This window comes from Phyllobates terribilis, unplaced genomic scaffold, assembly GCF_046119375.1.
Source record: "Phyllobates terribilis strain yellow unplaced genomic scaffold, ASM4611937v1 Scaffold_1__5_contigs__length_1240528914, whole genome shotgun sequence".
NCBI lineage: Eukaryota > Metazoa > Chordata > Amphibia > Anura > Dendrobatidae > Phyllobates > Phyllobates terribilis.
The window spans coordinates 163,790,089-163,934,267 of record NW_027362761.1 but is presented as its reverse complement, the minus strand read 5'-3'; the positions used below and the strand labels follow the sequence as shown (position 1 = coordinate 163,934,267).

General features: G+C 43.3%; 1 protein-coding gene across 1 annotated transcript; it reads right to left on the bottom strand.

Annotated features, from left to right (window-relative positions):
* Positions 1-31,357: 31,357 nt before the first annotated feature.
* On the bottom strand, positions 31,358-127,825 carry PUM3 (pumilio RNA binding family member 3). Its single transcript, XM_073652487.1, has 18 exons — positions 127,681-127,825; positions 126,182-126,276; positions 122,426-122,626; positions 119,924-120,059; positions 118,480-118,555; positions 116,151-116,244; positions 114,710-114,776; positions 112,714-112,888; positions 102,475-102,578; positions 86,498-86,576; positions 85,210-85,308; positions 77,165-77,218; positions 74,452-74,532; positions 57,406-57,548; positions 38,822-39,044; positions 37,090-37,177; positions 34,526-34,616; positions 31,358-31,542 (listed from the first exon to the last, which is right to left on the bottom strand). Exons 2-18 carry the CDS (start codon positions 126,264-126,266, stop codon positions 31,410-31,412), a joined length of 1,929 nt encoding a protein of 642 aa, XP_073508588.1. The 5' UTR covers positions 126,267-126,276; positions 127,681-127,825; the 3' UTR covers positions 31,358-31,409.
* Positions 127,826-144,179: the final 16,354 nt, after the last annotated feature.

Genomic DNA, 144,179 nt, shown 5'->3' with positions numbered 1-144,179 from the left:
AAATTCTTATCCTCTCTTGCTGACAACTTTATCTTCCAAAAGGTAGGGGAGAAAACAAGGGATCTGCTACTTTGGATCTAATCCTTATAAACAGGGAGGAAATGGTTGAGGAGGTAAAGGTGGCTGGGACCCTAGGAGGCAGCGATCATGCTATTATAGAATTTTGGATAACTAGAGGAGGAAGACATGTGAAGACTCAAACTTCAAGGTTAGATTTTAGAAAGGCAGATTTTAAGAGACTCAGAAAGAGAATAGGAGGGATCCAATGGCTGGATGTCCTTAAGGACAAAAATGTCCAGGAAGGATGGGAAATTTTTAAAAATGAGATTCTCAAAGCACAATCGTTAACAATCCCGAAAAGTAGGAAGAATGGGAAGCATTTAAGGAAACCAGGATGGATGAACACAGAACTTAAACACATGCTAAAAAGAAAGAAAGAAATGTTTATTAAATGGAAAGAGGGAGGCATATCTAAAGAAGATTATAATGCAGTCTGCAGATCCTGCAGGGCACGTATCAGGTTAGCTAAAGCTGACAATGAATTAAGGCTTGCAAGAGATGTCAAAAGCAATAAAAAAGGATTTTGGGGGTATGTCAAAAGTAAAAGAAAAGTCAAAGATGCTATAGGATTTTTACAGGATGAAAATGGAGAAATGGTAAGAGAGGATGTTGAGAAGGCCGAACTTTTTAATTCCTATTTTGCATCTGTTTTCTCTCAGAAAGAAAATGTAACATCAACTGATTTTCACTGTCCTTTTAAAGGAATAGAAGAATCCAAGTTATCTGTAAACAGAAAGATTGTGAGGGAATATTTAGCTAACATAAATGAGTTCAAGTCTCCAGGTCCAGATGAATTACACCCCAGAGTACTGAAGGAGATCGTAGAAGAAATTTTAGAACCACTCTCCATAATCTTTGAAAATTCTTGGAGAACAGGAGAAGTCCCAGAAGACTGGAGAAGAGCAAATGTTGTTCCTATCTTCAAAAAGGGGAAGAAGGTGGACCCAGGGAACTATAGGCCGGTGAGTCTGACTTCTATACCAGGAAAGATCTTTGAACAAATTATTAAACATCATGTATGTAAGTACCTGGATAAGAATGAAGTGATTAACCAGAGTCAGCATGGGTTTGTAACTAACAAGTCATGTCAGACTAACTTAATTTCCTTCTATGACAGAATCACTGACTGGGTGGATCAGGGAAATGCTGTAGATATAGTATATCTTGACTTCAGCAAAGCATTTGACAAAGTATCTCACACCATCCTTATTGAAAAAATGACCAAGTATGCAATGGACCAGGCAACTGTTAGGTGGATTCATAACTGGCTTAGTGATCGGACTCAAAGGGTGGTTGTAAATGGCTTCACATCCAGCTGGATGAATGTCTCAAGTGGGATACCACAGGGCTCTGTCCTGGGACCTGTATTGTTCAACATCTTCATCAATGATTTAGATGAAGGAATTGAGGGTAAACTGATTAAATTTGCTGATGACACAAAGCTAGGAGGGATAGCTAATACTAGAGAAGAGAGAGAGAGGATTCAAAAAGACCTAAATAAACTGGAGCAGTGGGCAGCAACCAACAGAATGGTTTTTAACAGGGAAAAATGCAAAGTACTACATCTGGGCAATAAAAATGAAAAAAGCATATACAGAATGGGAGGAATAGAGCTAAGCAACAGTACATGTGAAAAAGACTTAGGTATACTAATAGATCATAGACTGAACATGAGTCAACAGTGTGATGCAGCAGCAAAAAAGGCAAATACAATTCTGGGATGTATTAACAGAAGCATACAGTCTAGATCACGTGAAGTCATTATCGGTCTTTACTCCTCTTTGGTCAGACCTCATCTGGAATACTGTGTACAGTTTTGGGCACCACATTTTAAAAAAGACATAGACAAACTGGAACAAGTTCAGAGAAGAGCGACCAGAATGGTGACTGGTCTGCAAACCATGTCCTATGAGGAACGGTTGCAGGATTTGGGAATGTTTAGCTTGCAAAAAAAGAAGACTGAGAGGAGACTTAATAGCTGTCTACAAATATGTCAAGGGCTGTCACATTGTAGAAGGATCATCTTTATTCTGATTTGCACAGGGAAAGACTAGAAGCAACGGGATGAAACTAAATGGGAGGAGACACAGATTAGATATTAGAAAAAACTTTTTGACAGTTAGGGTGATTAACGAGTGGAACAGGCTGCCACGAGAGGTGGTGAGTTCCCCTTCAATGGACGTCTTCAAACAGAGGCTGGACAGACATCTGTCTGAGATGATTTAGTGAATCCTGCTTTGAGCAGGGGGTTGGACCAGATGACCCAGGAGGTCCCTTCCAACTCTACCATTCTATGATTCTATGATTCTATGAGCAGGGAGTGAAAGGTGATGAAGAGTTTTTTTGGATTGTTGGATACTGAGGAGATCAGGGTGGTAAAGTAGGTCTGTTTGGTGAGGTGAAGGGCAGAGTTATAGGTTCTTAACATAAACTTATAGTATATGATAGATATATAGATAGGATATACACTGCTCAAAAAAATAAAGGGAACACTCAAATAACACATCCTAGATCTGAATGAATGAAATATTCTCATTGAATACTTTGTTCTGTACAAAGTTGAATGTGCTGACAACAAAATCACACAAAAATCATCAATGGAAATCAAACTTATTAACCAATGGAGGCCTGGATTTGGAGTCACCCCCAAAATTAAAGAGGAAAAACACACTACAGGCTGATCCAACTTTGATGTAATGTCCTTAAAACAAGTCAAAATGAGGCTCAGTATTGTGTGTGGCCTCCACGTGCCTGTATGACCTCCCTACAACGCCTGGGCATGCTCCTGATGAGGTTGCGGATGGTCTCCTGTGGGATCTCCTCCCAGACCTGGACTAAAACATCCGCCAACTCCTGGACAATCTGTGGTGCAACATGACATTGGTGGATGGAATGAGACACGATGACCCAGATGTGCGCAATCGGATTCAGGTCTGGGGAACGGACGGGCCAGTCCATAGCTTCAATGCCTTCATCTTGCAGGAACTGCTGATACACTCCAGCCACATGAGGTCTGGCATTGTCCTGCATTAGGAGGAACCCAGGGCCAACCGCACCAGCATATGGTCTCACAAGGGGTCTGAGGATCTTATCTCGGTACCTAATGGCAGTCAGGCTACCTCTGGCGAGCACATGGAGGGCTGTGTGGCCCTCCAAAGAAATGCCACCCCACACCATTACTGACCCACTGCCAAACCGGTCATGCTGAAGGATGTTGCAGGCAGCAGATCGCTCTTCACGGCGTCTCTAGACTCTGTCACGTCTGTCACATGAACTCAGTGTGAACCTGCTTTCATCTGTGAAGAGCACAGGGAACCAGTGGCGACTTTGCCAATCCTGGTGTTCTGGGGCAAATGCCAAGCGTCCTGCATGTTGTTGGGCTGTGAGCGCAACCCCTATCTGTGGACGTCGGGCCCTCATACCACCCTCATGGAGTCGGTTTGTGGCCTGCTGGAGGTCATTTTTCAGGGCTCTGGCAGTGCTCCTCCTGTTCCTCCTTGCACAAAGGCAGAGGTAGCGGTCCTGCTGCTGGATTGTTGCCCTCCTACGGCCCCCTCCACGTCTCCTGGTGTACTGGCCTGTCTCCTGGTAGCGCCTCCAGCCTCTGCACACTACGCTGACAGACACAGCAAACGTTTTTGCCACGGCTGGCATTAATGTGCCATCTTGGATGAGCTGCACTACCTGAGCAACTTCTGTGGGTTGTAGAGTCCGTCTCATGCTACCACGAGTGTGAAAGCACAACCAACATTCAAAAGTGACCAAAACATCAGCCAGAAAGCATTGGTACTGAGATGTGGTCTGTGGTCCCCACCTGCAGAACCACTCCTTTATTGAGGGTGTCTTGATAATTGCCAATAATTTCCATCTATTGTCTATTCCATTTGCACAACAGCATGTGAAATTGATTGTCAATCAGTGCTGCTTCCTAAGTGGACAGTTTGATTTCACAGAAGTTTGATTTACTTGGAGTTATATTCTGTTGTTTAAGTGTTCCCTTTATTTTTTTGAGCAGTCTATATAGGATAAAGTTTTGTGGTGTGCGAGTTTTCCTCCATAGGCATTCGTCACTCCCGGAGGTTCGCTGGAGAAATCAAGTTTGCGATGTGAGCCAGGGCAGGGTTTGGAGGTTCTGAGGGTGAGGGGCGCTACTTGGTATTCCACAGCCTTGGACCACGAATGTGAGCCCTATAAATTGCTTCTTATTTGCCTGAACCCCTGCACGTCTTCAGATTTGTAGGCCCAATGTGACATCATACTTGCGTGGTGACACACACATGCCGTTGTGACGGGCCTACTAATAAGAAGAGGCGGATGGGATGCCAGCAGGTACAGTGGCACAGTGGCATGTAAATGTTTCGGCACCCCTGGTAAAAATTACTGTTATTGTAAACAGTTAAGCAAGTTGAAGATTAAATGATCTCTAAAAGGTCTAAAGTTAAAGTGCTGAATGGAAAGAGAACAGCATGAGGAAGACCCCTGGAAGCATCTCTGACTCCCAGATTGCTGCTGAGAACAATGGTGTCACACATTTACATTCAAAATCGAAGAGAAATTGGAGTTTACAGGAAAATAAGTGTTAAGAAACATTCTTTCCTGTATAATGACTTGTATATAAGGCAAAATTTAAAAAGGATTTAAAAAAAAAAAAGTTTTTATTAAAAATTGGAAATTTCAGTGTAATTTATGAATGAAGCAAGAACTGCCAAAAAATGTATGGAAAAGGGACTCAGATATACCCTGTATTAGACATAAAGGAGGGCCTCATACACATTCTGTTCAAATTGTCAAGTAGACTTATAAAGGCTATGCACTAAGTGCAACGGCTGCCAAAAATTACAAGCATTCAAAGTTTGTGAACAAAGTGTAGTCGTGGTACTCTTACACTGATAAAAGGTCAGCACACAGTGCAAACACTGCCAAAAACTACAAGCAGGGTCATCCATACACCCTTGAATGCACCAACTGGAGTGCCTCATAAATAAATTAAGAAAGTGTAGTTGTGGTACTTCTACATTTATAAAGGCTTTGCACACAGTGCAAAGCCAGAAAAAATTATAAGGAGGGCCATCCATACACCGTTGAAGGCACCGAATGGAGTGCTTCAAAATAAAATTAAGAAAATGTAGCTGTGGTACTTCTACACTCACTTGCATGTGCTGCTGTCGCACTACAAGAGCGGCAGGAACTGTAGCCAACTTGTGAAAATGGGCGCTAATGCAGCATACCTAGATCAGAAGCTTTGGCAAATCTGGGTACGTTTTCAGCAACCGCTGATCCACCATGTTTAGCACTTGGGCCAAGCATGGTACATGTGTGAGCTTGCCAAGCTTCACAGCTGCCACCAGGTTACGGCCATTATCACACATGACTAAGCCTGGTTGTAGGTTCAGTGGCAAGAGCCACAGATGTGTCTGGTCTGTTATTCCTTTTAATAACCGCGGTGTGCGGTTTGTCTCCTAGACAAATTAGCTTCAGCAGAACCTGTTGCAGTGCTGCAGAGCTTCCGGCTGATGTGGATGATGTGCTCTGAGATAACAAATCGGAGATGGAGGATGAGGAAGAGCAGGAGGGAGTGCAGAAACTGGTGTAGGAGGTGGAGGAAACCCTGATAGAAGTAGGGCCAGCAATCCTCGGCATCAGTAGCACATGTGCCGTGCCAGGTTGGGACTCGGCCCTGGCCTCCACAATATTCACCCAGTGTACCATCAGGGAAATGTAGTATCCCTAACCACAAGCACTTGTCCACGTGTTGGTCGTTAAGTGTTCAATCCCAGTAAGGGCATGGGTGGTGTTCCTGGACACATGCTGGTACAAGGCGGGGGCACCACACCTGGAAAAATAGTGGCTCCTGGGGAACGAGTACCGAGGGATGGCTGCTGCCATGAGTCAACGGAAATCTTCCATTTCTACAAGCCTAAACGGCAACATTTCCACGGCAAGCAGCCTGGAAATGTGCCCCTTTAGCTTGTGGGCCTGTAGGTGGGTGGCTGGGAACTTTCTTAATTGTTCCAAGGCCTGGGGTAGTGACAGCTGAATGCTGTGCTGGGACAAATTTTTGGAAGTACCTGAAGATGATGCCTTAAAATATGCAAGGATAGGTGCAGGGCGGGAGGCATCTGCGCCAGTGTCATGGACAGGGGATTGGGAAGCACCTAGCACAAGGATAGAGGCAGTGCTGTCACCCGCTGGCACCAATCATGGACCCAGGCGTTCAGCCCTCCAAGTCAGGTGCTTAGATGACATTTGCCTGCTTATACTGGTGGTGGTTAGACTCTTAGAGGTCAGGCCCTTGCTGATCTTAGCATGGCACAGGTTGCAAGTGCTCTGCATGCCAGCTTCCCAGGTTGGGTCAGTGACTTTGTCATCTACCATTTCGACTTCTGACTTGGTGACTTAACAACAACCTGACTTATCGGCAACTGTGTCTCTTCATCTATCTTCTTAGACAAAATTTGCCATTCCCCACCTTCATCTTCCTGTTACCATCGCTGCTCTAAGTTTTGGGCTTCACTAAACAGCATCTCCTCCTGTCCATCATAGAACGTGCAGGGTGAGAGCCCACAATCAAGAAACTATGTTGTTAAAAGCTCCACAGAGCATCCTAGTGTGGGATCACTGGTCTCCTGGGACTCAACATGGTGGGAGGAAGGAGGATCAGGGTGAGGATTAAGTGATACAGACTGTTGGCTGATGAGACTGGACCGTGTGAAAGACTCGATGGTGCTGGCAAGCATGCTGGAAGCATTATCTGCTATCCAACCGACCACCTGTTCACACTGGTGTGGCTTCAGAAGTGGTGTTCTGTGCCTCACTGCAAAGTGGGACAGGAAGCTATTTGTCGTGGATGGACGAGTTTCTTGTGCTCAAGTAACAGCCGTAGTTGCACCTGCCCCATGTCCTCGGCGTCTGCGTGCACCATCATAAGCACTTCCACTTCCCCATCCCTTACCGCATGCCTTTTGCATTTTCTAATTGCTACGTCTCTGGAAACCAAGTTTATTTTTAATTTAAAAAAAATGGCTACCTGCAGCAGGCAAAGCGTTTTTTTGGAGTTTAATACCAGAATAATGTAACACAAAGGCACGTAAAACTGTATGGATGACTAATTCAATACAATAAATTGGTGGGATGCCAGTGGAAGGGTTTGCAACCTCGCAAGATTCTTGCATTTTGAGGAGGTGTGATGATCCTGAGCCTTTCTCATCAGCAGACGGATTGGAAATACAGGAGGACATCGATGGTGTTCCAGACGACGACTTAAGACCACGTTATGGCTATTCCAGCTTCCGCCCAGAGTCTTTGGTGGGTACCAAAGATGGATTTGGTGGGTACTGAAGAGGTTTATCTTCGTCTTTGGTGGGTACCCCCCTTTATGTTAATCTTCGTCTTTGGCCTCTTGTGACTAAGATGATCGTATACCGGCTTTATTTCATTCAGGGTGGGTGGTTAGTGGACATGGTTTTGGGGAGTTTGCTGGTCAATTTTTAGCGGGCATGCGTGGTGTAATGTCAGAGTGGGATCCGCAGTCAGTGGGTCAGACCACCCCGTTAGTGTTTGGGCAAGTGACGGGAAAAGGACTGCATCGGTTTCTCAGGTGTCAGTATCAGGAACAGACAGTTCCACAGGGTCAACCGATTTTGGTATTTGGTTAGACGACTCAGCACGGCATGAAGTTTAAGTCTGTTTTGATGGCCCTTTATGGGCTCATCTGAAGCAGGAAATTCAGGAAAAAATTTAGAAGGATGAATATGTCAAATTTTTTTCCTTACTCCCTTACAAAAATTTCATTTGATTATAGTTAAGCCAGATGAAAGCAAAAAGGAGGAGGCGGAAAAAAGATGATACCATCTAATACCTCGTACCCTCTCAAACTGTCTACAGGCTTTTGATATTTTGGCCAGCGTGCTTGGGGAAAAGGGTCCACCGAACTGTTCCCAATTATTTTGTTACATGGACTCTATAGATGAAGCATATAAGGTCTTTGATGGTACTGCTTGGCTCCATTATGACGATAGGCAGTTAGACCAAGTTTGAGATGGGATCATAAGGATATCAGTTTATGGATACGTCTTATGGTGTCTGCTCGCGCTCCGACGCAGCCCTTTCGTACGTGGGCCAGGGTGTCAACTTCAGGTTCGGCAATTTCGGAAAGTCAAAAATGAGGGTGTTGCTGGCAATTTAACGACATTCAGTGCCGTTATGGCACAAGCTGTAGTTTCAAACACAAATATTCCATGGCCAGTATTTAAAAAAGTCAAAAAGAAGTGCCGGTGACACTAACCAAAAAGGGGTAGGCGCCGGTAAAAATTGAGTCGATGCTGCCGTATATAAGGGATTTTCCAGATAGGGTTGAGACAGATTTGTTAAGAGATGGTTTTACGTTTGGTTTTAAAATCCCCTTTTTGTCAGATGTGCCTGTTTTTCGCCCAAATAATCTAAAGTCTGCTCGTCTCCACCCGTTGGTGGTGACCGAAAACTTCCTAAGGAGATGGCCGTGGCAGGCCCCTTTATGGAGCCGCCTTGGCCTAATCTGTGGGTTTATCCTTTAATAGTGGTAACTCAAAAAGGAACCCAACAAGTTTCACTTGATACATCATTTATCTTACCCAGCGGGTCAATCAGTAAATGATTGTATTAGCAATGACTTATGTTTGGTTTCTTATGTGTCGTTTGATAAAGCATTGGATTGGCTGCCCAGGTGTGAGCAGGGAGCCCTCATGGCTAAGACGAATATTGAAGCTGCTTTCCATCTTTTGCCTATACATCCAGATTGCTTTCAACTTTTGGTTTGTATGTGGAATGAGGAATTTTACGTTGATTGTTATTTGCCGATGAACTGTTCCATTTCATGTTCTTATTTTGAGACTTTTAGTACGTTTGTGGAATGGGTGGTTAGAAGGGAGTCGGGTTGGCAGTCTGTGTTGCATTATCGAAACTATTTTTTTATGTATTGGTCCAGCACAGTCCACGGTATGTCCCCTCCTATTGCATACAATCAAACAGGTAGCTAAGAATTTTGGGATACCTTTGGCCCACGAAAAAACTGAAGGTCCAGCAACAATGATGCGTTTTTGGGGAACAGAATTAGATTCGGTGGCAATGGAGTGTCGTTTACCCATGGACAATGTTCAGAATTTGAGATTGCAGGTTCAGGAGGCTTTATAGGCAACCAACAGGGCCGGCGTCAGCACCCGGCGCACCCGGGCAAATGCCGGGGCCCTGAGCAGGCAGAGGGGCCCACTGGCGGTCGCGCACCCCGCTGGGCTATGGGCGGAGGAGAGCGGTGTCAGCGCCCGCCCTTCTCCGCCTCTTGCTCAGGGCCCCGGCAGGCGGATACTTACCTCTCCCCGTGTCTCCGCAGATCAGCTGTCTTTCTGCTCTGCGCTCCCTGTGACGTCTCAGGTCAGAGGGCGCGGTGACGTCTTTACACCGCGCCCTCCCCTGAGCCGTCACAGGGAGCGCTGAGCGGGAAGACGCCGACAACACTGGAGTACGGACCCGAGCAGAGGGCAGCAGGCAGCGGGCAGCAGGTAGCAGGTGAGGAGAAGGGAGGTGAGTATTTGATTTTTTTTTTTTTTTTAATGTATGGAGGCATGGGGCAGTATAAAGAGAATGGGGGGGTGGCATCCTCCATGGAGCATTATAAAGAGAGGGGGGGTGACATCCTGCATGGGGCATTATAAAGAGAGGGGGGGACATCCCGCATGGGGCATTATAAAGAGAGGGAGGGGGTGACATCCTCCATTCCGTATGAAGCGTTATATGGGGGCCAGTATTCCGTATGGAGCCTTATATGGGGGCCAGTATTCTGTGTGGAGTGACTCGCCGGTTTCTGAGCTATTGTGGAATTTACAATAGATATCACTCATGTAATGTAAGAAGTGAAATCTTTGCATTGTACTATATATATATATATATATATATATATATATATATATATATATATATATATATATATTCTCCGCCGTATCTCTGCATCATGAATCGTGGTATGTGTTAAAGGGGCCCACTGAGACTCTTTCGCCCGGGGCCCAGAAAAACCTGGAGCCGGCCCCGGCAACCAAGTTGCGTTTGAGACAGCTTCAGTCATTACTGTGTAAACTTAAAAGGGGTTTTCCCACAAGCAAAAGTTCATTTTAATCAATAGATTTTGGAATAATAACTTCCATAATTGGATTTGTTTAAATAAAATGTTCCTGTGCTGAGATAATTTTTTAAATGTGCCCCTGCTATGTACAGTGTAATAGCTGTGTCTGACCGCACAGGGACATGGTCTGCTTCTTGGGCAGGGGAGAAAGCAAAAGAGTATACAGACATTACAGCAGGGGATCACAGCTGATTCTTTTTGTGAAGTAAAAAAATTTCCCTGCCTGTTTTTAAACAATGTTTTACTTCAAAGAAAGAATCAGCTGTGATGCAGGGGCATATTTATAAGATTATCTCAGCACAGGAACATTTAATTTAAACACATCCAATTGGGGAAGTTATTATTATTCCAAGATCTACTGATTAAAATCAACTTTTTTTCTTGGGAAAACTCCTTTAAAACTCCTTTACCCCCAAGGGTGGTTTGCACGTTAATGACCGGGTCAATTTTTACAATTCTGACCACTGTCACTTTATGAGGTAATTACTCTGGAACGCTTCAATGGATCCCCCTGATTCTGAGAATGTTTTTTCGTGACATATTGTACTTCATGATAGTGGTAAAATTTCTTCGATATCACTTGCGTTTATTTGTGAAAAAAAAACAGAAATTTGGCGAAAATTTAGAAAATTTTGCAATTTTCAAAATTTGAATTTTTATGCCCTTAAATCAGAGAGATATGTCACACAAAAAAGTTAATAAATAACATTTCCCACATGTTTACTTTACATCAGCACAATTTTGGAACCAAAATTTTTTTTTGCTAGGAAGCTATAAAGGTTAAAACTTGATCAGCGATTTCTCATTTTTCGAACAAAATTTACAAAACCATTTTTTTAGTGACCACATCACATTTGAAGTAACTTTGAGAGGTCTTTATGACAGAACATACCCAAAAGTGACACCATTCTAAAAACTGCACCCCTCAAGGTGCTCAAAACCACATTCAAGAACTTTATTAACCCTTCAGGTGCTTCACAGGAATTTTTGGAATGTGGAAGAAAAAAATGAACATTTAACTTTTTTCACAAAAATGTTACTTTAGACCCAAATTTTTTTATTTTCGCAGGGGTAACAGGAAAAAATGGACCCCAAAATTTGTTGTGCAATTTCCCCTGGACACGCAGATACCCCATATGTGGGGAAAAAACACTGTTTGGGCGCACAGCAGGGCTCGGAAGGGAAGGAGCACCATTTGACTTTTTGATTGTAAAATTTGCTTGAATAATTAGCGGACGCCATGTTGTGTTTGGAGAGCCCCTGATATGCCTAAACAGTGGAAACCCCCCACAAGTGACCCCATTTTGGAAACTAGACCCCCCTGGGAACTTATCTAGATGGGTGGTGAGCATTCTGAACCCCCAGGTGCTTCACAAATTAATCCGTAAAAATGAAAAAGTATTTTTTTTTTCACTTTTTCATTTTTACGAATCAATTTGTGATGCACCTGGGGGTTCCAAGTGCTCACTATGCATCTAGATAGGTGCCTTGGGGGGTCTAGTTTCCAAAATGGGGTCACTTGTGGGGGAGCTCCAATGTTTAGACACATAGGGGCTCTCCAAACGCAACATGGTGTCTGCTAACAAATTGAATGGAAAATCCGCTCAAATTGTTAGCGGACACCATGTTGCGTTTGGAGAGCCCCTGTGTGCCTAAACATTGGAGCTCCCCCACAAGTGACCCCATTTTGGAAACTAGACCCCCCAAGGCACCTATCTAGATGCATAGTGAGCACTTGGAATCCCCAGGTGCTTCACAAATTGATTCGTAAAAATGAAAAAGTGGAAAAAATAATACTTTTTCATTTTTACGAATCAATTTGTGAAGCACCTGGGGGTTCCAAGTGCTCACTATGCAACTAGATAGGTGCCTTGGGGGGTCTAGTTTCCAAAATGGGGTCACTTGTGGGGGAGCTCCAATGTTTAGACACACAGGGGCTCTCCAAACTCGACATAGTTCCAATTTGTTAGCGGACACCATGTTGCGTTTGGAGAGCCCCTGTGTGCCTAAACATTGGAGCTCCCCCACAAGTGACCCCATTATGGAAACTAGACCCCTCAAGGATTTTATCAAGGGGTATAGTGAACATTTTAAACCCAGAGGCACGACACAGAATTTGATAACATTAGGTCATCATATTGAATAAGTTGTCATTAGTCTTGAGCGCAAGTACTCGCTACTTGAGTTTGCATCGGGTACTTGGGTATGCACCATGTACTGCATGTGCTCGAGTGACATGCTCGAGTCCCTGCCCCGCATGTTTCACGGTTATTAGACACCCAAAAAAAAACATTCGGGGATCGCTCGTGCATGGCAGGCAATCCCCGCAAAGTTTTTTTGGCCGCGAAGCATATGGGGCGGAGACTCGAGCATGTCACTCAAATACCCACGATACTCAGTGCATACCAGAGCACCCGATGCAAACTCAAGTAGCGAGCACTTACGCTCAACACTAGTCACCATATCGCCATCTTTTTTTCTTACTTTTGAAAAAAATCCCAACCCCATGACAACCCTAACTCTAACCCCAGCCCAACCCTAACCCTAGCCCTAACCCGAGAGTTTACTTTTTACGCCGTTCCTCGTGCAGTATAAGTGATTAGACGACTTTATTCTTCGGGTCGGTGTGATTACAGCGATACTAGAATCATATGGGGTTTTTATGATTGACAGCTGTCACACACTAAAAGACGCATTTTTTTGTAAAATCTAGTTTTTGCATCGCCATATTTTGAGAGCTATAATTTTTCCAGATTTTGGCAGACAGTCATGTGATGGCTTATTTTTTGCGAGATGAGTTGATGTTTTTATTGGTGCCATTTTCAGGCACGTGACATTTTTTGATCGCTTTTTATTCCGATTTTTGGGAGGCAGAATGAACAAAAACCAACAATTCAGGAACTGTTTTTTTTTAATTATTTTATTCTGTTCCGCGTGTGGTAAAATTGATAAGGCAGCTTTATTCTTTGGGTCAGTACGTTTACAGCGGTACCACATTTATATAGTTTTTCTATGTTTTGGCGCTTTTACACAATAAAAGCTATTTTATAGAAAAAATTATTTTTTAGCATCGCTTTATTCTGCGAGCTATAACTTTTTTATTTTTCGGCTGATGGAGCTGTATGGCGGCTTGTTTTTTTGCGGGACGAGATGACATTTTCAGCAGTAGTATTTTTATTTATATTCGTCTTTTTGATCGCATGTTATTCCATTTTTTGTTTGGCGGTATGGTGATAAAGCATTGCTTTTTGCTTTGTTTTTTAATTATTTTTTTTACCGTGTTCACTGAAGGGGTTAACTAGTGGGACAGTTTTATAGGTAAGGTCTTTCCGGACGTGGCGATACCAAATATGTGTACTTTTATGGTTTTTTTTGCTTTTTTTTTTCATAATATTTATTGATGGGTACATTATATTTTTATTTTTGGTGGATTATTTTTTTTATTTTTTTTTAAATATTTTTACAATTTTTTTTAATTTATTTTTTCACTTTCTGACAGTTATTTAACTTGTTTAATTTGTCCCACTCTGGGACTTTAACTTTTTTTTCTCTGATCGCCTGCATGGCACAGGAATGAAGCACCATCCCTGTGCCGTGCAGGCTGTCAGCGTTGGACAGGGAGAAGATAATTTGGAAATGCACTGCGCATGTCCAAAAAATCTTCCTGCTGTCTGGTGACCCGGATGTTGTCATGACGACATCGAGTCGTCATGGCAACATCCTGGAAGCCGCGGCAGACAGCGCTGGAGGCCGGAAGAGGAGGTGAGTATATGATCACCTCCCCTTAGCCACCGCAATGCTGCGATCGACTTCGATCGCAGCATTGCGGGGGTTAATGTGCTGGGAGCGGTGCGGGACCGCTGCCTGCACATAGCACCGGGTGTCAGCTGTGACAATCAGCTGACACCCGGCGGCGATCGCGCCCACACAGCCTGTGTGCGGGCGCGATCGCGATAACCTACTAATATGGCATAGGCTTTTAAAGCCCAGTGCACAAACGCGTATTAGTATGTCATAGGTTGTAAAGGGGTTAATTTTGCATGTCGCATCATGCCAATGGGTCAGAGTTTATGTAGGAGGTTGGCAACGACTCCTTCGGGAGTCCATAATCTGGCTCATTTTATCCAGCTATCTTCTGATCACAAGGCGGATTTGAGGATTTGGACCTCCTTTTTAGATCAGTTTAACCCCTTCACCTCCCAAGCCTGTTTTCACCTTATTAACCAGACCAAATTTTACAATTCTGACCAGCGTCACTTTATGAGGTAATAACTTTGGAACGCTTCATTGGATCCCACTGATTCTGAGAATGTTTTCTCATGACATATTGTACTTCATGATAGTGGTAAAACTTATTCAATATAATTTGCATTTATTTGTGAAAAAAATCCCAAATTTGGGGAAAATTTCGCAATTTTCAATCTTTGAATTCTTATGCCCTTATACCAGAGAGATCTGCTACACAAAATAGTTAATAAATAACATTTCCCACATGTCTACTTTACATCAGCATCATTTTTGAAACATTATTTTATTTTGTTAGGAAGTTAGAAGGGTTAAAAGTTGACCAGCGATTTCTCATTTTTCCAACAAAATTTACAAACCCATTTTTTTAGGACCACATCACATTTGAAGTGACTTTGGAAAGCCTATATGACAGAAAATATCCCAAAATGACACCATTCTAAGAACTGCACCTCTCAAAGTCCTCAAGACCACATTCAAAAGGTTTATTAACCCCTTCAGGTGCTTCACAGGAATTAATGGAATGTGGAAGGAAAATATGAACATTTTACTTTTTTTTCACAAAAATTTTACTTTAGCCCCAAAACTTTTTATTTTCACAAGGGTAACAGGAGAAACACACTGTACAATTTATTGTACAATATCTTCTAAGGATGCCGATAGCCAATATGTGGAGGAAAACTACTGTTTGGGCGCACGGTGACAGCGGCATTTAACATGGTCGCGCCTGAAGTTCATCATAAGACCTGCCCATCAGTGCGCACATAGGCTCAGTGGTTAGGACTGCAGCCTTGCAGCACTGGGGTCCTGAGTTCAAATCCCACCAAGGACAACATCTGCAAGGAGTTTGTATGTTCTCCCCGTGTTTGTGTGGGTTTCCTTCAGGTTCTCCAGTTTCCTCCCACATTCCAAAGACATACTCATAGGGAATGTAGATTGTGAGCCCCAATGAGGACAGGGCCCATAATGTCTGTAAATTGTCTGAATTGTAAAGCGCTGCAGAATATGTTGGCACAATGTAAATAAAGATTATTATTATTTTTATTATTATTAGTGCACCCGTCACATGATTGTGGGTCGCCGATGGATTGGCATGACTTTCCGGGGTCTGCAGGAGAGCCCTGTGGTTGTCATAGCCGATCTACTATGAGCATAGCGTAGAGCACTTTTGTGTAACACAGGCGATCATATCATCGCAGCTTCTAGTCTCCCATGGAAACTATTGCAGCAAGTAAAAAAAAAAAAAAAAAAAAAATTATATATATATATATATATATAAATAAAAGTTCAAATCACCCCCCTTCGCCCCATTCAAAATAAAACAATAAAAAATAAATAAAAAATACACATATTTGGTATCGTCGTGTTTAGAATCACCAGATCTATCAATATATAAAAATAATTAATCTGATTGGTAAAGTGCGTAACGAGAAAAAGAAATCAAAACGCCAGAGTTATGTTTTTTTGGTAGCTGCAACATTGCAATTAAATGCAATAACAGGCGACCAAAATATTGTATCTACACCAAAATGGTATCAATAGAAACGTCAGCTCGACATGAAAAAATAAGCCCTCACCAAACCACATATCCTGAAAAATAGAGACGCTATGGGTCTCGAAAAATTGAGTTTTTTTTTATTTTATTTTTTTTACAAACTTTGCATTTTTTTCATCACTTAAATAAAAAAGAACCTATACATGTTTGGCATCTACAAATTCGTAATGACCTGGAGAATCACAATGGCAGGTCAGTTTTAGCATACAGTGAACATAGTAAAACAACAAAAAAAAACTATTGTGGAATTGCACTTTTTTTTGCAATTTCACCGGACTTGGAAGTTTTTTTGTCAGTACACTATATGGTAAAACCAATGGTGTCGATTAAAAGTACAACTCGTCTCGTAATAAAACAAGTCCTCACATGGCCATATTGTTGGAAAAATAAAAAAGTTATGGCTCTGGGAAGAAGAGGAGCAAAAAACGAAAGCGCAAAAATGGAAAACTGCAAGGTGGTAAAGGAGTTAAGCATACTATTCTGCCTAAAAACTTAAAGGGCTTGCCCAGTCTAAATTGATGTCTGCAGTCACTCTGTGTGACTGCAGACTTAGGAATACCCCCAGCGCACTGTGCGCTCAGAGGATTCACCAGTCTCTGAGCCGGAAGGCAATAATGTATGCGTTATGTATACTCCCGGGCAGAACTCGTCTAGTGGGTGCAGCCTCGCTCTATACAAGTGTATGGCGTGAGGCCACGTCCACTAGACGGGCTCTGGCTGGGAGAATGCATATCACATACATCACCGCTGTACCTGGCTCAGAAACGGGTGAATCGTCGCAGAGCATAATGCGTGCGCCAGGGGGATTCATGAGTCTGCAGTCACACAGAGTGGTTGCAGACTTTTCATTTTAGACTGGACAACCAATTCATGGTGAATTCGTAGACACATTATTGAGGAAAGGCTGGAAATTTTTCAATGCTACTCTGAAATCAACCTAATTTTTTTTCTTGACAAGTGATATATGGAGAAAGTTCACAATCTGTATATTTGGAAACAGATGGAAACCCTGCCTGGGGCTTTTTGTGATCTTGCATGCTCTTGAGAGTCTTCATTTACAGGCAATGAACCTAACAGCGGAAGCAAGGTCATTTTTTTAACGTTTTCAGTTTACTGTAATAACTCTTTCTGGATCCTTGCCTCATGAAGGTATCGCACAAATTTGTCATGATGATCAAAGCAAAGGGCGCTTCCTGTATCGCACATCACTATCAATTATAAACCTCTATCAGGAGCCACAGGCTTCACGGGAGGTGACTGTTTACATGTAAATATAGTAAACTTTATTTATAAAGTTTATTCTTCTCACCAAAAGTCCGTAGATCATCTTTGCATGCCAGTGTGGCACCCGTGTCTATAGCGCCACAAAATGCCTGCATGTGTAATATAATTCATATGTATTGGCAGTTATGGTGAGGGTAAGTTCTCTGCTGTTTTCATTACATACAGACATTGTTACCCGATCCCTTACTGGAGGAAGGGATCAGGTACCAGGAAGTTGTGCAAGATCCCTCAGTGAGGGGAGAAGGTGCTTTAGTAGTTATAATGTGAGGAAGAAAGATGTAGCATCATGGAGGGTCCTGGTGCAAGGGAGAGAAGCGTGCTCCCTCTGCAAGGACAAGCTGCACAAGGCCGGGTCTCAGTCCCGAGAGCAAAGAGACTTCCAGGGTCCCTGCTAAACTGAAAGACTGCTCAGTCTTTATGACAGGCAGAAAAGTGCTTTTTCCTAGGGGCTCAGCGGTGCATAGAATCTGGGACACTACTACAAGGGAAAGTAGGTGTATTCCACAGGATTCAAGCTGCCTGCTCGCTGGAAGGGATCACGGATACAGTTAACTTTTCACCTTGGACCCCTGAGGATCCAAGGAATTATTTACCAGAGGTATTAGCAGCAGGAAGGCTACTAACCTCACAGCAGAGAATCTGAACCCTCACCATACAAGTCTGACCAAAAACCTGTATGTGAATTGTATGGAAGCTTCTGGAACGGTTTGCAGAAACTCCAGTAAAAGGTACAAACTGGTTATTACCCTGTCTCAAGCTGATTATTCTCTGCTGCGCCATTCCTGCTCCAACTCCCCTGGGAGCCAGCCCTGGTTGGGAACGGTTAATCATCTGGCACTGCTCATCACCACCTAACTCCCAGGGATCTTCATCAGTGGCCGGCCATACCAGGCCGAACATCCCAACTAGTGTCACAAACCCTTTTTATTATTTTATTATTAACCCCCACAATTGATAAAGACTGGCGCGCACCCCCGGTCGGACCATACCAGCACTCGGACTGCCGTGCACTAGTACTGTGACCGCAGCGGCCCGGCCGGGGCGGCACACCAACAAAGACTCTCTGAAATGTTCAAATCTCCAGTCAAAAAAATCAGTTTCACCCGAGCAGAAAACAGGAAGGAAGGCGGGAATCAGAGGAGTGACAGAAGCAAGAGCAACATTTCATGGACACTCAAGTTTGGTTGTGTTACATTTCATAAATATTGTAATTTTTTGATAATTCTTTTGTATAAATAAGAATACGTTAAAAATGTTCCGACATAATTTTACTGTTCAAGACCTCAGTCAGTACGTAAAAACACAGACCCTTGTTCATTAGTGTTTTGGATTCGAGTTTGCTTGGTGTCCTTTTTCACTATCAGTATTTCATCAGTGATTTTCACATACAAAAAAAATTCATTACAATGTTAATCACAGGCAGCAGAAAAGAAGTAAGAGAGACCAATATGAATCCAAGTGCCCAGAAGGAAATTCAGAAGATCCAAAAATTAAATAAACCTTCGGCACTATGTAGAATGAATAATTATAGTAATTTTATTGTGTCAGCCTGCGAGAAAGATTCACGTGCCCACGTTTCGGCCTACGTCAGGCCTTTATCAAGACAGTCTGTACACGATTACAAAAGATATATGACATAAGTAAATAAAATAACATAAATCATCCAGCAATTAATTGTCTCATAGTCATGTATAAATAATATACTACATTATATCAAGACAACAAAAGATATGCAATACGCTCCAATTTAATCAACAGAAACAAATCTGAAAGTTCAAGAAGAATGGCCTCATTGAGAATGATTCCTGTGAAAAAAAGGAAAGACTATATAATATAATGTCATAACCATTTGAATACGTCCCACAGGTCAGGTTAACCACAAGTATCGAAAAAGGTGGATAAAGGTAATGGGAATGCAGAATGAGAAGGGAAATACATATTCATATATATTAATGAGTGCAGATTCATACCTAAAATAGACGAAAACAAAGAAAAGGAGAGTTGGATAAAAGGGACACCATGGTCTACAGGTGTTACCTGTCCCGGTGCTCTCTCAATGTGGCAGTGGGGAACCTATGAAGATTATATAATGGTGTATTCATAAAACAAAAGGGTCATGTTACATAAGAAGAAAGTGGACATACAGCCTTAGCAGTTACCTTTCCAATCGTCGTGGAGGAATCAGTGAATGGCTTGCCTCTGCGTGCTAGTGTATGTCAGTCAGTGCAGTGCCCCGGATATAAATAGCCGGAAGACATTGAGGGACCTGGATCAGCTGTGCGCGGACAACGTGTACGTGCATGCGCTATACGTGTGTTGGCCGAAGAGAGCCGAACAAAGCCGGAGGCTCTATGCCGGTGATGTATCCGCGCAAGCGAAGTATGTGTATATGGGTTTCTCTGCCCGGAAGATCCGATGCAAGGGCCATGGAGGATGATAATAAATGCGCATACGCCGGTGTTCATACGATCCATAAGAGAGACGCTGATTCTGATATACATACACACGTGGTTAAAATTGTTGGTACCACTCGTTTAATGAAAGAAAAACCCACAATGGTCACAGAAATAACTTGAATCTGACAAAAGTAATAATAAATTAAAAATTTATGAAAATGAACAAATGAAAGTTAGACATTGCTTTTCAGCCCTGCTTCCACAGAATTTTTAAAAAAATTTAACTCATGAAATAGGCCTGGACAGAAATGATGGTAACGCTGAAAATAATGTGACAAAAGGGACATGTTAAATCAAGTTGTGGCCACTAATTAGCATCACAGGTGTCTACAATCTTCTAATCAGTCAGTGGGCCTGTATATAGGGCTACAGATACTCACTGTGCTGTTTGGTGACATGGTGTGTACCACACTCAACATGGACCAGAGGAAGCAAAGGAAAGAGTTGTCTCAGGAGATTAGAAAGAAAATTATAGACAAGCATGTTAAAGGTAAAGGTTACAAGACCATCTCCAAGCAGCTTGATGTTCCTGTGACTACAGTTGCACATATTATTCAGAAATTTAAGATCCATGGGACTGTAGCCAACCTTCCTGGATGTGGCCACAGGAGGAAAATTGATGACAAATCAAAGAGACGGATAATGCAATTGGTAACAAAAGAGCCCAGGATAACTTCTAAAGAGATTAAAGAGATGAACTTTAATCTCAAGCAACATCAGTGTCAGATCGCACCATCCATCGTTGTTTGATCCAAAGTGGACCTCATGGGAGACGACCAAGGAGAACACCATTGTTGAAAAAAATCATAAAAAAGCCAGACTGGAATTTGCCAAACTACATGTTGACAAGCCACAAAGCTTCTGGACAGATGAGACAAAAGAAGAAGTTTTTGCCAAGGCACATCGGCTCTATGTTCACAGACGGAAAAAAGAAGCATATCAAGAAAAGAACACTGTCCCTACTGTGAAACATGGAGGAGGCTCTGCTATGCTCTGGGGCTGCTTTGCTGCATTTGGCACAGGGTCTCTTGAATCTGTGCAGGGTACAATGAAATCTCAAGACTATCAAGGGATTCTAGAGAGAAATGTGCTGCCCAGTGTCAGAAAGCTTGGTCTCAGTAGCAGGTCATGGGTCTTGCAACAGGATAATGACCCAAAACACACAGCTAAAAACACCCAAGAATGGCTAAGCGGAAAACATTGGACTTTTCTGAAGTGGCCTTTTATGAGCCTTGACCTAAATCCTATTGAGCATCTTTGGAAAGAGCTGAAACATGCCGTCTGGAAAAGGCAACCTTCAAACACGAGACAACTGGAGCAGTTTGCTTATGAGAAGTGGGCCAAATACCTGTCGAGAGGTGCAGAAGTCTCATTGACAGTTACAGGAATCGTTTGATTGCAGTGATTGCCTCAAAAAGTTGTTCAACAAAATATTAAGTTAAGAGTACCATCATTTCAGGCCTATTTCATGAGTAATTTTTTAAAAATTTTGTGGAAGCAGGGTTGAAAAGCAATGTCTGACTTTCATTTGTTCATTTTCATAGATTATTAATTTATTATTACTTTTGTCAGATTTAAGTTATTTCTGTGACCATTGTGGGTTTTTCTTTCATTAAACGAGGGGTACCAACAATTTTGACCACGTGTGTATGTAGGTACTGTCAGCACACATAAAATAAAGGGAAGGTATGAGAATATAATAAAGAGTGAGAGGAAATAGCTTTATAAGTAAGAACAGCCCGCATAAGACATAAGAGCCACATAGGGAAAAAAAATGGGGGGAAGAAAAGTGAAGGAAAAAAGGGAGGAGGAAAAGAAAAAGAAAAAAATGGAGGAGACGACAAGGGGATAAAAAGGAGAAAGGAAACAAAAAATAAGCTATAGTAAGGACAAGGGGAAAAAAAAAAAAAAAAAGGGGGAGGAGGGAAAAAAAAAAAAAAAGACCCCAAATGGGAGTTTACTAGATACCGAAGTAACCCTAGTTCAGGGTTCCCCAACTCAAGTCCTCAAGGCCCACCAACCATCAGGAGCAGTGGACTGGATGTGGAGCTGTACGACCTCCATCTTCCTGCTGTCCCCTCAGCTCTGCTCTCCTTGCCATCCTATCCTGCAGGCCTGTTCTCGTCATTGGCTAAAGTTTCTGCAGCCTCCATCCTCTCCTGAGCAGGGAACCCCAGCCATCTTCTCCCCCACGCTCTCACTCAGGGGGAGGGGCGGAGTTTATGCAGAGCTGCAGTGGAGCTTTTCAACAGGAAGGGCCTTGCACTAGTTCCGGGGCCCATCAGGATATTCAGCAGCTTCCGATGAGCCAGTCTGACACCCGGCTGTGTACACTATTTATTACAGAGCACATGGTCCTTTTCTAGTTATGAGGGCCGCGGCACAGCTGCACCAGCTATATGTCCGCCCCTCTGTGATTGTGTAGTCTCATTACACCATTTTGTCTTTAAAGAGGTGGTCCACTGCTTGGAGAGCCCTGTCTTATTCAGCATGTTTACCCCCAGTAATATAATAGTGCTTATTAGTGTTGAGCGAGTATGTTCTATTAACCCTTCCGCCGAGTATGCTCGGGCCGAGCTCCGAGTATTTACACCTACTCGGTGACATGCTTGAATTGCTCCCATGTGCATGATTTGCAACTGTTTGACAGCTTTATTACATGTGAGGAATGTGTAAGAAATAGACATTCCTCACATGTAATAAAGCTGTCAAACAGTTGCAAATCATGCACATGGGAGCGATTCAACCATATCACCGAGCAGCTGTAAATACTCAGAGCTCGGCCCGAGGATACTCGGACAGAACATACTCGCTCAACCCTAGTGCTTATACTCACCTCCGGTGCCAGCGAAGTTCCAGCAGTGTTAGCAATTGCTATCCCACAGATTGAGTGACATTGTTATTTCACGTGATCCCTGGGTGGAGGGGCTAAAGGCAGCACTGATTGGCACAGGGATAGTGTGACATTATGTCACGTGAGCCCCCGGGAAAGCCAGTGACGACACCACTGGAATGGTGCCAGATGTGAGTAGAAGTGTTCTTATACTGGGGGCAAACATACTGAATGAGATGGACAACACCTTTAATGTGAAGAGCATTCATAGTGTACCTGGGGAGCTCAACCTGCAGCTAGTGACGCTATTCTTTGTGGTCCCCCCAACCATAAAATTACAGACAGGCTTATGTTTGGTAGATGATATATTTTCCACGTCAGGGAAAAGTGGTGCGTAGCACTGCAGTGTGGGCATCTATTTGGATCCCCATATTATGTCAAAATGCAAGTTGCGACTCCAGTGTAGATCAGAAAAGAGCAGATAAGTTGGAGAAGTGGTCATCCATTAGTGCTGCCAAATTCATTGTAGTTTAAAGTATCACTACAAGTTATTTTTTCTTTATCTCCGGATAGGCATCAGTAATGTATGTTACCTGTGTGCAGTAACAGCTGTGAAGGAGGCTTTGAATTGGGTAAGGAACAGCTAAACACTGCTTCAAAGGTGAGGTTATGGAAAACAGTTTCATGTCAGCAGTCATACACCATTGCAAAACAAAGCACAGCAACAAGGTAGTTACATTGCATCAACAATGTAGTTACACTGCATCAATAAGGTATCTCCCAGGCAAAGATTTCAAAGCAAACTGGAATTACATGAGGAAACTGAATGATTTGCGCAATCCTAACGTTCCTGCTAAGTTCTTTTTCCAATAATTTTTATTAATTTTTAAATTTTGGTGGGTAAGTGAAGATATGGAGTAGGGGGGGAAGGAATGGGAGGTAGAACTGGGGTGTAAGGAAGGTTAAGGGAAGAATAAGGGGGAAGAGCTTGAAACAAGCTAATGTAAAACAATAGAGAATGACAAAAATAATAAAATAGTTAACAATACAAGAGAATTATAGTACAAATATTGATTTGTTACTTGTATAGTGCAAAATAACAGTTGTATTGAACTCATCTTTAATGGAAATTTGACTGACCAGATATCCCATTTTTTTGAAAATTTAACCAAGCAGTTATTATTAATAGCAAATCTTTGTTCATATGTCCTATGTAGGTTTATTCTTTATATAATATCTTTTAGTGTAGGTATGTCTGACTTTTTCCAATAAAATGCTATTGCATTCTTAACGACTAGAAAGATATGTATTACTATGGGTCTCTCGGAAGAACTAAGTGTTTCCATACCTATTGAGAGTATAGCCATTTGAGGAGGGATGTTAATTGGTCTATTCAATAGGCTATTGATCAGTTTAAATGTCTGGGCCCATAGTTTTTTGATTTTGGGGCGACTCCAAAATAGATGCAGGATATTACCTCTTTGACCACAGTTTCTCCAGCACATAGGTGAATTGTTGGGGTTAATGTGAAAGAGCCTAGTTAGTGTATAGTACCACCTTGAAAAAAAGTTTATAGTATGATTCTTGGAGAGGCATAGAGATATTGGACACTTGTGTAAATGCTAATGCATTTTCCCATTGTTCAATATGGAAGGAGGTTTTTAAGTCTGTTTCCCATCTTGTCATATACAGGTTTTTAGAAAATGATGAGTCGTTGTTAAATCCATTATATATATTCTTCAAACTCCAAAAAATGTTGTGATTGTGGTTGCAGATAAGGTTTGATAAGGATTCGGAGATTAAAAGTTTACCTGTGAGAAAGATATGAGTAATTTCTTTCATATTTGAATAATGAAAGAAGTCTGAGGAAGTCGAATTAAATCTGGTTTTGAACGGAATAAAATTAGTGCCGTCATGTAGGTCTTTTAAATACTTTAACCCTCGACTTTCCCAGAGATCAGGAATTGAAGATTTATATAGGGAGGCAATAAAGGACAACGAAAAGTTCTTTAGGAATTTATATTTGTTTGAGCATCTAATGTGGTTCTGTTTTTGTTTTGATAATTTTTTCCAGGCAAATATAGCCGCATGAAAAATCGGGTGTGTTGGGTCATGAGAGGTTTTTTGAAATAGATACTTGAAAAGTGGTTCTCGTGGAGGAGAAATATTCTTTATTGAGGTTTCCAGGTCAATCCAGGCTGGTGGATTTTCTTGGTTAAACCAGTAAGTACTCTGCTTGATAAGACTGGCTAAGTAATAAGCTGCGATATTTGGTAGTCCGAGTCCGCCATTGGCTTTGTTTTTATAAAGTATGTTTGTGGAAATCCTAGCTTTTTTGTTATTCCAAATAAATGAGTTTATTAGGTTTCGTATTCTGAGGATAAACGGGTGAGGAATTATTAAAGGGAGGTTCCTAAATATATATAGGATTTTCGGAAGGATAAACATTTTAACTGTTAGTGTCTTACGTTCTTGCTAAGTTCCTTCAAAAATTATGTGCAAGAGTAACTACAAGAATTGATGCTGTTTTGAAGGCAAAAAGCGGTTACACCAAATATTGTTTTGACTTCGATTTCTCTTTTATTCATTGATAAAAGTAAGCTATTAACACTTCTATTTCGGAAAATTGTCTTCCTTTGCAACATTTTTTCACACATGCCTAAAACGTTTGCACAGTACTGTATATGTGAATATCGAATATATACATTTTCAACTGCAATACTTAAATGCAATTAAAAATTCACATATTCAGTATTTATATATGCCTTAATGCATTCAGAGCACAGCGGCACTTTGTTTTTGAGTGTGCCATTCCCAAACACAGAACTGGAAAAAAAAATAGTTGTATTATACATTAACAGTACTACGCATTTAAGCAGATCTATTAGTAGATTTTACAATTTAAACTGCTTCTATTATTTAGATGTATTACGCCTAATAAGGCTGGTGTCATTACTTAGAAAATCCAAGTCAAAATGGCTGATCAGTGCTTTTTGAAAAAACTTTCCTGATCGATATCAAAATGAACTCATAAAATGATAATTTTAATATCAGGATTAAATTGATAAAAGGATAAAATGTAGCCTGTCTGCCAAAATCATACCTTTCTCTGCATTGGACAATGTTAGGGGGTTACTAATTTGCATCTTATAACTTGTAGTAGAGAACTAGAGCCCTTTTCATTTTTCTGATGCAAAATGTAACTCATGCTTGAAGGAGTCCACAGCAAACAAGCAATGCCTGTAATCCACGATTAGTAGGTTTCACATCACAAATGTTGGCCTTTGTTCTATGCTGTAGGGCATCTTCAAGTATAATTTACATTGGCAGAATAAAGAATTATATGGTTCAGTTCTCACTTATACAATTTAGAAAACAGAAACAAAGCAGACCCCTTTCAAATACAATAAATAGTATTTTTCTTTTAATCTGCAAGGTTTAAGACAATTAAACATATGATGAACGATAATACCAATTGAAAATTATCAGCCAGGAATGTGGTAAAATACAAGTACTAGATTCTAATAATGGTATAATATATATCTGGTGTCAGTAGTACCCATTAGACCTACATCTGGGAAGCCACAAGTAGGCAAATAAAAAGCAAGGCAACAAAAGCACCACTCCCTGAGGAAGCGTGTGTGAAACGCGCATCGGACTGTGGGGTGGTGGCTGTATACCGCACCATGAATTTAGGTCAATATCTTTCCATGTTTATACCCGATCTTGTTTATTAATTTTGTACTTTGGATGGGCAGAATTATATTAGTTAGCACTCTTGTTAACAAAATGGGTACATTTATTTGATGCCTTCTACCTCCTAGTGCCTATATACTCACCTGCTTTATACTTATTGGTTAGGTCTCTTTCATACGTTCTGATATTTCCGGTACTGGAAAAAACAGGGACAATGGCTTCAGGGAATTAGGTGTTAAGATGAGTATAATGTGTTTTTTTTTTATTTTATTCTTATTTTTACACTTGGAGACATCGGGAGCTGAATACTTCTCTCAACATTGTCACTTGCGCGTGCTGATATTAGCGCTAGCAGGGGACAATGATGAGGGTAGTGTTCAGCACCTGGGAACAGCACTAACTGTACCGCTGATTCCCAGGCACCGGTACGTGGCACACTGACGACACATGTATGTCATCCGTGTGTCATCACTGTGAACGTGAGAGACGTTTTGTGGCCCGTGCGGCGTGCAAAAAACATATGTCAGCGTGCTTTGCCCACAGACACATGGTCCATGGAAACACACTATGTGAGCAGACCCATTAATTTCAATAGGTCTACATGTGTATGTGTCTCCAGTACGTGTGAAAACTATCACCCCACATTCTGGAGACATGGACATTTGAATGAGGCCTTAGAGATACAATCCTATTTTGTTTTAGCACAGTTATTTCAGACATCCCATATTTACTTATCTGTAGTTGTCACTTAATATTTAATTATTGACCACTTATTAGGTTTGTGTCTATATTGTGTGCCCTGACCCTTCATTTGTTTTACAACCTCTTTTCTTATTCTTTCTCCTGGTGTTTACTGCCCCCCGCCTCTTTCCTTTTTAATGTATTGTCTCTTGCATGTTTTTTAACCGGTCATCATTAGTCAATTGGTATTATTCTAATAAAGTATATCGTTTTACATTTGTTGTTTTCATTTCCATTCAACACAGATTTTTAGGTTTTATTGGATAAAAAGTAACACTCCAAAGCCATTGTTTACACTTATCTAGAAGATCATTAGTGATGAGTGAACGTGCTCGGATGAGGTGTTATCGGAGCATGCTCGGATGTTATCTGGGTATCTTCGGCGTGCTCTGAAAATGTGTTTGAGTCCCTGCGGCTGCATCTTTTGTGGCTGTAGACGGCCTCAACACATGCTGGGATTGCCTAAGAAACAGGGACTCAAGCATCATCAGAGCATGCCCAAGATACTCAGATAACCTTGAGCATACTCAGATAGCACGTTATCCGAGCACATTCGCTCATCACTAATCATTAGGCTTCTCTATATTTCTTTGCAACCGGTTGCAAGGCAGACCATATTGGAAATCTTATTTGATCCAATAACAAAAACCTAGAACCGTCTGTTTATAACTGAAGTTCATACAAATTTTCATCCGCTAAATCATTGTCCTTTGGAAAAGAGCCTTAGGCTATGTGCAGGTTTACCTTTCTCAGGCGTGTTCGGTCTGAAAAAGCACCCTATAAAATGTACATAATGCCCAGCAATGTCAAAAACTACCTTGATGTGCAAATGTTCAGTCTAACTCGCTTCTTTTATCCGCTTCAGGGTATGTGCCCACGATCAGGAATAGCAGCGTTTTGGATGTAGCGTATTTTTGCTGCGTCCAAAACGCTGCGTTCTACATTAGAAGCACAGTGGATGGGGTTTATAGCAGGGCTGTGGAGTCTGTAAGCCAAACCTCTGACTCCTCAATTTCCATGACACCGACTCCACGACTCCCTCATATATGGCTCATGTTTAAGTGATAAATTTACTGTAGCACAGATTCATCTCCGCTAAAAGTCTAGACCCTTAGATCAGGAATAGGACAGACATTTATAGGACATTTCATAACTTTCCCAAATTCTTATGAAAAAAATATTCCCCACAAACATTGAACTACTGTACCCAACTTATTATATATTTTAGGAGTCGGTCCATTTTATACAGACTCCACCAAAATGGGCTCTGACTTCAACTCCACAGCCCTGGTTTATAGGAATTCCATGCCCACTGTGCGTCTATGTAACACCGTGCAAACTCGCTCGCGGTGCGGGTTTACAAGCCGCAACATGTGATTTTCACTAGCTACTCTCCGCTGCCTATTTTCAGCAATAGACTGTCATTAGATATGGCAAATCCGCATGTACCTAAACACAAGTGCGACAATTAGAACCCAGCGTTTTGGAAGCAGTGAAAATACGCTGGATCCAAAACGCTACTATTCCTGATCGTGGGCGCACACAGCCTCAAGGTTTGGAAAACCTAAATCGGTTAAAAGAAGCAACATGCTTTTTCTTTTGGCGGGTCCTGCTGGAAAGCCACCCACTCTCTATACTTCATAGTATAGAGTAAAAGATGCTGTCAGCGGAGCTGCCCAAAGCAAGACAGCCAAGACGCTTCAAGAAGACAGTCGATGTTGAATCAGCTTTGCCAGGGAAAACAAGGCAGCTGCGTTAGCGTCTGACACCATGTGCACATAGCCTTATAATCGATTTGTCACCAGATTTCAGAACAGAAACTGCACAAATTATTAAAAGGGCTTGTCTACTACTGGAAAAACCTTGCTTGATCAATTCAGTGCCCCAAAGAAAATAAAAAGAATGTAAACTTACCTCCATACCAGTGATGTCAGTACCGCTGTTCCTAGAGCATGAGGTGACATGGTGTCACATTACAGGTACAGTCAATGAGCGGTCACGGATCGGCTGCTCCTAAACAATATCCCATCGGAGCAAAAAGGCTGCAGGTGGTCAGTAGCCATAAAGTTACTGCAGCGGTCTCATGTGAGCGCAGGGAGACCAGATGCAGACATCACAGGTACAGCGCTGGTGAAGGAAGTGAGTATAAGCTTTTATTTTAGTGTGTATTTAAGACGGTCTTAGACCACTTGAGGCTGATCATATTGAGAAAAATCCATGTCAAAATAGCTGAATAAACCTTTTTGAAAGTTTAAAGTGCATCTGTCAGCAGGATTTCCTCTACCAAACTATTTATATGCACATTTAGCTCTTTCAAAGACATGTTCAGTATTACCTTTACATCACCTGAAATGAGCATTTGAATTTATATGTAAAAGAGGCTGAAGAGCTATTTGTAGATCGATGAAGCCGCTGTCACTCCAGCATTTCCAGCCAGCCCAGTCTCCTCCTGCTTGACTGACAATTCCTTTGCCTGTAGTCACACAGCAAAGAGGCTGTCAGTCAGCAGGAGGAGGCGGTGCTGGGCGGGGAATAGAGCTCGAGTGATAGAGGCTTCAGATCTACCAGTAGATCTTCAGCCTCATTTGTATATCAATCCAAATGCTGATTTCTCACCAACGGAGAAACAGATTGGCCATGTAACAGTATGGTTGGACTTTGCGCTGAAAGAGCTACATGCGAATGTAAATCCTCGGAGGTGGAGGGGTGAAATCATGCTTATAGTTTCACTTTAAACTTAATATCAGCCAATGTAGCCTGATGTACAGCTCTCCATTGTCCAATGTCACCAGCGTCAACAGGTCTGAGATTTATTAAATAATGCATATAGTTTGTATTGTGAGGTCTGGTGACAGATCCACTCTAAACTGAAGAGCATCATTGTAATTCTTGTTTACAGATAATTGCCCGTTTTTAGTTTTAACAGATCTTGTAAAGAACCTAAAATAAAGCGTACCAAGCAGGAACTATAACTGTGTAATATATTTAATCGATCATATCTGGTAAGAATCCATATATGCTGGCTAATCACGTCTCTTGCTCACTCCTTAGATTAATCACTGGCACTGAGCTACATCTGGAAATTAAAATGACTGATGAGAAGGTCTGGTTCTAATTAATCTTATGCCATACATAGATTAAAAATATGAACTTTGGTTTCTATAGCAGTGTGATCATTGTGCTGCAGGCAGAGGTTTCTCATTCATCTATTATACTCTGTATGGCTTTTACTTGCTCTAGGCACTCCTCTCATATACATGCATATTGCTTCTCCAATGACATAGGCCATTTTTATAGGGGTTCAGAACATTTCAACTTCTTACCAGATATTTCTAAAGCTGCCTATACAACTCCGATAGCTGTCGGCCTACAACTGCAACTTTAACCCCCCACCCCCACCCAAATATGTAGCCCTCAAGAACAAAAGAAATGGGCAGCAGCATGAGACCTCTGGTGGTGTCTTATCTCCCTTGAGAACAAAGGATCTGGTTAAATGAAACATGCACAATCCTTCTCCCCACTCCAGCCACAAAATCTTCTGAGGACACATCCGTATGATAAGCAGCCATGGCAACATTTTGTAAAGGTGCTCTCACATTGCGCTTATATAAACGTTCATGGGTCCCGTCAGGGCTTGCATCTGAACCCCACTCCTCTCCTCTGCAAGACTGGATTCGGACATATGTGCCGACGAGGCCATAGACTATAATGCTGCACGGCAGGGTGAATGTGTGCTGTGTCGTGCATCATTTCCGGGCGTATACGCCTGATGGAGGCGGACACTCAGATGTAGTCGACTGCCTTCTGGGTGTCCGCCTGAAAATGATGGATGGCAAAGCACACGTTTGTGAGCCCCAACAGGACCTACGAATGTGAAGATAAGCTCAAGGTGAAAGCACCCTAATCTGTATTTACACTTGAAAAATAAAGGACTAACCAAATAGGAAAATTCTCCGTTTCGATTTAAAAGGTGATTGTCCTGGAAATAAAAATGGTGTATAAACTGGATTAGTGAAAATTAAAACTTATAGAAAAATTAAAATTTAGAAATCTTTAATCAATGTCTCCTTATTAAAAGGATAAGACCGTCTTTATGTTTCTTCAGTCTCGACATAGTAGTCTCGCAGTAACATGTGATCCATAGCCCATCGGTCTCTAGCTGCCCCAAGCTGGCAGTCCTCACAACATTATTCATTCCACTGGAATACCCCTTTAATTAGTTTACCACACTGAAATCCTACATTTAGTAGCTTGAAAAAAAATCAATGAGATAAACGACAGAAAACAAAGTTTGTAAAGGAGTTAGATTTATAAATATAAAACATTTTGACAAGTCCTTCCCAAGCATACAGATAATACACAGGTCGTCATTTGTCCAAACTGTTGAAACTAGGGAGAATTTAAGTTTTCTATTAAAGCTTCGATTGCTTTCATGTTTTTGGAGTTTTTTGGTTTGGTCACGATGCCCTTGAGTCCTTTTTTAACTTGGGATGCAATTTCTTCATTTGAACTCTGTAAAAGGCTATAAATAAAAAAAATATATATATATCAGAAAAGTATGGGCAAGATCAAGGAAAACAACATTAAAAAATAAAGATGCTGCATGCAATTATTCTACATGTTTTTCTGGAAAATAATAGCTGAACTGTTTTCCACTAGCACACGCTAGATGCCGTAATGTCCCTTTTAATTTACAAACCAAACAGCAGCGAGGCGAGCCACTGTGCAATGATGAAAAACATTAATATATTTAAACCTTGTAATCCCAACCGAATAATGACTCTGTACCATAATGCTCCATAGAACACTGTGCTTTTGAGTTACTGTTACCAGCTAAACAATAAGCGAAGGCCAACAGGAGCAGAGTTAATGACGGCTGCCTAACAATATGTACAGAAGTAAGAGGGCTAGGTGATTACAATGAACAAAGAGTAGAAGCCCACGCTGAGCTGTGCTTCATTACAAGTCAACTTTCTGGGTTTCCTAGCTGCGCTGTGTGAGCCAGATCCATTTCTCCTAAGGGTCAGTCTTGCAAAACTCAGCCAGCCATTCCTAATGAGGATTAGAGAGGTGAATAGTGCAGGGTCTCAATGGAGCTGGAATTAGCATGGTTTGTGACCTTCTCCATAACACACATGAATGGATGGAAATGGGGAGCGATTAAAATCACAAAGTAGAAGTAATAACTAGCAAAAGTTGGAAAACATTAAGCAAATACATTCGCAAAGCTAAAACTTACTTTTATTTTTCTCAACTCATTATCAAAACATATATTCCTCCATTTGCAGCTATGAGTTTCTGATGTTATTTCTAGAAAATTTCAATCCGCAACTGTAGTTCTTCAAACACACGGATCTGTCTAAAAGGTCCCTGATCCTAAGGCCTTATCCACATGTACTCAGCATTTGTAAGCCAAAAGCAGGCGTGGATTGAAAACACAGAACAGGTGTGAATCTCTCAGGTAGGGCTCAATCAGACAGCCACATAAAATTGGACTGAGATTGGACTGCAACAAACAGGCTGGCATGCAGCTTTCCAGATAAGAGTGTGACCGCTTCATAGGTTTCTATACAGCAGTCATACTTGGGTCAGGAGAGCCGCCAACCAGTCCGTGCATTGTGGCAAGAACTTGGTCCGTTTCATACAGCCGTCTGACTGAGCCCTTATGGGTTTTCTCTGTGGGATCCATTTCTGATTTTAGCTTACAAATAGTCATGCAAAATACTGATATGTGAATAAGGACTAAAGGGGTTGTCCGCTACTAGGACAACCCCTTCTTGATGTAAATGTTTGGCCCCAATAAAATAAAAAGCTTATACTCACCTCCCGTGCTGGTGCCGTTCCAGCGGTGTCAGCACTCCCTGTCCCGGGGCCCCTATGCTGTTGTTGTGACACGTGACGCCGGCGCCCAATCAGAGCTAGCGTCACTGTCTTCGCCTTCTTATGAATTGAACATGAAGAGGAAGTGATAGCAGCCACAGCCCTGACTTCCTGTTCAATTCGTATGAAGGCGGAGACAGTGACGCTAGCTCTGATTGGGCGCCGGTGTCACGTGTCACAACAACAGCATAGGGGCCCCGGGACAGGGAGTGCTGACACCGCTGGAACGGCACCAGCACGGGAGGTGAGTATAAGCTTTTTTATTTTATTGGGGCCAAACATTTACATCAAGAAGGGGTTGTCCTACAACACCTTTAATGCTGAGATGACTAAACTTAAAACCTCCATAAAATCTTGTTTCCTAGTCCATTAAATACAGTATTCCCATTCCTTATGTCTTCACCAAAAGGTCAGTACCAGCGTTGGTAAAATGCTGTAATATAAAATTAGCACTGACCACAATGGATGACATCATAAATGGGCCGAAAACCTCTTGGTTCATTATTAATTACTTAACTCTATGTCCCACCTTAGTGCCAAATGCAGCCCAATATCAATAATTTAGTAATATAAGATAAATACAAGTATAATTCAAGATGTAAATCCATAAAGACCTATTTTACAGATATTTCAGATCACACTTGAAAAGGAATCTGCAGTTTGTGAACGTGGGCCAAAATAGTGTTTCAGTTATATAATGGTAGCACACTCCCAGACACCAAACTTTCCTGCAGGTTACTTTATTCTTTAAAATCTGCTCCTAAAATTGAGATTTGTCCATTGCTGCCTCAAATTTGACAATTTTCTTTTCCAATCATCAATGATATGTATTTTCTGAGTTTCAGTTGCATTTTTATACATCGTAAAACATTTAGTAATTTGTTCACACTTTGCAAAAAAAAACCTGTATGATTATTTATCACTTTCACAAAATTTTTCATATCTCAAAGACATGTCAAAAGTTTTAATAGGTTCGGTAACCCTCAGTGTTTGCTAACATTAGAAGGCAGAAACACTCTTCTCATCTAAGTCTCAACATAGGCTCAGGCATGTTATTGAGCTCATCTTCAGTCTCTGAGGACAACAGTACTTGCTCCTCTTTGATGTAGAGACTGCTGGGGGTCAATGCACAAATTTTTCACTGACCAAGGAGTCTCACATACCTTTATATGCCAAAAGCTTTCTAAAAGTGTAGCAAGTACTTAAAAGGGTCATCCAAGTTTAGCATGAAAGTCTGCAAAGTCTCCGGTATTGCCAGAGTGAGCGGGCAGTCATATTGCCGGAAGGTATGCAATTTGTATCGTCCACTCACATTCCTACTATATGTTCTTAGCCTCTCTCAGTGCACTTCTACTGAGAGAGGATGAGAGCAACTAGTTAGCACATGACTAAGTATGTAAATCTCACAACTGCAGCCACGTGACCACCCGCTCTCACAAGCAATACTCGAGAATCCTGACAGCATGCACAGCACACGCAGTCAGGATTCAGAGTTCTGCAACTATACATTGACTGCAGACTTTCATCACAAGCCCGGACAACCCCTTTAAAGTCAGTAAAAGACATAAATATGTTACAGGTAAAATTAAATGTTACTTATACAACACTCTAGATGGCACTCTTACCAGCAAAGGACTATGGCCCCTCGGTTTACTTTTGCCCAAGTGCTGAGGTTCTTGATGCTGACGTGTTCTACCAATGTTCTAGCAAAAGATGCTGATAAGAAAAAAATAAAAAATACAGTTACTTTGAGTAAAACATGAATATATCAAAAGTCCAAGAATAAGCATGGCACACACTAATACATTTTTGAAGCTTTTATTCCATTAAAAATACAACAATTCCATGACCTTTGGGGTAAGCAGGCTTGTAAGGCTCCCTCCTCACAAAACTCACCACTGTGGCCGTTCTGCGTCACACATGTTGCTTCTAAAGGTGGTTTTTTATTTATTGGTCAAACATGGACACTAAGCTCCACCTATTGAAATGTGCCATTAAACCTGATGTGCATATTGGAGGATATGATATTTTGGGGCCCAAAACCTGCAGCAATCAACAAAGCTGGGCAAGGGTCCGGAACTGGAATCCAAGATATTCTTTTCAAAATAAATAATTATAAACACACAAGACACCTCACCACTCTACGCTCACATGAAACTCTCCTTAAGCATCCTTGTACAATCAGGATTTTTCTTCCCTTTACCTGGAAAAAATGCTTAGACAGATCTTATACAGATCTCCAGTCACTGCCGTCCTCTGGTTACACAGATTTGTTTGAGGAATTAGCTTTTGCAAGACTCTGATTCCTGTCCAGATTTTTGTGGGATTTCTGAGCAAATCTTAGTTGTTTTAAGAGATAAACTGTAGGCTAATGCAGTTTATGCCCTAGACAAAGCCATGAGGCGAAACCTTGGTTTGAGATTCTGTAAGGCAAACTGCTGTCTTTAATGTTTTAAGCTACATCTGGACTTTAGTTTTCTGTGTACACTGAATAAACCTTGCTGGAATTCAGATCTTGTAATGGGATTGAACGATGTACAGATTTATCTTTTTGAACTGAGGTTTGAACAGAAATAGCACGAAAATCCTGTAAGAAAGTGGACCTGCCTTAGTCTATTTTATCTCTTATAACAACTAAGATCTGCTCAGAAATCTGACAAGAATCTGGAAATGAAGCAGAGCCTCGCAAAAGTTAATTCCATCAAACAAATAGGTGTAACTGGATGAAGGCACTGACTGGAGATCTGTATAAGACGTGCATTTTTTCCAGGTTAAAAAAAAAAAGAAAAATCCTGATTGTATAAGGATGCTTAAAAGGAGTTTCATACAAGAGCGAAGAGTGGTGGTGTGTCTAATGTATTTGTAATTATTGGAAACACTGTACAAGATTTGTTTAAAATCATTTTCTTTTCAGATTGCACAATGATGCTTCATGAGTTTCATGTGACAATGTAGAGCAGCAAGGTGTCTTATGCTTTTATAAATAGCATCTACATTATCTATGTCAAGTCCATCTTAATTTTGTGTGCCAAAACATTATATTTTGTCGTTGAGAACGGTGAATATGCACAGAAATGGGTAAATTTACATCCTAATACTGCCATAAATCAGTAAGAGTGTCAAATTGTGTTTTACAATTGCAAATTTTTCTGTTTTCCACTTTTCTGAAAACTTTTTAAAAGTGATTAGAAAAGTGTTTGTGGCTAAAAGAGAGGGCGTCAGCCTCCAACTAACCAACAGATTTACTAAGATTCACGTCCGAAACTGGTGCAGATAACATTGCAAATCTATGGATGGGAATAGCAGGCGTATCTTTTAGAAATTTGGCAAGTTTCACCAAAGTGAGATGACTGTATTTGAAATTGTACTCTTTAGGCAAAATTTACTAACATTTTAAATTAACTAAATTTTCCTGATTAGCATAAAGCGCAATCTTTTAATGGACAAAGTGTTATTTTAAAAGCAACAATGTTCATTCAGAGACTGGCTCCAGTAAAAGAAATCGGAGAAATGGCAAATTGGCGACATTAAAAACAATACAATATATCAAAGAAGTTTGTCTTAAGAAACCCGAACAATGAGGGGGGTGTGCCACCATACAACAAACATTGGCATGAGAAAAACAAAAAAGTAAAACTCCGTTAGGCCAAACGGAGCCTGATTAAGATAGCTCACAGAAGGGTAAATCAACATTAATAAAGACTGTCAAATTTAGGTGTTAATTACCCCACTCCAGGATTAAAAAGATTGCAAAATAAGTCAGAGGTGAGAAAAAAAATCCCCAGGGAAATCCTTAAAATAAAGCTGGAGAAACATATCTAAATGCGATGGCTACCTGGCATTTGATCAGCCCAGTGTGAAAACATGCACCTTTTCTGCCTTGTGAATGGACAGAAAGTTCTGTAAATGTCCATAAAGACTTTAAAGCAGTAGTCTCTTCTGTGGAGTGACTACAGACTGCACAAACATATCCTCTAGCAGTGGCTTTGAAGATGTTTCACTAGGTGGCTGAATAAATAAAATAATATATAAACTATATAAATGTGAACAGTATGCTGTAACGTTTGCATCCAAAAGTATAAACAGAATGCAGTAACAGTATGAAAGGGTCTGCTGGAAGCATGGCGCAGTACCGGAATACCGGATACATTCTAGAAAAGTCAAAGACATTCAGCATGCAATCTCTTACCTTCTTTACCATGTTCTTTTAAGTCCTTATCTTGCTTTAACAACCATTTCAGCACAAGGTGACCAGCAGGGTGCTCCGCAATGTGAAGCTTTAAAGAACCACAATGAAGATTACGCTCAAACCCAAGGGGGATACTGCGTCTACATCAAATGCTACATGCAACCAATCTTTCTTTGATGCACTAACAAATGTCGCACAGTAAGGGATTCTATAAGGAGCCTCCAGTGTTGTTTTCTACATAGTATTTCAATTAATTTGAAAGGTACGCCAACATTTGGGAATGGCAAAATTTAATATGCAGTATTAAATAAACACTACCACAAAGTTACAAGATAAACTAAGAAAAAGAGAAGTTTAAAAAGGTTGATACTAACATCTCATTGCTGTCAAATATCTATATTCAAGGTATTTGATTTATTATGCCAGGCTATTTTTTTCCATTAGATTCTGCAAAATATTACACTTTTTCAATTGGTATCCTTATAAAATAATTGTTCCCATATCTAGATATTACATTATTAAAAAAACCCAAGATAGATCTGACCAGCACCTCCAAACAGAATGAAGCATATGTGAACAGGTGCAAGAATACAGCAGCACACTGAATGCACTAAGATACATACAAAGATGTCATTTACATCATCTATGATTTTTCTGTCATCAGGGGATATTGGTAGGAAAATAAAGGAATAACACATGTTTTTCATTTTTTTTTTATGACCACAAAGGACTAAAGAAATACACTAATAATTATTTTTATACATCGAACACTTTTTTTTATGGGGTTGTGGTTAGTAACATCAATTTGGATTACCAGTGGCTTTCTTTTTATTCATTACCTATTTTTTTGTTTTTTATCTATTTTTCATATTGTGCCCCCCATTAGGTCAAAAAGACCCTTGGAGGGCATGTCTTCATTGAAATAGTTTTTTTTTACCTGATATACCCGCTCCAGTTGCAGGGAACATTAGCTACAGTTACAGTGGAAATGCAGCCTCCTGGCATGACCTAGCAGCTCATACTCCCTCCCTAGACCCTTGGGTTGGGAGGAGGAAGCGCAGTTAGTGCTTCCTATTACTGTATACACAGAGCGGTTGTGTTTACAGCACTCGGGAATACAGAGACGGTAATAAACCGTTCCTGCCTTCTCTATGGAGAGCTTGGCTGCGTCTAATAATTGTGTGCAGCTGCTCTATTTTGCAATGACATTTTAGTTGTTGAAGATTTTCGGCAGCATTTCTGCACTATTAAGGCAATATAGGGTACTTGCGTTTTTGGGTGTTTTTTTTTTTTTTAAATGCCTTTATCGCGTGTTTTGACACTGCGGTTTGTCTCTTTTTGGTATGTCATTTTAAATAAAGCTGCTTTGTTTTGGATATTTCTTGGTATTTGACTGACAAAACTTAATTGTTACAGTCTTGTGCAAATTACATGCATTTTTAATGTGTTTCAGCATCGGAAACGCAGTGAAAACACATGTTGCAGATTTCAAACTCGCACCACTGGTCAGTTCACGCTGAGTGTAAATGAAGTACAGCGGGCAGGAAATTTCCATAAATCCCATTCACTTCACTGGAACTGTAAGACACAATGCCTTAAAGCCTGTAGGCGGACGGGAAGTAATTAAGTATTTCATCTTGGGACCACCCCTTTAACTTTAAGAAAGTACACTATATCTAACAAGAAACACAAGAGTTAGCTTGCAGGCAATAAAACAAAAATGTATAAATACCTCTCCATCTTTGCCACCTGGTACAAAATCTTTGGCAGCTATACTGGCAATTGCAGACATGACAGTCTGAGAGTCCCCCTCCGCATATAACAAAGTATTTGTCACCATGGTACACATTGCATTCTGTAACACCAAATCTTGTATGTTCTCCTCAAGGTACTTTAGCAATGGCTCTGAGACAGCTTCCAGCAGCTCCCGGTGTCGCACCGCAGGATCCTTTTTGCTGTAAGGAAAGGACAAAGGTAACAAAAGCAAATTGGAAGTGTTTAAAAGGACAAAAGTCACCAGGTTTTTTTTTCAAATTACAGTGAAGCAGAGATTCAATTATAACCAGCCGGCCACTGTGCAGCGTTCCCACTACATCTGAATCCAGAGAGGGTTATGCTTTTAGTATCACTTTGCCTGCTATGCCAGCAGTTTGTAATACATAATATTTGGTTAGGGAGCTGTCATACTGTATTCAAGCACCTGGTTCAGTGGCTCAGTCAGGGCTTACGCTCGAAACCACCGCAAAACGGAATTCGTATGTGCCATAGACTATAATGGTGCCAACAGAGGGAACGTGCGCTCTGTTCAGCATTTTCGGGCGCGTACACCCACTGGAGACGAACACCCAGACGCAGTGTGCTATGTCTGAGAGTCTGCCTCCAGTAGGCGTACACGCCCGAAAATGATGTAAGTCGGAGTGTACGTTCGCTCTGCCGGCACCATTATAGTCTATGGCACCGTCAGTGAATACGCCTGAATCCAGTTTTGCAGGGTGGTTTGGACATAAACCCCTGACTGAGCCACTGAACTGGTGCCTTATAAGTCAGTTGCAATCTTAAAAAGTAAAGTATTGGCACACCTCTTAATGAATTCTTTATTCAGTCCCATTACCACGGTGTATAAAATCCAGACCCAGGCCTGCAGCTAGTCCCGCCCCGTGCTCCTGTCTGGGACTGTAGACAGGGTCTTATCCTGGTGCTCTAGGCCAGATCAGCAAGATAAGGCCTGCCCACCCCATCTGTCTCTCTCTATGATGAGGAACATACTTGTGCTTCAGGGCGGCCTGTGGACAGGTCTTATCTTGCTGATTTGTCCTAGAACACCAAGGAAAGACCCTGCCTACAGTCCCTCCCCGGAGCACGAGAATCTCATTAGCTCAAAGCTGCAAACATTGATTACACAAGAACCACAAGACGGATTTCTTCACCTCCGGCATCATTTTAATCAGTGTAACAGTACCAACATGACAATTCCTGTAGTTTACTTAGCAAAACCCTGCTGACAGGTTCACTTTAACTACACCTTCCCACCTGTGTGTTTTTCCTCTATGTCCACACCCCATCTACTTTGACAGCGTTGGTTTTACAGAGCCAGAGAAGGGTGGAGATGGAGAGAAAACAAGCAGATGGGAAGGTGTTCTTAAATGTTTGGTTGCACTATGAAGCGCCGAGTGCTTGTATTTGGTTCGGTCATTTTGTGTACACAGAATCTCTTTAAATGCTTGTATTTGGAGCTAAAAATCACTTTTGCAATTTGGCTTCATTAAAAATTTTGTGCCGTTTGGTTATTACAGGCTCTTTGTTTTCCTGCACATTCAACTCTAATGTGGTCTGTGGTCATAAATCAGCATAGAGGAGCTTTATAAAAAAGTTCTAAACTTTTTCATTGGACTGTCAGAATGAGCTCACTGACAGATTTTCAGTTAACCCATTTTACATCCAAAAATAGTGCAGCACAGAGGCTATATATAAATGGCACAGTTTAATGAAACAATTACAAAAATGACTTGTACAGCTGATCTAACAGTCTTGTAGTCTCAGACACAGCTGAGCGGTGATTGCCAGCGTCTGGGACGGAGGTATGAAAGCGCCCCCAGACGAGACGGACGCCGAAATAAGCTGCAAGTGGAAAGGTTACATGCTACGTCCATGAACATCTCTACAAAAGAGTAACAGAGCACAAAACAAAAATGATCAGCAGAATCAGGGGCTCTCATGGATTTTTAAAAGGTATTTAACTTTTTTTTTGAACCAGGAGCAAACGGCAAGTCTTAAGAAAAAAAGAAAAATTGTCCCCAAAGGTGAGCAACCACTTTAGTCTTTAAATGATTATAGGGAGTGTTAAATGATACAGCTTCTTGCCGCTGCCAAGCTCTATCTAGACTAAGCTTACTGCATGCTATTATACCATTGAACTGAATAATAAAACAGCACGCAGTTTCCACCTTTATCATTTGTCGGTCTATGGAAAGTGTTGGGAGCAAAAGAAAAAAAAACGTAAAAAAACCCACAAAACTAAAATGGCACTGACCACTATAAGGCTATATTAAGATATTGACCAGCACAGAAAGCCAGACCTAAAAAAAAAAACAAAGCGTTAAAAGGTATAGAATAAATGGGTATTCCAGCCTCCAATCAAACCCGTACGTAAGGAAACGACTGAGCTAAGCACTAGGCTTTGTAGGTGCCACACTGAACAAAGAAACAGCATGCTTGTCTGGCCACCACTTAACGGAAACCCCACCTTGCCCTGACTATCTAAGGAGCGCTGTGTGACTCCCCACCAATCTCTTAGCAGGTCTAGTCAGTGTTCAGAACTCCACCCAGCTAAACGTTTCAGGCTGGGATAACCCGATTCACTTTCACCCTCAACTGGTGAGGTGGGGTTTGCCACAACCCAGGGAATTTTTGTTCGGCTGCCATTCTTTGAAAAATGCTGGTATGAAGATAAGTGTCTCTCAAAAATTTGTTATACTCATGTGTAATCAATCGCCAATAAGAAAACGATTAAAACAGACGTGATCTTCGCATTTTCTGTAAAAATAAGAGATTTCTAAACACTGGGGTATAGGAAACCCCACATCACCAGTTGTGTGACAAAAACCCCACATCACCAGTTGTGTGACAAAAACCCCACCTCACCAGTTGAGGGTTAATTTGTGAACCTGATTCTTCTATACAGAACCTGGCAGCAGGCCGATTTGCAATAGACATGCTTACAACCTTCACAAGGTTTCCCAGAATTAGAGAAACATGGATGTTCCCTTCCAAAAACAGCGCCACACCTGTCCATGGGTTGTGTCCGGTATGGAGGTCTAGATTCACTGAAATGAATAAAAGCTGAGCTGTCCATGTCAGACAGGTGTGGTAACATTTTTTAGAAGCAAGTAGCCACGCTGTTCTAATCTTGGACAACATTTTAAAGGGAGTCTGCCACCCCAGAATGGCATTTAAACTGCCTAAACATTTACAGTGCCTACAAGTAGTATTCAACCCCCTGCAGATTTAGCTGGTTTGATAAGATGCAAATAAGTTAGAGCCTTCAAACTGCAAACGAGAGTAGGTTTTATGAACAGAAGCATAAATCTTACAAACCAAAAAGTTATGTTGCTCAGTTGAATTTTATTAAATTTTAAACATAAAAGTGTGGGTCAATTATTATACAACCCCTATGTTTAATATTTTGTGGAATAACCCTTGTTTGCAATTACAGCTAATAATCGTCTTTTATAAGACCTGATCAGGCCGGCACAGGTCTGTGGAGTTATCTTGGCCCACTCCTCCATGCAGATCTTCTCCAAGTTATCTAGGTTCTTTGGGTGTCTCATGTGGACTTTATTCTTGAGCTCCTTCCACAAGTTTTCAATTGGGTTAAGGTCAGGAGACTGACTAGGCCACTCCAACACCTTGACTTTTTCCCTCTTGAACCAGGCCTTGGTTTTCTTGGCTGTGTGCTTTGGGTCGTTGTCTTGTTGGAAGATGAAATTACGACCCATCTTAAGATCCTTGATGGAGGAGCGGAGGTTCTTGGCCAAAATCTCCAGGTAGGCCGTGCTATCCATCTTCCCATGGATGCGGACCAGATGGCCAGGCCCCTTGGCAGAGAAACAGCCCCACAGCATGATGCTGCCACCACCATGCTTGACTGTAGGGATGGTATTCTTGGGGTCGTATGCAGTGCCATCCAGTCTCCAATCTTGGTCTCATCAGACCATAGAACCTTGAACCAGTCTGTCTCAGAGTCCTCCAAGTGATCATGAGCAAACTGTAGACGAGCCTTGACATGACGCTTTGAAAGTAAAGGTACCTTACGGGCTCGTCTGGAACGGAGACCATTGCGGTGGAGTACGTTACTTATGGTATTGACTGAAACCAATGTCCCCACTGCCATGAGATCTTCCCGGAGCTCCTTCCTTGTTGTCCTTGGGTTAGCCTTGACTCTTCGGACAAGCCTGGCCTCGGCACGGGAGGACACTTTCAAAGGCTGTCCTGGCCGTGGAAGGCTAACAGTAGTTCCATAAGCCTTCCACTTACGGATGATGCTCCCAACAGTGGAGACAGGTAGGCCCAACTCCTTGGAAAGGGTTTTGTACCCCTTGCCAGCCTTGTGACCCTCCACGATCTAGTCTCTGATGGCCTTGGAATGCTCCTTTGTCTTTCCCATGTTGACCATGTCTGAGTGCTGTTCACAAGTTTGGGGAGGGTCTTAAATAGTCAGAAAAGGCTGGCAAAAGAGATCTTTAATCCACACATGTGAAGCTCATTATTCTTGGTGCCTGAACTACTTCTTAATACTTTTGGGGGACCAAACAGAATTCTTGTGGTTTGAGGGGTTGAATAATAAATGACACTCTGAATTAACTTTTAACGTTTTTAAAAAACAACAACAAAAAAAAAAACAAACAAAATTTGCTGCAGTGCATTTCCCACTTCCAGGCTGATCTACAGTACAAATGTCACAATGCCAAGTTAATTCTGCATGTGTCAACCAGCTAAATCTGCAGGGGGTTGAATACTACTTGTAGGCACTGTATATAGGGGACCTAGCCCCTATTTGAATTATACTAGGCAAGGATAGCTTAACTAGTAAAAGAAGTAAAGACCAAATTTTATTTGATATGCAAATGAGGGTGCTTCAGTGTACTCTTGGTGAGGCCAATGCTCTGGTGCACCCTCACGCCATCCTGTTTGCATAATAAAGCCGATACCTCACATTTATGGACACGCCCAGAGCGAATACTGCATTTCCTGTCTGTGCCTGGCCAGTGGCGGCCACAGTCCAGCAGGAGCTAGATGTCAGAGCGTGCCTGCAGCGGCTGTGTGCACGCCCGCACCGACACAGAGTACTCTGCGGCAATCATGTAATGACAGTGCGCAGGCAGGAAACGCAGAGTTCGCTCTGGGTCTTGGAGACAAATCAATGTTTGGTACAGGCTTTATTATGCAAATAGGAGGGTGTCACGGCGCACCAAAGCATAGGTCACATGCAAAGGGTGCACCAAAGCATAGGTCACATGCAAAGGGTGCACCAAAGCACAGGTCACATGCAAAGGGTGCACCAAAGCACCCCCATTTGCATATGAAATACAAGTTTGTTTTTCATTAACGACAAAGTTAAGCTATACTTTACTTGCCTTGTATGATTTAAATAAGGGCCAGGTCCCCTACATAAATGTTTAAGTAGTTTAAATGTCATTTTGAGGATGACAGCCTCCCTTTAAAGGGAACCTGTCACGTCCTAGCTACCCTCTACACTGCCCCCCATAGCATTGTTAGTGATGCACATTGCATCACTAACAAGCTTTTTTCATTAAAATTGTTGGTATTATAATTATTTTAGAACCTTTAATATACTTATATCCTACCTGCTCATTCAGTCATAGGGGCGTGCTTGTCATATTCAGTCATGGGCGGGCGCAGCATTCACTCACTGCTGGTGTCGCCCATGTATTTGAATCCTGCTCCCGGCAAGCGCTGATATTGTGGGGCGCAGGCGCACTAGTAGATGTCCGGCCACCTGCGCAGTGAGGCTGTGTGATTACCAGCTTCACTGCGAATGCGCTATGACACGCTATGTTCCCCGTGCGTGCGCAGTGAGGCTGTGTAATTAACAGCTTCACTGCGCATGCGCTATGATTCTCTATTCCCCGCACTTGCGCAGTGAGGCTGTGTGATTACCAGCTTCACTGCGCATGTGCTATGACGCGCTATGTTCCCCGTTAATCACACAGCCTCACTGCGCATGCGCTATGATGCTCTATTCCCCGCGCTTTTGCAGTGAGGCTGTGTGATTTACCAGCTTCACTGTGCACGCACAGGGAACATAGTGATTCATAGCGCATGCGCAGTGTAGCTGGTAATCACACAGCCTCACTGCGCATGCGGCTGGACATCTACAAGTGCGCATGCGCCCCACAATATCAGCGCTTGCTGAGAGCAGGATTCAAATACATGGGCGACACCAGCAGTGAGTGAATGCTGCGCCTGCCCATGACTGAATATGACAAGCACGCCCCTATGACTGAATGAGCAGGTAGGATATAAGTATATTAAAGGTTATAAAATCATTATAGCGGCACCAATTTTAATGGAAAAAGCTTGTTAGTGATGCACATTGCATCACTAACAACGCTATGGGGGCAGTGTAGAGGGAAGCTAGGACGTGAAAGGTTCCCTTTATAAGTATATTGCAGTCTTACAAGTCCATGTAATATTTGATTTTCTTTTATTCATTTACCTTTTAAGGAAAGGAACACTTTAAAAACTTGTGTAAATCTATGTATTAACAATTGCATGATTCTATAAGCTGCACATCATAGATGATGTCTACCAGCATGAGACTGATGGGCTGTGAATTTCTCTAGGATGTCTTTAACATTAATCACCATATGGGCCTTCCACAAGGCTACAGAAATTAAATATTCATTTCTAGACAGATCCAGTATTCATCTGCTCTAGTTACAGAAAATAATGCGCTATGTGAACTAGGCCAGCCTGGAGAACACAGCATGTGTGCAAGCACACGCATCCATTTCATAAGCTGAAACATCAAAGCTGTATGAGATTTCGCAGGAGAAGGAGAGTTTGATCATCTGCCATGTTATCTAGCCATCACTCAAGAGTCTCTGCAAAACAATCACAAAATGTACAAGGGTACACAACATGTAGGATTGTACTGCTTGAAAATGCCATAAACCATATGGAAAAATCCAGTAAAAAGGCATAAAAAAAAATAAGCCACAGATTTTCAAACACACCATATTTGTGTTAAAATTGGCCACTTTTTGATGTTCGAGGGAACCGGTCACCAGTAGAGATGAGCGTTGTTCTACTCGAACTGTTTGCCAATCTCAAATTCGAGCTGTTTTGGGCGGTGTTCGAGCCGTTCGGCGAACACGAACAATTTGATAAAAATTTGGCTGTTCGAGGTTATGTTCGATAACTGTTCGTGCACCAAAATCATAACTGGATTTTTTCTCAGTAATGATGAAAATTAATGTTAATACGCAGTTTGAGTGTACAGCGGGGCGGGGGGAGGGGCAGGGGATGGATCTCTGCAGGAACAATGAAGATCTCCATTTTTTTTTCTCTTTCCCGCATTTACAGTGGGGAGGTGCAATCTGTCAGCCTATCAGCAGCGCACACACGGAGCGAAGTGCTTTTTTTCACACAAGCAAGGGCATGTGTCATTGGCAGTGTATGTCACATGTCCTTGCCCTATAAGACCAAGCCATTTTCCCCGTCGCCACCATTTTCTCACTGCTGCAGCTGCGTGTTAGACGGCACCGCTGTTGCTGTGTGCGCTATACCTTGTTAATTTCAAGCCAATTTTCGCACAAATCTACAGATAGCTTGGGAGTAGGGAATAGTTGTGATTGCAGTCCTTTTAAGGACTAGGTTACAGCATTTCCTACGACTTTTATCAGGCAGGTCTGTGCTCTTAAATAGATAGGTTGTGGGAGTAAAGACTAATTGTAATTGGAGTCCTTTTCAGGACTAGGTTACATCAGTTCCTATCAGTTTTTGCCAGGCAGGTCTGTGCTCTTAAATAGATAGATTGTGGGAGTAAAGACTAATTGTAATTGGAGTCCTTTTCAGGACTAGGTTACATCAGTTCCTATCAGTTTTTGCCAGGCAGGTCTGTGCCAGTGCTGTGCAAGTTTTTTTCACAGCATTTGGCTGAATCTAGCAAAGCTAATCCTTTTTGACCTATTGCAGAGTGTGTTAGTCAGTGGAGTAGCCTATCTGTGTTGCAAGATATACCACCTGTGTATAGAATACCAATTTTTTTACTGCACCTAGTGAAGTAAAATCTTTTGGGCATAGCATCATTCTATTAGTCCATCTATACTGACCTCCATCAGGTTGCAAATTAAAACTAATTTTTATCTGCATCTACAGTACCTCTGAAAAAATATTTGGGCTTCTAGCTGTGTGTGGGACTTGTTGTATTAGTCCATCTATACTGACCTCCATCAGGTTGCAAACTGAATATATTTTTTTCTGCATCTACCTCTGAAAAAATATTTGGGCTTCTAGCTGTGTGTGGGACTTGTTGTATTAGTCCATCTATACTGACCTCCATCAGGTTGCAAACTGAATATATTTTTTTCTGCATCTACCTCTGAAAAAATATTGGGCTTCTAGCTGTGTGTGGGACTTGTTGTATTAGTCCATCTATACTGACCTCCATCAGGTTGCAAACTGAATATATTTTTTTCTGCATCTACCTCTGAAAAAATATTGGGCTTCTAGCTGTGTGTGGGTCTTGTTCTATTAATCCATCTATACTGACCTCCATCACGTTGCAAATTAAAACTAATTTTTATCTGCATCTACAGTACCTCTGAAAAAATATTTGGGCTTCTAGCTGTGTGTGGGACTTGTTGTATTAGTCCATCTATACTGACCTCCATCAGGTTGCAAACTGAATATATTTTTTTCTGCATCTAACCCAGCCAATAGTTTTGGCCTAATACCACAGTTTGGCCACTCAGCTCTGCTCGGTTACCATCCATTGTTTTTTTGTGCAAACAACTCCAGAGTTGTGAATTAGTTAACCACCAAAATGAGTGGAAAAAGGCCTGCTGCTGGTGGAAAGGGGAATAGGCGTGTTGGGAAGGGGAAAAAAGGTTGTGTCCGTGGGGTAGGTGTTAAAGCAACAGTAACATCTGCAGAAGAAAGACCATCTTCCAGCCAAACTAAAATGTCTACTTCTTTTAGCGGACAATGTGATAAGATCCCTTTCTTACGGCCACGCCAATCGCTACAAATTCCAGATGAGGCACAAAAACAGCAGGTGCTTCAACGGATATCAAGTGCTCCTTTAAGTGGGCTCTCCTCCACATCAACTTCAACATCACAAATACTCCAGTCCTCAAAGGTGTCACCCCAATCGCACTTGCTTCCTCACAGCTCCCAAATCTCCAGCTGCCTGTCTGAGTATGAGGTAGAACAGATGGTTGAGTCTGCAGAGCTATTTACTCATACTATAGCCTGGGAATCAGAGGTAGACTCCAGCGCTTCTGTGAATCCAGACGAGGAAATGATCTGCACTGATGCCCAGAATCTTTATGAGTCGGATCCAGGACCAGACGCAGAAGGTTCTGACCATAATGTAGACCCTCATTCCCAAACTGTAACTCCTGTTGGTGGAGACAATGAGGAAGACGATGATGAGACTCAAATACCTGATTGGAGCGACAACTTTAGTTTTTTGTCAGGGCAGGAACAGGTTGGCTCTGAGGACGACGGGTGTGATAACGCACAGGGTGATGATGATGAGGTTGGAGATCCCACTTACTGTCAACCCACAGTCAGCCAAGAGAGGAGGTCAGCAGAGGAGGTGGAGGAAGATGCTAGTGACGACGAGGTCAGGTTGCGCCTTCCTGGACAGAGACGTAGTACTGGAAGCACGTCAACAACTGCATCCTCAAACGCAACTCTGCCTCTCACCACAAGTCGTGGTGGCTCTTCAGGTCGCATGGGTGCTAAGCCTTGCATAGCCTGGGCATTTTTTCAGATCGATAAAGATGACCCAACTCGTGTTATCTGTAACATTTGTCAGCAAAAGCTAAGTAGAGGCCAAAAAATACATAGTTTGAGTACTTCATGCATGAACCGGCACATGGACATGAAGCATAAGTTGCAGTGGGAAGCTCAGTGTGCTACAATGCGGCCTAGCCGGCCGGGCCAACCACCGTCTGCCATATCTTGTGCATCCGCGGCCTCTTCATCCTCTGTGACTGGGGGGACATCAGTCACACCTGTTTTGGGGCGCAGACCTGCCACCTCTTTACCCGCAAAAGCCAGCGTGATTGGCAGGTCATCATTTTCTTTGGAGGTGGTAACAGCAGCTGGTGTTGAGCGCTGTCCGACATCGACAGCACCACCTTTGGATCAAGGCAACCTAACATGTCCGCCTGCATCTTCCTCACAGACCGGCAGTTTGCCGGGGACACCCTTATCAACCCCGTCTAAGCACAATAGCCAGCCCTCGGTCCCTCAGATGTGGACAAGTAAAAGACCATTTCCTCCTAGCCATGAGAAAGCTAAGAGGTTGAATTTCACCATCTGCAAGCTCTTGGCTACAGAAATGCTGCCTTTCCGCCTGGTGGACACAGAGGATTTTCGAGACCTTATGTCCGTCGCAGTGCCCCAGTACCAGATGCCCAGTCGGCACTACTTCTCAAAGAAAGGTGTGCCTGCGCTCCACCAGCATGTCGCACACAACATCACCGCTTCTTTGAGAAACTCTGTGTGTGACAGGGTGCATTTCACCACAGACACTTGGACAAGTAGGCATGGACAGGGGCGTTACATGTCGCTGACTGGGCACTGGGTAACTATGGTGACAGCAGGACAAGGGGCTGCTGTCCAAGTCTTGCCGTCCCCACGAGTTGTGCGATAATCCTCTTTATGTCAAAGTTCCTCCACTGCTTCTGCCTCCTCAACCTCCTCTCGGTCTTCCACCTGCACCCAAAGCCTGTCTGGTCATGCCACAAGCTTTCTAACTGCGCAGAAGGGATCCTGCACACCTCCTTACTATGCTGGCAGTAGGGCTCAACGTCATCAGGCGGTTTTTACATTGAAATGTCTGGGAAATGTGAGTCACACAGCTGAGGAGTTGTGGTCAGCTCTGGAGAACCAATTTCATGAATGGTTGTCTCCACTGGACCTGAAACCAGGGAAGGCCGTGTGCGACAATGCTGCAAACCTGGGTGCGGCCCTTCGCCGGGGCAATGTCACACACGTGCCTTGTATGGCTCACGTGTTGAACCTGGTTGTCCAGCAATTTTTAGCCCACTATCCCAGACTAGATGGCCTTCTGCAGAGGGCACGGTCGCTGTGTGCTCACTTCCGCCGTTCGCATCCCGCAGCTCAGCGACTTACATCTCTACAGAAGTCGTTGGGCCTGCCACTTCACCGGCTAAAATGCGATGTGCCTACCCGGTGGAATTCAACTCTGCACATGTTGCAGCGACTGTGGCAGCACCGACAAGCCCTGGTGCAATACGTTCTGACGTATAGCCTGGGCCAACGAGATTCAGAGGTGGGGCAAATCACGCTGGAGGAGTGGTCTCAGATCAGGGACCTATGCACCCTTCTGCACAGTTTTGAAATGGCGACGAAGATGTTTAGTGCTGACGATGCCATTATCAGCATGACTATTCCGGTGATTTACATGCTGGAGCACATGTTAAACAGAATTCGGAGTCAGGTGGTGGCACAAGAGGAGGTGGAGGAAGTAGAGGAGGAGGAGTTGTATGCGGAAGGGCTAACATCTGCAAGGTCCAGACGGTCGGCAGCACCAAGGCGGCAGGCATGTGAGGGTGGGGGAGATGGTTTTACCAGGGCGCATGGTAGCAGCCAAACTAGTGAGGAAGGTGCAGGAGCCCAGGAAGAAGTGGAGGACGAACTGATGGAAGACTCATCAGATGAGGGAGACCTTGATCACATTTCTGTTGTGCGAGGTTGGGGGGAGAGGACAGAGGAAGGAAGCATGATTGTTACCTCGCCACCAACACAACAGGGACTTGGTGCTCCTGGATGCGCAACACACATGAGTGCCTTCTTGCTGCACTACCTGCAACATGACCCTTGAATTGTGAGAATTAGAAATAATCCTGACTACTGGGTTGCCACACTGTTAGATCCCCGGTACAAAAGTAAATTTGCAGAAATTATTCCTGCCATAGAAAGGGATGCACGCATGCAGGAGTATCAGCAGAGACTGTTGCAGAATCTTACATGTGCTTTTCCACAAAATACCAGTGGTGCACGTAGTGAATCTCACAGTTCCAACTTGCCAACCGTGGGACCGTCAAGTGTTCAGCACTCAAACCGTAACAGAACCACAGTATCTGCTGGTAACATCAATTTTGCGGAATCATTTCACCACTTTTTTAGCCCATCCTTTGCAAGGCCACAAGAGACAAGAAGTCTGACACATAGTCAACGCCTAGAGACGATGGTACAGGAGTATCTCCAAGTAAACATTGAAGCCACGACTGTGTCACTGGACCCTTGCTCTTTTTGGGCTTCCAATCTGGATAAATGGCCGGTGCTAGCCACTTACGCCTTGGAGATCTTGTCATGCCCCGCAGCCAGCGTTCTGTCTGAACGTGTGTTCAGCGCTGCTGGTGGTGTGCTGACAGATAAGCGCACGCGGCTCTCCACTGATAATGTAGACAGACTCACGTTCATAAAGATGAACAAATCATGGATCCGAAACGACTTTTCTACCCCTGTGTCATCCTGGGGAGAGTAAAAGCTTGATGATTGGTTAAAATCACCCTACCAACCGTTTTAAGCTTTCAAATTACTAATCATGTTTATCTGTATCTTGACTGGAAAATAATTTGGGCTTTGTAGCAGTGTGCAGCACTGATCCTATTAGGCCATCTATAATAAGCTCCACCAGATTTAAAATTAAAAATAATTTTTAGCTGCATCTAGCCCGGAAAATAATTTTGGGGCTCCGAGATGCGCAAGACACATAAGTGCCTTCTTGCTGCACTACCTGCAGCATGACCCTCATATTGTCAGAATTCGAAGTAATCATGACTACTGGGTTGCCACACTCTTAGATCCCCCAAACTTTTCGATCAACCTTTTCATTTTAATAAAGACCAAAAAAATGGTCATTTTTGAAATTATAAGCATTAGCAGGTTGTTAGAAACTGAAATCAAACAGTTTTCAACTCAAAACTTTATTCTAGGTGATGTTACATTTTCACATAGGACCCCTTGTTCGAAAGGAGCTTCTGAACTCTCTCGTCCATTGAATTTGTCAGGTTTTGGATGGTTTCTGCTTCAATTGTTTTGCATGAGGACAGAATACCCTCCCAGAGCTGTTGCTTAGATGTGAACTGCCTCCCGCCATCATAGACACTCCTTTTAATGATGCTCCAAAGGTTCTGAATGGGGTACAGGTCAGGGGAGCATGGGGGTCACACCATAAGTTTGTCCCCTTTTATGCCCATATCAGCCAGAGATGCAGATGTTTTATGTGCAGCATGAGATGGTGCATTATCATGCAGAAAAATGATCTTGCTGTGAAATACACGGTTCTTCTTCTTGAACCATGGCAGGAAGTGCTGTTTGAGAAAATCCACATACATTATGGAGTTCATCTTTAGCGCCTTCAGGGATCCTAAAGGGGCCGACAATCTCTCTCCCCATGATTCCAGCCCAAAACATTACTCCACCTCCTCCTTGCTGGCGCTGTAGCCGTGTTTGCGTGGGGTGTCCATCAACCAGCCATCCTCCACTCCATCCATCTGGACCATCGAGCGCTGCACGGCACTCATCCGTGAACAAAACAGTTTTGAAATCAGTCTTCATGTAATGTTTGGCCCACTTGAGCCGTTTCCGCTTGTGTGAAGTGGATAGAGGAGGTCGACAGGATGGCGTATGCACAGCTGCAAACCTCTGAAGGACCCTGCATCTTGTTGTTCGGGGGACGTTGGAGGCACAAGCAGCTTCAAAAACTTGTCTGCTGCTATGACAAGGCTTTTTTGCCGCTGCTCTTTCAACCTGACGTAATTGCCTGTAGGAAAGAGTCCTCAATTTGCCCTTATCAGCACGCACACGTGTGTACTGTGAATCAGCTACATACTTCTTGATTGCCAAGACACTTCATCCTGATCATCGCACAATGTTGATTGTAGTCATGCCTTGACCTAAACACTCCACAATTTGTTGCTTCTCAGCAGCCGACATCCTTTTTCTTTCCCATTTTGGCAGAAAATGTAGGCTGCTGAATAATGTGAGAGAGCCTTCTTAAGTAGTCTTGCCTTTCATTGGACACACCTGCCAAACTAATTAGCACTGGTGTCTGCAATTGCTTACAGTGATATAAAGAGCCCTGACACACATCACCATCAATGAGTTTAACTGACAAACAAACAAATTCTTCCCTTATCACTCCTAAACACTTTTTGCATAATAATTTGGAACACAGTGTACATGTGCTTTTCCACAAAACACCAGTGGTTCACGCAGTGAATCTTACAGTTCTAACTTGCCAACCGTGGTCTGTATGGAGTTGTTCAATAAAGGGCCCAAAATTAAGATAACATAGATGGGAGAGGTCTCTATGAATAGGAATTCCGAAGTATTTGATACCCTGTGAGGGCCAGGCAAAGGGAAAGTTGGACTGGATGGAATCCTATATGGATTTGGGGAGGGAGACATCGAGGGCCTCAGACTTCGCTGCATTGATTTTAAAATTTGACCATGTAACAAAGTGATCTATTTCAGCCATAACAGCATGGATGGATATATGTGATTGAGTGATATATACTAGGACATCATCAGCAAATAGAGAGCACTTGTACTCGGTGCCTCCCACCTCAATCCACCTAATATTGGGGTTATGGCGAATTGATGAGAGCAGGTGCTCCGTCACTAGGATGTATAAGAGAGGGGACAGAGAACATCCCTGCCTTGTCCCATTGGTGATTGTGAAAGGTGATGAAAATGTTCTGACGCGCCCCCTGGGCCTTGGGACACCCGGAGCCGGACCCTTTTTGGTGGATGCTGGTGGTTGTAGTCTCCGTGGCGGCAACCCGGTTCCGTGGCTCAGGGCGGTCAAACCAGTGGCGGAACTATTTATGTGGTTTTGATGTTTAAATGTCCGACTACGCCACCCGTGGATTGCGGTCAGAGTGAACCGCCGCTCCAGGGCAGACCGCTGAGGCTGGTGTTGTGGGTGCAGCAGAGCGTAGCATAACTCCCCACGGGAGGAGTATAGCCTCAGGGCAGTGTATGCGGAGGATGGGGGTGATGGTGCAGGGCAGCAGCAGTAATGACACGGAGTCAGTGATGCAGTCCAGGGCCTTTACTCACAGTTCTTATTATCCAGACCACGTCTGCAGGTAACGGCTGCCCACGTCGTACTGTGCTCACCAGGTGAGGGGCTCAGACAACTCCCAGATAACTTTGGAGCGCTTCACAGGACCCCCTTTGTGTGTCCTTTGTCTGGCCTTTCTTACCAACCCTTCTGTCCGGCTGCCTCGGGCCTCCTCTTGGTAAACTTGGCGCCAGTTTCCCTGACCCTATGTGGTGCCTTCCTAGCGGGTGTAGCGAGGGGCTGCGCCACATAAAATGTCACAGCCTCCTGTTTCTAGCTGAGGGTCGTTTCCTGCCTCCACTAGTTTCGGGGACCGGTCTCCCCCTTTGGCCTGACCCCTCCACGCAGGTGGATTCTGGCGTGCGGTGGCGACTCGCCCGTCCGCACCCCTGAGATCCCTTCGTTCCTCGTTCCTGGAGCCTTCTCCGCTCCTCTTCCTTCCTTCTCCCTCTTCCAGGCCTGGGCCTCTGTTACTAGGCCCGCCTCCGGAGCAGAGCTCATGCAGAGCCCCTGCTCCCTGCCACTTCTGCTCAGACTTCTCTGCACTGAACTAAGATGGTGCCCACCTTTTATACTCCCTTCTCAATGCATCCAGGAACTGCTTCCTCCCTGCTCCTGCACTACAGGGTTCCCCTTCCTCAGTGTTCCCTCCCCCCACTCCAGCCAGGGACAGGGACTGTCGTGCCCATCTCAGAGGCATATTGGTCGCCCTGCCCCACGGCAATGTGGTGTAATGCATGCAGGTGTCGGGTCCTGATCCACACTACATCCTTACCTGAGAGTGAGATATCACACCTCTGGGTGAGGTGCAATACCTCTGTAGCAACCGAGCCCTCAGGGTGCTACAGTTCCATTTATCTTCAGCCTAGGTGACGTATTGCGATACAGGGCCGTGATTTTGGCTATAAAAGGGTCCCCTAGACCCCTACCCCAAGCTTTTTAAGAGAATCATATATGGCGTGCCAGGAGACTCTATGGAATGCTTTCTCAGCATCCAACGAGAGTATCTAATTACAAATTTTTAACTGCATCTAGCCCAGGAAATACTTTGTGCCTAGTAGCAGGGTCTGCTAGTCAGCGGATTATCCCAGCTGTTAAGCAAGCTACACCACCTGTAGTTTGGACACTTAATTTTTTCAAAGGAAATGCTTCGGGACCACGGGATACTCAGTGAAGAGCATCAGGAGGCACCCCAAGGCATAGGGGCTGGGACTGGCAGTAGGATGCCTTGCGGTTGACAGCCGAGCTCGATCCTTATAAAAGCTTTTTAACTGCAGCAGCTTTAGTGGACGCTACTGGAGCTGGAATTACGCGGCTGCTGGCATGAGACTTGCCCTCCAATAGATCCTTGTAAATGGATTTAAAGTGTATTCATTCAAATTAGAGAGACAATTTAAATTAAAAAGCTTAGAGCTGCCTCCACCACAGGGGGGCTCGCTCGACCCACCAGCGGACAGGCACCAGTATTGGGAGAGGGGGGCTGGCCATCAGGGTTCACCGCGGCTCTGGCACAAACCCGGCGACACGGAGGTGGCACGGGCAGGAGCGGACTGGCCGTGTCGGCTTCTCACTTTTTGGATTTTAGAAGGGCATGACATGCCTATATCTGTGTCTCTCCCTCCTTTTACTCCTCCACCTCTTTTATTTTCGCATGACTATATGTACTTGTCACTTTTCCATGTGTTAGTTGTGTCTTCTGAGCAGTTTGTCAGCTTTTGGACACCTTTGAAGGTGTTTTCTATGTGTTTCTATGTGTTTTTGTTTGCCTGCCATTGGTTTTAACGGTGTTCGAAGGTGTTCGACGAACAGTTCGACGAACAGTTCGGCGAACACACGGGTGTTCGACGAACCGAACCGAACTCGAACACTACAGGGGTGGCTCAACACTAGTCACCAGGTTCTTACTACATTAAATGAGAGCAGCAGGATGTAAGTGCAGACACCCTCATTCCAGCTATGTGTCACTTACACGGATGCTTGGAGTAGTTTTGATAAAATCAGTTTTTTTCTGCCGCAGATCTAGCAGAGCTCAGACTACTGAGCCATGCATAACACAGCCCAGACTACGGATTAGCAGCTTTCTGAGTATACTGTGCAAAGGCATAAAGCTGCTAATCAGTGGTTGGGTCAGTGTTATACAGAGCAGGACTACATTGCATAAGACAACTAAGTCCTCTAATGATAATCTCCTGCAGATAAAACACAAATTTTAGTGAAACTGCAACAAGCAGCCCAATAAGTGGCACATCCCTGGAATCAGGGTCTCTGCCACTACATCATGGTGTTCTCAAATTAAATTGCAAAAACCTGCTGACAGATTCCCTTTAAATTCTTCTCCTTCCAATCGCTGGAAAAATCGCACAAAAAAGATCTTGTATTATACCCACAGATGGGGCGGTCCAGAACAATGGGCGCCTCCTCTCTTCCTACAATCGCCATCTTCCTGCTTGCTTCATGTGGAAGACGTGTCTTACGTCATCCACACAGTGTCCCCCCCCCCCCATTGCAGTCCTGTGCAGGCGCACTTCTCAGCCCTGCTGAGAGCAGAGTAAGGTACTGTGATGAGTATGCGAGGGGAAAAGCCAAAGTGTGCCAATGACCCGTAGGTAAAGCTGATGCATGCGCACTACAGTACTATGCTCTGCCCTCAGCAGGGAGAACTACGCCTGTGCAGGAGTACGGTTGGGAGATACTGTGTGCATGACATAGGACACGTCATCCACATGAAGCAGGGGAAGTGGATGGTGATTGTGGGTATGGAGAAGGCACTGGATCAAGATATTTTCTGGTGCTAGCCAGAGGGGGTTGCGGACTTGCATACAGCTTACTAGAATGCTGCAATTGAGGCTTTAAAGGTGGTGGTTGTACTTTATATTAAGAAATCCTGGTGACAGGCTCCTTTTATCTTTATTTTTTTTATAATTCAGGGTTTTTGTTGCTTCTTTCAGACGTGTGAAATCCGTCTAAGCAGTAAAGGACCTCACAGACTTCACTAAAAGGCTTGTCTAGGATTTAACAAGTGAATTACCCTCAAGGGTAGGTCATCAATATGGGATCCAACAGCCGGCAATCAGGTGACTATGGATAGAATTCAATATATAGGGCGGAACATAGCAGCCCCTTTCATTGCTCAGTGGCCACTGCCAGGTACAGCTCTTTGCTGCCATTTATTTCTTTATTACTTAAATGGGAGATAATCAGCATCAGCCACTAGGTAATGCATGGGGCTGCTGTGGGTCGCTGCGTACATCCTACGGATAGGTCATCATTGGTTAAGTCCTGGTCAACCCCTTTAATGTGATCTTATTATACGGATCAATGACATCAGGTCAATTTGACTGGATTTCCCAATTAATCCCTTTGGTCAATGTGTGGCTCTAAGTAGACAGAATAAAATACTTTGATTATTTTTAGTACAACAGAATCACGCCTAATGATGCAGAAGGGCAGAACATATTTACCTGTGTGCATTGCCATCTCCTAGCTTGAGCACTTCAATAATCTCTGGAAGAAAATGTGCAGAATTGCGTCCACTCAGCAAATACAGAAGAACCTTCCTCCCATATTTGTCTTGCATTAGATTGGGCAATGCACTAATTATTTCCTAGGTAAAAAAAAAATAAAAAATACATTTATATATAGTGTAGCCCATGCTAAACTTACACACATCTTTACCGAACAAGAGCCTTATCGCTTTAACTACTGCCTGTGCAAAAAATCAATAATTCCAATTTATTACTTCAATGCTCTGATTAAATATAAATCTGGCGGGCGATGATGCTCCTGAATTTTTCATGGATCAATGTCTCTCCTGTGGTGAAATGAAGCAGATGCTTCATCGTAATAAACACACAGCAGCAAAAATTAAAAAGTAAACAGCGCATTGGGAACAGTAAGCAATTTACTCAGGGGTTATTACTTGGCGGTTTGAGATATTAAATGTGACTACTTTAGATGCATTTTCCAGGGCCGTATATCTTATTCTTTGTTCAGTAAAGCAGGCCTATCTGACTTTAAAGGGGAATTCCAGCCAGCAAGTAAGCTCAACCACTCCAAAACAGCATGGGCATGCAGGTCTTAGTCTTAGAAGGTATAAAAGGCTTTACATTTCAATCTGTTGCTACATTGCAGACAAATTAGCATTTTCATATATGCAAATGAAACATTAAGTGCTCTGGGTGTGACAGACCATTTCCCGAACCTCTGCCTCCCTAGGCTGTTTCCCTGCCCAGCACCAACCTCTTTAGGTTGACTGATCGCTCAATGTCTGATTCCCTTGCCTGGCATCTGACATCACACAGCCAGTGAGCTGTCAATGAAGCTAAAGAGGTTGGTGCAAGGTGGGGAAACAAGCTCAGCAGAAAGTGGATACTTAAAGGGGTTGTCCACTACTAGGACAACCCTTTCTTAAACTTATTGTTCGGCCCCGATAAAATAAAAACCTATACAAACGCTCCGTTCCAGCGGTGTCGGCACTCGCGGTCCCAGGGCTGTGATGCGGTGGAGTGACATGTGATGCCAGGCACCCCGGCTGGTGTCACTGTCCCCGTCTTGGAACAAACTGAACATGAAGTGGAAGTCCGGGATCAGCTGCAGCCCTGGCTTCCGGTTCATGTTCAGTTTGTCTGAAGGCGGGGACAGTGACTCCACTACTAGGACAACTCCTTCTTAAACGAATTGTTCGGCCCCGAAAAAATAAAAAGCTTATACTCACCTCCTGTGCTGGCTCTGTTCCAGCAGTGTCGGCACTCGCGGTCCCGGGGATGTGATGGGGTGAAATGACACGTGATGCCCGGCGTCCAATCAGCGCTAGCGTCATTGTCCCCGTCATCAGACAAACTGAACATGAACCAGAAGCCAGGGCTGCAGCTGATCCCAGACTTTCTTTTAATGTTCAGTTTGTCCCAAGACAGGGACTGTGATGGCAGCGCTGATTGGGCGCCGGTAATCACGTGTCATTCCACCCCATCACAGTCCCGGGACCGCGAGTGCCGGCACTGCTGGAACAGCGTCGGCACTGCTGGAACAGCGTCGGCACAGGAGGGGAGTATAAGCTTTTTATTTTATCGGGGCCGATCAATTCGTTTAAGAAGGGGTTGTCCTAGTAGTTGACAACTGCTTTAAGTGCTATGTTACTTCCAAAGCACTTAATGCCTCATTTGCATATTGATTGAATTGCTAATCTCTTGGTAATGCAGCAACAGACTCCATTCCAAAGACCTGCATACATGCAGGGTTTATTTTGAAGGGTAAAGGCGGAGGGGTTCATCTTAATGTTTTACTGACCAGTTCTTTAAAAGCTTGCCTAAAATTGTGCAGATCTTCCTAAACAATTGTATAGCCTTAACTCATTGAGCATTTACACCACAACATGTGTAGACATCATCATTGTTTTCACAAATGTGCTGTAAACTGCATTATAGGCCACTTACTACTATATTGCTACTGGAAGGTCCACAATTGAGGTTTTACTTTGTCAAGCATCGCCACGTACTTGTTTAGTACAGACTTCTTCACAGACTGCAAGGAGATATCGTCTTCAGCAACCTCCAATGAAATACACTGCACTAGGTTATCTTGCTACCAAAACACGCTTCGAGTGACAAGTTCCTCCATCACCGGCCATGCTTGGGATGGGATTGTCATGCAACCTGATAAACTATGCTAACCAAGGGGCAGGTGCTATACAAAGAAAATGTGGTGCTGATCTGCTTATTGCAATAAGTTAGTAAGTAGCTTATAAATCAGTGTAATACACAGTTGTGAAAAAAACGACAAAACAGCCAACCTCTAAGTATCATATCGCAGAAGCAAGAATACTATTGCCATGAAGGGGTGTATTTGACATCCACATGTGATGACAAGGTTCATCCAGGTACCATCCCTTCACTAGGTAAGCCACCTTCATGATGTGAAAAAAAAACACTTGTTTCCTCATACCAGGCCACCTTCTTCCATTGCTAGGTGGTGCAGTCCTGGTGCTCAGGTGCCCATTGAGGTACTTTCTATGGCAGCAGTAGTCAGAATGGGCACTCTGCCCAGTGTGCAACTACACAGAAAAAGGCGATGCACTGGTGTGTTCTGACACCCATCATAGCCAGCATTAACTTTTTCTGCAATTTATGGCACAACAAATATTCTGTTAGGTTGGACGAGATAAGCCCGACTACACAATTGTTTCAATGAACCCTGGGAGCCTATTACCCTGTAGTCAGTTCACCTGTTGTACTTCCCTGGGGCACTTTTGGTAGGCAAGATCCACTACATCCCAAGAACATAACACAAGATCCACCAATTTGAAGATGCTCCATCCTGATAATTTAACTAACACAATTTTGCCCTTGTGTATACCACCCAATCAGTGGCTATAATGTTACGGATAATCAGAGGTATCTAATATATTAAGTGCACCTCCATTCGTTGTCTAAGCTGCGGTTTACACAAAGCAGTTTCTAATATTGATGTTTTGGAGGCCTAACAGAAAAGCTTTTGTTGATGTATTCATCGAAGTGTTCCAGCCGTGTGCAAGGGATATGCTGCCCTGACTGCCATTAACATTAATGCTGTGGAGCGGCACGGCATAACTGATCAGAGGGCACAGCCTCTAAATATGCTTCTGCTTTTGCTCTAATTAGTTTTAGAAATTAGCAATGAAAAGGAAATTACAAACTGCTACTAGATAACACACAACACCGAGGGAGAGAGAGCGCTTATAAATAAAAAGGAGTTCAATGGATTCTACCATTTCTATCAATTAGGTTTAAAGGGGTTGTCCGGGAATATATTGATGGCCTAGCCTTAGGACCAGGAACACCTGATTGGGGGGAGGTGGTGGTAAGGGTGCCAGGTGATGCACCTTCAGCAATCAGATATAGATCCAAGGGATAGGCCATCAACATAAAAGTCTGACAAGCCCTTTCACCTAAAAGCACTGTAGGTCTAATCTATTATTGCATTTGTGCTAGAGATGAGTGGATAGCTTTGCACAACCCCGGTCCACTTTGGTGCTCTCTGGTTGTGGACAGGATCTGCACGAGCTTCCAGACTTTTCAGGTTCCTCAGTGTGGCGTTCGATTCCCTGGCCAGGTCTGACGCTATGCCAGCACAGAAAACCATAGGAAGAGCCTGGGCTCCAGGAAGGTCAGGAAATTCATGCAGCTCTCGTCCATGGCCAGAGAGCACTAACCTGGACTGGGATTGTGCAAAGCAATCTACTGGGATCTAATTTGTGTCTTTTTTGTCTAGCTTTTGTTTTTTCATCTGTGCCTTATTAACCTTTTAAAAGTCTATTTTTAGGTTTGTGATTTTTTTGGGGGGGGGGGGGGGGCTTGCCATTGTGGATGGGGTTTTCCTATGCTTTTGGTGAATTCATCACCTGCAACTTTTTTTTTCTTCAATTGTGACGTTAAAAAAACCCCACTTTGGAGTCAATTTATAAACGTATGAAATTTGTGTGGAAATTCAGCAAACTTTTTGAAGAACGCACGACTTTTTGCTGTTGGCAAGACCAAACACCTTTGCGAAAGGGGGAATATATTCAATAAAAATGAAGGTGAGCAGGCAAAGGACAGGAGGGTAAAATGTCAGATACAATCTACTTAGCTCCAATATCCTGTATGAGTACAGCATACAGCTAGTGCATGTACCCAATAAAGGTCATAAAACACTTGTCCTCTTAGCCACATAAAACACAATAAGAAGATCAGGGCGCTCATGTCCTATTGTTATTGTTGTGGATCTTGGTGGCTGCTAGTTGGACATGGTTTTCTGTGTGCCCCAATATACAAGCTAGATATACCCAATACTATGAACTCTAATAATATTTCACAGATTTAAGAAATAAATCAAGAGTCTGCTGCTGAATCAGGTTGGTCTTTTACGTTGGGGCAATGTATTGTGATAAGTAACACATTCAGTCATTTCCTTGGTACAGTGCCACCATTTTTTTTTTTAATGAAGGTGATATAATATTTCCTCTCTATGAATCATCTTTTGTCCTCCCATCTGCTCCTTGGGATAGTGTTCCCAGGCTTCTTAATGCCAGATTAAACAAATGTTTTCGTAAAACACCAAAGTGCATAACAGCTATGGCATATTCCATGACTGCTTCTAGGGCTTGGTAGTTAAATACTCAACTAATCTTTACTTAATCCTAAGTTTCCATTACGGAAATCTTCACCTGGTAACAGTTGGTAAAGGGATAAAGGGACTTTACATTTTAGTGACAGCTATGTGCCTGAGACACTGACAGGCTTAGCGGTCTTAGCAATAAGCACTGTAACATGCTAAAAGACCCACACAAATATTAGTGTATGGTCTAGGCTGCCATGGTGGACTACTAATGGTAAAAGCAGCTTGGCCTTCTGCGATTAGTGCGGATACCCGAGTCATGAAGTCAAAATACATCATATGACCATGGGAGCCAAATACTACTGCTGGACATGTCATCACTGAAGAGAACATTTCAGAATGTAGCCTTCCAAATTGTGACACCAAGAAAACTAGTGGCAATGAGGAGGGTGGTTACCAAGTGTTGGATTATTGTCTGCAGTTACAGTTGAAACCAGAACTATATAAAAAGACACATGTATGTTTTTCTCAATATCTGACATGAAATCAGAATAAACCTTTCTCATTTTAGGTCAATTGGGATTACCATAATGTTTAATATTTGCCAAATGCCAAAATAATGAGAGAGAGAGAGAATGATTTAATGCATTTTTATTACTTACTGCAAAGTCAGAAGTTTACATACACTAAGATTACTATGCCTTTAAACAATTCTGGACTGCCCATATGATGATGTCATGTGTTTGGAAGCTTCTGTTTTTTGGCAACATCTGAGTTAATTAGAGACTCACCTGTGGATGTATTTTAATGCACATCTGAAACACACTGCTTCTTTGTGTAGCATCATGGGAAAGTCTAAAGAAATCAGCCAAGATATCAGTCAGCATTATATGGGCAGTCTAGAATTGTTTAAAGGCCTAGTAATCTTAGTATATGTAAACTTTTGACTTTCAAAAGAGAGGAGTACACAACAGCCAAAATGTTGCAAAACAGTCTGAATATTTTATGGAGTATAAAAACAGTAAAAGAGAACAGACAAGAGAGTAGTGCAAAATGGTATAATGCACCAAGGTAGAACCAATAAATTGTAAACTGTCAACACATCAAAGAAGATCCCATGGGTGAATAAATAAGATGTCTCAGGGATTTCCCATTTATGACATCAAAGAGATGTCGGAATCTCGGGGATATTCTGGTTGATAGCCACTATGCACCGGTGATACCTCACCCATTCGGCTCTATGTGCCCCACTTTGGGTAACAGTGTGGGCACTGCGTGGCTTGCCCCAATGTCCTTCGATGTAATAACTTTAGCTCTGCAGATGGCACGAGAATCTATGACATTAGACATCATATTTCCTGCAGTACTTCTAATGTTATTTATTAAGCCACCTGTGACTGTCCCTTGATACATGTCGGTTTGACATCAAGGGAGCTGCGGATGCACACACGGGAACAAGTGAGGGACATTGAGGCAGCCAAGTCAGTGTTTTTTTATTGTGTTGCCATTTTCCGAGACGCATATCAATTTATTTTTCGGCTGATGTGATGGCTTATTTTTTGTGGGGCGAGATAACGTTTTCATTGATCCCATTTTGGGATCATTTTGATCCCTTCTTACAGCATTTTTTGTGGTACTGCAGCAACCCAAAATGTTTGGCTGGTTGAGTTTTTTCTGTTTACAGTGTTTACCGATCGGGTTAATTATTTTTGTATATTTTAATAGATCAGACTTTTCTGGATGCAGCAATTGCATCATCTTTCATTTTAATAGGGGAAAAAAGGGGTGGATTTGTATTTTTAAAAAATATAACAAAAAAAACTTTTTTTTTTTAAACTTTTCACTTTATCTATTAGTTCTCTTAGGGGACTCCAACCTACAATCATCTGATCGATTGTGCTATTCATAGCAATACCACAGTATTGCTGTGTATAGTAAAAATCATGGTCCATCAGCGCTTCAGTGACATGTTCGTGGGGTGCCAATGGATAGCTATGACAGTCAGGGTCTGTTGAACACCTCCATGCCTGTCATTACAGAGCTTCCTTGAAATCTAGCCTGTGGCCAGGCTTCAAAGGGCTGTTAATACCGCTGTCAGTGTTCAACAGTAAACAGTTGTGGGCAGAGCAGCGCTCCACCCAGGGCTGTTAGAAGCAGGTCCCAGCTGTAACATACAGTCATTACCCACCAGGTATGGGGCGAGCTCAGCCTGTAAGCCCGCTCCTTACACCTGTTACGGACCCGAGTTGTACATGTATGGCGAATGTTGGCGAGGGGTTAAAGGGAATCTGTTAGCAAGTTTCAGCTATTTAATCTGAGAGCAGCATATCACTTACTAAACTGCTTGCTGCAGTTTCAAATAAGTTTTTTTTTTCTCCAATCCCCTCCACAACAGCACACATGGAGGTAGCCTCCCCATCCTAATTAGGGACAGGAAAACAAAAGGTTAAATAGCCCCTCCCTGCTATCATCCCCAGTGTTTTCCTGTCCCTATGGGATGAAGAGGTTACCTGGGGTGCCTGCGGCCGGCGAGCAGGGCCCTATTAAATTTACCTGGCCGGGCTGCAGGGAGCGATCGCCTCCGGCCTTCCTTCCCTGGCAGCTCCCGCTTCCCTCGGGAGCGGGACCCCCTCACTCGCCTGCGCCTATGGGTAAAGCTGAGTGGGGTTTGGGGGCTGGGGGCCTCATGTAGCTCCCCAGCCGGAGTCTCCTCTATCCTCCATGGCAGCGATCTGGCGCGCATGCAGGATGCGCCGGAAGTCAGGTTTTCGGCCTGCGGGACGTCACTTCCGATGAGTTCCACCGTGGAAAATTCAAACTGGAAAGTCGCGGTTTGCCCAGGATTGGAGGATCTTTCACCGGATAGGTGGAAATTTGGCGCTGGATCTCGGTCTCCTCTATAAAAGACCCAGATAAGAAGACACCATTAAGGTAGGACAGAATATTCTGCTACTATGGAGGGTGTTGTTCCAAAGCCTGTATCTGCAGAGCTCAGCTCTAACCCGGCCCTAGTAAGTACTAGGTCCAAGGTTATTCCCCCACTCTCTTGAGCAGGATCCCGAATATATTTTAAATCTCCCCCCCCTTTATTTTTTTTTTAAATTTTAGGGAGACAAAGGATCCTGCACAGAGAGTGGGAGAAAATACAACAATTCGCAAATGTGCCATCGGTAGGAAAAAGCTTGCTTTAGGGCATAGGAAACCCCTATGCCAGAAATGCACTAACAGCATTGTGAAGGAAGAACAACCTTCCCTTATGGAAGAAGTCAGGGGAATGGTTCGGCAGGAAATACAATCCTCCCTAGCCTCCTTCTCACAGTCATTCTCGCAAGCCAGAGTTGAGGGTCTATCTCAACCAAAAAGGATAAAGTACACGGTTAGGGATACCTCTGATTCAGAAGAATTGGGATCTATGGAGGAACCTGAGGAAGGGGTCCTAAGTGAAGATCATGAGGAGGATAGGAAATATTACTTTTCTGCCGAGAATATGGAAGAATTGTCGCAGGTGAGAGACACTATGCAGGTGGAAGAGGAGAAGAAAACCCGTACAGTTCAGGACAAGATGTTTGGGGGTCTAATTTTGGATGAATGGGAGTCACCTGAAAAAAGGCTTAAAGTGTTGCAGGAGAAATGAAGGATAGATTCCCTCTGGATGAAAATGCAGCTAAACTATGGTCAGAAGTTCCGAAGGTTGACGTGCAAGCGGCAAGGGTAGCGAAGAAAACAACCCTTCCCTTTGAAGACTCGTCCCAGCTCAAGGATCCTATGGCTAGGAAGATGGACAGTCTGCTAAGGAAGACATGGGAAACATTGGCGGCTTCACTGAAGACGAATATCGCTTCGACTTGTGTAGCTCGTTCCATGTTTCTCTGGCTCCAACAACTAGAGGAACATCTCTGGAAAGGTACTCCTCGGGAGGACCTCCTGGCATCTCTTCCTTTGCTGCAAAAGGCCACTGGATTCCTAGCCGATGCCTCGGCGGAGTCTGTCAAGATTGCTACAAGATCGGCGGCCTTATCAAATTCTACAAGAGCAGCTCTATGGTTGAAGATGTGGAGTGGGGATAACGCATCAAAATCTAAGCTTTGTTCCATCCCGTTTAAAGGAGAGTATATGTTTGGAGCAGTCCTGGACGAGGACAAGAAGAAGTCTCTGCCAGAGCCGAAGAATCCAAGAAACTTCAGGAAGAGACCATTTCTTCCCCCTCAACAACAGCAGCAAGCATTTCAGTACAGAGGCAAGGGTAAAACCGGTCGCTGGAGTTACCCAAAAGGGGGAGGGGGGGGGGGGAAATATGAAATATCTTTCAAGGTTCTAGGCAAGACAGACAATGACGCCAAGAAGGTAGGATCCAGAATTGCAAGCTTCCCTCCGCAATGGCAGCTAATATCTTCAGACAGGAAGATCCTGGACATGGTGACGGTAGGAGCCAAAATAGACTTTGCCATCTACCCTCCAAGAAGGATAGAAGCAACGTCTTTACCATCGACAAGATTACACAAGTTCCTAATGTCAGGTCTTCAGAATCTTCAAAACTCGGGAGTCATTTCACCAGTGCCTCGCATGGAACAAGGAGAAGGTCATTATTCTCAGGTGTTTCTGTTAAAAAAGGTATCAGGTTCTTACAGGATAATCCTCAATCTAAAACATCTCAACCAATATGTGAAATACAGAAGGTTCAAGATGGAGTCGATAAGGTCCACGATTCCGTTGATTGGGAAAGGATTTGTCATGGCAACAGTAGACCTGCAAGAGGCATACTGCCATGTGCCAATTCAGCCGGCCTACAGAAAATTTCTCAGATTTGCCGTAAGTCAGAACTGAGTGGTACTTCATTTTCAATTCAATGTACCCCCCTTGGGAATTTCGTTGGCACCCCGTCTTTTTCCAAAGATCATGGCAGAGGTGGTAGCTTGTCTAAGAAAATGGAATATCAGCATCGTCCCCTATTTAGACGATTTTTTTGGTGATGACTCCCTCAGTTTCAAGTTTGGAAAGAGACCTTCAGGTGACCCTCCAGATCCTGGAATCTTTAGGACGGTTGATAAACTACAAGAAGTCAGATCTGATTTCCTCCACCAGGAAGAGCTTCTTGGGAATTCTCCTGGATTCTCAGCAGAAAGCCTCTTTTCTGCCAAAAGAGAAGCAGATTCAGTTAAGATTGAAAGTTTATGCACTTTAGAACCGGAGCAGAGTGTCAATAAGATTCGCCATGTCCGTCCTCGGGTCCATGACCTCATCTATTCAAGCAGTACCTTGGGCTCAAGCGCATTCAAGGGTCCTTCAAAACTACATCCTTTCCTGTTGGGACAGATCTCAAAGTTCCCTCTCCAACAGGATTCATCTGCCAGAGAAGGTGAAAGGATCTTTAAGGTGGTGGCTCTGTCCAGAAAATCTGGAGAAAGGTTCAGCATGGATTCAACTTCCCTTTGTTATCGGTCAAGACAGACGCAAGCAAAAGGGGATGGGGAGCAGCAGTCTCCCACGTGGCCTTCCAAGGGGTCTGGTCACAAGAAATAGAGCTGCCCTCTAACCTAAGAGAACTGAAAGCAGTGGAGGAAACCCTATGGGCAGCCAATTCTCTGCTTCAGGGGTCACATGTCTTAGTCTACTCGAACAATATGACAACTGTAGCCCACTTGAGACATCAGGGAAGTACAAGAAACAGGAGATTGCAGATGATCTCAGAAAGGATCTTCCGCTGGGCGGAGCATCATCTACTATCCTTGTCGGCTCCGCACCTGAGGGGCTCTGACAACTATCAGGCAGATCTGTTGAGAAGGAAAGACATTCATCCAGGGGAGTGGAGTGTGAACTCGAAGATATTTCAGATGATTGTTCAAAAGTGGGGATACCCAGATGTAGACCTGTTTGCGAACCAGAGAAACGCAAAAGTAAGAGCCTTTTTCTCCTTGGACCCAGAGGATTCCGCAACAGGGATAGATGCATTCGCTCACCCTTGGGAAGTCGGGCTCGCTTATGCCTTTCCCCCGATTTCGTTAATACCAAGGAACTTACAAAAAAATCAGGTCGGAAGGGGTCAAGACGATCCTAATAGCTCCAATGTGGCCAAAAAGAGCATGGTTCGGAACATTGAGCAGTCTAAAAATGGAGGATCCGTTGATGCTTCCTCAAATCCACGATCTGCTGCATCAGTGCCCGATCTACCATCCGGCCCCTCAGAATTTGTCTCTAGCAGCTTGGCTCAGTACTGGTGATCCATACACTGCAGAAAAGCAGAAAACAGGTCACGAATTCCATCTATGAAAAAATCTGGAAAGCTTTCAAGCTGTGGTATGAGCCTCGTCCATTAGATCCTTTTCGGCCTGACGTGGCCAGAATCTTGGATTTCCTACAGAACGGTCTGTCTAAAGGATTAAGACTAAGCACACTGAAGGTCCAAGTTTCGGCTTTAAGCTCCTATTTTGATACTGATTTGGCCCAGAAGAGATGGATTAAGAGGCTCATGATAGCCGCTTCTCGGTTGAATCCAACAAGAGCTAAAATAGTCCCACCTTGGGATGTCAACATAGTTCTTAGAGGCCTAACTATGCATCCTTTCGAGCCAATAGCTGAGGCACACAGAAATGGTCTTGGAAAGCGGCATTGCTTATAGCTCTGACTACAGCCAGGAGAGTAGGTGAAATCCAAGCCCTGTCTATCAGAGAGCCTTATTGTCGTATTTTGGAGGACAGGATCATCCTCCAGTTGGAACCTTCTTTTCTGCCCAAGGTGTCGTCTGATTTTCACATGTCTCAGCCCATAATTCTTCCGTCATTCTGTCATAATCCATCAAATAGCAAGGAAGAAGAATTCCACGCGTTGGACGTAAGAAGGACTATAATCCGCTACTTGAGTGAGAATGAAACTTGGAGGAAGGATCAGAACCTATTTTTTCAATATGGAGGCCCCAATAAAGGGAAGAAAATTGCAAAAAATACGCTAGCAAATTGGATTAAGAAAGCAATTTGTGAAACATACATAGTTCAAGATTTGCCTACTCCGGAATCCTTGAAAGCTCATTCTACTAGAGGCAAGTCTGTCTCCTGGGCGGAAAAGGCTAGTGCATCCATCGAGCAGATTTGCAGGGCAGCTACGTGGTCATCTGTCCATACCTTTGCTAAACATTATAGACTAGATGTAATATCAAATAGAAACTTAGCATTTGGAAGGAAAGTCCTTCAGGCTGTTGTCCCTCCCTAAAATTCATTCTTTGGTATTACTCCAGGCGTGCTGTCGTGGAGGGGATTGGAGAAAATAGAATTAGACTTAGCGGTAATTCGGTTTCTAAGACCCTCCACGACAGCACAAGTAATTCCCGCCCTTTCCTTAATGATGGAAAAATCCTTAGTGTTAATAAAATATTTAGAGCATTCATACTGTGTGGTCCTTTGAAAACACTGGGGATGGTAGCGGGGAGGGGCTATTTAACCTCTAGTTTTCTTGTTCCTACTTAGGTTGGGGAGGCTACATCCAGGTGTGCTGTCGTGGAGGGTCTTAGAAACTGAATTACTGGTAAGTCTAATTCTATATATTTTTTTTTTTTTTTATCAGCAGTTGATTATCACTAGAGGACTAGATGTCTCATGTAATGTAGTCATCCTGCAGTGCAAAGACTCAAGATTAAAAATGATTGGAAACATGGATATAACACCAATCGCCAGGAAGATGCTAACGCGAATTGTGCATTAGAATCTTTGCTATCGCTACTCAGATTCTATATGCCTTAGTCTTCGTTTATTTAATTCTTGCCATGTTCCATTATTTGATACTATATCAATGTTTCGAATAATTTTTGGTCTTATGAGTCTTTACATTGCACTTCACTTATGCTGCCAAATTTGACTATCTTTATTTAATTGTTGGCATTTGCACTTTACTCAGACCTTTAGGACCAAATAGCTGTGCCTCATTAACTTCTTGATACTTTTTAAGAACTTTGTGCCTTTTTTACACCCCTATAGACCACTTGGTCTTATTTTTGCACAACACCCCCCTATACATTGACATTGTGTATATTATTAGTATGGTATACGTCATACCTTATTTATTGACCAGTTGATTTTATTAATTTGTGACATTATTTATTGCACTGCACTTTACTTCTGGTGTTTATTAGCAGTTGGCCATTTCTGACCAGCTCTTTCTATGCATTAATTTGGTGTTTTCTCCTGTTTATTCAAATGTTGGGTATATACATAGCACTTTATTTGGATCATGTTTAGGAAAGATCTGTATTATCAATTCTCTGAGTGACCTAGCATCTTTTGCATCCATTTCTCTTGTTAATATTCATGTTGTCTTTTGCGGTTTGTTGAAATTAATATAGATTTACATATTTTATTCAATTGGGCATCGGCTTCCATCTTTTATTGTAGTTTTTTATTTATAAAGGATGGCAGTTGCAGACTTTATATCAATCAGTGCTGTGCTACACCGATTTCGACCACATCTATACACCCTTCTGTCGCGGCCCACGAATGGGTGTTACGTCTCGGTTGGGGACTGCATACAATACCCTCTATTTTTTGGTTCAACCTCCCTAATATACTGTACATTAAACCAACAGGTATGAATCAGCACTTCTATTTCCACTTTGGAATAAAACATTACACCCCTCTTTTGTCCTTGAGCGCCAAGAAATGAGGCACAACCCTAAACCACCAATGTTCGTGACATTAACCCCTCCACATCTTTACATCACCAGGTTAGTTTTAATAAGTCTGAATTTTTTTTACATTTTCTTTCATCTTTAAAAAAAAAAAAAAAAAAAAAAAAAGTGGTAATTTTGTAAACACATTACATGAAGGGGTTTGTGTGCTCTGAATGCTTGCAAATATGCTTTTTCTGGTCACCCAAAAAAGGTATCACTCCTAGAATACTTAAGTGTTTTTGGCGTAAAAGTATTATAAGGGTATGTGCCCACAATGAGGAGCCACTGCGGCCCAGACGCTGCAGAACAGCGGCACCACTTCCGCCCTCATTATGCAAATAAGCAGGAGCGATTTTTTTAAAATAATTTTTTCACATGCGGACTTTCCTCATTGATGTTTAGTCTATGGGAAAAGTCCACATGCAGACCCGCAGGAGAAATTGACATGCTGTGGATCTGAAAGATGCGCCACATGTCAGTGTGTGCAGGTGTGCCGCAGGTGCCCAGATACGCAAAGTGGACATGGGATTTCTAGAAACCCATCCACTATGCTGTAACATCTGGACGCTGCATATGCATGCAGCGTCAAACCCGCAGCATTTCCTGATCGTGGGCACATAGCCTAACATTGCTGGCTAACAGTACAGTTCTTTATTGAGCACAAAAACAAGCTAATACAATAATTTAAAGTATCCCATTTAGTGGTGCAGGCCATTTCTGACAAATAAATGTGAAGGACAAACACAGTTCTACTACAGAGCATTATGGCTTTAGGATTATGACTTGACACGGGATTGTTTTGTCACTAACCAACGTGCCCTCTGGCTAACACTTCACTTGCCGAGATGGTATACAAGATATGTGGATGCTAGAAGAGTAGGAGCCATGCCATTATAGGATAGAATCACTAATGTGAGGACTGCCTGTATATTCCCCTGCTGATTTCGTCTCATGTCCAAGAAACTTATGCATTTCATCGGCAAGGTTTGGGGAGTACCTTACATTCTCTTTTCTGAAGTGTTGCTGATGTAATTGGAATTTTAGAATAGTTCCCTATTAATTATAAAATGTAAAGCTACTAGCCACCAAGATGACTTGGGCTCAGAGTAGTCATTTAAAGAACGGCTAAGCAGGGTGAACGATACTAGATTTATATGGTGCAACAGACTCTCTCAGGCAATTAAGATGCAATGTGCTCGATTATTACCCTGCTACACAACTGCCAGGATCTGCAGTATAAAAGCAGAAAAAGCGCTTTAATGCCCACAATGAGGCATAGAATCTCACAGGACGGAAGCTTTGTGGAGAATCTGCTGTCAACTTAGGAAGACGCCATCGACGTGACAAAGTGCAAGGAACGCATGGAGTGCACATCTATATTGTTTCAGGCCCTGGGCTCCTGGGCCAGGGAAAATTCAGGAAGGAAAGCAGAATGCATATATTAAAATGGTTTCCAATTCAAAGGATACTACATATTAGAAAGCATTTTAAGATTTCACAGCCATCATGAAATTAGTAGAAATTATGCTCAACAGTAAAAAAAAAAATAAAAAAAAAAAAAAAGCCCAAAATGTTACTTTTTAATTTGTTTTTAGACCCCTTAATTTTGAACAGGTTAGCAGGGGGTTGGGTGTTGAGACCCCCACTGATTACTCTACAGACTTCTTAGAAATGTGCGATTCATGAGAGAGGAGCGCATAGGAGTACGGATGTAGTAGAAAGTTAGACTCATTGTACCGAATCCATACTCCGCTGTGTGCGCACACTCAGGCAGAAGCTTTGTGCGCCTCTCTCCTGAACTGGCGACTTCTAAGAGGTCTTTAGAGTGATTGCAGATGGGTTGGCGGGGGGCTTCTCATGATCCAAACCCCCCACCCGATTTGCTCACAATTAATGGGCCTTAAACACACAAGTACAATAACAGTGATAATAAATATTATATCTATATACACTGCTCAAAAAAATAAAGGGAACACTCAAATAACACATCCTAGATCTGAATGAATGAAATATTCTCATTGAATACTTTGTTCTGTACAAAGTTGAATGTGCTGACAACAAAAAATCACACAAAAATCATCAATGGAAATCAAATTTATTAACCAATGGAGGCCTGGATTTGGAGTCACCCCCAAAATTAAAGTGGAAAAACACACTACAGGCTGAACGAACATTGATGTAATGGCCTTAAAACAAGTCAAAATTAGGCTCAGTATTGTGTGTGGCCTCCACGTGCCTGTATGACCTCCCTACAACGCCTGGGCAAACTCCTGATAAGTTTGTTGTTGGTCTCCTGTGGTATCTCCTCCCAGACCTAGACTAAAGCATCTGCCAACTCCTGGACAGGCTGTGGTGCAACGTGACGTGGATGGAGCGAGACATGATGTCCCAGATGTGCTCAATCGGATTCAGGTAAGGGGAACGGGCGGGCCAGTCCATAGCTTCAATGCCTTCATCTTGCAGGAACTGCTGACACACTCCAGCCACATGAGGTCTGGCAATGTCCTGCATTAGGAGGAACCCAGGGCCAACCGCACCAGCATATGGTCTCACAAGGGGTCTGAGGATCTCATCTCGGTACCTAATGGCAGTCAGGCTACCTCTGGCAAGCACATGGAGGGCTGTGCGGCCCTGCAAAGAAATGCCACTTCACACCATTACTGATCCACTGCCAAACCGGTCATGCTGAAGGATGTTGCAGGCAGCAGATCGCTCTACACGGCGTCTCTAGACTGTCACGTCTGTCACATGTGCTCAGTGTGAACCTGCTTTCATCTGTGAAGAGCACAGGGTGCCAGTGGCGACTTTGCCAATCCTGGTGTTCTGTGGCAAATGCCAAGCGTCCTGCACGGTGTTGGACTGTGAGCACAACCCCCATCTGTGGACGTCGGGCCCTCATACCACCCTCATGGAGTCGGTTTCTAACCGTTTGTGCAGACACATGCACATTTGTGGCCTGCTGGAGGTCATTTTGCAGGGCTCTGACAGTGCTCCACCTGCTCCTCCTTGCACAAAGGCAGAGGTAGCAGTCCTGCTGCTGGGTTGTTGCCCTCCTACGGCCCCCACGACGTCTCCTGGTGTACTGGCCTGTCTCTTGGTAGCGTCTCCAGCCTCTGGACACTACGCTGACAGACACAGCAAACCTTCTTGCCACAGTTCGCATTGATGTGCCATCTTGGATGAGCTGCACTACCTGAGCAACTTCTGTGGGTTGTAGAGTCCGTCTCATGCTACCACGAGTGTGAAAGCACAACCAACATTCAAAAGTGACCAAAACATCAGCGAGAAAGCATTGGTACGGAGATGTGGTCTGTGTCCCCACCTGCAGAACCACTCCTTTATTAAGGGTGCCTTGATAATTGCCAATAATTTCCATCTATTGTCTATTCCATTTGCACAACAGCACGTGAAATTGATTGTCAATCAGTGTTGCTTCTTAAGTGGACAGTTTGATTTCACAGAAGTTTGATTTACTTGGAGTTATATTCTGTTGTTTAAGGGTTCCCTTTATTTTTTTGAACAGTGTATATTTCTCAAGATCAGAAAAAAAAGACAGCACAAGGATGGCCAGCCAATAAGACATCATGGCCCATCATGAAGCATCTCTAACCTTACTTTAACCCAGAATGCACCATATTCTACTACGTAATGTCTTAGCTATTCTTCTAGCGGAAATCCTCATGCACTACCATTTGGTAGTCAGTTCAGAGGACATGGCACTAAACATGTACTGATCTGTGAATAGACCCCGCAACGTAGCATGTAGAACTGAATTGATACTCACAGAGATGATAATCTGTTTTACAAGCTTTGTATCGTCAACACAATCAAACATTGCCAGCAAAACCAAATGAGAAAATTCCCCCTGGAGAAAAAAGAAAAACAGGTTATAGAAAAAAAATTAAATAAATTCAGGTATGCTACAATCAAGGGATGTCTGGGTGGATTGGAGAAGCAGCGTTAGTGCAGAGGGGGCGCTTAACATGCAAGTAATGCTCTTTTATTGTATTCCCCATTGGCCCAATATTTTCTTTTGGCCAACCCCATTAACTTTCTATATTTTGATTTCTAAGGAGCAAGAAAAACAAAGTGTAACCGTCTTGTTCAATTTTATTTCATAAATCAATAACTCACGTGAAAATAAGAAACATTGTAATATATGTTATCAGAGAAATTTGATTCTTTCTCCTCCTGGACTGATCGATCTGTCTCAAAATTCTCAATTCCCAGGTAAAATCTGTATTCAGTAAAGAAAGATTTCACCGCACATGACAGCTGTCACGTGCCTTTAACAGCAGCAGGTCGATCGGAGTTCCAGCTGCGGATGTTAACCAGTTAAATTACGCTGTCAATCTCCAACAGCACGATTTAACAAGCGCCAGCCGAAAGCACGTCACAAATTCCGTCCATCAGCGCCAGTCACGTGATCGGGGGGCGCCGATGGGTTGTCATGACAGCTGGGGGTCTGTGCCAGTCATTGTGAATCTCCTGTGAATGCCGGCTCGTAGCCGGCGTTCATAGGAGATCATGATTTTTGCTATACATAGCAGTGCTTCAGCACTACTATGTATAACACAGGCGATCGGACAGTTGCAGCTTCAAGTCTCCTAAGGGGACTATTGAAGACCGTAAACAGTGGGAAAAACAAGTTTAAACATCTGTAAACAAACAAAAAATTAAATAAAAAAAACAAAGTTCAAATCACCCCCCTTTTGCTCCATTGAAAATAAAGTAATTAAAAAAATACACATTTAGTATCGCTGTGTTCAGAAATGTCCGATCAAAATATAAAAACAATGAATCCACGGTAAATGGCTAACAAGAAAAGAATCTTAACACCAGAAGTATGTTTTTTTGGCAGCTGCAGCATTGCAATAAGAGGCGATCAAAACATCGTATCTATCTACCCCAGGATGGTATCTGTAAAAAAGTCAGCTCAGGGTGCAAAAGATAAGCCCTCACCAGCCCCATATCCTGAAAAATTAAAATGCTAATGGTCTCGGAAAATGCCGACAAACAATCTTTTTTCATGCAAATTTCTGATTTTTTTTCACCACTAAAAGAAAAAAATCAAACAATACATGTTCAGTATCTGGGTATCTGTGTACTCGCAATGACCTAGGGATTCATATTGCCAGGTCAGTTTTACCATATAGTGAACTTGGTAAATAGAAAAAAAAAAAAAAAAAAAATTGTGGAATTGCACTTTATTGCAATTTCACTGCACGTGTCATTCAAAAGTACAACTCATCCAGCAAAAAACAAGCCCTCATATGGCTATATTGACGGGGAAAAAGTTAAGGTTCTTGGAAGAAGGGGGGAGGAAAAAAAATAAATAAAAACGGAAAACGTCCATGGCGTTAAGGGGTTAAAGGATGAAGGAAGATATATGCTGAGTCTTTCCAAAATTTCCACATCTACTACCAATATACATGACGAACACATGCCATTTCAATTAACATTTAGCAGACTTGCTACTATAGTAAAAATCTAAAGTAAAAAGTATATCATCCAATATATAAAGAAATAATCTAATCTAATGATGGTTAACACTACTGCTTTAATTTATAAAATGTAAAGTCGGAATCCCACCACGATGTGGAAGCCAAAACCATGGCCATATGTGGTGGTTACCGGCTGCATGATTTAGTGGGAGAAACTGAAGTATCACCTTCAAACTTGTGGGGCCTAGCCAAAATAGAATTCCTTTTTCCAGCATGAAACCAATAAAAATTAGGCTGAGACATGTTGTTCCCATTTTTGATTTGTGCTGGGACAATGCTTCAGTGGTTGAGGTCTATTTTTGCACTTATTGATTTTTATGTGTAAAGTATTTTATGAACAAATTGTGTTATCAGACAGTCATTAAACAGCTTAAAATGTATGTCTACTGAAATAGAAGGATTCATTTCCCTCAGAGTACAGAAGAATTCTCAGTTTACTGTAAGCTTGCCCTGCATAGAAAGGGGATTTTTCATCTCACAAAGTAATGGCATATCGCTAGGAAATGTCATCACTGACCTTTGGCTCCTCCACCGATCTTCAGAATAAAGGGGAGGCAGCTCAGATGAAGTGTGGTGCCCACACTCTGCATTTTCCCTGTACAACAGACCCACTCAATTATAGGGCCAGCTGCAGTTTCCTGCACAGCTAGATGGCCAGGAAAAATGCCATGCAGAGAAGAATTAAAGGGGTTGTCCACTACTACGACAACCCCTTCTTGATCTAAATGTTTGGCGCTGATAAAATAAAAAAAGCTTATACTCACCTCCCGTGCCGGCGCCTTTCCAGCGGTGTTGGCACTTGTGTTCCCAGGGCTCTGGTGCGGTTGTTGACACATGAGCCTGGCACCCAATCAGCGCTGGCGTCACGGTCCCCGCCTTTGGACAAATCGAAAATCAAGAGGGCCTCCATGTTTCCTCTCCAGTCAGCTACACAACCAAATATAGGTTGCACTGTTCAAGGCATATCAAGAGAAATTCTAGTTTAAAACTTACTGTGGCAATTTTTTCAACAAATGACTTCATAGTTTTTGCAAAAACTTTTCTGTCCTATAGGAAAACAAAGAAACAAAAAAAAAGAAACTTCATGTTAATAATAGGTTGCAACAAATACAGAGTAAGACCTCAATCTCAGCCCTTATCCATATGCACGTCACTTGACAAACGGTAAGGTTTTAATATTAAAGTTAGGACCGTCCCAAATAGGGTCACCATGAAGTGGTGGTATGGCTTTTGAATTTTTTTGATCAAAATTATGTTCACCAAGCACCCTATATTATTTTCATACACTATTGCTGTTTTATTTATTTACTGCAGGGTATTTATTATCTGTCTTTGGTCTGTTTTTCATGTACGTGTTCTGTGTTTTTTATAGACAGAATATGTGGCCATTATAGTCCATGGAGCTGTTTATACGTTTGTGTTATTTTTTTGTGGATCACGTGTTCAGAAAAACAAACCCGGAGATGTGTCCATTTTTGATGCGAGTCAAGGATAAACTTGCCTATTATAATCAATAGATCTGTGAATAAAAATAGACAGCAATGCCATGTTTCATCTGAGTGCTGCCAGTTTTACTGCTTAATGGGCAGGAGAAAGTTAATTTTTTTTTTTGCATGCAAGAAAAATGGATACAGGCCAGGAGTGGATGGAAATCGGATCCAGCACACTGATGAAAAACAATACATACATATACAGTACAGACCAAAAGTTTGGACACACATTCTCATTTAAAGATTTTTCTGTATTTTCATGACTATTAAAACTGCACATTCACACTGAAGGCATCAAAACTATGAATTAACACATGTGGAATTATATACTTAACAAAAAAGTGTGAAACAACTGAAAATATGTCTTATATTCTAGGTTCTTCAAAGTAGCCACCTTTAGCTTTGATGACTGCTTTGCACACTCTTGGCATTCTCTTGATGAGCTTCAAGAGGTAGTCACCGGAAATGGTCTTCCAACAATCTTGAAGGAGTTCTCAGAGATGCTTAGCACTTGTTGGCCCTTTTGACTTCACTCTGCTGTCCAGCTCACCGCAAACCATCTCGATTGGGTTCAGGTCTGGTGACTATGGAGGCCAGGTCATCTGGCGCAGCACCCCATCACTCTCCTTCTTGGTCAAATAGCCCTTACACAGCCTGGAGGTGTGTTTGGGGTCATTGTCCTGTTGAAAAATAAATGATGGTCCAACTAAACGCAAACCGGATGGAATAGCATGCCGCTGCAAGATGCTGTGGTAGCCATGCAGGTTCAATATGCCTTCACTTTTGAATAAATCCCCAACAGTGTTACCAGTAAAGCACCCCCACACCATCACACCTCCTCCTCCATGCTTCACGGTGGGAACCAGGCATGTAGAATCCATCTGTTCACCTTTTCTGCGTCGCACAAAGACACGGTGGTTGGAACCAAAGATCTCAAATTTGGGCTCATCAGACCAAAGCACAGATTTCCACTGGTCTAATGTCCATTCCTTGTGTTCTTTAGCCCAAAGTCTCTTCTGCTTGTTGCCTGTCCTTCGCAGTGGTTTCCTAGCAGCTATTTTACCATGAAGGCCTGCTGCACAAAGTCTCCTCTTAACAGTTGTTGTAGAGATGTGTCTGCTGCTAGAACTCTGTGTGGCATTGACCTGGTCTCTAATCTGAGCTGCTGTTAACCTGCGATTTCTGAGGCTGGTGACTCTGATAAACTTATCCTCAGAAGCAGAGGTGACTTTTGGTCTTCCTTTCCAGGGGCGGTCCTCATGTGAGCCAGTTTCTTTGTAGCGCTTGATGGTTTTTGCAACTGCACTTGGGGACACTTTCAAAGTTTGCCCAATTTTTGGCACTGACTGACCTTCATTTTTTAAAGTAATGATGGCCACTCGTTTTTCTTTACTTAGAATTTGTATTATGGCAAGAAAAAAAGCAGCTAACAGTCTATTCAGTAGGACTATCAGCTGTGTATCCACCAGACTTCTGAACAACACAACTGATGATCCCAACCCCATTTATAAGGCAAGAAATCCCACTTATTAAACCTGACAAGGCACACCTGTGAAGTGAAAACCATTTCCAGTGACTACCTCTTGAAGCTCATCAAGAGAATGCCAAGAGTGTGCAAAGCAGTCATCAAAGCAAAAGGTGGCTACTTTGAAGAACCTAGAATATAAGACATATTTTCAGTTGTTTCACACTTTTTTGTTACGTATATAATTCCACGTGTTAATTCATAGTTTTGATGCCTTCAGTGAGAATGTACAATTTTCATAGTCATGAAAATACAGAAAAATCTTTAAATGAGGTGTGTCCAAACTTTTGGTCTGTACTGGATATATATATATATATATATATATATATATATATACACATACATACACATATACATACAGTTATATGAAAAAGTTTGGGCACCCCTATTAATTTTAAGCTTAATGTTTTATAAAAATTGGTGTTTTTGCAACAGCTATTTCAGTTTGATATATGTAATAACTGTTGGACACAGTAATGTTTCTGCCTTGAAATGAGGTTTATTGTACTAACAGAAAATGTGCAATCTGCAAACAAAATTTGACAGGTGCATAAGTATGGGCACCCTTATTTTCTTGTTTTAAATACTCCTACCTACTTTTTACTGACTTACTAAAGCACTTTTTTTGGTTTTAGTAACCTCATTGAGCTTTGAACTTCATAGCCAGGTGTATGCAATCATGAGAAAAGCTATTTAAAGTGGCCACTTGCAAGTTTTTCTCCTGTTTGAATCTCCTCTGAAGAGTGGCATCATGGGCTCCTCAAAACAACGGTCAAGTGATCTGAAAATAAAGATTATTCAACATAGTTGTTCAGGGGAAGGATACAAAAAGCTGTCTCAGAGATTTAACCTGTCAGTTTCCACTGTGAGGAACATAGTAAGGAAATGGAAGAACACAGGGACAGTACTTGTTAAGGCCAGAAGTGGCAGGCCAAGAAAAACATCAGAAATGCAGAGAAGAAGAATGGTGAGATCAGTCAAGGACACTCCTCAGACCACCTCCAGAGAGCTGCAGCATCAACTTGCTGCAGATGGTGTCACTGTGCATCGGTCAACTATACAACGCGCTTTGCACAAGGAGAAGCTGTATGGGAGAGTGATGCGAAAGAAGCAGTTTCTGCAAGCACGCCACAAACAGAGTCGGCTGAGGTATGCAAAAGCACATTTGGAGAAGCCAATTTCTTTTTGGAAGAAGGTCCTGTGGACTGATGAAACCAAGATTGAGTTGTTTGGTCATACAAAAAGGCGTTATGCATGGCGGCAAAAAAACACAGCATTCCAAGAAAAACACTTGCTACCCACAGTAAAATTTGGTGGAGGTTCCAGCATGCTTTGGGGCTGTGTGGCCAATGTTGGCAGCGGGAATCTTGTTAAAGTTGAGGGACGCATGGATTCCACTCAGTACCAGCAGATTCTTGACAATAATGTTCAAGAATCAGTGACAAAGTTGAATTTACGCAGGGGATGGATCTTTCAGCAAGACAATGATCCAAAACACCGCTCCAAATCTACTCAGGCATTCATGCAGAGGAACAATTACAATGTTCTGGAATGGCCATCCCAGTCCCCAGACCTGAATATCATTGAACATCTGTGGGATCATTTGAAGAGGGCTGTCCATGCTCGGCGACCATCAAACTGAACTGGAATTGTTTTGTAAAGAGGAATGGTCAAAAATACCTTCATCCAGGATCCAGGAAATCATTGAAAGCTACAGGAAGAGACTAGAGGCTGTTATTTTTGCAAAAGGAGGATCTACTAAATATTAATTGCACTTTTCTGGTGAGGTGCCCATACTTAGGCACCGGTCAAATTTAGTTTGAATGCAGATTGCACATTTTCTGTTAGCACAATAAACCTCATTTCAAGGCAGAAACATTACTGTGTCCAACAGTTATTACATATATCAAACTGAAATAGCTGTTGCAAAAACACCAATTTTTATAAACATTAAGCTTAAGATTAATAGGGGTGCCCAAACTTTTTCATATAACTGTATACACATTATATAGTGTGTATATTGTGTGTGTAACATATACATACACACATATATACAGCGGGTGAATTAAACAGGTGACCAGTTTTCTAAGTAAATATATTTCTAAAGGTGCTATTGACATGCATTTCTCACCAGATGTTGGTAAAAACCCATCCAATCCACACAGGCAAATAAATCAAACTACATACATACACATGCTGTATATACATACAATGTATTGTGATGCCATCCGTTGCTGTAATCTTGTTTAACATGAATATATATTTTTTGGATTTTATTTCCAGGTTGTGAGATGCATAAAGACCAAGCAGAGTCCACATGATTACTAAACAGAGTTATTCTCACTGTTTAACTCGTAATTAATGTACATTCTGTACAGAAATGTAAGTGTTGGACACATTACTGTATCCGGCTAAAGAAATGACTACCACCAGAAAAAAAAGGTCAAAAGTGGTCCAATGGTTCACATTTTAAAATCGCTCGCCTCACTAAAGTCAATGGCTCTGTTGGGGTCATGCATTGTTACATTTTTCAGGGATTCAGACGGAAGCCCCTCATGGAGTCATTTATAGGGTCACTGACATGATGTGAACCCGCCTAATGTTGACACTTAAAACTGGGCCACTTTATAGTAATCCCTTAATGTCATTCCGGGCTATCAAGCACATTCCAATCATTTAATACAATAGCATCCCTAATATAAGCCAGAGATGGCCATTCAGGTGGGGAGGGTCTCACAAAGAATCACAGCTGTCAATGTTATTTCATGACATTAGGTTTAACAACATGAATCAGTGTATTCACTTCAATCAAATGCCATAACATGTATTGTCAGGGATTTCCTGAAGCAATGTCTGAGGCCTACGTGACCTGGAATGGTGACATGCATCAAACCAAAGGGGAAGAATGGCTACAATCCATCTCCTGCTTGCATGTGAATGCTCCAGAAGAAGATTGGAATAAATCACATGAATTGCCTTGAGAATCCCAAGGGCATCCTTGCAGCAAACCAACAAATTAATCACTTGGCTGACTGGGGATTTTTCAGAGACAGGACTTTCTTATATAAAGGAAATGTTACCAAAACAAGCAGTAATTCTTAATTCCAGCATTTATCACCAGCCGGGCATTAAAGACACAACAAAAAATGGCTGAGAAGGTGAAATGTTACACAGAAGTCCAATCATTGGAAGTACCGAATACAAGGCCGGGCGATTCTTGTCTGGAAATCCCAAGTCTAGCAGCAATACATTATGTCAGATATCTACAGACCATTCTAGGAAAGCTACCCTTGACCTGGTAGACACTTATGTGGAATCGGTCGTCATTTCAGAGAACTACTATTATCACAGGGAAAGGTTGCTATTTATATATATTTCTGCAGTTCCTGCTGAACTTAAAGAGTAGCTAATCTTGTATTTTTTTAATCATTTTGTCTAGCATGGAAAGTTATGAAACTTTGTGAATCACTTTATTACATTTGTCTTCACTTCTGTAAAAAAAAACAAAAAAAAAAACGTACATGCAAGTCATTTCCCAAACCCCTGATTTTCTCCAGTCTATCGGCCAGCCTTTAGCTGCATTGATATCAGAACATACCCATATGGAGTACAGATGATGGCAGTTAAAGGGTCAGCTCAGTACTGGTGTCTTACTTAGGTCTCATTCAGAGGTCAGGTTTTTTATGTACTAGAAAAACAGACTGCATTTCATCAGACCTATAGACTGTCATGGGTAAGAATACAATCAGTCAATAAAAACAAAAAACAGATAGCACTCCTATGTGAAAAACTGATGTGTGAAAGAGCCCTAACTCTGTTAGGTAAGCTGCAGGAGATTGTTCTGATAATCACAACACTCAGAGGAGGAAACAAGTGCTGACCCTTTCACTGCCATCATCTGTACTCCAAATGAGTAAATTCTGCTAAAAGCAGGCAAATAGACTGGGAAAAAGGAGGGGTTTGGTAGCCACTTAAATGTAATTATTTTTTACAGGAATCAAGAAAAATACATTTTCCAAGGTGGACAAAATTATTTAAAAAAATTGAGAAAAAAAAAGAAAAAAAAAGGAACATGTAGTTACTCATTAGATAATAAATGTATATGCAGTAATCTCCTCCTCCAAGTGGTCATTCACTCGGACATTTACTAAAAAAATAGTTTTAACTCACTTTTAGGTTATGTTCACACATTGGCTTTTTTTATGCAAATTTTCAGCTGCGTTTTACAGTACCAGCAAAGTCTATGAGATTCCAGAAATCTCATGCACACCTTGATTTTTGTTTGATCAGTATTTTGTGCTTTGCATGTTTTTTTGCAGAATAGAACATGTCACTTCTTTCAGCATGTTTTACCCATTGAAAGTAATGGGTAGTGAAAAAACGCCTAGTGTGAACATAGCCATCGGGTTTTTCTGCGTATTTTGTGAAAAAAATCAAGTACAACAATATGTGACACTCATTTATTTTTGTGATTATACCATCTTGTCTGTCACCTTGGCAGCTTGAATTAGAACAGTGATTTGTGATGTGTAAACAGTAAACATTGGCTGAACTAGGTGTGAGATTGAATACCTGTGGCCCACAGAGGTGTGAAATTGAACAATCCCTGAGCAACTCAATGGCAGACCATAGTGTGAAAATAAATAGTGTCCTACAAACTCCATGCACTGCCAGTGTCTTAGGTAAACTATTCCTGAAATATTCACCTCCCCCCACTGTTACATTTGAAATTCTGGTTAATATGTGTTTTTGATGCACCTTCTTCCCTGCCAAGAGATCAGGTTTTGCTGCAGAAAAAATTAAACGTGTGAAATATAGCCTTACAATCCCCATTATTCCAATGCTAGTGATCCAGTGATTCTCTCCACTTCTACTGCTCATAACACGACTTCCATCATTCATGTGACTGATACAGCCCATCACTGGCCTCAGCAGTCAGGTGTTGCACATACCAAGCATCACTGCTGAGGTCAGCGATTGGCTACAGCAGTTGAGTAAACTATGTACGTTATGTCATCGCTGCAGGACTGGTGGAGTTCATTGGAAATGCAGTGCAGGAAGAGAGTGAATTTTAACATTTCACAATCATTTAGACGAAAAGGGGGTGTGGCTTCACAACTAACATTCGACACTGGGGCAAATAAAATACGCTAACATGTAAATTTCTGGCAAGAAGTAAGACCAAACTTATAGGTCGTGTAAGCTTGGACAAAACAGTCTAAAGATGCAACAGATCTATCATTCAGCATGAACCATCATTTATACCACTGGCATATTTTAAGGATCTTTAAAATAATTAGACAGTATTGAAAAATATGCCCTGATACGCCAAAACAGGTGTGAAATGTATGCAGTCCGTTTTATAATTTAGTAGAAGCCCATCACTGCTTTTAGGTTTTTGGGTAAAAAAAGTAAAGCCGACTGCTAAAATGGGGGCTCGTGTCAGGCAACATAACCGCAGCTATTCAATGCGATGTCCTTTCACCACACTATAGCTAAAATAGTGCACATTTCACTTCTAGGACAAGGAGAGAAGATGGCAATTATGGTGCAGTTGCCAGTTCACTACTTTTCAGTGAAGTTGTTGGGGATGACCGCATCATGTTTATTTAATAGGAAAAAGGTTTTCTTATTTGCTGCTATGTAAACCTGGGGTGCGTCTTATAATCCAAAAAAATATGGTATATCAAAGAACAAACATTTTTTTTTTTTTTTTTATAAATAGTGTGATGACATCTCATAAAATGCATGTGTTGGTGTCTTAAATCTAAATTAATTTGTGGGATGGCGCTTTGAGCTGTAAAGGCTACCTCTAGTTTCCTATTTTCTGCTCCCCTTAGTGGAGTTGACACAAAAACTGCTGGTTCGAAGCAGCTTCATTTTAGCAAACCGTGAGCGTTAGTTTTAGTAAACATTTGATAGATCTAGTAGTAGTTTTAGAATAAAAATATATACCTTCTAATAGACATTTTGCAAAAATATTTTAATACATAGGATTTTCATTAGAAAAATTATTAACAAACCTTAGGCGTTCCATGCCATAAGCAGTGCATTCCCACTCGAGCGCCATCATGCGTATGGATCATATATATAACAGATTCCCTGATTGCCTCTATCATTTCCTGAAGGCAAAAAAAATAAGGAAGTGTAAATGAAAAACCAAAGACAAAACTACAAATGGCTTTTCCAACTTTGAATCCTTATGTAAGCGTGGCTGCAAGTGCACCGGATATTGTGACGATTACCCGCCTAGCACACTGATTCCTGTTCATCACCACTGTGTCGTGGTCATCAGTAGCTATGAATAGAAGTTACTCAAGCCCAAAGGAGTGGCATTTGCAGAGGAATAGAGCTGGGCGAACCTGAACTTGTACCGGACAGTTACTGTCTGGTGGTAAACACCAAACACAGACTTTCCCCGGAAGAGAGAAAGATTTTTTTCCCCTTTGCCAGTTTGGGTAGCCTTTATTTTCAATGAGGTTCGGGTTCTGGTTGAAATTCGGGTACTGCAACCGAACTTCGAAATAAAGTTCGGGTCGGGGAACAGAATCCGAAGTTCCACCGGTCTGCCCATCCCTACAGAGGAATAAAGCATTAGATTGGTGCACTCAGGTGGAATTGGCCCACTCTCAGTGCACGCTCAGCCTCATTTGTATAAAGATTTTAACTTGATTTTCTCAGCGATGGAAAATCCATTTGTGGTCATGAAGTTATGCTTGATCTTGTCTTTTATTACTCTATTCAGAGATCCATTTAGTTTGGTCAATCTAACGTTTCTCACAGATTCCCATTAAAGGGAACCAGACGTGTCCAAAAAACGCTAGTTACCTCCAGATGTGGTCTACAGGTAAATAGAGCACAATTCTGCTTGGTTGCATTACTGGAGCAGTGGCTGGAAGGAGAAAACCAACCTATATTCTCAGTTGCTCGTTTTCAGTCAAAGAGGAGTGCAGGGAGCACTATTTTATAGTGTGATCACTCACCGGCACATTGAAAAGCAGCCTGCTCTGCACACACATTCTGTGTATACACACTACAGAGTCAAGGTTCAGGGGGGAGTGATCAAGGGGCCGCTCACAGTATAGTGAGCAGTGACTAACCACTCCTACACGCAAGTGGCTACCAGGAGGAACTAAGTTCATTTTCTCTCTCTAGCTGCTGCTCCAGTAAGGCAGTCAGGCAGAATTGTACCGGTAGATTATATCTGCAGTTAAATAGCGATTTTGGACATGTCAGGTTCCCTTTAAAAGTGTAATAAAAAAGGAAAAACCACAATAGAGTGACTATGTGTTATAAGAGTTATATACGTACCGATCTAACTTTAGAACTTGCATGGGTAAAGAAGTCCAGAAAAACTTTATGCACCAACGAATGCTTGATTACAGCTTCCCTGGGGATATATAAAAAGGATGGGATTATGGACCACTTTTCTATTCATACATAGATTCCATTGTGATTTAGTATTAAATAGGCTCAACACTGCGCAGCATTGCTACTGTGCATGCCGATTCCTGCTCCAGCTTTACAATCTAACAAGTGCCGTTCAACAAAGCCTTATGGAGTATTATACAGAGGGGTTATTAAAGCAATAGCTCACAAAAAGGGACCTCAGGTCAGATATGTGCCACAAGTTCAATGACAACCTCTTAAAAGCATAAGCAATAAACTTAAAATTATTGTTGAGGGAAAATAAAGGACATGGAAGTAATTAAAAGGGGTGACCCACATGTGTTGGCAAGTAACAGGGATTACAAATTGTCTGGGAGAAAATGTACAGCCATAGCGCACAAACCAACTATGTACACTGTAATAACCCACCACTACAGGCGAAACCGAAAATAAATAGCTTGTCCAGCGATCCCCATTTGCTGAGTATAAATGTTACTTAGTGATCATTTTTGCATATGTTGAGGCCAATGACTGCTAGAATAGCTAAACAGTATTTCATTTTGAAGGTAAGAGTATGTGCACAAGACATCGTTAAGTCATCAACAGACCCGCCGCCGGTCGTTTTCCTGAAGTTCTTCTCCAGCGACTTTTCAATAATCTTCACGGTGGCTCCACTGCCGGTGTCTTTTTCTGGTAATTTAAACTACAAATAGCAAGCAGCTTAATCCAGCCATCCGAAGACTGAACACATCACTTCTTTTAGTCGCTTCTCCACTTTCGAAGCCTGAAGCAATTAAAAAAAAGCTCCAAAAAGTGGAACATATACATAGCAAGTTGTTCTGACATTGCTGTGCATTATGTTCAGACTTTGTTGCATTTTTAGTGCTTTTCAAGGCGAGTTCCAGGAGGAAACACTGTGGAGCTGTATTTTTTTTGGGTGCGTTTTTCTCCTCTAGGCCTAAGCATGGTGGAAGTCATGGAGGTCATGAAAGGCAGTTTTTTTTGTTTGGTGGGAAGACACGGGGATATTACCTCACTATTTGTAAGCCAAAACTAGTAGTGGGTGATAAATACAGAAGTGGTGACGTGTTTCTATTATACTTTTCCTATGACTGGTTTTGGCTGATCAATAATTATGGAAAATACTGACCAAATACTGAACATGGCCTTAGCGTGATAAATCTCTACCATTGTCTAGATAAGTGTTTTTTTTATAAAAATTCTCTAACCGTGACTATCCATAAAATATGCTGAACTATTAATGTCATACTGACATGGCGATCTTCCATTTTTGTTTTTTTATCTTCCTTTCTGCCAAGAGCCATAGCGTTTATGCTTTTCCGTCGACATAGCCGTATGAGGACTTTTTTTTTTCTGCAGAACAAGTTGTAGTTTTGAATGACACCATTCATTTTACCATACAATGTACTGAAAAGCAGGAAAAAAAATCTAATTGTGGTGAAATTCCACAAAAATTCTAATACTGCAATAGTTTCTTTTGGTTCCAGTTTACTGTACGGTAAAAATTACTCGGGAATAGGATTCTCAAGGTGAGTGTGCTTACAGCGATACCAAACTTGTATAATCCTTTTTATATAAGTGGCAACATTTTTTTTCTATAAATTTGTATCAAAATAGAATTTGGCTGGTGTCAGACATGTTCCAAGACCTGTCGGGCTTTGTTTTTTTTTCAGTCGATGGAGCTGTGTGAGGGCTTGTTTTTGCGTAGAGAGCTGACTTATTAATACAATTTTGGTGCAGATAAGACATTTTGATAGCTTTTTCCTGCATTTTCTGCCACTAAAAAAACCCCAAAACAAACAAAAAACAAATTTTTTCTTGTTACGCCACTTAACGAACAGGTATATAGTATGTTTTGATGAACCAGACTTTCCTGGACTGGGGGACAGCAAGTATATATTTTTAATTTCTTTATTTTGACTGAAAAAAAACGGGGGGTGGATTTGATTCAAGTTTTTATTTTATTTTTTTATTTTTTTTACTTTAATTCCTTTAAGGGACTTGAACCTGCGATCAGCTGATCTCTCATACTATATACTGAAATAACAGTATTGCAAGGTATAGTAAAAATCACGGTCTCCTATGAACGCCAGTCACAGGCTGGTCTTCATGTGAGCACCGTCATGACTGGCACGGCAGTCTTCAGTGGACCCCCGGGTGTCATAACACATGGGCACACCACTATCGCATTGCGGAGGGTCCCAATGGGCAGTTTGAACAGCACACAGCCCGATCCGTGCACTGTGAATGCCACAATCAGATCGACAGCGGCATTTAAAGCGTTAACAGCAGTGGGCAGAGTGGGAAACCAGCCATCACCTACAGTGCCAGTACGTCATATGTTGGGAAGGGGTTAAAGTTTTCAAAATGGACACAAGCACATGGAACAAGAAGAAATTTCCGAACTTTTTTCTTCCCATTTTTATTACACAAAAAATGAACCGTGTTTTATAATACAAGTTGCATGTGCAGTATTACTAGAACGCCATCTTTCCCAAAACGTTTCAAAAAAATTTGGTTCTTTCAGTGTTGGCAATATATACAGGTGCATCTCACTAAATTAGAATATCATCAAAAAGTTAATTTATTTCAGTTCTTCAATACAAGAAGTGAAACTCATTATATAGAGTCATTACAAACAGAGTGATCTATTTCAAGCGTTTATTTCTGTTAATGTTGATGATTATGGCTTACAGCCGATGAAAACACAAGTCATTATCTCAGTAAATTAGAATAATTAACAAAAACACCTGCAAAGGCTTCCGATGAGTTTTAAAAAAGTCCCTTAGTCTGTTTCAGTAGGCTCCACGATCATGGGGAAGACTGCTGACTTGACAGATGTCCAGAAGGCAGTCATTGACACACTAAGTAATGCAAAGTAAATTTTGCATTTCATTTGGAAATCAAGGTCCCAGAGTCTGGAGGAAGAGTGGAGAGGCACACAATCCAAGCTGCTTGAGGTCTAGTGTGAAGTTTCCACAATCAGTGATGGTTTGGGGAGCCATGTCATCTGCTGGTGTAGGTCCACTGTGTTTTATCAAGACCAGAGTCAGCGTGGCCGTCTACCAGGAAATTTTAGAGCACTTCATGTTTCCCTCTGCCGACAAGCTTTTTGGAGATGGAAATTTCATTCTCCAGCAGGTTTTGGCACCTGTCCACACTGCCAAAAGTACCAATGAGGAAGTGAAGATGGCTCCAGATCAACACAACATGCAATTAATTAAAATTCAACAATCTTTATTGGCAAATCCTTTTAAAAACTTGTAGAAAAGACAAAAAATGGACATCTCAGACGACAAAACCAGTGTTCAAGAGTTTTTCACTCGAAACGCGTATGGTATATTTTATACACACCACCTCATAATATATGCTTTGTCATCTGAGATGTCCATTTCTTGTCTTTTCTACAAGTTTTTAAAAGGATTTGCCAATAAAGATTGTTGAATTTTAATTTATTGCCCGGTGTGTTGAGCTGGATCTATCTTCACTTCCTCATTGACCCAAGCGCTGTGCAGCAGCGCGGACGCAGTGCTCCATGCCAGACTGGGATTACATCTCAGGGGTGAGCTGAAGTTTTCTCTTTATTTACAAAAGTACCAATACCTGGTTTAAAAACAACAGTATCACTGTGCTTGATTGGCCAGCAAACTCGCCTGACCTTAACCCCACAGAGAATCTATGAGGTATTGTCAAGAGGAAGATGAGAGACACCAGACCCAACAATGCAGACGAGCTGAAGGCTGCTATCAAAGCAACCTGGGCTTCCATAACACCTCAGCAGTGCCACAGGCTGATCTCCTCCGTGCCACGCCGCATTGATGCTGTAATTGATGCAAAAGGAGCCCCGACCAAGTATTGAGTGCATTTACTGAACATACATTTCAGTAGGCCAATATTTAGGATTTTAAAAACATTTTTCAAGCTGTTATAAAGTATTCTAATTTACTGAGATAATGACTTTTGTGTTTTCATTGGCTGTAAGCCATAATCATCAACATTAACAGAAATAAACACTTGAAATAGATCACTCTGTTTGTAATGACTCTATATAATGAGTTTCACTTCTTGTATTGAAGAACTGAAATAAATTAACTTTTTGATCATATTCTAATTTAGTGAGAAGCACCTGTAGAATCGTGGAAAGGAAATATATATATATATAATTTCATTTAATTACTACAACAAAAAGGAAAAGTATCTAGTCGGCCCCATGAACCAATGAAGGATATTTGCATTGCCCACACACTTTTGGCTTTATTTTCCTACTCTTACTGCCTATGTTTTGTCTTCCTCAGACAGGCTTCAGATTATATAACCAGGCCAAGTAACTAAAAGTGTTATGCCATCATATTTTAGTTTCTGAAGGCTCGTACATGACATGGATTTAGCTGCTAAGAAATACACAGGCTCTTATGCAATGTATGGCAGGCCAGAACCCACTTTCAATAGTTCCTCCTCCTTGTCTCTTTTTAACAAGATATTGTGAGGCACTTCTCAAGACAAAATACGGCATACCCCAGTACAATACCAGGATTTCCCAGAAAGAAAACCAGTCAGCATAACCTTGAGTGGCTGAGACAGGTGTAATGACTTGGAAGCACTAGTTCTGCATATTAGTTGGGCACGTTCTTCTGGAGAAGCACAAACAGCAATCAATTATTTGAGGCATGTCTGAAAAATATGAAGTACCAAGACTACTACAAGTGCAATGTGTGTAGACCGCCTACTACACAATGGGAAATACAGTTGTTTTTTTCTCCTCTAGGTCCGCCAAATCCTCTTCACGAGAATGTTCCACAAATCTCCCTAGACCCGGCCAGCTTGTCACATTCATCTGCCAAGTTATACTTACACTTCATTTTAATCCTTCACATGCTCTACATTCTTACAAAATACTTTTTTTCTTTTACTTAAAAAAAAAATTGTGGGAAATTTTCTACTTGTCTGCATGACTAGTTTCTGATTTGTAATCTTTCCCAAGGAACCAAAGAAGCTCCTTTATTCAAATTGGCCTATCCAAGATACTGGTCTGTGATGGAGCAGGATTGTCTATGCACCGACAATTCAATTAGTGACTGTATCTCATTGCTGGTTTCATGTAGTGATCACTTCAATGATGGCTCATATTTAGTAATGAAACTTCTATATAGAGTGCATTGTGAAAGTATTTGGCCCCCTTGAACTTTTCTACCTTTTGCCACATTTCTGGCTTCAAACAAAGATATAAAATTCAAATTTTTTGGAAAGAATCAACAAGTGGGACACAATCGTAAAGTGGAACGAAATTTATTGGATATTTTAAACTTATTTACCAAATGAAAAACTGAAAAGTGGGGCGTGCAATATTATTCGGCCCCTTTACTTTCACTGAACTTCTGGAAAGAGTTTGCTTCACTGAGGATCTCTGAATGATCCAATGTTGTCCTAAATGACTGGTAATGATAGATAGAATCCACCTGTGTGTAATCAAGTCTCCGTATAAATGCACCTGCTCTGTGATAGTCTCAGGGTTCTGTTTCAACTGCAGAGAGCATCATGAAGACCAAGGAACACACCAGGCAGGTCCGAGATACTGTTGTGGCGAAGTTTAAAGCCGGATTTGGATACAAAAAGATTTCCCAAGTTTTAAACATCTCAAGGAGCACTGTACAAGCGATCATATTGAAATGGAAGGAGTATCAGACCACTGCAAATCTACCAACACCCGGCCATCCCTCTAAACTTTCATCTCAAACAAGGAGAAGACTGATCAGAGATGCAGCCAAAAGGCCCATGATCACTCTGGATGAACTGCAGAGATCTACAGTTGAGGTGGGAGAGTCTGTCCATAGGACAACAATCAGTCGTACACTGCACAAATCTGCCCTTTATGGAAGAGTGGCAAGAAGAAAACCATTTCTCAAAGATATCCATAAAAAGTCTCATTTGAAGTTTGCCACAAGCCACCTCGGAGACACACCAAACATGTGGAATAAGGTGCTCTGGTCAGATGAAACCAAAATCGAACTTTTTTACCACAATGCCAAACAATATCTTTGGAGTAAAAGCAACACAGCTCATCACCCTCAAAACACCATCCCCACTGTCAAACATGGTGGTGGCAGCATCATGGTTTGGGCCTGCTTTTCTTCAGCAGGGAAAGGGAAGATGGTTAAAATTGATGGGAAGATGGACGGAGCCAAATACAGGACCATTCTGGAAGAAAACCTGTTGGGAGTCTGCAGAAGACCTGCGACTGGGATTGAGATTTATCTTCCAACAAGACAATGATCCCAAACAAAGCAAAATCTACAATGGAATGGTTCAAAAATAAACATATCCAGGTGTTAGAATGGCCAAGTCAAAGTCCAGACCTGAATCCAATCGAGAATCTGTGGAAAGAGCTGAAAACTGCTGTTCACAAACGCCCTCCATCCAACCACAATGAGATTGAGCTGTTTTGCAAGGAAGAATGGGCAAGAATGTCAGCCTCTCGATGTGCAAAACTGAGAGACATAACCCAAGCGACTTACAGCTGTGATCGCAGCAAAAGGTGCCGCTACAAAGTATTAACTTAAAGGGGCCGAATAATATTGCACGCCCCACTTTTCAGTTTTTAATTTGTTAAAAAAAAGTTTAAAATATCCAATAAATTTCGTTACACTTCACGATTGTGTCCCACTTGTTGTTTATTCTTCCCCCAAAAATTAGAATTTTATATCTTTATGTTTGAAGCCAGAAATGTGGCAAAAGGTAGAAAAGTTCAAGGGGGCCAAATACTTTCACAATGCACTGTATGTGCTGGAGGGAAACAGAACTGTAGGTTTGGGATCTGTGACCTAATAACCCTTGTGGCGGAGCTGGTATTTTAGAACATATGGACAGGCTGCTGTAAGTGGTACGTAGTTCGAATTTATCGCAATGGACATCAAAGAGCAGTCCAATGGCCAAAGAACTCATAAGGCCAATATCCATTTATGATCTGTACAGATTCTAGGACTGAAGTGGAACCTGAAGAACTACTATTTCATGATAGGTGGTCTATCTGGCTAACCCCTACCCACCACAGCCAATTTTTACCATCCTGACCAGGCCAAATCTTTGAAATCTGACCAGTGTCACTTTATGTGGTAATAACTCTGGAACACTTCAACGGATCGCAGGGATTCGGAGAATGTTTTATCGTGACGCGTTGTACTCTACGCGTGGTAAATTTGGGTCGATAAGTTTTGCGTTTGTGAAACTTGTGGAATTTTGGCGAACATTTTAAAAAATTCGCAATTTTCAATCTTTATATCCTTAAACCATTTAGTCATGCTGTACAACATAATTAATAAATAACATTTCCCATAAGTCTATTTTACATCTGCATCAGTTCTCAAACATTTTATTTTGTTGGGATGTTAGAAGGGTTAAAAGTTTAGCAGCAATTTCTCACATTTTCAAGAAATTTACAAAACCTGTTTCTTTAGGCACCTATTCAGATTTAAATGGACTTTGAGGGGCCTATATATTCAAACTCCGCAAAAGTGATACCATTTTAAAAACCTCACCCCTCAAATACGGTACTTCAAAACGGTTAGGAATTTTTGTAATTCTTCAGGTGCTACACAGGAATTAATGCAAAGTCAAATAAAAAAAAAAAGAAATTAAAATTCTCTAAAGTGGTGTTTTAGCCCCAATTTTTTCACTTTTTCAAGGAATAGCACCAGAAAATGAACCCCACAATTTGTTACCCAATTTCTTCTGAGAGCGCCGGTACACCACATTTGGTCAGACACCTCTGTTTGGACAAATGGTGTCTGACCATGTAGAGCTGCTCCGGTTCTTAGTCGGCGCATACTACAGCTCCTGGCCTGGGGAGAATAAGTCACTTATAAGTTAGTATACAAACAAAACAGCAGGGGCTCACAGCTGCTACTTTTTTGACACATTTCCCTGCCTGTTTAATCAGAAGAGTGAGTGTTTCTGCTGTGTCACCAGTCCTGTGAGATCATTAATCAAGTCAGTGACATAGTAGCTCCTGCCGCTGAGCTTATATGTCTATTACTTTATTTATAATAGGCTCAAATAGCTGCAAATGTGGCAGAAACACTCATGCCTGTGATAAAACAGGCAGGGAAATGTGTTGCCTCAAAAAGCAGCAGCTGTGAGCCCCTGCTGTTTGGCCTGCAGGCTCACTTACCATAAGTGACTTATGCTTCCCCCTGGCCAGGAGCTGTGGTATGTGTTGACAATGAACTGGAGCAGTTCGGACACAGCAAATAATGTAAAGTAGGGCCACATTTATAAGATTATCTCAGCACAGGAACATTTTTTTTTTTTTTTTTTTTAAACACGTCCAATTGTGGAATTTATTATTATTCCAAGATCTATTGACTGTAATGCACTTTGTGAGACAACCCCTTTAACTGGTTCTGGGATTGCTCAAACTTTAAACGTCCAGGCGGTGTGGCTCCTAATCTGCAGTGACATTCTAAAACATCCCTGCATAGCAGCGCAGCTACCACAATTACGTAGCTGTGAAAGCAGCTGTCGGAAACAGCCGGAGTCCCATAGGAAAGGCACAGTGTTTATTACCATTTGTGCCTCCTCTATCGCTGCAAACGAGCACTGTGGGTGCAGCAATAGGAAGCGCTAACTGCTTCCTCCTCTATACCCAGCGAGGGAGCTGCTAGGTAATAGAAAGTAAAAACTAAAATAATTAAAAATGCAACTGTCAATCCAAATTGCTGTTACTAGCCCCATAACAAAAAAAAGTATAAAAACGAGTCATATAGGGAAGGGAAGCAAAAGGCCAGAAAAAGCCATACAGCTGACAAATACTATTGAGATCTCTGCTACTGGAAGTGTAAAGGAAGAACAAAAACAAAACAATTTAAATAATAAACATATGGGAGGAAGAGAAACCAATCACAAACTAAAATGTTTTTATACAAATGCACAAAGCATGGGCAACAAACAAGGAGAATTGGAACTACTAATGCAGGATAAGGAATATGATGTCATTGGAATCACTGAAACTTGGTGGGACGATACACATGATTGGAATAAAAGGCTAAAAGGATACAACTTATTTGCAAGAAACAGACTTGATAAACGAGGAGGAGGTGTCGCATTGTATGTTAGAAAAGCGTATATCTGCACAGAGATTGAAGCTTCAGAGACTGGGAGTTCTGTGGAAACTGTTTGGGTAAGAATACAAGGAGAGAACAACGGAAAGGACACCATTGTAGGCATTTACTACAGGCCACCTGGGCAAGCTGAAGATATGGATGAACTCTTTATGTATCAAATGACCAAGTTCTCCAAAAAATATGACGTAGTGGTCATGGGAGATTTCAACTATCCAGACATTTGTTGGGAATCTCTCTCAAATAAAACTAACAGGTCAAGCAAATTCTTATCCTCTCTTGCTGACAACTTTATCTTCCAAAAGGTAGGGGAGAAAACAAGGGGATCTGCTACTTTGGATCTAATCCTTATAAACAGGGAGGAAATGGTTGAGGAGGTAAAGGTGGCTGGGACCCTAGGAGGCAGCGATCATGCTATTATAGAATTTTGGATAACTAGAGGAGGAAGACATGTGAAGACTCAAACTTCAAGGTTAGATTTTAGAAAGGCAGATTTTAAGAGACTCAGAAAGAGAATAGGAGGGATCCAATGGCTGGATGTCCTTAAGGACAAAAATGTCCAGGAAGGATGGGAAATTTTTAAAAATGAGATTCTCAAAGCACAATCGTTAACAATCCCGAAAAGTAGGAAGAATGGGAAGCATTTAAGGAAACCAGGATGGATGAACACAGAACTTAAACACATGCTAAAAAGAAAGAAAGAAATGTTTATTAAATGGAAAGAGGGAGGCATATCTAAAGAAGATTATAATGCAGTCTGCAGATCCTGCAGGGCACGTATCAGGTTAGCTAAAGCTGACAATGAATTAAGGCTTGCAAGAGATGTCAAAAGCAATAAAAAAGGATTTTGGGGGTATGTCAAAAGTAAAAGAAAAGTCAAAGATGCTATAGGATTTTTACAGGATGAAAATGGAGAAATGGTAAGAGAGGATGTTGAGAAGGCCAAACTTTTTAATTCCTATTTTGCATCTGTTTTCTCTCAGAAAGAAAATGTAACATCAACTGATTTTCACTGTCCTTTTAAAGGAATAGAAGAATCCAAGTTATCTGTAAACAGAAAGATTGTGAGGGAATATTTAGCTAACATAAATGAGTTCAAGTCTCCAGGTCCAGATGAATTACACCCCAGAGTACTGAAGGAGATCGTAGAAGAAATTTTAGAACCACTCTCCATAATCTTTGAAAATTCTTGGAGAACAGGAGAAGTCCCAGAAGACTGGAGAAGAGCAAATGTTGTTCCTATCTTCAAAAAGGGGAAGAAGGTGGACCCAGGGAACTATAGGCCGGTGAGTCTGACTTCTATACCAGGAAAGATCTTTGAACAAATTATTAAACATCATGTATGTAAGTACCTGGATAAGAATGAAGTGATTAACCAGAGTCAGCATGGGTTTGTAACTAACAAGTCATGTCAGACTAACTTAATTTCCTTCTATGACAGAATCACTGACTGGGTGGATCAGGGAAATGCTGTAGATATAGTATATCTTGACTTCAGCAAAGCATTTGACAAAGTATCTCACACCATCCTTATTGAAAAAATGACCAAGTATGCAATGGACCAGGCAACTGTTAGGTGGATTCATAACTGGCTTAGTGATCGGACTCAAAGGGTGGTTGTAAATGGCTTCACATCCAGCTGGATGAATGTCTCAAGTGGGATACCACAGGGCTCTGTCCTGGGACCTGTATTGTTCAACATCTTCATCAATGATTTAGATGAAGGAATTGAGGGTAAACTGATTAAATTTGCTGATGACACAAAGCTAGGAGGGATAGCTAATACTAGAGAAGAGAGAGAGAGGATTCAAAAAGACCTAAATAAACTGGAGCAGTGGGCAGCAACCAACAGAATGGTTTTTAACAGGGAAAAATGCAAAGTACTACATCTGGGCAATAAAAATGAAAAAAGCATATACAGAATGGGAGGAATAGAGCTAAGCAACAGTACATGTGAAAAAGACTTAGGTATACTAATAGATCATAGACTGAACATGAGTCAACAGTGTGATGCAGCAGCAAAAAAGGCAAATACAATTCTGGGATGTATTAACAGAAGCATACAGTCTAGATCACGTGAAGTCATTATCGGTCTTTACTCCTCTTTGGTCAGACCTCATCTGGAATACTGTGTACAGTTTTGGGCACCACATTTTAAAAAAGACATAGACAAGCTGGAACAAGTTCAGAGAAGAGCGACCAGAATGGTGACTGGTCTGCAAACCATGTCCTATGAGGAACGGTTGCAGGATTTGGGAATGTTTAGCTTGCAAAAAAGAAGACTGAGAGGAGACTTAATAGCTGTCTACAAATATGTCAAGGGCTGTCACATTGTAGAAGGATCATCTTTATTCTCATTTGCACAGGGAAAGACTAGAAGCAACGGGATGAAACTAAATGGGAGGAGACACAGATTAGATATTAGAAAAAACTTTTTGACAGTTAGGGTGATTAATGAGTGGAACAGGCTGCCACGAGAGGTGGTGAGTTCCCCTTCAATGGACGTCTTCAAACAGAGGCTGGACAGACATCTGTCTGAGATGATTTAGTGAATCCTGCTTTGAGCAGGGGGTTGGACCAGATGACCCAGGAGGTCCCTTCCAACTCTACCATTCTACGATTCTATGATTCTATGATGATATATATATATATATATATATATATATATACACACACACACATACATACATACACACACACACACACATATATACAGTATAGACCAAAAGTTTGGACACCTTCTCATTTAAAGATTTTTCTGTATTTTCATGACTATGAAAATTGTATATTCACACTGAAGGCATCAAAACTATGAATTAACACATGTGGAATTATATACTTAACAAAAAAGTGTGAAACAACTGAAAATATCTTATATTCTAGGTTCTTCAAAGTAGCCACCTTTTGCTTTGATGACTGCTTTGCACACTCTTGGCATTCTCTTGATGAGCTTCAAGAGGTAGTCACCGGAAATGGTCTTCCAACAATCTTGAAGGAGTTCCCAGAGATGCTTAGCACTTGTTGGCCCTTTTGCCTTCACTCTGCTGTCCAGCTCACCCCAAACCATCTCGATTGGGTTCAGGTCTGGTGACTGTGGAGGCCAGGTCATCTGGCGTAGCACCCCATCACTCTCCCTCTTGGTCAAATAGCCTGGAGGTGTGTTTGGGGTCATTGTCCTGTTGAAAAATAAATGAAGGTTCAACTAAACACAAACCGGATGGAATAGCATGTTGCTGCAAGATGCTGTGGTAGCCATGCTGGTTCAGTATGCCTTCAATTTTGAATAAATCCCCAACAGTGTCACCAGCAAAGCACCTCCACACCACCTCCTCCATGCTTCATGGTGGGAACCAGGCATGTAGAGTCCATCCGTTCACCTTTGCTGCGTCGCACAAAGACACGGTGGTTGGAACCAAAGACCTCAAATTTGGACTCATCAGACCAAAGCACAGATTTCCACTGGTTTAATGTCCATTCCTTGTGTTCTTTAGCCCAAACAAGTCTCTTCTGCTTGTTGCCTGTCCTTAGCAGTGGTTTCCTAGCAGCTATTTTACCATGAAGGCCTGCTGCACAAAGTCTCCTCTTAACAGTTGTTGTAGAGATGTGTCTGCTGCTAGAACTCTGTGTGGCATTGACCTGGTCTCTAATCTGAGCTGCTGTTAACCTGCGATTTCTGAGGCTGGTGACTCTGATAAACTTATCCTCAGAAGCAGAGGTGACTCTTGGTCTTCCTTTCCTGGGGCGGTCCTCATGTGAGCCAGTTTCTTTGTAGCGCTTGATGGTTTTTGCAACAGCACTTGGGGACACTTTCAAAGTTTGCTCAATTTTTCGCACTGACTGACCTTCATTTCTTAAAGTAATGATGGCCACTAGTTTTTCTTTACTTAGAATTTGTATTATGGCAAGAAAAAAGCAGCTAACAGTCTATTCAGTAGGACTATCAGCTGTGTATCCACCTGAATTCTGCACAACACAACTGATGGTCCCAACCCCATTTATAAGGCAAGAAATCCCACTTATTAAACCTGACAGGGCACACCTGTGAAGTGAAAACCATTTCCGGTGACTACCTCTTGAAGCTCATCAAGAGAATGCCAAGAGTGTGCAAAGCAGTCATCAAAGCAAAAGGTGGCTACTTTGAAGAACCTAGAATATAAGACATATTTTCAGTTGTTTCACACTTTTTTGTTAAGTATATAATTCCACATGTGTTAATTCATAGTTTTGATGCCTTCAGTGTGAATGTACAATTTTCAAAGTCATGAAAATACAGAAAAATCTTTAAATGAGAAGGTGTGTCCAAACTCTCTCTCTCTCTATCTATACATATATATATATATACATATATATATATACATACATACACACATACATACACACAGGGTGGTCCAAAAGTAGGTGGCCAGAAAATAATAACATTTATTTTGATTTATATATAAAATTATATTTACTAACACAATCATTGACAATTAAATTGTATTCTGAACAATAATACAAAAGCCCTTAAATTTTATCAGCGCAGGTGCTCAAACTGTTTTCCATTACAATTTGCACAGCTTTGAAGTCTGCCGCTTCAACAAACTTTTTTTGCACAAGTCTCTTTGGGTATTAATTTCTTGAAATGCATCTCTTATGTAATTTTTCAAATCACTGACACTTTTTGGTTTTCGACTATAAACTTTGTCCTTGAGTACTCCCCAAAAGAAAAAATCCATTGGGGTCAAGTCTGGTAAACGTGCCGGCCAATCAAGTGGGCCTCTTCAGCCAATCCATTTATTAGGAAATGTTTCATCAAGATACTCGCGGGCTACTCTTGAATAATGTGGAGGGGCCCCATCTTGTTGGAAATAAAGGTCATTTGAATTAGGCTGTTGCTGTAACTGGGGAACAACTTGATTCATTAGAATTTCGAGATACTTATCTCCTGTGACTGTTCCATCAAAAAATATTGGTCCTAAAACACCAAAACTTGAAATACCACCCCAAACATTGACACCAGGCTCATTTAGTTGTTGCTCTAATGTTAAATGCATGTTCTCATTATACCAGTAAATACAATTATGTCTGTTAATATGGCCAGATAATTTGAAAGAAGCTTCATCACTCCACATAATGTTATCTAAAATTACTGGATTTTCTTCAATTTCGTTAAGCATAATCTCACTAAATTGCAGCCGCCTGTCTGGATCATCCTCCAATAAAAAATGAATTAGACGTGGACGATAAGCTTTCCACCCAATAGATCTCAGGATTTGCATGATGCCCTGTCCTCGGCACCGGCCAGGCTAAGGGCCTCCGCACAGGAACCAGCCAGGCTAAGGGCCTCCACACAGGCTCCACATCATCTGACCTCTAAGGCTGTAGCCGCCGTCTTCCTGAGGGACCCTGCCTCCTGTGACCCTCGCCCCACTGCCCCCCAGGTAAGATACCGGACCTATTCAGACTAAAATGGACACCCATCTTATAACATTTTTTTTTCTATTTTCCACCCCAAAATTTGGGATGCATCTTATGGTCCGGTGCGTCTTATAATCCAAAAAATACGGTACTTGAATATCCGAGCGCTAAAAATATTTTTACAGCTCTTTATATCGCATGTATGAAAAAAACAAAAAAAAAACTGAAAATATTTCTGGTCAGGGTAAATGGCCCAGTTCTGAACTGGTTAAAGGGGTTGACTGGGACTAATATTTATTATTTGTTTACTCACTTACATAGAAACATTAATATTCTATTCGTAGGATAGGAACAGAGAGTCTCCGTACATTAGGATAGCTGTGGAAAAAAGACATGGACTGAATACCCCACAATCACACATTGATCCATTGGGACTCAGCAAAAAATTGCATAAGTGAATATGAGGTTTTAAGTTTAACATTCTGATCAGAGTGTATGAAGCCCACTACCACGTCAAGGTGAACCTCTAAATGGGTCCCAGACCTAAAAGGTGCGGTGCCATGCTCCAACTACCACCGAAGGGACAGCACACCAGCAGCAGGAGGAGAGCCCCGATGCCTCATGACACCCATGCTGCAAGGTCATCATGGCTCCAGGTCAGACAACCCCACAGACACATTCTCACAGCAGCAATGGTCACCACACAGCATCAACACCAAGTGAAAGGAGCTAAAAAACCCAACTTCCACAAGTTCTCTGACAGGGCAAAAATAGGTGGAATATTTTTGGCATTTTCCTTAATTAAAAGCAACTAGGTCAAGTTGGAGGGAGTGCGGGTCCAAGTAAAAAAAAAAAATAAAAGGAGGGAGCATGCAATATGATATGACTGTAGAAAGAAAAGACTTGGGCCGCACATCGAAGAATCATACATAGATCTACTGTGGCGAAGCAAGAATGAACAGGAGATCCTCAATAGTCTCCATACATGGCCACTCCCAATTACTACACTCTCTCATATTCAAGTTAACCACAGTACAATTTAGGGTTACAGTCATAAGGTAATAATAATCTTTTTATTGGTTAACATAAAATGCTTCCCTATAAGGGGAAAAGGGATAGGCAGCTTGCAGCAGTATCTACAATGTCACGTAGCCTCTTCCCCAATAGGGGAATACTTTGGATAAGCTATTGCCATAAATCCCCAGCATTAAGGAGGTTTATACGTTTAACTCTTCAGCCTCATTTACAAAACTCCAAAACTCAATCTGAAATCTTTTCAATTCTGTAAAGTGCAATATGATGATTGAACGAAGGCAACTTTACTAAAGGTAATGGCAACGTATGGCTAAGTGCAAAGCGACAACTTACTTTTGAGCAAGGGGAACAAGAATTTGTTTCATTTCACCCAAAATAGATTCCTTCTTTTCAGGCTGCACCTCCAACACCTCTTGTAAAGATGGATGAATAGCGGACTAGAAAAAAACAAAAAACACACGTTAAACACTTATGGAAGTGGCCGATTAAGGCTTACAGGACACTGGAATTTTTTTATCTCAATTTTTAATTTCTACTTAAATGTGCCATCTGAGGATACTACATTGCAGTATATGTTGTATTTTTTAATGGGACGATTTTGGAGGTACATCAAATGTATTACCATTTACTGTATATATGCTTTTTATAATACTATATATTAACATTTATGTACACTTTTCCCTCTGAGGATTTTGACACAGATCCACAGCAAATCCACAACGATATTCACTTGTGTTGTATGTGGATTAGTCATGGATTTTCATGCAGATATACTGTGGATTAAACCCTGTGCATGGGAAAAAGTAATTCATCCGTACTGAAATTCTGCAGCATGGCATACTATGGGTTCACCAATAAAGCAAATCTTGTACATGAAAAAAGTTGTTGATTCTTATCTATAAAGATTTTTTTTAAGCTTCACTAGGGAATATGACCATACAAACGTACAGTGGGTATGGAAAGTAACAGTTTTTTAAGGTTGAAGGAAGACTAAGTCCATCTAGTTCAACCCATAGCCTAACATGTTGATGCAGAGGAAGGCAAAAAAAAAACCATGTGGCAAACACTAAGCTCCACATTGGGGAAAAAAATTCCTTCCCGTCTCCATACGACAATCAGACTAGTTCCCTGGATCAACGCCCTATCAAGGAATCTAGTATTTATAACCTGTAATATTATACTTTTCAAGAAAGGCATCCAGGCCCTTCTTAAATTTTAACAGTGAATCACTCATTACAACATCATGCGGCAGAGAGCTCCATAGTCTCACTGCTCTTACAGTAAAGAATCCGCGCCTGTGATTATGATTAAACCTTCTGTCCTCCAGACTTAGAAGATGCCCCCTTGTCCCCGTCTCTGGCCTCAGAGTAAAAAGATCAGTAGAAAGGTCTTTGTACTGTCCCCTCATATACTTGTACATAGTAATAAGATCACCCCTAAGCCTTCTTTTGTCCACAGTAAATAACCCCAAGTGTAATAACCTGTCTTGGTATTGCAGACCCCCCAGTCCTCTAATAACCTTGGTCGCTCTTCTCTGCACCCGCTCTAGTTCAGCTATGTCTTTCTTATACACCGGAGACCAGAACTGTACACAGTATTCTAAGTGTGGTCGCACTAATGACTTGTATAGAGGTAAAATTATGTTTTCCTCATGAGCATCTATGCCTCTTTTAATGCATCCCATTATTTTATTTGCCTTTGCAGCAGCTGCCTGACACTGGCCACCAAACGTGAGCTTGTCGTCCACCAATACACCCAGGTCTTTTTCAGTTACAGTTTTGCCCAGTGTTTTACAATTAAGCATATAATTATACATTTTATTTCCTCTGCCCAAGTGCATTACCTTACATTTATCCCCATTAAAGCTCATTTGCCATTTATCAGCCCAAGCTTCTAGTTTACATAGATCCTCCTGTAATATAAAATTGTCCTCCTCTGTATTCATTACCCTGCAGAGTTTAGTGTCATCTGCAAATATTGAAATACTACTCTGTATGCCCCCTACAAGGTCATTAATAAATATGTTAAAAAGAAGGGGGTCCAATACTGACCCCTGTAGTACCCCACTGTAAACTGAGATCCAGTCTGAGTGTGTTCCATTAATAACCACCCTTTGTTTCCTATCACTGAGTCAGTTCTTAACCCACTTACATATATTTTCCCCTATCCCCATTGTTCTCATTTTATGCATCAACCTTTTGTGTGGAACCGTATCAAAAGCTTTTGAAAAGTCCATATACACAACATCCACTGCATTTCCTTGGTCCAGTCCAGAACTTGCCTCCTCATAAAAACTGATCAGATTAGTTTGACAGGAATGGTCCCTCGTAAACCCATGTTGATATTGGGTCATGAGGTTATTCTTCTTCAGATACTCTAGTATAGCATCTCTTAGGAAACCCTCCAGGATTTTACCCACAGTAGAGGTTAAGCTTACTGGCCTATAACTTCCTTCAAGTTCAGTTTTTGTCCCCTTTTTGAATATTGGCACCACATTTGCTATACGCCAGTCCTGTGGTACAGACCCTGTTATTATGGAATCTTTAAAGATTAAAAATAATGGTCTATGACGTTACTTAATTCCTGCAGTACTCGCGGGTGTATCCCATCCGGGCCCGGGGTTTTGTCAACTTTAGTGATTTTTAGACGTCGCCGTACTTCCTGCTGGGTTAAGCAAGTGACATTTAATGGAGAATTTTTGTTATCAGTGATCATGTTTTCTGTCATGCGATTTTCTTTGTGTAAATAAGGTTGAAAAAAAATCATTTACCATATTGGCTTTTTCCTCATCCACCATTACACCCAGACTATTTTTAAGGGGGCCAACACTATCATTTTTTGTTTTTTTACTATTTATGTAGTTAAAGAATATTTTGGGGTTATTTTTACTTTCTCTGGCAATGATTCGCTCTGCCTCAATCTTTGCTGCCTTGATTTGGTTTTTACAGAATTTAATTTTCTATATTTATTTAATGCCTCATCACTACCTACTTGCTTTAGTTCTCTAAATGCTTTCTTTTTGTCACTTCTCGCGCCCCTTACAGCTCTATTTAGCCATAGTGGTTTCCTCCTATTCCTAGCATGTTTATTCCCATAGGGTATATATTGTGCACAGATCTTATTCAGGATGCTAATAAATGTCTCCCATTTGCTTTGTGTAGCTTTATGTCTCAGGATATCGTCCCAGTTTATTGCACTAAGATCATCTCTCAACCGTTGGAAATTTGCCTTCCTGAAGTTTAGTGTCCTTGTAACCCCTCTACTACACATCTTATTAAAGGTTACATGAAAAAGTATTATTTTGTGATCACTATTACCCAAGTGACCCCCAACTCGTATATTTGATATGCGGTCTGGCCTATTGGTTAATATTAGGTCTAGCAGTGCCCCCCTTCTTGTTGGGTCCTGAACAAGTTGTGAAAGGTAATTGTCTCTCATAGTTGTCAAAAACCTATTACCTTTGCTTGAATTACAGGTTTCTGTCCCCCAATGTATTTCAGGGTAGTTGAAGTCCCCCATAATAATGACTTCTCCTTGAGTCTCTGCTTCATCTATTTGCTTTAGGAGGATATTCTCCGCTGCTTCCATTATTTTTGGAGACTTATAACAAACCCCTATCAGTAATTTATTATTTTTTTCCCCCTCCCCTTAACTCCACCCACAGGAACTCTACATTTCCATTAGATTCACATAAATCCTCCCGCAAGAATTTGAGGATGATTTTACATATAAACACACACCCCCTCCTCGCTTGTTTGTATGGTCATTTCAGAACAGACTATAGCCCTGTAAATTAACTGCCCAGTCATGGCTCTCGTCCAGCCACGTCTCAGATATCCCCACCATGTCAATTATTTTCCAACAAAATTAATTCTAATTCCTCCATTTTGTTGGTGAGGCTTCTGGCATTAGTGTACATGCATTTTATGTATCTCTCTGTACCTCTATTCCTTCTTACTTTATTGACTGTTCTTACCCCACCCCCAATTTCTTTACTTATGCCCAGGTCACTATCTTCCCCACCTATAAAATGAACACCCTCCTCCCCAATCCCTAGTTTAAACACTCCTCCAACCTTCTAGCCATTTTCTCCCCCAGCACAGCTGCACCCTCCCCATTGAGGTGCAGCCGGTCCCTAGCTTAGAGTCTGTAGCCAACTGAGAAGTCGGCCCAGTTCTCCAAGAACCCAAATCCCTCCTTCCTACACCAGTTCTTGAGCCACTTATTTATCTCCCGTTGCCTCTCTGGCATGGCACGTGGTACCGGTAGTATTTCAGAGAATACCACCTTGGAGGTCCTTGCTTTTAGCTTGCAGCCCAATTCCCTGAAATCATCTTTAAGGACCTTCCACCTACCTCTAACTTTGTCATTTGTGCCAATGTGCACCATGACCGCTGGGTCCTCACCAGCCCCTCCCAGTAAACTGTCAACCCGATCAGCGATGTGCCGGACTCAAGCACCAGGTAGGCAGCACACTGGGGAGCAGAGTGTACTTTAATGAGAAAAAAAAAATGGACTTAGAATTTACCAAATGGCTGCAATGGAACAAAGAGTGAAAAATGTAAAGGGGTCTCTGTACCCACTGTATAATCACTTGACTGATACAGGTATTGCAGTGTTTTACAGCGAATTATGCCTGCCAGTGTATAAGTGGCAGTGCCCAATTGACATAGCATACTTAAAAGGGGTTTTCCGGGAATAGGGGAGAAAAAGGTTTATTAAAAAAAAAAAAAAAAAAAAAAAGAAGGGGTAAGAGACTAATTATAAATAAATTCTTTAATACCTCTAAAATGTAAAGGGGGGCCCCCCCCATGCGGGGACGAGGTATGCAGGGGCGGGGTGAGGCATGGGGCCACCCGGCATGCAGGGGCGGGGTGAGGCATGGGGCCACCCGGCATGCAGGGGCGGGATGAGGCATGGGGCCACCCGGCATGCAGGGGCGGGGTGAGGCATGGGGCCACCCGGCATGCAGGGGCGGGGTGAGGCATGGGGCCACCCGGCATGCAGGGGCGGGGTGAGGCATGGGGCCACCCGGCATGCAGGGGCGCGGTGAGGCATGGGGCCACCCGGCATGCAGGGGCGCGGTGAGGCATGGGGCCACCCGGCATGCAGGGGCGCGGTGAGGCATGGGGCCACCCGGCATGCAGGGGCGCGGTGAGGCATGGGGCCACCCGGCATGCAGGGGCGCGGTGAGGCATGAGGCCACCCGGCATGCAGGGGCGCGGTGAGGCATGAGGCCACCCGGCATGCAGGGGCGCGGTGAGGCATGAGGCCACCCGGCATGCAGGGGCGCGGTGAGGCATGAGGCCACCCGGCATGCAGGGGCGCGGTGAGGCATGAGGCCACCCGGCATGCAGGGGCGCGGTGAGGCATGAGGCCACCCGGCATGCAGGGGCGCGGTGAGGCATGAGGCCACCCGGCATGCAGGGGCGCGGTGAGGCATGAGGCCACCCGGCATGCAGGGGCGCGGTGAGGCATGAGGCCACCCGGCATGCAGGGGCGCGGTGAGGCATGAGGCCACCCGGCATGCAGGGGCGCGGTGAGGCATGAGGCCACCCGGCATGCAGGGGCGCGGTGAGGCATGAGGCCACCCGGCATGCAGGGGCGCGGTGAGGCATGAGGCCACCCGGCATGCAGGGGCGCGGTGAGGCATGAGGCCACCCGGCATGCAGGGACGCGGTGAGGCATGAGGCCACCCGGCATGCAGGGACGCGGTGAGGCATGAGGCCACCCGGCATGCAGGGACGCGGTGAGGCATGAGGCCACCCGGCATGCAGGGACGCGGTGAGGCATGAGGCCACCCGGCATGCAGGGACGCGGTGAGGCATGAGGCCACCCGGCATGCAGGGACGCGGTGAGGCATGAGGCCACCCGGCATGCAGGGACGCGGTGAGGCATGAGGCCACCCGGCATGCAGGGACGCGGTGAGGCATGAGGCCACCCGGCATGCAGGGACACGGTGAGGCATGAGGCCACCCGGCATGCAGGGACGCGGTGAGGCATGAGGCCATGCAGGGACGCACGAGGGGGGGGCCACCCATGCAGGGACGCACGAGGGGGGGGGCCACCCATGCAGGGACGCACGAGGGGGGGGCCACCCATGCAGGGACGCACGAGGGGGGGCCACCCATGCAGGGACGCATGAGGGGGGGGCCACCCATGCAGGGACGCATGAGGGGGGCCCACCCATGCAGGGACGCATGAGGCATGAGGGGGGCCCACCCATACAGGGATGAAGGGGGCCCACCCATACAGGGATGAAGGGGGCCCACCCATACAGGGATGAAGGATGAGGGGGACCATACCAGGAAGAGGAATGAAGGTACCATACATACCATGAAGAGGGATGAGGGGGCCATGCATATCAGGATGGGGATGAGGGCAACGTATAACAGGAAGGAAGGGGCCATATATACCAGGATGGGGGGGGTATTAACAGAATTGGGGGACATTACCCATATAACATTGTCAGCAGCAGACACCCTCCCCCTTAACAGGGCATCATGACCACATTTTTTTGCTTAATTTTTTTTTCTATTTTCCTCCTCTAAAACCTAAGTGCGTCTTATAGTCCGAAAAATAAGGTATATCACACAAAATGTCCACGACTATAGAGAATGCCCTTGTCGATTTAAAAGGAGGAGATAACATTTTTTTTGTAAATACCTCCTGTTGGGAGTGTTGCCTGTTAGCGGCGCTATTGCTGACCGTTCCATCACGTGACCAGACTGCAGCAGGCTCTGACATCCGCTGATACCACTTCAAGTTCCAGCTGCAGCCAGGTGTGACAGTGATGCGTTCCCCCTCCGATTGATGGGCTGTGGGCGGGGCTTCACCGAACCTCACAGCCAAGCATTTACCTTTTTTTCCACAAAAATTTTACTTTAGACGCAAATTTTTTTTATTTTCACAAGGGTAACAGGACAAAATGCACCATACAATTTGTTGAGCAATTTCTACAGAGTACGCCGAAAGCCAATATGTGGAGGAAAACTACTGTTTGGGCGCACGGCAGGGCTTGGAAAGGAAGGAGCGCCATTTGACTCTTTCAATGCAAAATTTGCTATAATCATTAGCAGCAGGACTCCTAAAGGAAGAAGTGATGTTTTGGATGGAATGGTTTGCGAGTGTCATGTCGCATTTGGAGAGCCCCTGACGTGCCTAAGCAGTGGAAAATTGATCTAGACTTGTGGTGAGCACTTGAACCCCACATGTGTTTCACTGAATTTTACAACGTTTATCTGTGAAAATTAAAAATAAATATTTTTCCTACAAAAATGCTGTTTTAGCCACAAATTATTTCATTTTCACAAGGATAACAGGAGAAAATGGAACCCAAAATTTGTTGTGCAATTTTTCCTGAGTACGCCGATACCCAATACATGGTCGAAAACTACTTTTGAGGCATAGTGCAAAGCTCAGAAGGGAAGAAGCGCCATATTGGAGTCCAGATTTGGCTGGACTGGTTCAAGGGTACGATGACCTACTGGGAGAGCCCGAGGTGCCAGAACAGGAGAACCCACCATAAGGGCCATAATTTTACAAACTACACCTCTCAATGAATTCATCTAGGGGTGCAGTGATCATATGGACATCACAGGTGTGTCATAGCATTTTATACTATTGGGCAGTGAAGAAAAAAAAAAAATTACATTTTAACCACCAAAATTTTGTTTCAGCCCCAGATTTTACATTTTCACACTGGTAAATGGGTAAAATTGCATCAAAATTTGTCCCACAATTTCTGATGAATGTAGAAATACCCCATGTGTGGCTGTACAGTATTGCTTAGTCATACGGCGAGACTCGGGAGGGATGGAGCACTATTTGCCTCCTAGAGCGCAGATTTTCCTAGAATAGTTTGCTGACTCCATATGCAGAGCCCCTAAGTGCTAGAATAGCAGAATCCCCCGCTCAAGTGGCCCCATTTTGGAAATTATACCCCTTTGTGAACTTATCTACTGGAATAGTGGCCATTTTGACTCCATGGGTGTTTTCCAGAAACAAGCAGCAGGGGATGCTGCTGAGTGAAAATTGCAAACTGCCGTTGTAGTGCCCATTATGCCCAGCTCATGCTTCTAGAGACATGCACCCATAAATTAGACGGGCTCTCATAGCTACAGAAATGCCAAGCATGTGGACGCTAAATGTGGTTTAGGCACATTTGGGCTCAGAAGAAACAATGGTATTTGGATTTGGGAGCACAGAATTTGCTGAATTTCTTTTGTGGGGCAAGGAGCCATAGAGCTTTTCCAAAACTTCTGTACACCGTGGAAGCCCCCTATATTTCCACTGACAGATGATGGACCTGTGTGGGGACTTGCTTTTTTGTGGATTGAGTTGAATCTTTTATTGGGAACATTTTACATAACATTTTGGATCACATTTATCCTGTGCTCTACGCTGAGCACTTACATAGGGGTTTCCATCTAAATCTTTATTCAGATGAAACCCCTGATTGATCCATTCACTATAATGAGGCAGCAGAGTTACTCTGGTCTCTGGTCAGCATTGTCCTTTTCAGAAGTGCACAAAACTGTGGCCGACAGCATCTTTATGCACGCCTAAAAAGACGGACATCGCCGGATCACAGTGCAGACACCATCTACAGTGCCTCCATCTGCCTCATTATAGGGAATCTTCCGCCAGGGCTTCCATCTTAATCACATATTTCAGAGAATTACACAGAAACCCCAGTTTAAGAGCTCAGCATAGAGCGCAGGATAAATGTGAGCCGAGCCTTATTGCATTCTTTGGGAGGCAGAATGAAAAATCAACATCAAGTGAAGAAGAATTTTTTTTTTTTTTTTTACGCCGTTCCTAGTGCTGTATAAGTGATTAGACGACTTTGTTCTTCGGGTCTGTGAGATTACAGCGATACCAGATTTATATCCCCTTTTTGTTTGGCAGCTGTCACACACTAAAAGACGCTTTTCATTGTAAAAAGTTTTTGCATTGCCTTATTCTGAAAGCTTTAATTTTTCCATATTTCGGCTGACAGTCATGTGAGGGCTTGTTTTTTGATGTTTTTATTGGTACCATTTTTGGGGAAAAAAATGCCATTTTTTGACCGCTTTTTATTCAGATTTTTGGGAGGCAGAATGAACAAAAACTAGCAATTGAGGAATTGTTTTATGCCGTTCCGTGTGTGGTAAAATTGATCAGGTAGCTTTATTCTTTGGTTCAGTACGATTCCAGCAGTACCGCATTTATATAGCTTTTTTATGTTTTGGCGCTTTTACGCAAAAACTATTTTATAGAAAAAAAATTATTATTTTTGCATCGCTGTATTCTGAGAGTTGTAACTTATTTTTCCGCTAGCGGATCTGTATGGCGGCTTGTTTTTTGCGGGACAAGGTAACATTTTCAGCGATACCATTTTTATTTACATTCGTCTTTTTGATTGCGTTTTGTTCGGCGGTATGATAAAAGCATAGCTTTTGCCTCTTTTTTTTACGGTGTTTACTGAAGGGGTTAATTAGTGGGACAGTTTTATAGGTTGGGTCGTTACAGACGCGGCAATACCAAATGTGTACTTATTTTTATATTTTTTTTTACACAAATTAATATATTAATATATATATATATATATATATATATATATATTTATTTTATTTTAAGAGACCACTGAACAGTTTTCTATTGGAAAGACTGGTGGAAAGCATGGCAAGAAAGCGGTGATTAAAAATCATGGTTAGTCCACCAAATATTGATTTCTGAACTGTTGAACTGTTCCTGAGTTAAAATATGAGTAATTTGAGGTCTGAAAGCACTGTTTCTTTTTTAGTATTTTGACGCTTTATCATTTGCTGCAAATTAATTCAACATTTTTAGCTTTGAATTTTGGAGACCTGTTGTCAGTAGTTTATAGACTAAAACAACAATGTACATTTTACTCAAAAAATATACCTATAAAGAGAAAAATCCAAGAAACTGAAAATTTTGCAGTGGTCTCAATTTTTGCCAGAGCTGGCTGTATGTATATATTTATTGTGCTTTTTTTAAATATTTTTATAATATTTAATAACTTTTTTTGTTACATTGTCCCAGGATGGGACATCAACCTTACACTGACTGACCACTGATCCAATGCTTCTGCAATGCAATGCAGGGCATTAGATCAGCGTCTCTCACAGGAGCTTACAGGCCACTGTGCCTGGGTGACCCCGCACCCATCTTTCAGCCCGGGGTCACCACTGAGACCATCGGCACAACGCAATCGCACTGTGCCGATGGGAGCTCCCTGTCTCTGTGATGCTCCTAGATGTCACTATGACAGCGGCATCAGAGGGGTTAAATGCAAGCGAACAGTGCTAGCACCAATCATGGGGGTTGCTGCAGGGTGTCAGTTCTCATATAGAGCAGGCACCTGCACTTGATCACGAGGGCACTCAGCGTGAGTCCGCGCGATCGTGAAGAAGTATATGTACGGCGGTTTGTGGGAACGCAGTGCAGTACATATACTGCTCGTCAGGAAGAGGTTAATAAAATTATTTTCAATAGTTTATTCCCTTTATCCGGGCAAGTCCCATAGATTACATAACGTGTATTTTTGTCCTATTAAATATTTACCTTATAAAAACGAAATGTGTTTCCATACAGTTCTTCACATAACATGTTCCTCTGTTCTAAAATGGCTTTGTGGTTGTATGCGTACTCCACAATATATGAAGCCTCAGAATGCCGCAAAAGTTTCCTCACTTGTCCTTTAAAACTTTTTATTATTTCTGCAACTTGGGATTTTGACCTGTTCATAACAGAAATAAGACCGTGAATACCCACAACATGTGAATGCAAGGCTATTTAAAGCCGATGAGTCCCCAGATTTCACAACAAACTGTATAAATTACTAAACATATCTTTTAATCCTGATAGGGATGCTGGATTTACTTTGAAAATCTATGTCAGAATGGCTGTAAAATTCTTTATGAAAATTTAACTCCATCTATGCTCACCTAACCAGAATGACAGTTCCTCAGTGACCCTCCTTCCTGCCGAGAACTCTCACGGCTCAATACAAGCTGCAGCTGTCAGTCAGGCTGGGTGGACAGAGATTGAATGCACTCACATTTATCAATATAACAAACAAACAAAAAAAAAGACCCAAATGTGGTTTATCCAAATGACTTTGAAACGTGTTGACTAAAGAACCTGAAATAAAAAAAACCTTTATTATACTTCCATTTGGATCTTCATTGCCTACCAGCAGCGCGGATAAACCACAATTTTCTCTTTCCTGGTCGAAAAACCCGTGGATCTGCAGCAGCAGCTTTCATGTGCATTCATGGTTATGGGTCACACAACTTTATCAGGTTAGCATATCCTTTATTTGCAGAATTGTTATTCTCAGATACGACCCCATTTGCCCTTTTTTTTTTACTGCTAGTTTCTACTATATTTACCGATTTTACGGCATTTAATGATTGCCAATCAGCAGTCTTTTAAAAGCTTGTTTATACAGGCAGACCGCAAGTCCATGCGGATGCCATAGTTCTAGGCAGCAGAGGTCCCGTTTACACAGGACGAAGAGCTGCCAAAAATTATCTTTTCGGAAAACCAAAATATCATTTCCTCCAATTATCAAGCATTACGTTCCTTTGTCGGGCTTTCAGCCTGATAAAACTGCACAATTATTGTGAAATGAGCTTTCTTACCAATGATCGTTCCGACTATAAGTCAGTAGTTACTCTATGTGACTGCAGACTCATGAATCCTTTCAGTGCATGCACTGCGTGCTGTGAGGACTTGCCGGTGTCAGCACCTAGACTGTTTCACGATCAATACAAGTATACGGCGCAAGGCCGGAAACAGTCTAGTCAGGTTATGGCTGGGAGTATGCATATCACATACTTACAGCCACGTGGCACTGGCAAATCCTCATAGGGTGCAATGCACGCGATGCGAGGATTCACAAGTCTGCAGTCAGTCTACGTGACATGAGATTTATATAAATCCCATATACTTAGCTGTAACTGTGCACAAAAATATGCAATGGAAGTAAAGCACCAAAAACCATGGGAGCTTAGCCATAGACTTTTTAGCTGTGAAAGCTTAAAGATAAAAAGTCCATCACTTGTGACTATTACTGTTATTTTTTTTTCATTTTTTCTACAGCTACTAACGTAAGGCCCCTGCCCCTAGCTTTATACTTGCCAGTCGCCGTCTTCTGCTGTTAGTCTCCAGCAGTTTGTGACCTGCCGGATCAGTACAGTGTTTGCTGGAGCGAGCCGGAGGTCACATTTCAATGTAAGTCTATGAAAACCTTGTTCTGGCTCTCACAGACTTGCATTGAGAGCTTGTACCATTACCTCTGACTTCCGGTTAGTTGCGGTCACAAGTTGGCGGCACAGAACCGGAGCGGTGCCAGGAAGGGCTGAAGACAGCAGATGGCTAGTATAATGGTAGGTACACGGATCTTATGTTAGTATCGGCACTCCAGTGCTGCAATAAAAAAAAACAAAACGAATGATGGATTGATGCTTTAAATTGCCATTTACACTGGGAAAGGTGTCCTTATCACAATCAATACACAGTTGCAGGAGCGACAGACGGACATAATATAACTTACCCATACATCAGGAACTTCCTCACAATATTTCGGGCATATTTTGACTTGCTCAAGTCCACTATGTGTTCTGTTGAAAACATGAGATTTATGAAAATTATAGATGCATTATTTTAAAACTGCATGTCATGTCCTGCGTTTACCTAAACATGGTTCGTACTCTTTCTACATCAATCACTTTAAAAAGACCAAAATGTCAGTTATTTCCAGTACAAGTCCCCAAACGGGTCAGTACATAGAACCTAAATGGGCAGCTGCAATGATGTAGCTGAAAAAAGTTAGGGACAAACCACATTAAAATCTGGAAAAGCAGAGAATAGGTAATAAGTTTGGGGCTGTTGTGATTGCTTAACCCATCAGCTTTAAATCTTTTAGAGTGAAGCATTGGAAGACGTATATTCCTCAAACATTTCTAGTGACCTTAAAGAGGTTTTACGAATTAGGAAAACGTACCCCCCCCCCCCCCCCGGATGCAGTTTATTTTAAATAAACTGTACTTTACTCACCACCCCACATCGCTGCAGCCAATCCGTAAGCTACATGGCTTGTGTCTTCAACTCTGGCAGTTCCACTGAGCTCACTGATTGGCTGCAGAGCTGTTGATGTGACATAAGGGTTGCAGACAATAACAGAAACCAAAAGCAGCTGCGTAGATTCAGCGCCTGATGCGAGTGTTTTTATAACACAAGCTGCAGTCAAGGCGCAAGGGTTTTCAGAATTAGGAAAACCCCTTTAATGAGCATTTATGTAATGAAAGGTACTTCTGATCGTATTTATGGTTTATCTTGTCACAGGTTTACGCCGACAGAGGGGCCAGAAGAAAGCAGCATCTGATTTCATGTACTCCTGCACTGATCAGAAGCACTATTGGCCACTCCCCTCTGGCAATCTGGATTGCCAGTGTTATTTTTATACTGCTTGGTGTGGAGGTGTCGGTTGTTGGTAGAAGCGTTTTGGAATGTTGCTCTGTGATTGTTGCTTGGTGTTTCAGCTGTGTGCAAATCCTCACCCTCTCCTATTTTCTTTTCCTCCCTGTTGTCTGTGAGTGCATATTTGTATGTTTGGTATTTTCATTTATCCCTGTACGTCCTTCCCTTGTTAGTCTGGTTTGTCTATATACATACACTATTACTCCCTACTTCCCTGGGTGGGGGAGGGGAACAGATATAGGTCTGATTCATGAGTTCAGCAAGGTACATGGCCCCAGCGTCTTCACCATCAGAAGTAGTCTGGGGAGCAGGGATAGCTAGGGCGCCCCCTAGCGTTAGGGACAGGGAAAGAACCCTTGGCCCCGGGTAATCCGACAGAGTTGTGACATATCTACACAGGACATGCATTCATCTACACATGGCATCTGCTCTGACTTGGCAATTAAACAAAGCAAGGCATCAGACTGGATGGCTGGCATGCACAATTTGACGTATATGATAAAACAAAACAATACCTTTAAGTTCTTCAAAAAGTGCTTTCCTTTGTTTCTCATTGGCATGTTTTATATAACACTGTATCACCCTGGTGGTATCATGCGCAAACGCAATCTGGGGGACACAAAATAAAAGAGGTGATGAGAAACAAATATTGCTGTTTTTCTCTATTAAACTCAGGGCAATGCAAGTCACTGTGTGTTAGATTTCCCAAAAATCATAAGTACACTATACTCCTAGATATGAGCCCGTCATGATATAGATGACAAGTAACATTTTATGGGAAAAAAAAAATCATTCATTCAATAGACAAAATGTGAACAGTTTCTTGCTTTGGCTCAAAGGTCTCTATGGAAGAGCGTGAATTTATATATTTTATAGAAGAAAAAACTCCAGATTGGAGATGGTTTATATAAAGGCTTAGTAACCTTCCATAGAGGAGGGGGGGGGGTTATACCAAAATCTCTACCTTGTGCCTTCCAGACTCTTATCTGTATGTAATGCAGTCTGCCATCTGCTGGTAAGAAGTGAACATGACATGCCAGCAGCAGACGCAGACTGCATTACAACCAGAGCTGTGGAGTTGGAGTTGGAGTCCATTTTGGTGGAGTCGGTATAAAATGGACCAACTCCGACTCCTAAAATATATAATTGGGTACAGTAGTTCAATGCAGTTTGTGGGGAATATTTTTTCATAAGAATTTGGGAAAGTTATGAAATGTCCTATAAATGTCTGTCCTATTCCTGATCAAAGGCTATGTGCCCACGCTGCGGAAATGAAGCAGAAATTTTCTGCATGTCCTCTCCCGGATAAACGCATGCGGAATTCCGCACGCGTTTATTGCGCGTTTTCAACATGTGGAATTGCCTTGCGTTTTTTATTGCATTGCAAAGGCACTTCCGCTTGCGGAGACGCAAAATTAATGGACATGCTGCGGATTTTTCCACGCATCATAAACGCTGCGGAAATCCGCAGCATGGGCATTGAACTTGTGGAATCCCCTTGGGGACCATGGTTTGCGGATTACATAGCGTTTCACAAGCGTTTACGCTGCGGAAATTCCGCAGCATATATGCTTGAAAAACGCTACGTGGGCACATAGCCTAAGGGCCTAGACTATTAGCTGAGATGAATCTGTGCTACAGTAAATTTATCACTTAAACATGAGCCATGTATGAGGGTGTCATGGAAATTGAGGAGTCAGAGGTTTGGCTTACCGACTCCACAGCCCTGATTACAACCATCATAAATTACAATTACCTAACACTTTAAATGCAATAGAAAGCACCGAGTCACATGAAGTATTAAAAGGGAGAAAACCTACTAAAGATATGATTTTATTACATAGCTTGTATCAAAATATTAACTGTCAATGTACAATAGGTGCACAGCAGTGTATTTTGCTGCTGCCGGGGTGGCACATACAGTGGACCCAAAAGCCATGTGTGACTTCTGAACAGCTGCTTGTGAAACTCTGATCAAGATGAGAGGAAACCTTAAAGGGAACCTGTCACGTTGCACATGCAGTCCAATCTGTAGACAGCCTGGTACAGAGGTGCTGAGCAGAATGATATATAGATGGAAAAAAAACAACAGTATTTTATTCATTGAATCCTTGGTGTTTGCATGCATAAGTCCAGTGGGCGGTCTTACTCAGTGATCGACAGCCATGTCTGCATGCACATTCGTGCAGGGAAGACTGTCAATCACTGAATAAAACGCAAGTTTTACTGAAACTTTTCCTACAAAAATGTATATCAATCTGATCAGCTCCTCTTGCTCTATAACATTCTTCCTGAAGATCAGACACTATATTCAACATGGCAGGTTCCCTTTAAGAAAAATTTCCCAACTCCACAGCCCTCCTTTCAGATGAATCTGTCTACCAGTAAGACTAATATAAATTATAACCATGTACTGTTGATTATGGTTTACCATAGTATTTGATCTACGGTACTTGATGACTCTACACAGTTTTAGGTGTCAACAATGTGAAAGTTTTAGATAACGGGTGTACATTCTGTTGAGGTCCAATATTAATTACAGGATGTTAAGTGTATAAATAAATGGCAGCATATAAAACTTACAAAGCATAGATTGGCCTTTTTTTCATATACACCACAATAACCATCTCTCAAGAGACACTAAAGGCAAATGTACCTGTACTGGATATTGATCTGTTATGTAATCTAATTAAACTGACTTATGTTCCTTACAGTCAAAGTGCTCCCATTGATTCTTTCCTAAGTAAAAGCAATTAAATCCTGAGCATGGAGCGTGTATGTGGTATATATGTATATTATGTGGTCTGACCCAGGAAGAAGGACCAGCTGATCAGCTTCACTTACACTTTTCACATTCCCTTGAAGCAGCTTCTCCAGTTCATCCATTAATTTGCTTCTCTTTGCAGCATCACAGTTTTTTCTAGACGCAAAATAAGAAAGAAAAAAAAAAAAACAAGTGAAATAAAACTGGACAAAGAAAAAAAAAAAAAAAAAGGACAAACATGCACCAAGTAGATATGTTAAAACAATCTCACAACAAGAGGATACCGCACACAGAGGAACGATGCTGCCACTAGTGCCATCACTCTGCTTCAGGTCCCAGTACAGGAACTGTATATTCAAGAGTTACCAGGACTCTACCTTCTTGGCACAAACGCCCATTAAAACCATGAAGATCGTAGTTGTCAGAGTTAGTAATGATTTTTATTTTTTGTCTTTGTGTTCTAGTAACAGCTCCTGTTATCGCTTCAATTATTTTTATAACAACTTAAAGAAATATAAAGTTTACCTACTAAACAAGTAAATATACACAAATTGTAAGGAAATCACAAAACTAAAAGGAATCTGCATGAGAGGAAGCCAGAAGGGTCAGAATACGTGTAGATAAAACCTCAGTGAAGGGCGGTGGCAGGGAAGTGGATGACCAGGAGCATAGCTAGAAGAGCCAGTATAGACAGGGTGCAATTACCACATTTTTAAAGGGGTTGTCCACTACTTTTACATTGATGCACGATCAATGTATGATTGGCCATTGTCCCGCACGCGGCACCCCCGCCAATCAGCTGTTATCTGTGCCGCCGCCGGAAGTGCTCACGTGCGGGGCTCCGCCGTCAAGTGGTAGTGGCCGCCGCGGTGTACTGCTGATCCGCCTCCTGTTCAATTCAATGGGAGGCGGATCTGCAGTACACCACGGCGGCCACTTCCACTTGATGGCGGAGCCTCGCAGGTGAGCACTTCCGGCCGGCGCCACCAATAACAGCTGATCGGTGGGGGTGCCGCGCGTGGGACTCCGGCCGATCACACATTGATGCCTATCCTACGGATAGGGCATCAATGTAAAAGTAGTGGACAACTCCTTTAATTTTCAGAAAGGTGAAGGGAGAAAATGGACCATCAAATTAGTTGTACAATTTCTCCGATAACCCACCAGAAACTGCTTTTTGAACACATTGCAATTTTTAGCATTGGAATGTTGTGTTAGTTTCAATTATTTATTTTTTACCAGGGATAATACATGAAAACGGACGCGCAATTAGGCGATGGGCGAGCGCGGGAGCCCTGCCCTCACGCAATTCTCTTAATGCAGTGATTGCTACTGACTGAAGCATGGTTAAAGAGCCTTGGATGGTGCTGGCACTGGCACCACTTGCAGGAACGCCCTCCTGAATGAGTACTATTATGTCGCGAAGGGTTTTAAGTCATTGTCATCTGACTTTTTTCTACCGTGTACATCCTAATAAAGGTATTTTATAACTTAATACTATAGGATAACTGGAAGTAGCATTACCTTCTGATGTTCTCCCAAATGTGCTTGGACTTTGACATGATGTCAAAATTACTTTTGTCATTAACCTGTCTGGTCTGTTTTAGCTCCTTTTTCTTCTTTTTGAAGTCATCCCACTTTGGTTTTTTGGCTTCGGAGCCTGTGACAAGAGAAAGCAATATCCTGAAATGTTTAGTCTACACCACCAAACCACCAGTCACTACTGAAACTTTTGCCTTAAAAAATAGGCTGTCTGCACAATCCCATAGTAAGTGGACAGAACCGGACCACATTTTAGACTAAGCATCTCCAGTCATATCTCACACTAAGCCTGTGCAGAAATATCCCTCCAGGCTACTGGTCCTTCTATTGCACTCACTATATCATAGGCACACGTTCCCCAAAGGCCAGGAGAGGGTGCACTTAGCCTCCACATTGCAGGCATGATTCCGCTACTGCTAAGCAAAAAGTAGGGTGTGCCGTCCTATACTGAGGGACACTGTAAGAAGTATACCGGGGGACCCATACACATTAGATGCTCTGTGGATTCAGATTTCTCATGTGTATGGGATCCTTTAGGCTGAGCACACACGGTGTAGATAGTGATGATCGAGCATGCTTATGATTTATGAGCATGCTCGGGCGAGCACCTATTATCTTCAGCGTGCTCGGGGGTTAAGTTTTCGTCGCTCCGTGAACATGATTTGCGACTGTTTGACAGCTTTAATACATGTGAGGAATGCCTGTTTTTCCAGCATTTGCTGCGGATATACAAAGGTTGAAGTTAGTGTTGAGCGAGTATGTTCTATTAACCCTTTCGGCGAGTATGCTTGGGCCGAGCTCCGAGTATTTATAGCTGCTCAGTGACATGGTTGAATCGCTCCCGTGTGCATGAGTTGCGACTGTTTGACAGTTTTATTACATGGGAGGAATGTCTATTTCTTACACATTCCTCACATGTAATAAAGCTGTCAAACAGTTGCAAATCATGCACACGGGAGCGATTTAACCTTATCACCAAGCAGCTGTAAATACTCGGAGCTCGGCCCGAGCATACTCGGACAGAACATACTCGCTCAACCCTAGTTGAAGTCCATGACAAATCCACTTCTTGCCTGCAATGCATTGGATTTTTTAGTAACATTTGTATGGAGGAGGTAGAGGGCTTAAAGGGGTATTCCCATCTCCAAGATCCTATTCCAATGTGTTGTAATATTAATATGTAATATAATATGTTGTAATCCCAATATAGTGTAATGATAATAATATTAGTAAAATCTCCAATCAAAAATGTAGTATAATTTTTCTGATTATGCCTCTTTCCTCATGTACAGGGAATGCAGTACCTTAGGTATCCATGGTTACGACCACTGATATAGTGACAGCTAGTTGCTAGTGGTCGTAACCATGGATACCTAAGGTCCTGGAATGCCTGCACATAAGGAAAGAGACGTAGCGAATCAGAAGAACTATACTACATTTCTAATGGGAGGTATTTGCTAATATTATTATTACTACACCTACTGCATATTGGGATAGGATCTTGGAGATGGGAAAACTCCTTTAACTCCTTAATGACCAGGCCAAATTTTTTAAATCTGACATGTGTCACTTTAGGTAGTAATAACTCTGGAATGCTTCAACATATCCCCTTGATTTTGAGATTGTTTTTTCCGTGAAATTATACTGATAATGGTAAATGTAGGTGTTTTGTGTTTATTTACCAAAATATCAGAAATGTGGCAAAAATTTCAAAAAAATAGCAATTTTCAAACTTTGAACAGTTATCCCTTTAATCCAGATCATACCAGACAAAAACATTAATAAATAACATTTCCCACGTCTCTGCTTTACAACAGCACCATTTGTGAAATGCTGTTTTATTTTGTTAACATTTTAGAAGGCTTAAACATGTAGCAGTAATTTTTAATTTTTTTCAAGGAAATTTACAAAACTGAATTTTTTAGGGACCTGTTCAGTTTTGAATTTACATTGGGGGTCCTATATATTGGAAATCCCCAAAAGTCATACCATTTTAAAAACAGCACCCCTCAACATATTCAAAATGGCTTTCAGGTAGTTTATTTAACCCTTCAGGTGCTTTTCAGGAATTAATGCAAAGTGACATGACAGGAATGAAAAAGTGTATTTTTTACCCCCGAAATGTTTCTAACTTCTGAACAGGCCGCTATAGCTGGAAGACTTTAAGGTCATTAATTGGTCATGGATTGCCTTGACAAACATCAGGACCACACAATCAAGATCTCAGAGAACCAATTGGGTTAAAGAGGGAGTCCCCACACTGTTAACCATCTAGATGCTGTAGTCACTATTGACAGCAGTATTTAAGGGGTTAAATGGCCATGGTCGGTGCCAACACTGCAGCAAGTTGTCAGTGTGGTGTACAGCTGATAGATGCTGGGTTGTCACCTGTCGGGGGATGCTAGTCTCTTATATCGCAGGTCAGTTTTAAGTCGTATTAGCAGTCATTGAGGGGTTAAATCTTTTCTAAAAATAACAAAGTACCGTTTTGTTCCTCCTCTCCTTGTCGCTTTCTCTTCTTCGTGAAGCCATCTGTCTGTTTTCTGTTCTTTGTTGCAAACTGTTTCACCCCAGCTTTGCCACCTGCATGGTCAGGCTTCTTCTTTCCCTTTTCAAACTTCATGGGCTTACGGTTCCCCCTCGGGCTCTGTTCTGTGTTTTTTCCAGGTTTTGGGGAGCCAAGCACTAATTAGAGAAAGTAAGCATTTAATTCACATAAAAGTGTAAATAATAATAATCATAACTTAACGCACAACCCCCCTTTGCATTGCAAGGGGCAATATTTGCGGTGAAGATTCACAGCGCTGCTCATATTATTTTGCAGATTTTCTCCACAGCACATGGATCAGAATTCATAAAAACTCATCCACAGCGGCAGTGCAGTAGTACAGTGCATGATCTTTACCCCACAGAGTGGGCACATGGGTCACAGATGTGGATTTTCAGTCCCGAAACTCCACTGCCTAATAAAGAACAAGCGTGTGGATGCAATTTTACAAGATTCGATATACACGCTGAGGAAATCTGCTGAATATATGGAAAAGATCTGCAGCAAGTATGGAGCAGTACTACAGATTTTCGTAACACATTTCTGAAAAAGATGAAAGTCCGCAAAGGCAAGTCCTGTTTGACCGGACCCCTAGATTTCTCTACTCACACTTCACTCTAGTAGCAATCTCCAATACATACAGTATGGCTTCACCTCACCGACTTGGCAACGCGATTCTTCAGAGTGATGCCAAACTTCTATGTTTTTTTATTTTATTATAGCGGTCAAAAGAAATTCAGAAGTTTGTGGGAAAAAAAATACAATAATTTGATTTGTGCTGTTACTTTCTGACACCCGTAACTTTATTTGTTATTTCTCTGTTAATGGAGTTGGGTGAGGTCTTGTTTTTCACATGCTCAGCTTACATTTTTGCTGATGCCATTTTGATGTACAAAGATTTTAAGCCTTTTTTTATTACAATTTTTGTGAAGAAAGCAGCATTTAATGCCTGGTTAGAATAGTTTTATATGTTAATAGATTGACTTTTACAGATGCAGCAATATAAATATATTAACATGTTTGGTTTTTTTTTTAAAAAGGGGGGTGATTTAAACTTTATTTTCTTATTTTTATATATTTTTTTAAACTAGTTTTTTTCATTTTCACTTTATTTCTTAGTCCTCTTAGCCAACTTGAACCTGCAATCACTTGATCACTTATACTATAATACAACAGTATTGCAGCATATAGTGAAATGCATTTATGAAGTCCAGCCACAGACAAATCTTCATAGGAGGACCACCATGGCAGCTTTGGGAAACTTCAGTATATCCCCGCTACCATGGCAGCCCATTGTTGCCATGAGATTAGCCATTTAATGTCACTCTCAATGAATGACAGCAGCATTTAAATGGTCTAACAGCAGAGATCTGAGCAAGCTCCAGCCGCTTATGCTATGAGCAGGTACTAGCTGTATGACACAGCCGGAATCTGCCAGGTATGATGAGGGCTCAGTTTCTGAGCCCACTCCATATGCCCAAGACCATATAATGTGGTTGTGAAGAGGCTAAACAAACGTTTTGATCCATTAGCAGTCACAGCTGTAATAATGTTTTGACATGTCAGACAGAAGCCGGTCTAGATCGGATGACTATTCACATATAATGCTGTTCAGACATTCTGCTTTGGATCATAAACACAGTAAAGCCTCATTCAGATGGCAGTTTGTCACGTACATGTTCTAATAGTGTTTTCATGGATCAAACTAGTACGTCTGCAAAAATAAGAAATAAAAGAGTAAATCAATCTACGTTCATTTTCGATCACAGTCAAAATCCCTCATGCAAGACTATGGGTCTATTAAATTCATGGAGAGCACATAGACGCCATCTGTGTGCTGTCCGTGTTTGACTGTGGAATGAGTAGGAAAAGCTTTCAAGTTGGGTTTTTATTGCCATCCGAGAAAATCACTGATGGTAAAAAGTTACACACTGGCCAAACTATGATACAAATCTGATCCAAAACACTAATATGAAAAAAAGAAACAGACATCGTAAAGTGGACTAAGGCCCTGTTCACATGTCTTTGATCATGAGTTCTGCCGTGTTCTTCAAGGCAGAATTCGCACCCATTATATTTTGTAGGCGCATTCAGACATTCCTTTTTTGTAGGCCGATTGTAGACCTTTTGGTCCAATTTCCAGACCAAAATTCAAGAGTCTATAAATGGAATGGGTCCATGATGTAGTGGACAGCACAGGCATTAACTCCTTAAGGACATGTGCAATTTTTCATTTTTGTGCTTTCGTTTTTTCCTCCCCTTGTTCCAAGAGACAGAACTTTTTTTGTTTCCGTTGGTATAGCCATGTAATGGCTTCGTTTTTGGCAGGGAGAGTTGTAATTTTGAATCACACCACTCATGAAAGCAGGGAAAATTCCAAGTGTGGCAAAATAGCAAAAAAAAAAGCACAATTACGTAATTGTTTTTTTGGGTTTTATATTTACAGCGATGATTTTATGGTAAAAATGACCTGGCAATATGATTCTCCTGCTCAATACAATTACAGAAACACAAAACATGTACAGTTTTTACGTAAGTGGTGAAAAAAACATTCAGAAATTTGTAATAAAAAAAAAAAAGGCTTGTGACGCTATATTCAGAGAGCCGTAACGTTTAAAATTTTCGGGATATGAATCCGTGTAAGGACTTGTTTTTTGCGCCCTGAGCCAATGTTTTTAATTATATCATTTTGGGCTAGATAAGATGTTTTGAATGCCTCTTATTACATTTTTTGTGTTGTTGAGGAAGCTGAAGAACCGCAATTCTGGCGTTTTGATTTTTTTTTTCTCGTAACGCCATTTACCAATCGGATTATTTTGCTTTATATTTTGATAGACCGAAAATTTATGAAAGCAGCAATATCAAATGTGTATTTTTTTTTTTTATTTCTTCATTTTTAATGGGGGTGATTTGAACTTTTTTTTATTATTTTCTTTACTTTTCACTGTATTTGTCGGTCCCCTTAGGGGACTTGAACCTGCGGTCACCCAATAGATTGTGCCACAGTATTGCTTTAGGGTATGTGCCCATGATGCAGAAAATTTCTGCAGGGTTTCTGCATGTTCTTGGCAGTAAAAACGCTTGCGGATTTTGGACGCGTTTTTACATGCGGATTTGACTTGCGTTTTTCAAATGCATTGGGACCTCAAATCCGCATGCAGAAACGCACAAATAATGGACATGCTGCGGATTTTTCCGCAAGGAAAATCCGCAGCGGAAAAATCCACAGCATGGGCACAGAACATGCAGATTTTCATTGGGGATCATGGGGCACAGATTACCAAGCGTTTTGCAAGCGTTTACGCTGCGGAAATTCCGCAGCACAAACGATTGAAAAACGCATAGTGGGCACACAGCCTTATATAGCAAAAGTCATGGTCTCCTACGAACGCCAGCCATGGGATGGATGAGTACGGTCATGACCGGCACAAGGGTCTTCCACAGACCACCAACACTCATGGTAACCCATTGGTGCCCCGCAATCACGTCACTGGAGCACCGATGGCCGTATAGAATGACGCACCCCTCTGCCAGCCAAGATGCGGGTTTGGCTCGCAAGCCTGCAACAAATTCAGGGAGCCGGCATAAGACATACAAAGTACGTTGTATGTCGGTAACCGATTAAAAGAAAATGAATGGAAGTGATAGGGCCAACATGATTTCAATAAGATATTGACCAGGAGTATAGTTACCTTTTTTCTTGAAGGCGCCACTTTTGGGAGATTTCTGCTGAGGTTTTAGTTTTGTTTTCATCTGTTTTTTACCTTTCCCTTCCATACTGAAAGTTCTATAAAGACAGAAAATAAAGTGGATAACACAATGATATTAGCCCTTCTATGACTGATGTAATAACGCTAGGATGGTGACGTGTCAGGACATGTTGCACACTGCACATTTGCTGTGGATTTCTAGCCATATTTGTGTGCCCAAAACCAGCATACAGTACCTGCTAGGTATATGAGATGACAAATCTCCTCGTGTTACTGACAATTCCTGAGCGGAAATTGACATGTGGTGCAGATTTTAAAACCGTGCACAATTCATTGTGAATTTCACCCTCTGCAATACAACGAGTGACCTTTGCAGAAACTCTGCAACAAAACGGACATGCAACGTGCAGACTTTGCCGCAGATACGATGCTAAACATTCTGCAGCAAATCTGCTACGTGTAGACATACCCAGATACTACATCTCTACCACAGCTGCTGCAGGGAATCAATAAATCCAGTGAAAGACTAAAGTGAAGTTTCACCATAAAGGGGGCTTCCCATCTTATAAAGAGACAGCACTACATGACAAGTGGGCGTCTTGACCTCTGGACCCCCACCAATCCTGGGAGCAAATAGGTACAGCATTTAAAGGGGTTGTCCGCATTATACAGGGAATAGTATGCCTTTTACAATATAACATATACTCATCTCCTGAACCAGCACTGTTACAGTTGTCGGCAAAAGTTCTCCAGTGACACTGCTATGCCACATCAGCACTGCAGCCAATCAGTGGCCACTATTGGGCTGCAGTACTCATGTTTTTCCAGCATTCATCGGAGGGAAGAGAGAGCTCCGCAGCCCATTATCAGCCACCGATTCACGGCCATTGGCTCCCCCAATACATTAAATGATCATCCGATTCAGCTGAAATCGGTGTGCTTGGCTGACTTATCTAGCGTGCAGGGGCATTTACAGGGACGCTGCATCCCCTTCGCTGTTTCTCCCTGCACAGCTGTATTCCCAGCCATGTACTGAGCAGAGAACTGCAGCAACGACCCATCCAAGGAAATGGGCCCTGCAAAGCCAGGAGCGCCGCTGTGCAGAGAAAACGTACCAGGGGAAGATGGAGAGAACCCATGGATTTAAAAAGGGGGCATCTTATGATATACCTACAAGGACACACAGGGGTGTACACCCCAGCCGGCATTGTAGCCATTTCCCATGCAGGAGATAAGGATTTAGTATAAACTGGAAAAGAGCCTTCACTACTATCTGCCAGCATGGAGGCTGCGTGCACAGGTCTCATCTGTATGATCACTGCCTTCACAGATCGTTATCAGCATTTCTATGGGACTGCTAATAGGACCAGCGAATATATAGTAGTATAGGGAAGGCAGTGAGTACAGAGCTCGGCATATGTACAGACACACTGCGAGCCTAGCAGCCGCCATTGAGGTTCTCCCCCGGTTATAGCACTCACCGGTCATACACGCCGCCCTCCGTTCTTATACAAACGCTTTCCGTACTAAACTATACCCACGTGTGGCCGAGACGCAAAAGAATCACACAGCGCATGCGTGAGGCACGCGACTTACGTCTACGTAAAAGGTCATCAAGAGAGGCCGCGCACTGTGTTAACGTTGAAATAAAGCTTGTTGAAACTAGATGAACGCCGCGCAGCCATATTAGTTGTGGGCTAGTTCCTATGCTTTTGCAAAGTATGATGTGGCAGATGAGTGACGTAAGCTTCCCCTTATGTTACTTGTTTTATTATTGGCGTTTTTCCATTAGATATTAGTTACTTTAGGTAAAAACAATTATATTTTTTAAATAAAATTTCTATTTGTGCTAAATTCTTTCTAGTACAAGTTGTGGAGCTGAGGGGCGTGTAGTTAACAGGGCTGCCAGCAGGTCGCAGTGTATCATGTCTGTGCTATAAGAAATGTGTGAGATGGACGTATGAACTATTAGTTTTGGGAACAGTTATGGACTGATTTAATTTATTTATATGACTTTTGGTGATATAATTTTCAATTATTGATTTGTCACCACATTTGAAGCAACTTATTATCACTGATTAATATACTGTAATATGATTATATATCAAGAGATTCACCATTTTGTTTTTTAGTCCCTCCCCACACACTAGTATATCTACCTCAATCTCGATTTTATTGCACATATTATTATTTATTATTATTATAGCGCCATTTATTCCATGGCGCTTTACATGTGAAAAAGGGGGTATACATAGCAAACAACAAGTACAATAATTTGAACAAAAACGAGTCGCTGTCTGGTACAGGAGGAGAGAGGACCCTGCCTGCTAGAGCTCACAATCTACAAGGGGTGAGGATACAGTAGCTGAGGTTAGAGCTGGTCGTGCAGTCGGGTAGTGGAGCAAGGGATACTGCAGGTTGTAGGCTTGTCGGAAGAGGTGGGTCTTCAGGCTCTTTTGAAGATTTCCATGGTAGGCGAGAGTCTGATGTGTTGGGGTACAGAGTTCCAGAGTAGGGGAGATGCACGGGAGAAATCTTGTATGCGATTGTGGAAGGAGGAGATAAGAGGGGAGTAGAGAAGGAGATCTTGTGAGGATCGGAGGTTGCGTGCAGGTAAGTACCGGGAGACTAGGTCACAGATGTATGGAGGAGACAGGTTGTGGATGGCTTTGTATGCCATGGTTAGGGTCTTGAGCTGGAGTCTGTAGGCAATGGGGAGCCTGTGAAGTGATTGATAGAGGGGAGAGGCCGGGGAGTAGCGGGGTGACTGGTGTATTAGTAGGGCAGCATAGTTTAGGATAGATTGGAGGGGTGCGAGAGTGTTGGAAGGGAGGCCACAGAGCAGGAGGTTGCAGTAGTCAAGGCGGGAGATGATGAGGGCGTGCACTAGTGTTTTTGCAGATTCGTGGTTGAGGAATGTGCAGATCCGGGAGATATTTTTGAGTTGGAGTCGGCAGGAAGTGGAAAGGGCTTGGATATGTGGTTTGAAGGAGAGATCAGAGTCCAGGGTTACCCCAAGGCAGCGAGCTTGCGGGACTGGGGAGAGTGAACAGCCATTGACATTGATAGGTCAGATGGGGGGGATGAATGAGAAGGTGGAAAGATGATGAATTCTGTGTTATCCATGTTAAGTTTTAGAACTCTGGCAGAGAAGAAGGATGAGATAGCAGACAGACATTGTGGGATTTTGGTTAGTAGGGAGGAGATATTGGGTCCAGAGAGTTAGATCTGTGTGTCATCAGCCTAGAGGTGATACTGAAAGCTGTGAGACTCTATGAGCTGTCCCAGGCCAAAGGTGTAGATGGAGAAGAGCAGGGGTCCTTGAACTGAACCTTGGGGGACACTGACAGATAGGGGGCAAGATAAGGAGGTGGTGTGTGAGTGGGAGATGCTGAATGTCCTGTCTGTTAGGAATGAAGAGATCCAAGATAGGGCCAAGTCTGTGATGCCAAGAGATTTGAGAGTCTATAGTAAGAGGGAATGGTCCACTGTGTCAAAGGCAGATGACAGGTATAGGAGGAGGAGGACAGAGTAGTGTCGCTTGGATTTGGCTGTTAGTAGATCGTTGGTGACTTTAGTCAGGGCCCGTTCAGTAGAATGATGCAGTCGGAAGCCAGATTGGAAGCGGTCAAAGAGAGAGCAGGAGGAGAAGTGGGAGGACAGTTCAAAGTGGACATGTTGTTCCAGTAGTTTTGAGGCATAGGGGAGAAGTGATATGGGGCTGTAGCTTGTCAGAGAGGATGGGTCAAGGGAGGGCTTTTTGAGGATGGGTGTGATCAAGGCATGTTTGAAGCATGAGGGAAAGACACCAGCTGTAAGTGACAGGTTGAAGAGGTGGGTTAGGGTTGGGATGAAGATAGTGGTAAGGCTGGGGATGAGGTGGGACGGGATTGGGTCAAGTTCACAGGTGGTGACGTGTGATTTGGAGAGTAAAGAGGAAACTTGATCTTCTGTAATGGTGGAGAAGCTGGTTTTGGAGGAGGAGGATTGCGTAGGTGTGAGGAGGCACTGGGGGGACTTTAGGCAAAAGCTTTGTCTGATGGTGTCAATCTTCTGCTTGAAGAATGAGGCAAAGTCTTTGACTGAGATGAGAGGAGAGGGAGGAGGCGCTGGGGGATGGAGGAGAGAATTGAACGTGTTAAATAGCTGTTTAGGGTTGTGAGACAGGGAGGATATGAGAGATGAGAAGTATGTTTGTTTTGCTACAGTGAGAGTGGACTTGAAGGTAGTGAGGGACTGTTTGAATGCGATGAAGTGGTCATTGGAGTGGGACCTTTTAAATCTACGCTCAGCAACCCTGGAGACCCGTCGCAGTTCTTTGGTTAGGCTGGTGTGCCAGGGTTGCCTGTTGATTGTGCGAGCTTTGGTATGTGTGAGGGGGGCCACCGAATCGAGAGCTGCAGCTGTTGTGGTGTTATATAAAGCAGCAGCAACATCTGCGTCATGTTAGGAACTGATGTCTGTAAGAAAGAGGAGGGATTCAGAGAGTGTATGTCAAGGTGTTTAAGATTTCTGCGAGGGTATGCAAGTTTGTGGAGTGGGGATTGTTGCCCTGGAGAGGAGAGGGTAGAGAATAAAAGTAAGTTGTGGTCAGAAAGAGGGAGGGGTGAGTTAGAGAGGTTAGACAGGGAACAGAGGCAGATGAAGATGAGGTCCAGAGTGTGCCCATCTTTGTGAGTGGCTGCAGAAGACCATTGAGTAAGGCCGAAGAAAGAAGTGAGGGATAGAAGCTTAGAGGCAGGAAGTGTCGATGGGAATGTTGAAGTCACTCATGATGATAATGGGGATAACAGCAGAAAGGAAATGAAGTAGCCAGGTGGTGAAGTAGTCTAAGAAGGTGGTGGCTGATCCTGGGGGATGGTAAATGACAGCCAGTTGGAGGATGGAGGGGATGTAGATGCGCGCACAGTGCACCTCAAAAGAGGGGAGAGTAACGGAGGGTGGTAGTGGGATTTGGGTGAAGGAGCAGTTATCTGACAGGAAAATATCTACTCCTCCACCATGCTTGCCAATGGGGCAGGCTGTGTGGGAAAGGTGGAATCCACCGTACGAAAGTGCAGTTGGAGAGGCCGTGTCAGAGGGGGTGAGCCAGGTTTCGGTGATGCAGAGGAAGGAAAGTTTGTTAGTGATGAAAAGATCGTGGATGGAGGAAAGTTTGTTGCAGACGGAGTGCGCATTCCATAGATCTCCTGTTAGTGGGACTGGGGAAGCGGGGGCTGGGTGGATGTGTATGAGGTTAGAAGGGTTGCGAGAGTTTGTGATAGATTGTGGATAGGAGGTGGAAGTGACTGTGGAGATGTAGTGAGCAGGGCCAGGATTTGGGAAGATATCACCAGCAGTGAGGAAGAGCAGAGAAAGTGTAAGTAGGTGGGAGCAGGAGAGAGCATGAGGTGGTTGTCTGTGCTTAGAGACACAGGATTGAATGTTGAAGAATAGTTCTGAGGAGGAGGTGAGGTGAATGGGGAGGATTGAGGGAGAGATGAAGAGTTCATTGCTAGGTGTAGGGATTAGGGGTGGTTGTAAAAAGTGAAGGATTATGAGGGTGAGAAACAAACACAAGCATTGTTTACAGTGTCCAAGTATCCAGTTACCTTCAGGTTCAATTCAGGTATAATTCATATTTCTCACACTTAAAGGGGTATTCCCATCTCCAAGATCCTATCCTAATATGTAGTATGTGTAATAATAATAATATTAGCAAATACCTTCAGTTAGAAATGTAGTATAGTTTTTCTGATTTTCTATGTCTCTTTCCTCATGTGCACGCATTGCAGGACCTTAGGTATCCATGGTTGCGACCACTGATATAGTGATAGTTAGCTAGTTGCTAGTGGTCATAACCATAGATACCTAAAGACCTGCAATGCCTACACATGAGGAAAGAGACATAGAGAATCAGAAAAACTATACTACATTTCTAGTTGGAGGTATTTGCTAATGTTATTATTACTATACCTACTACACATTGGGATAGGATCTTGGAGATGGGAATACCCCTTTAAGCAATACACTTAAGGCAATGCACTGCAGACACGTCTATAGCAGACTCCTTGCTCACAATATACTGTATGTGCTACAGAATGCGTTCAGGTGTGAACCAGAGGGGAGTGGTCTGTGCTCATCTTGATCAGCTGATTAAGGCTAAGCCAGATGCAGGATATTCAAGAGCCGAGTAAACAAGGTCATAAATAAGAGTGGGGGGTAGTTGTTAGTTGAAAAACATACCATATGTACAGGGCTGCCACCAGGAATTTCAGGGCCACATACTGGCAACATTTTTGGGCCCCCTTGAGACTCCACCCAGGCTCCACCCCAACTCCGCCTCCACCTCAGCTCCATCTTCACACCTCAAAACTTCCACGATCCCACCCCTCACTCTTGGGAAAAGTCCATTTCTGCACCACGTCCTCACCAATCACACATTAACCATTCCCATTGAATACCACATCACACACATAGCCATCAGCTTTTGTTTTGGCCAAAAGATTTTTGAAGCCGCCACCACAACAAGGAGACTCTTCTGGCCAGGTCCTACTCTAATCTATTAAACATTTGTTAAAATATCCAATACTCTTTCTAGGTATTATTTTATTTATTTTTCTTTAAGAGAATGTGTCACGTACATTTTTTAAAATGACCAATAATACGACTTACAAGGAACAAATACCACCACACCATGACCAGACCACATATTACCGCAGCATAGTAACCAAATAATACTACATACAAGGGACAAATACTGTCACACCATGAGCAGATCACATATTACCACCACATAGTGACTGAATAATACCACATACTGTAACATCCCTGGTGGTGTGCTGGCATGGCTTACCATCTCCCACCATGCAAGACCTCCAACTTACCTATCAGTCCAGGCTGTGCACTATACTCCTTTACTTGCTGTGTGCATTTCTCTTGTCTGCTGGCTTAGGGCGGCAGTGCTGGTACTTTCTGATTCTTAAAGTTACAGTGCGCGCAGTCCTAATGCGTCCCCAGCCTATTGCTGTGAGTCACTGGATACTTAAACCTCCCCCACCCAGTGGGAGGGGCCTGAGCAACACTTTCAGTGTGTTCTGTGCAACTGAGTTGCCAGGTCCTGTCCTGTATCTTCTCTGTTTCCGCCACCCTGGGGGCTGAGTACCGAGGCCCTTTAACTGTATCTGAGACTTCTAGTCTATTCCTGCCACCCTGGGGGCTAAGTACCCAGGCTCGTTCCTGTATCTCGTTTCCAGTGTCATTTCCTGTCTGAACTGTGTCCTAGCCCGTTACCTGTTTGTCTCTATGTCCGATCCTTCCCTTTTCCTGCAGTGTCTGAACCAGTACCTAACTCCAACTCGTTGTCTCTGTACTTCTGTTTGTGAGTTTTGTGTCCACTCGCTACTTCATAGCAAGTACCTTGTGTGTATCTGGTTCTGCTTGTCCCATTTCCCTTCCTCTGTATCTACCTCCTGTGTTCTTGCTATCTTCCTGTGTTTCCCAGTCTGTTCCATGCGAACAGAGCCCTGTCCTGTCTGCCTGCACCTGTGGCTCTGCTCTGCTCTGCTCCGCTTGCCCTCCGCACCTGCAGCTTTGCTCTGCTCTGCCCTGCTCTGCTTGTCCTCCGCACTTGCAGTTCCGCTCTGCTCTGCTCCGCTTGTCCTCCGCACCTGCAGTTCTGCTCTGCTCCGCTTGTCCTCCGCACCTGTGGTTCTGCTCTGCTCCGCTTGTCCTCCGCACTTGCGGTTCTGCTCTGCTCCGCTTGTCCTCCACATCTGCGGTTTTGCTCTGCTCTGCTTGTCCTCCGCACCTGCGGCTCTGTTCCTGTATCCCAGTCTGTACTGGTCCCTATCCAGCCTGTTTTCCTACCTGCCAGTACCCGCCTGTCTGCATACCAGCCGTGCCTGCCAGTACACACCTGTCTGCATACCAGCCATGCCTGCCAGTACCCACCTGTCTGCATACCAGCCAGACCTGCCCATTCCTGCATTCCCCGGTGTGCGTCAACAGCTGTGACCGGGGTCTGACCTGGAGTAGCACCTGGTCCCTCTGCTCGGTTCCTCCCTGGTTCACGGAGTCGACTGAGCCGCCGTGTGACCTTGGTCGGACCGAGTTGATACTTAGTTATGCCCCTCCAGGCACTCCTCGGTTCATGGTACAATGGGATCACTAATCATGCTCACGTCAGTCATGCCAGTCAGACCTGGAGTAGCACCTGGGCCACCTCCCACGTCCCTCCTCAGACCACGGAGTCGATTAAGCCGCCGTGTGTTCGTGGTCAGATCTGGCGACACCCCTAGTCACACCCCTCCAGGCACTCCTCGGTTCGTGGCCCAATGGGACCACTAACCACGCTCACGCAAGTCAGTCCGGGTGTGAGCGTAACACATACAAGGGACAAATACCATCACTGTTAGAACCCTCCTGTTAGTTTTTTCTATTTTTCTGGTCACATGACTTTTTGCCTATTTAATCCAGCTCCGCCCTCCTGGCCTTGCTGGACTTCAGTGTTATGAACTGCTACAAACACTAAGGAAAGATAGGAAAACTGTCCCTACAATAGGACTAAGCTGATTCCCTACGATGCAGCGGGGGACCTGTTCCTTGTGAACAGACCCGCCTAAGTCCTCGGCTAGTCTGAATGCAGACCTATAGATATAAGGGAGGGGTCCCTACAAGAACTAAGGACTGGGATATAGTTGGACACCTCCTAGCAGAAATTGTAGCAGAGCAAAGACAAACAAACAAACAGAAGTACTAGTGGTCAAAAGACCAAGCAAACTACAGAGTAAGGTACAAGGTGTAACATACCTGGCGGCATCCTTGCATAGTGGTCCATCTCCCACTGTGCAAGAGCGCGCACTTGATCTCCAGTCCAGTCTGCTAGCCTGGCTTCCCTCCATGCTGTCTGCTTGCCTCTGTGTCTGCTGCTTAAGGGCGGCGCCCGATCACTTCCTGTTTCTTGTACCTGCTGCGGGCACATCCCTTGTGCGTCCTCAGCCTATTGCTGTCTGTCACCTGGTATTTAACCCAGCTGCTCCAATGAATCCCTGCCTGAGCATTGTGTTTCATTCAGCGTGCTCTTTCACTCTGAATGTGCCAGGTCCCTTTCTGTGTTTGCTTGCTTGCCTTTCTTGTAGGCTGTATTTCCAGTCCTGTCTGAACACGCTCCTTGCCTGTTCGTTCCGCCTTCTAGGGGCCGCATACCTAGACCCGCTCCCGTATCTTGTCTGTCCTGTCTGAACACGCTCCTAGCCTGTTCCTCCCGCCTTCTAGGGGCTGCATACCTAGACCCGCTCCAGTATCTTGTCTGTCCTGTCTGAACACGCTCCTAGCCTGTTCCTCCCGCCTTCTAGGGGATGCATACCTAGACCCGCTCCAGTATCTTGTCTGTCCTGTCTGAACACGCTCCTAGCCTGTTCCTCCCGCCTTCTAGGGGCTGCATACCTAGACCCGCTCCTGTATCTTGCTACTGTGTCTTTTCTTGTCTGTATACTCTTCTAGCCTGTTTCCTGTGTTTCTCTTTGTCCGTACCTTTCCTTTTTCTGCAGAGTCTGAACGCGTACCTAACTCCTGCTCGTTGTCACTGTACTTCCATTTGTGAGTTAGTGGTCCTCTCGCTACTTCACTGTAAGTACCCTGTGGGTATCTGGTTCTGCCTTTCCCTTCCTGCCTGTTCCGTGTGTACAGAACCCTGTCCCCCCTGCTCTGCCTTGCTCACTGCTCCGGCGGTTCTAGCCTGCTCTGCCTTGCTCACCGCTCCGGCGGTTCTAGCCTGCTCTGCCTTGCTCACCGCTCCGGCGGTTCTAGCCTGCTCTGCCTTGCTCACCGCTCCGGCGGTTCTAGCCTGCTCTGCCTCACTCACCGCTCTGGCGGTTCTAGCCTGCTCTGCCTTTGCTCACTGCTCCGGCAGTCTTGCTCCGCTCTGACCCTTTGCTCACTGCTCCGTCAGTCTTGCTCCGCTCTGACCCTTTGCTCACTGCTCCGGCAGTCTTGCTCCGCTCTGACCCTTTGCTCATTGCTCCGGCAGTCTTGCTCCGCTCTGACCCTTTGCTCACTGCTCCGTCAGTCTTGCTCCGCTCTGACCCTTTGCTCACTGCTCCGGCAGTCTTGCTCCGCTCTGACCCTTTGCTCACTGCTCCGGCAGTCTTGCTCCGCTCTGACCCTTTGCTCACTGCTCCGGCAGTTTTGCTCCGCTCTGACCCTTTGCTCACTGCTCCGGCATTCTTGCTCAGCTCTGACCCTTTGCTCACTGCTCCGGCAGTCTTGCTCCACTCTGACCCTTTGCTCACTGCTCCGCAGGCTCGCTCTGCTCTGACCCTTTGCTCACTGCTCCGGCAGTCTCGCTCTGCTCTGACCCTTTGCTCACTGCTCCAGCAGTCTCGCTCTGCTCTGACCCTTTGCTCACTGCTCCGCCTGTCTGGCTCTACTCTAACCCTTTGCTCACTGCTCCGGCAGTCTTGCTCTGCTCTGACCCTTTGCTCACTGCTCTGGCAGTCTCGCTCTGCTCTGACCCTTTTCTCCCTGCTCCGGCAGTCTCGCTCTGCTCTGACTCCTTTGCTCACTGCTCCGGCAGTCTCGCTCAGCTCTGACCCTTTGCTCACCGCTCCAGGCGGCCTTGTCCTGCTCTACTCTTGCTCACCGCTCCAGGCGGCCTCGTCCTGCTCTACTCTTGCTCACTGCTCCAGGCGGCCTCGTCCTGCTCTACTCTTGCTCACTGCTCCAGGCGGCCTTGTCCTGCTCTACTCTCGCTCACCGCTCCAGGCGGCCTCGTCCTGCTCTACTCTCGCTCACCGCTCTAGGCGGTCTCGTCTTGCCCTGCTATCGCTCACCACTCTGGGCGGCCTTACTCTGCTGTGTTTTTCGGCCACATCTGTGGTTCTGTTCCTGAGTCCCAGTGTGTACTGTGTCCTATCCCGCCTGTGTTCCTACCTGCTAGTGCCTCCCTGTCTGCACTCTAGCCGTGCTTGCCTGTACTCCCCTGCCTGCATACCCGCCTGCCTGCATATCAGTCGTACCTGCCTATACCCACCAGTCTGTGTGCCAGCCTAACCTGTCTGTTCCTGTATCCCCCTGTGTGGGTCAACAGCCGTGTCCGGGGTCTGTCCTGGAGTAGCACCTGGTCCCTCTGCTCGGTTCCTCCCGCCTTCTAGGGGCTGCATACCTAGACCCGCTCCAGTATCTTGTCTGTCCTGTCTGAACACGCTCCTAGCCTGTTCCTCCCGCCTTCTAGGGGCTGCATACCTAGACCCGCTCCAGTATCTTGTCTGTCCTGTCTGAACACGCTCCTAGCCTGTTCCTCCCGCCTTCTAGGGGCTGCATACCTAGACCCGCTCCTGTATCTTGCTACTGTGTCTGTTCTTGTCTGTATACTCTTCTAGCCTGTTTCCTGTGTTTCTCTTTGTCCGTACCTTTCCTTTTTCTGCAGAGTCTGAACTCGTACCTAACTCCTGCTCGTTGTCACTGTACTTCCGTTTGTGAGTTAGTGGTCCTTTCGCTACTTCACTGTAAGTACCCTGTGGGTATCTGGTTCTGCCTTTCCCTTCCTGCCTGTTCCGTGTGTACAGAGCCCTGTCCCCCCTGCTCTGCCTTGCTCACCACTCCGGTGGTTCTAGCCTGCTCTGCCTTGCTCACCGCTCCGGCGGTTCTAGCCTGCTCTGCCTTGCTCACCTCTCCGGCGGTTCTAGCCTGCTCTGCCTTGCTCACCGCTCCGGCGGTTCTAGCCTGCTCTGCCTCACTCACCGCTCTGGCGGTTCTAGCAATGCTCTGCCTTTGCTCACTGCTCCGGCAGTCTTGCTCCACTCTGACCCTTTGCTCACTGCTCCGTCAGTCTTGCTCCGCTCTGACCCTTTGCTCACTGCTCCGGCAGTCTTGCTCCGCTCTGACCCTTTGCTCACTGCTCCGGCAGTCTTGCTCCGCTCTGACCCTTTGCTCACTGCTCCGGCAGTCTTGCTCCGCTCTGACCCTTTGCTCACTGCTCCGGCAGTCTTGCTCCGCTCTGACCCTTTGCTCACTGCTCCGGCAGTCTTGCTCCGCTCTGACCCTTTGCTCACTGCTCCGGCAGTCTTGCTCCGCTCTGACCCTTTGCTCACTGCTCCGGCAGTCTTGCTCCGCTCTGACCCTTTGCTCACTGCTCCGGCAGTCTCGCTCCGCTTTGACCCTTTGCTCACTGCTCCGGCAGTCTCGCTGTGCTCTGACCCTTTGCTCACTGCTCCGGCAGTCTCGCTCTGCTCTGACTCCTTTGCTCACTGCTCCGGCAGTCTCGCTCTGCTCTGACTCCTTGCTCACTGCTCCGGCAGTCTCGCTCAGCTCTGACCCTTTGCTCACCGCTCCAGGCGACCTTGTCCTGCTCTACTCTTGCTCACCGCTCCAGGCAGCCTCGTCCTGCTCTACTCTTGCTCACTGCTCCAGGCGGTCTCGTCCTGCTCTACTCTCGCTCACCGCTCCAGGCGGCCTCGTCCTGCTCTACTCTCGCTCACCGCTCCAGGCGGCCTCGTCCTGCTCTACTCTCGCTCACCGCTCTAGGCGGTCTCGTCTTGCCCTGCTCTCGCTCACCACTCTGGGCGGCCTTACTCTGCTGTGTTTTTCCGCCACATCTGTGGTTCTGTTCCTGAGTCCCAGTGTGTACTGGGTCCTATCCCCCCTGTGTTCCTACCTGCTAGTGCCTCCCTGTCTGCACTCTAGCCGTGCTTGCCTGTACCCCCCTGCCTGCATACCCGCCTGCCTGCATACCAGTCGTGCCTGCCTATACCCACCAGTCTGTGTGCCAGCCTAACCTGTCTGTTCCTGTATCCCCCTGTGTGGGTCAACAGCCATGTCCGGGGTCTGTCCTGGAGTAGCACCTGGTCCCTCTGCTCGGTTCCTCCTTGGTGCACTGGCGTCGTATGCCGTCGTGCGTCCCTGGTCGGATCGGGTGAATACCTAGTTACGCCCCTCCAGGCATTCACTCTCCGGCACGGTCCAGTGGAATCACACGCACACGCCGCTCAGCCCGGACGTGTGCATTACACAAGGCACATGGCTAGCTTAAGAGTAAATGTAACACTGAAGTCCAGCAAGGCCAGGAGGGCGAAGCAGGATTAAATAGGCAAAAAGTCATGTGACCAAAAAAATAGAAAAAACTAACTGGAGGGTTCTAACAATCACAACATGACTGGGCCACATATTACCACCACATAGTAACCAAATAATACCACATACAAGGGAGAAATAACGCCACACCATAACCAGATCACATATTACCACCACATAGGAACCGAATACCACCAGGTACAAGGAACAAATACTGCCACACCATCATCAGACCACATATTACCACCACATAGTGACCGAATATTACAATACTGCAGCTCCTTGACCCCCCCTCCTCACTCCATCATTTGCAGTCCCTCGTTCCCCCCTCACTCCATCATTTGCAGCTCCTTTCTCCCCCCTCACTCCATCATTTGCAGCCCCCTCACTCCATCATTTGCAGTCCCTCGTTCCCCCCTCACTCCATCACTTGCAGTTCCTTGTCCCCCCCTCACTCCATCATTTGCAGCTCCTTGCCTCCTCACTCCATCATTTGCAGCCCCCCCTTACACCATCACTTGCAGCAACCCTCACTCCATAATTTGCAGCCCTCTCCCCTCACTCCATTTGCAGTTCCTTGCCCCCTCACTCCATCATTTGCAGCCCCCCTTACACCATCATCTGCAGCCCCCTCTGCATAATTTGCAGTCCCCCCTCACTCCTTGACTTGCAGCCCCCTCTCACTCCATGACTTGCAGCCCCCCCTCACTCCATGACTTGCAGCCCCCCCTCACTCCATGACTTGCAGCCCCCACCACTCCATGACTTGCAGTCCCCCTCCTTCACCTATTTAATTCATTTAAGAAAGAAAAGGGAAAAAAAAAAGTTTGATCATACCTCACTTACCATCACCTGCTGGCACAGCTCGGCTTCTGCTGTCAACGCTCTAGGTGCTTTCCCGGAGCTCCGCAACCGCTCAGCTCCAGCTCCCTCGTACTTCTCCAGACTTCTGGTCAGGTGATGATGCGTACGCAATGACGTCATCGCGTATGCGCCGTCACCTGACCAGAAGTCAGGAGAAGTATGAAGGAGCAGGAGCTGCAAGCTCCGGGAAAGCACACAGCGCTGAGGTATGCTCCAGCCGAAGGAGGTGTCCCGGCACTCGCCACATTATTATACCATGGGGCCCGATAAGCAGAAGGGGGGGAGCCCTGACAGGGCCCAGGGCCCCCCTCTGTACTGCTGATCACCGGGCCCCATACAGCAGTAAGGGCAGTAATACCCTAATGGCAGTCCTGCATATGTATGTAGGAGCAGAGGAAGGAAGAAATCAGCATGGGAAAGTTGGGTCACGCACCAGGTGCATGTAGGAGCAGAGGTAGAGAGAAATTAGCATGGGAAAGTTGGGTCACTTACCTGTAGGAGGAATGGATAAACAGAGATGTTGATTAGAGTGCGATGGTGGCAGATGACAAGGTTCAGTCTGTATGCATCATATTAATCAGGTATAATTCATATTTCTCATTCTTAAGCAATACACTTAAGGCAATGCACTGCAGACACATCTACAGCAGACTCATTGCTCACAATATTATATTAGTTTTTATTAGGAATTCTCACTGCTCAATTAATATGTGTAAAATTCTATATAATTGAGCATTTCTATATATTTTCGTACACAATAATATATTATGCATTCATGTATTTTGTTCTATGCACTTTATTAATAATATCACAATATGCACTACATGCACTTTATATCACACTGTTTCATGAATTAATCATTGATATATTTCACACTGCTTGATAAATTAATCGATGATATAGAGAAGTGCCCTGACAAGTATATACTGTGTGCAGAATTATTAGGCAAGTTGTATTTTAGAGGATCATTTTTATTATTGATCAACAACTATGTTCTCAATCAACCCAAAAGACTCATAAATATTCAAGCTTAATATTTTTGGAAGTTGGAGTGTTTTTTTTTTTAGATTTGGCTATCTTAGGAGGATATCTGTTTGTGCAGGTAACTATTACTGTGCCGAATTATTAGGCAACTTAATAAAAACCAAATATAATCCCATCTCACTTGTTTACAGTATTTTCACCAGGTAAACCAATATCAGTGCACAAAATTTAGAAATAAACATTTCTGACATGCAAAAACAAAATCCAAAAAAATTAGTGATCAATATAGCCACCTTTCTTTATGATGACACTCAACAGCCTTCCATCCATAGATTCTGTCAGTTGCTTGATCTGTTTTCGATAAACATTGCGTGCAGCAGCCACCACAGCCTCCCAGACACTGTTCTGAGAGGTGTACTGTTTTCCCAATGGCCGGAGGACCTCACCATATATAAGGCACCTCCTCCAAAATGGAGGTGCCCGAGCAATGTTGTTGCAAAGCCTTTCAACTCTGCTTCAGCCCTCAGGTCCCGTTACCAGTTACCTGCCAGTCACCTGCCAGATTCCTGCTTGATACCTGCCTGATACCTGCCTGATATCTGCTTACCTGCTTGCAATCCTGTGGTCCGACAGTCTGCCTACCAGCACCTGCCTGTCTGTCTATGGATCAGTCCGCCTGCGGACCAGGAAGTACCTGCCAGATACCTGCCTAATACCTGCCTGCCTGTCCAGAGACTCTTATTCGCTCACCTGGGAGCGCTCACCTGCTACCTGCCTGCTAGCCTACCTGGAGGCTTAGCCGTCACTTGCTGTGACCACCTGCCTGTCCAGAGACTCTTACTCGCTCACCTGGGAGCGCTCACCTGCTACCTACCTGCTAGCCTACCTGGAGGCTTAGCCGTCACTTGCTGTGACCACCTGCCTGTCCAGAGACTCTTACCCGCTCACCTGGGAGCGCTCACCTGCTACTTGCCTGCTAGCTTACCTGGAGGCTCTGCCGTCACTTGCCGTGATCACCTGCCTGTCCAGAGACTCTTGCCCGCTCACCTGGGAGCGCTCACCTGCTACCTGCCTGCTAGCCTATCTAGAGACTCTTTCCCTGCTGTCACTTGCCGTGACCACCTGCCCATCTAGAGACTCTTTCCCTGTTGTCACTTGCCGTGACCACCTGCCCGTCTAGAGACTCTTACCCTGCTGTCACTTGCCGTGACCATCCGCCTGTCAAGAGACTGTCCCCGTCACTTGCCGTGACTACCTGCCTGCCTTCCCTGGGAGCCACCCGCTTCCTTACAAGGACTGCCCCTTCATATAGTTGCTCAGAGGTTCCACCTCCCACACCCGTTACAGTTTGCTCGGGCCATGGAACCCGGTGGCACCCAAGTTCCCTCGCTCTCGGACCTATGCCATGAACTGTCCCGTCAGAGGTCCCAACAGGAGTCCATCCTGAGCCACCTGCGTAGTGTTAACTCCCACCTGGACACACTGACTACATCTTCGGGACCGGCTTCCAGTCGCACGACTCCTACCCCGGCAGCATCGCTGCCCATCAATTCCATGGCATCTCTTCCCGGTCCCCGCCTCACCGCCCCGCCTCGTTTTGGCGGAGATCCCGGTCAGGCACGGGGCTTCATTAACCTGTGCACTCTGCACTTCGAACTGTTGGCACACCAGTTTTCCACCGACCGAGCCAAAGTAGCCTTCATCATGTCCCATCTCACGGAGGAGGCGCTGGCTTGGCTAAATCCTCTATGGGAGAGAGGAGACCCCCTGGTGTCCAATCTGCCAGCCTTTCTCTCGGCTTTCCGGAAGGTCTTCGACGAACCAGGACGGAGGACCTCATCCGCCTCATCTCTGCTACGCCTCCGCCAAGGAAGTCTCACCGTGGGCCAGTATGCCATACGGTTCCCTACCCTTGCTTCGGAGCTTGCCTGGGATAACGACGCCCTGGTGTCCGTATTCTGGGAGGGTCTGTCCGGCCGTATTAAAGATGAACTCTAAGGTCGGGACATTCCTACCACTCTCGACGACTTAATTACACTTGCCACCCGGATTGACATCCGGTTCCAGGAGCGCACCAAAGAGGTCACCCGTGAGAGGAGGTTTCCACGCCTTGCCCCTACCTTCCAGAGACCCGTCACTTCCTCCGTTACTCCTCCGGCGCACTCACCCGAGCCTATGCAGGTCGACCAGACCAAGATGGTCAAGACCCGTCAAGAATTATGCCGAGGGGAGCTGCTTCTACTGTGGCAGTAAGGAGCACCGGATCCGTTCCTGCCCGGAGAGGTCGGGAAACGCCTGTGTCTAGGATCGCTCAGAGAGGTCACCCTAGACAGAAATAAACCCTCTCCATCTCTAATGCTGTCGGTCTCTATCATCTGCGGGGAGAACCGTTATTTTGAACTGGCTCAACTTGACTCTGGAGCTGCCGGAAATCTAATTTCTCAGTCCCTGGTAGAGAAATACCGCATTCCCACCAAACCTCTGGCTGTACCCTTATCTGTCGCCGCTGTGGATGGGGGCCTCTTACCACATCCCATCCAACTCATCACCGAATCCATAACTCTGCAGGTGGGAATGCTGCACTCTGAGAGCATCTTCTTCCATGTTCTGCCTGGACTCTCTCACGCCCTCTTGCTAGGCCTACCTTGGCTCCAGAGACACGCACCCGTGCTTGATTGGCAGACCGGAGAAGTTCTTCGCTGGGGACAGGAATGCCATAAGACTTGTTCAGTTCCCGTTCATCCTGCTCGTCCTTCTCCTTGTCCAGCAAATCTACCCGGCCTACCGGTTCCCTATTGGTCTTTTGCGGACGTCTTTAATAAAAGAGAAGCAGAGACACTACCCCCTCATAGACCATACGACTGCCCAATTGACCTGATGCCCGGCGCTACTCCTCCCCGTGGGCGTATCTACCCTTTGTCCGCTGCTGAGACCCAGTCCATGTCTGAATATATTGAGGAGAATCTGGCCCGGGGATTTATCCGGAAATCTACCTCCCCGGCGGGAGCAGGCTTCTTCTTCGTCAAAAAGAAGGACGGCTCACTCCGTCCCTGTATAGACTATAGAGGCCTTAACCAGATCA

What these genes read in the sequence shown, in the direction of transcription:
- PUM3 (XM_073652487.1), bottom strand. Translation starts at nt 126,266, where the DNA reads ATGGAAGGGAAAGGTAAAAAACAGATGAAAACAAAACTAAAACCTCAG. An exon ending in AGGAGAGGAGGAACAAAACG is followed by an intron (nt 120,060 to 122,425) that starts GTACTTTGTTAT and finishes CTCTTGTCACAG; the next exon opens with GCTCCGAAGCCAAAAAACCA. An exon ending in AGGAAGTTCCTGATGTATGG is followed by an intron (nt 112,889 to 114,709) that starts GTAAGTTATATT and finishes TGTTATGAACAG; the next exon opens with GTCAAAATCCCAAGTTGCAG.